Raw genomic sequence first — 121,896 nt, 5'->3', positions numbered from 1 at the left:
ATATGTAACATTACATTATTAACAAAATTACTAAGTAGCGGTGGCACCAATTCGGATATCAAGAATAGGCCTGCGGTGTCACTAAATAAGATCACACTTGCAAAACCGCAGCATATAAGAAATAGGCATGGACTTCGGTCTGCAATGAGCACAGGCAAAATGGCCGCCAGTGATCCATATGCGCAAGTGCAGAACGAACACCGCACACTATATAAGGGTGGGAGGTGCAGCAAGGGTCACACTCCTGTAGACGTCCAATGACGAAACGCGTAGGGCGTGGCCTAATCTACGTCTTGCATCATCTCCCAAAGAACACAGGACTTGTTGACGGTTCAAACCGATATCTTTTTTGCTTGAATTGAATTGCTAGACTGTGAGTACCACTCTGTTATTTTTGGAAATAAAAGTTTTAAAAACGTTTTTACGCTATGGGCATCCCTTCTCTTCTATGTTAAAACAAACACGATCCTGAGAGTGCCAGCACAGTGGCACAGAATGTGACTGCATGATACCCCTGCAGGGGTGAAAGAAGTTGGTGAGTGTGTGCACATTAAGAGCATGAGTTTTAAACACTGTCACCAATAAAAACATGAATAAGAAGACTGCACTGAATATTATTGTCTATCGAGAGGATTAAGATTTTAGCTCTAATTATCACATGTGCACTTTAATAGGACTATTTAAAGCACTATTGTCTTATAACTTGGTATTTAAGCACAAATCACTTTACCACTGATCATTTTTTCCCTTCCTCCCCCCCCCCCCCCCCCACTTCCCTCCCATTTTTTCAATTTTTTCCTTTTTTCTCATCCCATTCCCACCACATCAATGTATGTTATACAACCATGTACCGTAGGAATATAAGAATACCTTAATACATGGTAGGAATATATATTTACCTGAACAGCAAATCACATACAATATTTTTTGATTTTTTTCTTCACATTTTTATTTTATAATCACTCTTGGCTTTTATTCCTTTGAGCCTAATGCCCCGTACACACGGTCGGACATTGATCGGACATTCCGACAACAAAATCCTAGGATTTTTTCAGACGGATGTTGGCTCAAACTTGTCTTGCATACACACGGTCACACAAAGTTGTCGGAAAATCTGATCGTTCTGAACGCAGTGACGTAAAACACGTACGTCGGGACTATAAACGGGGCAGTAGCCAATAGCTTTCATCTCTTTATTTATTCTGAGCATGCGTGGCACTTTGTCCGTCGGATTTGTGTACACACGATCGGAATTTCCGACAACGGATTTGTTTGATTGTTTGATTTACACGCGTTTACAAGCAGTTACAGGCATTTGGCATTTCAAATGCCTCTGAATATTACTCCTGAACGCATTTTTTTGCTTTCCAAAAAAATGCTTCTAAACTCAACTGTCTAGAAACGACTGTAAAGGCCCCTGTGTACATGTACTGATAAGATAACATAGAGAAGAGTTCAGGGGCAGCTGAAAATAAACGCCCAACTGCTTCTAAACGTCAGTTTACCAGCAGCAGAGTACATGAGGCCTAAAAGTTGCAATGATTTTGCAGTTAACCCCTTAAATTCACATTACATTGGCAGACATTAATGGCATTGTTGTCTTTTATTTACAAATTAGACAAAAATAGGGCCCGCGGACATTGGCCTGTGTTTGCACTCTGGAGTGGATTACATAAAGGCTTCCACTAGATGGCAGCAAACCTACATAATTGGCAGAGAACATGTGTTATTACTTGATAACCAGCATATATATATATATATATATATATATATATATATATATATACACACACAGTATATAAGGGTATGTAGTCTGCACAAGAACAGGTCCAGGTCTCATTGACTCCAATGCATTTTGCTGAAATTCCCTGGGAAATGAACGTTCATCTTCCCAATAAGAACATGTCCAGCTGTCCCAAAGCTCCTGCGGTAATTTTCACCAACACCAAATAGTATAAACTCTCATATATGCCTCACATAAGATGTACTGGGACTCATTTCACAAAGCTGTTTCTCTCTCGCTTGTATGTTACTTTCCTGATACCTTCTTTAGCTCATATCTTTACCACTTGACCTCCAGAAGGTTTTACCCCCTTTCATGACCGGGGAATTTTTTGCTGTTCGGCACTGCTCTACTTTAAAGCGGGGTTCCCACTTAAAAAAAAATAAAAAAATAAAGTCAGCAGTTACAAATACTGCAGCTGCTGACTTTTAATAATAATAATAATTAGACACTTACCTGTCCCAGGGTCCAGCGATGTGGGGAATCGAAGCCCTGCTCGTCTCCCCCTTCGGTCGGCGATGCCGGCATTTTAACTGTGGGTGCCCGGCTGTGGCTTCAAAGCCGGGCACCCATTGTGCATGCTCGAGCCGTGCCGCGCGCCGTCACTGGCCGCGCAATCATCTGGGACTGGTCACATGTCCCAGATGATTGACAAGAGGGAGGGGGGGAAAGGCGATCTCCCTTCCTGCGCTGAGGGAAGTGACGTCAGGAGACCAGGCGCCGAAGGAGGCAGACTACGAGGGACCCCCTAGCAACAGGCATTTAGAGGTGAGTAAAAAAAAAATTTTTCCCCAAATATTTTTTTTACATTTTTTTTAAGCACATTAATAATTTTTTATTTTTGGGGGTGGAACTCCACTTTAACTGTCAATTGCACGGTCATGCAAAGCTGTATCCAAATTACATTTAAATCATTTTTGTTCACACAAATAGAGCTTTCTTTTGGTGATATTTAATCACCACAGTTTATATTTATATATATATATATATATATATATATAATATATATATATATATATATATATATATATATATATATATATATATATATATATGTGTGTATATATATATATATATATATATATATATATATATATATAATACTGAAAATTTTGAAAAAAAAAGACCCATGTTTTTCTGTTATAACATTTTACAAACAATCTTTTTTTCATAAATTTAGGCCAAAATGTGTTCTGCTACATTCTTTGGTAAAAAATAACCCAAATCAGTGTTTATTATTTAGTCTGTGTGAAAGTCCACAAACTATGGGATATATATATATATATATATATATTAGAGCTGCACGATTCTGGGCAAAATGAGAATCTTGATTTTTTTGCTTAGAATAAAAAGATCACGATTCTCGCGGCGTAAAATCTTTCACATTATACAAAAAAAAAATTGGGCTAACTTTACTGGTTAGTTGTTTTTTTTTTATTGGTTTTATTGTTTTTTATTAGTTTTATAAACAAATTATACAAATAAAAATACATTCACATATTTACTACAAGAACTGTAAATAATATCCTGTATCACTGACCAAGAACTAAAGTTTCTATTCTTTAATTTTCTTCCTTTTTTATATTTTTTTCTCTTGTCTTTTACACAGGATCAAATTATTATCTTCTATTCCATTCATCCATCTACATTTACCGGTACTCAAAATACCGTAACAAAGGGGAAAAAAAAAATTAAATTCTCTTTTTTATATCTATCTCTCTTCTCTCTACGGTGGTATATTCCTTATCGTAAATATTGCATCATATGTGTTGAGGACCTAAACTTCTTCCATTGTTGCCATATTATTGGTCTTATGATTTCTTATGTTCTTTTCTCTACTTATTTGTTCCTCCATATATTGTATTTCATTCAATTCACAAACCTATTCCTCTATTGTAGGACTTTTTGTTTTTTGCCATTTTTGAGCAATTATTGTTCTGGCGGCTGTTGTCATATGGTGAACGATATCCATTTTTACTGATTTTATTGATCCTGGTATTATAGATAATATTGCAATATTTACATTTGGTTGTATTTCAGTACTTGTCTTCTGGTATATTTTAAATATCTTATACCAGAAATCCCTCACCATATGACACCCATACCAGATGTGTATCATCGTTCCCTTTTCTTTAAGACATCTCCAACAGGTCTCTATGTTCTTTTTATTTATTCTGTTTAGGGCCACTGGACTCCAATACCATCTCATTATGATTTTATAGTTTCTTTCTTGATGTTTAACCGCTACTGATGTTTTATGTATTACTGAGAATGCTTTATCCCATTCCAATACTGGAATCGGATTCTCTATTTCATTCTCCCATTTTCTCATGCATGTTAATTCATTAGCATCCTTGCTCCCCTTCTTATCCAAACTCCTTGAACATCTGGTCTACAACCGACTGAGCGTCCACCTCGCTGATAATGGCCTTCTTGATCCCCTTCAGTCCGGATTTTGTCCTCAACGCTCCACAGAAACTGCTCTCCTAAAACAAACTAACAATCTACTAAAAGCCAAAACCAATCTACACTATTCGGTACTCCTACTCCTGGACCTCTCTGCTGCCTTTGATACGGTTGACTACCCCCTCCTCCTCAAAAAACTCCACGCCTTTGGTCTCTGTGAATGTACTCTTCGCTGGTTCTCTTCCTACTTATCCAACCGCACCTTTAGAGTTTCCTACAACTCTACTTCTTCTTCTCCTCTTCCTTTTTCAGTTGGGGTCCCCCAGGGTTCTGTTCTTGGACCTCTTCTATTTTCAATCTACACCTCCTCCCTGGGTCAACTGATAGCCTCTCATGGCTTCCAATACCACCTCTACGCTGAGGACACCCAAATCTATTTCTCTACCCCTCACCTCCACTCCCTCTGTCTCCTCATGTATCACTAATTTACTATCAGATATATCAGTCTGGATGTCACACCACTTCCTCAAACTCAATCTATCCAAAACTGAACTTATAAATTTTTCTCCCCCATATGCCCCTTCCCCTGATCTCTCTGTCAAAATCGATGGTACAACTATAAACCCATCCCCACATGCCAAGGTTCTAGGTGTAGGCCTGGACTCTGAACTCTCCTTCAAGCAACACATCCAATCACTGTCCAAATCCTGCCGCCTCAACCTCCGCAACATCTCCAAAATACGCCCCTTTCTAACCAATGACACAACAAAGCTCCTAATTCGCTCCCTGGTCATCTCTCGCCTCGACTACTGCAACTCCCTTCTCATTGGCTTACCTCTACATCTGGTCTATCACCCCTTCAATCCATCATGAATGCCACTGCCAGACTCATCCACCTTACCAATCGCCCTGTCTCTGCCTCTCCTCTCTGTCAATCCCTCCACTGGCTTCCACTCAGCCAAAGAATTAAATTCAAAATACTAACAACAACGTACAAAACCATCCACAATTTCACCCCCAGCTACATCACTAGCTTAGCCTCTAAATACCAACCTACTTGTTCTCTTCGTTCCTCTTAAGACCTCCTGCTCTCTAGCTCCCTCGTCACCTCCTCCCATATCCGCCTCCACGACTTTTCCAAAGCCTCTCCAATCCTATGGAATGCCCTACCCCAATCTGTCCGCTTATCTCCTACTTTATTAGCTTTTAGACGATCCCTAAAATCCCTTCTCTTTAGAGAAGCCTACCCTACCCACACCTAACAACTGTTTTTTCATTTTCTCCATCAGCTCATCCCCCACAGTTATTACCTTTGGTTTGACCATACCTTCTAGATTGTAAGCTCTAAGGAGCAAGGCCCTCTGATCCCTCCTGTATTGATTTGTATTGTAACTGTACTGTCTGCCCTCACTTTGTAAAGCGTTGCGCAAACTGTTGGCGCTATATAAATCCTGTATAATAATAATAATAATAATAATTAAGAGGTCCACAGGGTCGCAGCAGTTTGTATACAGCAGTTGAATCGTTTTTTTCTCCTCTACTAACAATTGTTCAAAGTTAGTTAATGATCTATAAATCAGATGTGGTTGTGTCTTTGATTCTATATAGGTGTTTAGTTGGTGATGCTGTATCCATTTATTTTTTGTGTTCAGGCCCCATATCAGGCAGTTGTGGAAGTCTACCATCTACTAGGCTCTGGACTATTCTTGTTTTTTCCGTTTTGTTCCATTTAAAAAATTTAGCGACCCCCATTGTTGGCGGAAAATCAGACGCAGCAAAGCAGCCCCAAACCATGATGTCCCCACTACCATACTTCACAGTTGGGATGAGGTTTTGATGTTGGTGTGCTGTGCCTCTTTTTCTCCACACAGTGTTGTGTGTTTCTTCCAAACAACTCAACTTTGGTTTCATCTGTCCACAGAATATTATACCAGTACTGCTGTGGAACATCCAGGTGTTCTTGTGCAAACTGTAAACGCGCAGCAATGTTTTTTTTGGACTGCAGTGGTATTTTTGGACTCTGTGGTATCCTCCTATTAAATCCATTCTTGTTTAGTGTTTTACGTATCGTAGATTCGCTAAGACGGATGTTAGCATATGCCAGGGGCTTTTGTAAGTCTTTAGCTGACACTCTAGGATTCTTCTTCACCTCATTGAGCAGTCTGCGCTGTGCTCTTGCAGTCATCTTTACAGGACGCCCACTCCTAGGGAGAGTAGCAGCAGTGCCTAATCTCTCCATTTATAGAGAATTTGTCTTACCGTGGACTGAACAGAAAGGCTTTTGGAGATACTTGTATAACCCTTTCCAGCTTTATGCAAGTCAACAATTCTTAATCGTAGGTCTTCTGAGAGCTCTTTTGTGCGAGGCATCATTCACATCAGGCAATGCTTCGTGTGAAAAGCAAACCCAGAACTGGTGTGTGTTTTTTTATAGGGCAGGGCAGATGTAACCAACACCTCCAATCTCATCTCATTGATTGGACTCCAGTTGGCTGACACCTCACTCCAATTAGCTCTTGGAGATCTCATTAGTCTAGGGGTTCACATACTTTTTCCACCTTCACTGTGGATGTTTACATGGTGTGTTCAATAAAAACATTGTAACATTTAATTCTTTGCGTGTTATTAGTTTAAGCAGACTGTGATTGTCTATTGTTGTGACTTAGATGAAGATCAGATCACATTTTCTGACCAATTTGTGCAGAAATACATATCATTCCAAAAGGGTTTACATACTTTTTATTGCAACTGTATATTAACAAATCATCTGCATATACTGCCATGCCATTTTATATTCTTTTACCTTAATGTTTATCCCCTGAATATCCCTATTTTTTTGTATTGCTGTAGTAAGGTGTTCCATTACTATCACATATAATAATGGAGACAGGGGACATCCCTGTCGGGTACCATTAGATATTTCCAGGGCTTTTTTTCTCAAACAATAGGTGCTGGAACTCAACCATGACCCCCCAAAACCCCTCCCCCCACACACACATCCTCCAAATCACATCAAATAGTGGGTGTGGTCATATTTCACAAACAGTAGAAGGGTCCTAAAGGGGCATTAAATATCAGGATTGCATTACATACAGAGTGCAGAGTTCATAGGGGTTACATACAGAGTGCAGAGCTGTCACTTGTAAACACAGAAACCGGACTTCTGTGTTTACAAGTGATTGTGGTGAGCAGGCACCAAAGGGTCTGAGCCAGAGGTGGTGGAACTGAGTTCCACCAAGTTCCCCCTGAAAAAAAGCCCTGGATATTTCTATATATTCAAAGAGTATCCCATTTGTTCTTTCTTTTGCCCTAGGGTTGGAATATAATGCCATAATTCTATGGAGCATCTTAGGACCAATCCCAAGTTGTATTAGAGCTTCTCCTAAAAACCGCCATCCCACCCTGTCAAATGCCTTCTCGGCATCTACCGATAGGAGACATGTTGGGATAGCGGCCTTCTGGACATATTCCACTAATGTACATGTTTTTATTATGTTACCCCTCGTTTCTCTCCCTATCGTAAAGCCTGTTTGATCCAAATTAATATGTTTCGGTAAAATAGGTGCCAGTCTATTAGCTATAATTTTAGAATATAATCGTATATCTATATTTGTGAGGGAAATGGGTTGGTAATTATTACATAATGTATGGTCCTTTTCTGGTTTAGGATTTCATGAAATATGAGCTTCCATGCTCTGTGGTGTAAAAACCTGTGGGGCTAAAATAGAGTTAAATATCTTCTTCAAAGTAGGTATAATTATTTCCTGAAATTCCTTATACAATCTAAGAGAATCTAGGAGTCTGGTCGTGGGCTCTTGCCCAGGACCAGTGCAGATATAGCTTGTCGAATTTCCTCAATTGAGATTTCTTTTTCCAATTCTTCCATTGTTCCCTTGGAAAGAGTAGTACATAGTACAGCAGATGGTCAGAGACTGCAGACATGATATAGGAGACGGTTAGAGACTGCAGACATAGTACAGGAGATGGTCAGAGACTGCAGAAATAGTACAGGAGATGGTCAGAGACTGCAGACATGATATAGGAGATGGTTAGAGACTGCAGACATAGTACAGGAGATGGTCAGAGATTGCAGACATAGTACAGGAGAGGGTCAGAGACTGCAGACATAGTACAGGAGATGGTCAGAGACAGCAGACATGATATAGGAGACGGTTAGAGACTGCAGACATTGTACAGGAGATGGTCAGAGACTGCAGACATGTTACAAGAGATGGTCAGAGACTGCAGACATAGTGCAGGAGATGGTCAGAGACTGCAGACATGGTAAAGAAGATGGTCAGAGACTGCAGGCATGGTACAGAAGCTGTTCAGAGACTGCAGACATAGTACAGGAGATGGTCCGAGACTGCAGATATAGTACAGGAGATGGTCCGAGACTGCAGACATAGTACAGGAGATGGTCCGAGACTGCAGACATGATACAAGAGATGGTCAGAGACTGCAGACATAGTACAGGAGATGGTCAGAGACTGCAGACATAGTACAGGAGATGGTCAGAGACTGCAGACATGATATAGGAGACGGTTAGAGACTGCAGACATAGTACAGGAGATGGTCAGAGACTGCAGACATAATACAAGAGATGGCCAGAGACTGCAGAAATAGTACAGGAGATGGTCAGAGACTGCAGACATAGTACAGGAGATGGTCAGAGACTGCAGACATGATATAGGAGACGGTTAGAATCTGCAGACATTGTACAGGAGATGGTCAGAGACTGCAGACATAATACAAGAGATGGTCAGAGATTGCAGACATATTACAGGAGTTGGTCAGAGACTGCAGACACAGTACAGAAGATGGTCAGAGACTGCAGACATGTTACAAGAGATGGTCAGAGACTGCAGACATAGTGCAGGAGATGGTCAGAGACTGCAGACATGGTAAAGAAGATGGTCAGAGACGGCAGACATGGTACAGAAGCTGTTCAGAGACTGCAGACATAGTACAAGCGATGGTCAGAGACTGCAGACACAGTACAGGAGATGGTGAGAGACTGCAGACATGATACAGGAGATGGTCCGAGACTGTAGACATAGTACAGAAGATGGTCCGAGACTGCAGACATAGTACAGGAGATGGTCCGAGACTGCAGACATGATACAAGAGATGGTCAGAGACTGCAGACATAGTACAGGAGATGGTCAGAGACTGCAGACATAGTACAGGAGATGGTCAGAGACTGCAGACATGATATAGGAGAAGGTTAGAGACTGCAGACATAGTACAGAGACTGCAGACATAGTACAGGAGATGGTCCGAGACTGCAGGCATGATACAAGAGATGGTCATAGACTGCAGACATAGTACAGGAGATGGTCAGAGACTGCAGACATAGTACAGGAGATGGTCAGAGACTGCAGACATAGTACAGGAGATGGTTAGAGACTGCAGACATGATACAGGAGATGGTCAAAGACTGCAGTCATAATACAGGAGAAGGTCAGAGACTGCAGACATGATATAGGAGACAGTTAGAGACTGCAGACATAGTACAGGAGATGGTCAGAGACTGCAGACATAATACAGGAGATGGTCAGAGACCGCAGACATAGTACAGGAGATGGTCAGAAACTGCAGACATAGTACAGGAGATGGTCAGAGACTGCAGACATGATATAGGAGAAGGTTAGAGACTGCAGACATATAGTTACATAGTTACATAGTAGGTTACATAGTAGGTGAGGTTGAAAAAAGACACAAGTCCATCAAGTCCAACCTATGTGTGTGATTATATGTCAGTATTACATTGTATATCCCTGTATGTTGCGGTCATTCAGGTGATTATCTAATAGTTCCTTGAAGCTATCAATGCTCCCCGCTGAGACCACCGCCTGTGGAAGGGAATTCCACATCCTTGCCGCTCTTACAGTAAAGAACCCTCTACGTAGTTTAAGGTTAAACCTCTTTTCTTCTAATTGTAATGAGTGACCACGAGTCTTATTAAACTTTCTTCTGCGAAAAAGTTTTATCCCTATTGTGGGGTCACCAGTACAGTATTTGTAAATTGAAATCATATCCCCTCTCAAGCGTCTCTTCTCCAGAGAGAATAAGTTCAGTGCTTGCAACCTTTCCTCATAACTAAGATCCTCCAGACCCTTTATTAGCTTTGTTGCCCTTATTTGTACTCGCTCCATTTCCAGTACATCCTTCCTGAGGACTGGTGCCCAGAACTGGACAGCATACTCCAGGTGCGGCCGGACCAGAGTCTGTAGAGCGGGAGAATTATCGTTTTATCTCTTGCCTTGATCCCCCTTTTAATGCATGCCAATATTCTGTTTGCTTTATTAGCAGCACCTTGGCATTGCATGCCATTGCTGAGCCTATCATCTACTAGAACCCCCAGGTCCTTTTCCATCCTAGATTCCCCCAGAGGTTCTCCCCCCAGTGTATAGATTGCATTCATATTTTAGCCACCCAAATGCATTATTTTACATTTTTCTACATTGAATCTGATTTGCCATGTAGTCGCCCACCCCATTAATGTGTTCAGGTCTTTTTGCAAGGATTCCACATCCTACGAAGTTATTGCCCTGCTTAGCTTAGTATCGTCTGCAAATACAGAGATTGAACTGTTTATCCCATCCTCCAGGTCATTTATAAACAAATTAAATAGGAATGGTCCCAGAACAGAACCCTGGGGAACCCCACTACCTACCCCTGACCATTCTGAGTATTCCCCATTTATCACAACCCTCTGAACTCGACATAGTACAGGAGATGGTCAGAGACTGCAGACATGATATAGGAGACGGTTAGAGACTGCAGATGTAGTACAGGAGATGGTCAGAGACTGCAGACATAATACAAGAGATGGTCAGAGACTGCACACATAGTACAGGAGATGGTCAGAGACTGCAGACATAGTACAGGAGATGGTCAGAGACTGCAGACATAGTACAGGAGATGGTCAGAGACCGCAGACATAGTACAGAAGATGGTCAGAGACTGCAGACATAATACAGGAGATGGTCAGAGACTGCAGACATGATATAGGAGACGGTTAGAGACTGCAGACATAGTACAGGAGATGGTCAGAGACTGCAGACATAATACAAGAGATGGTCAGAGACTGCAGAAATAGTACAGGAGATGGTCAGAGACTGCAGAAATAGTACAGGAGATGGTCAGAGACTGCAGACATAGTACAGGAGATGGTCCGAGACTGCAGACATGATACAAGAGATGGTCAGAGACTGCAGACATAGTACAGGAGATGGTCAGAGACTGCAGACAGTACAGGAGATGGTCAGAGACTGCAGACATAGTAAAGGAGATGGTCAGAGACTGCAGACATGATATAGGAGACGGTTAGAGACTGCAGACATGGTACAGGAGATGGTCAGAGACTGCAGTCATAATACAGGAGATGGTCAGAGACTGCATTCATAATACAGGAGAAGGTCAGAGACTGCAGACATGATATAGGAGACGGTTAGAGACTGCAGACCTAGTACAAGAGATGGTCAGAGACTGCAGACATAGTACAGGAGATGGTCAGAGACTGCAGACATAATACAGGAGATGGTCAGAGACTACAGACATAGTACAGGAGATGATCAGAGACTGCAGACATAGTACAGAAGATGGTCAGAGACTGCAGACATGGTACAGGAGCTGGTCAGAGACTGCAGGCATAGTGCAGGAGATGGTCAGAGACTGCAGACACAGTACAGGAGATGGTCAGAGACTGCAGACATGTTACAGGAGATGGTCAGAGACTGCAGACATAGTACATGAGATGGTCAGAGACTGCAGACATGGTACAGAAGATGGTCAGAGACTGCAGACATGGTACAGGAGCTGGTCAGAGAATACAGACATAGTACAGGAGATGGTTAGAAACTACAGACAAAGTACAGGAGATGGTTAGAGACTGCAAACATAGTACAGGAGATGGTCAGAGACTGCAGACATAGTACAGGAGATGGTCAGAGACTGCAGACATGATATAGGAGATGGTTAGAGACTGCAGACTTAGTACAGGAGATGGTCAGAGATGGCAGACATAGTACAGGAGATGGTCCGAGACTGCAGACATGGTACAGGAGCTGGTCAGAGACTACAGACATAGTACATGAGATGGTCAGAGACTGCAGACATAGTACAGAAGATGGTCCGAGACTGCAGACATGAATCAAGAGATGGTCCGAGACTGCAGCCATGATACAAGAGATGGTCAGAGACTGCAGACATGATATAGGAGACTGTTAGAGACTGCAGATATAGTACAGGAGATGGTCAGAGACTGCAGACATGATATAGGAGATGGTCAGAGACCGCCGACATGATACAGGAGATGGTCCAAGACTGCAGACATGATACAGGAGATGGTCAGAGACTGCAGACATAGTACATGAGATGGTCCGAGACTGCAGACATAGTACAGAAGATGGTCCGAGACTGCAGACATGAATCAAGAGATGGTCCGAGACTGCAGCCATGATACAAGAGATGGTCAGAGACTGCAGACATAGTACAGGAGATGGTCAGAGACTGCAGACATAGTACAGGAGATGGTCAGGGATTGCAGACATGATACAGGAGATGGTCAGAGACTGCAGACATGATACAGGAGATGGTCCGAGACTGCAGACATAGTACAGAAGATGGTCAGAGACTGCAGACATAGTACAGAAGATGGTCCGAGACTGCAGACATAGTAAAGGAGATGGTCAGAGACTGCAGACATAGTACAGGAGATGGTCAGAGACTGCAGACATGATACAAGAGATGGGCATGGGAATGCAGACATAGTAAAGGAGATGGTCAGAGACTGCAGACATTGTACAGGAGAAGGTCAGAGACTGCAGACATGATATAGGAGACGGTTAGAGACTGCAGACATAGTACAGGAGATGGTCAGAGACTGCAGACATAATACAAGAGATGGTCAGAGACTGCAGACATAGTACAGGAGATGGTGAGAGACTGCAGACATGATATAGGAGATGGTTAGAGACTGCAGATATAATACAAGAAAATTTCAGAGACTGCAGAAATAGTACAGGAGATGGTCAGAGACTGCAGACATGATATAGGAGATGGTTAAAGCCTGCAGACATAGTACAGGAGATGGTCAGAGACTGCAGACATAATACAGGAGATGGTCAGAGACTACAGACGTAGTACAGGAGATGATCAGAAACTGCAGACATAGTACAGGAGATGTTTAGAGACTGCAGACATGATATAGGAGGCGGTTAGAGACTGCAGACATAGTACAGGAGATGGTCAGAGACTGCAGACATGATATAGGAGACGGTTAGAGACTGCAGACATAGTACAGGAGATGGTCAGAGACTGCAAACATGATATAGGAGATGGTTAGAGATTGCAGACATAGTACATGAGATGGTCCGAGACTGCAGACATAGTACAGGAGACGGTCAAAGACCGCAGATATGGTACAGGAGATGGTCAGAGACTGCAAATATGATATAGGAGATGGTTAGAGACTGCAGACATAGTACAGAAGATGGTCAGAGACTGCAGACATGATATAGGAGACGGTTAGAGACTGCAGACATAGTACAGGAGATGGTCAGAGACTGCAGACATAGTACAGGAGATGATCAGAGACTGCAGACACGATATAGGAGACGGTTAGAGACTGCAGACATGGTACAGGAGATGGTCAGAGACTGCAGACATAATACAAGAGATGGTCAGAGACTGCAGACACAGTACAGGAGATGGTCAGAGACTACAGACATAGTACAGGTGATGATCAGAGAATGCAGACATAGTATAGGAGATGGTCCGAGACTGCAGACATGATACAGGAGATGGTCCGAGACTGCAGACATGATACAGGAGATGGTCCGAGACTGCATACATAATACAGGAGATGATCAGAGACGGCAGTCATAATACAGGAGATGGTCAGAGTCTACAGATATAGTACAGGAGATGGTCAGAGACTGCACAAATAGTACAGGAGATGATTAGAGACTGCAGACATAGTACAGGAGACGGTCAGAGACTGCAGACATGTTATAGGAGAGGGTTAGAGACTGCAGACATGGTACAGGAGATGGTTAGAGACTGCAGACATAGTACAGGAGACGGTAAGAGACTGCAGAAATGATATAGGAGACGGTTAGAGACTGCAGACATGATACAGGAGATGGTCCGAGACTGCATACATAATACAGGAGATGATCAGAGACGGCAGTCATAATACAGGAGATGGTCAGAGTCTACAGCTATAGTACAGGAGACGGTCAGAGACTGCACAAATAGTACAGGAGATGATTAGAGACTGCAGACATAGTACAGGATACGGTCAGAGACTGCAGACATGTTATAGGAGACGGTTAGAGACTGCAGACATGGTACAGGAGATTGTTAGAGACTGCAGACATAGTACAGGAGATGGTCAGAGACTGCAGACATAGTACAGGAGATGGTCAGAGACTGCAGACATGATACAGGAGATGGTCCGAGACTGCAGACATAGTACAGAAGATGGTCCGAGACTGCAGACATAATACAGGAGACGATCAGAGACTGCAGATATACTACAGGAGATGGTCCGAGACTGCAGACATGATACAGGAGATGGTCCGAGACTGCAGACATGATACAGGAGATGGTCCGAGACTGCATACATAATACAGGAGATGATCAGAGACGGCAGTCATAATACAGGAGATGGTCAGAGTCTACAGATATAGTACAGGAGATGGTCAGAGACTGCACAAATAGTACAGGAGATGATTAGAGACTGCAGACATAGTACAGGAGACGGTCAGAGTCTGCAGACATGTTATAGGAGACGGTTAGAGACTGCAGACATGGTACAGGAGATGGTTAGAGACTGCAGACATAGTACAGGAGACGGTCAGAGACTGCAGACATAGTACAGGAGACGGTCAGAGACTGCAGAAATGATATAGGAGACGGTTAGAGACTGCAGACATGGTACAGGAGATGGTCAGAGACTGCAGACATAGTACAGGAGATGGTCAGAGACTGCAGACATAGTACAGGAGATGGTCAGAGACTGCAGACATGATACAGGAGATGGTCCGAGACTGCAGACATAGTACAGGAGACTATCAGAGACTGCAGATATACTACAGGAGATGGTCAGAGACTGCAGACATAGCACAGGAGATGGTCCGAGACTGCAGACATAGTACAGGTGATGATCAGAGACTGCAGACATGATATATTAGACGGTTAGAGACTGCAGACATGGTACAGAAGATGGTCAGAGACTGCAGACATGATATAGGAGATGGTTAGAGACTGCAGGCATAGTACAGGAGATGGTCAGAGACTGCAGACATAATACAAGAGATGGTCAGAGACTGCAGACATAGTACAGGAGATGGTCAGAGACTACAGACATAGTACAGGAGATGGTCAGAGACTACAGACATAGTACAAGTGATGATCAGAGAATGCAGACATAGTATAGGAGATGGTCCGAGACTGCAGACATGATACAGAAGATGGTCCGAGACTGCAGACATGATACAGGAGATGGTCCGAGACTGCAGACATAGTACAGGAGACGGTCAGAGACTGCAGAAATGATATAGGAGACGGTTAGAGACTGCAGACATGGTACAGGAGATGGTCAGAGACTGCAGACATAGTACAGGAGATGGTCAGAGACTGCAGACATAGTACAGGAGATGGTCAGAGACTGCAGACATAGTACAGGAGATGGTCAGAGACTACAGACATAGTACAGGAGATGGTCAGAGACTGCAGACATAGTACAGGAGATGGTCAGAGACTGCAGACATGGTACAGGAGATGGTCGGAGACTGCAGACATGATACAGGAGATGGTCCGAGACTGCAGACATAGTACAGAAGATGGTCCGAGACTGCAGACATAATACAGGAGACGATCAGAGACTGCAGATATACTACAGGAGATGGTCAGAGACTGCAGACATAGTACAGGAGATGGTCCGAGACTGCAGACATAGTACAGGTGATGGTCTGAGACTGCAGACATAGTACAGGTGATGATCAGAGACTGCAGACATGATATATTAGACGGTTAGAGACTGCAGACATGGTACAGAAGATGGTCAGAGACTGCAGACATGATATAGGAGATGGTTAGAGACTGCAGGCATAGTACAGGAGATGGTCAGAGACTGCAGACATAATACAAGAGATGGTCAGAGACTGCAGACACAGTACAGGAGATGGTCAGAGACTGCAGACACAGTGCAGGAGATGGTCATAGACTGTAGACACAGTACAGGAGATGGTCAGAGACTGCAGATACAGTACAGGAGATGGTCAGAGACTGCAGACATAGTACAGGAGATGGTCAGAGACTGCAGACATGTTACAGGAGATGGTCAGAGACTGCAGACATAGTACAGGAGATGGTCAGAGACTGCAGACATAGTACAGGAGATGGTCAGAGGCTGCAGACATAATTTAGGAGATGGTCAGAGACTGCAGACATGGTACAGAAGATGGTCAGAGCCTGCAGACATGATACAGGAGATGGTCAGAGACTGCAGACACAGTACAGGAGATGGTCAGAGACTGCAGATACAGTACAGGATATGGTTAGAGACTGCAGACATAGTACAGGATATGGTTAGAGACTGCAGACATAGTACAGGAGATGGTCAGAGACTGCAGACATAGTACAGGAGATGGTCAGAGACTGCAGACATGATATAGGAGAAGGTTAGAGACTGCAGACATAGTACAGGAGATGGTTAGAGACTGCAGACATAGTACAGGAGATAGAAAGTCCTGCAAGCAGCATCTTTGGGGAGGTTTTAGAGCATTGTATACAAAGCTCCCAAACTGCCATTGCCCACTGGAATGAATGGGCAGTGATTCCAAAGCGCCTGAAAAGCTATTTGGACGTGCCGCAAACACGGGCGCTTTTAACCCCATCTTCGGACGCTATCGGGGTTAAAAGCGCCCCACTAGCGGCCCAAAAACAAGCCGCGCTTTAGCTCTAACGCAGCCCCAATCTGAAAGTAGCCTTATCCTTAAACCATCACTTTATTAATATAAAAAGTGGTATTATACTCACAAGATGACAAATGTATCAAGCACATCACATAGTACACCGTCATCTAATCCACATTACATCAGATCATGTGGTAGGAGAAGGTGAAGATCCAATAGGCTAACATGTTTCAAGGACTAGCCTCTTCCTCAGAGCCCTGAAGAAGCTAGTCCTCGAAATGCATTAGCGTATTGGATCTTCACCTTCTCCTACCACATGATGCAATGTGGATTGGATGACGGTGTACTATGTGATGTGCTTGATACATTTGTCATTTTGTGAGTATAATACTTACCACTTTTTATATTAATAAAGGGATGGTTTTAGGATAAAGCACTAGGTCTGGGCGCCCTCTCTGTCTTTTTATGGTTGCACATGGAAGGAGATTGCACAATACAGGCAAAAAAAAAAATTCCCAGCAGACTTACCAGCCAGCCAGCAAAAGAAACAAATTGTCGTTTCTAAAAATTCAGGGTAAAAACAGAGGCTTTTGTTGCACTCATTTGCAAATCTATGTGGAAGCCGCAGCGCCCCACCAAGGCTCCTGTAAAGTGCGGCCCTAACTCTATATATGTTTAGTTGCAGGTTTGTCCCTACATAGGATTGTTACTCTTTATTGCTTTCACTAAATATCCTATAAAGAGACCCAGTCACCAGCTACAACTTTTCAATTTACGGGATTTTATTGAAACATAAATGTACTTTATTTATCACAAGTATTTCTATAATGCCAACAATTTACACATTTATATTGCACATTCATATCAGCCCTCTCGGATCTTACAATCTATAGCCGGCCACAGAAGGATTGAACCTCGGCTGGTTCAGCAGGGACAGGCCTGAGATTCAATTTATCCATGGGCAGGCTGGTTGTACTGAAATCGATTGACTTCAGTACAACCAGTCTGTGGGATTTTTATTCAGGCAATCACAGCCGGCAGTGATCATTCTGTTCTGCCAGCAGGGAAAGCACCCCGCTGGCAAAACACAATAGTGCTATGGGAGGGATTCCCCCATCTGTGTTGATGGGGGAAATCAAGCTATTTTCTTTCCATTCACCCATTGTGGATGGAAAAAAAGGTGCATAATCTATGGGCTGCTAAAGTCCTTAAGGTTGGCCATAGAAGTGTATTTTTAATTTTTTTTCAATCAGGCAGTGGGCGGATCGGAAAAACCAAATGGAATCCCCATCCGTTTACATAAAACAAACACCCTAAAGAACACAGTTATATAGAAATGTAACAGTACCACACCAGTATTGTTAAGTAAAAGTAGTCAAATTTTATTACATTATCCAATAAAAAATCCCATAGATTGGTCTATATTGCAAATGTAGAAAACACTTTACAGTAAAAGGCATTGCCACCCTTGGTAGTAGATTAGTGGGTGTAGCTGAGCCTAAGAGGCATTGCCACCCTTGCTGATACAAAAAGGTGGTTACTATCCGCCCCCACCTGTAACTGGTCACTGCAGCAAGGAGCATTGCAAAGGTAACACATAAAAATAAGACATTTCCACGCTCAACTTACCGACCAGCCTGTGACCAACCAAACTGTCCTGTCAAGCAGTATGTGTCAAAGACAGGGGTTTAGTTGCACACATTTACAAATGCATGCGTAAGCCACAGAGCCACGGCAAGGCACCCCATTTTTCTGTGGAACCTAAGAGGCATTGCCACCATTGGTGGTAGATGAGTGTATGTAGGTGGGAGCAGGGGGTACACTGGGCATGGGGGAGTGAGGGCAGAAACTTGGAGGGAAGTTCCACTGGCCACACTCACCCCCTACCCAGGGTTGTAGCGTCCCTTCTTGGTGGTAGATGAGTGGGTGTAGCAGAGCCTGAGGCATTGTCACCCTTGGTGGTAGATGATTGCATATAGGTGGGGGTATTACCAGTATGCTGGGCATGGGGGAGTGAGGGCAGGTGAAATTTGGGGGGAAGTTCCACTGGCCACACTCACCCCCCCTACCCAGGGTGGTAGCGTTCCTTCTTGGTGGTAGATGAGTGGGTGTAGCAGAGCCTGAGGCATTGTCACCCTTGGTGGTAGATGATTGCATATAGGTGGGGGTATTACCAGTATGCTGGGTATGGGGGAGTGAGGGCAGATGAAACTTGGGGGGAAGTTCCACTGGCCACACTCACCCCATACCCAGGGTGGTAGCGTCCCCTCTTTGTGGTAGATGATTGGGTGCAGGGGGTATTACCAGTATGCTGGGTGTGGGGGAGTGAGGGCAGATGAAACTTGGGGGGAAGTTCCACTGGCCACACTCACCCCCTACCCAGGGTGGTAGCGTCCCCTCTTGGTGGTAGATGAGTGGGTGTAGGTTGGGGCAGGGGCTATTACCAGTATGCTGGGCATGGGGGAGTGAGGGCAAATGAAACTTGGGGGGAAGTTCCACTGGCCACACTCACCCCCTACCCAGGGTGGTAGCGTCCCCTCTTTGTGGTAGATGATTGCATATAGGTGGGTGCAGGGGGTATTACCAGTATTCTGGTAGTGGGGGAGTGAGGGCAGATGAAACTTGGGGGGAAGTTCCACTGGCCACACTCACCCCCTACCCAGGGTGGTAGCGTCCCCTCTTGGTGATAGATGAGTGGGAGTAGGTGGGGGCAGGGGGTATTACCAGTATGCTGGGTGTGGGGAAGTGAGGGCAGATAAAACTTGGGGGGAAGTTCCACTGGCCACACTCACCCCATGCCCGGGGTGGTAGCGTCCCCCCTTGGTGGTAGAAGAGTGGGTGTATTGGGTTGTGAGGCAGTTGATCCAGAGGAAGGCGAAAAACTCCAGCAAAGCATGATCCAATGTGCTCCAGCTGGGGAAAAAATTCCTTCCTGATCCCCCGAGAGGCAATCGAATATTTCCTGGATCGGCCCTGTTTGTGGGGGAGGGCGGGCAATTGGAGCCCCACCCTCGGTGGTAGGAGATGTGGGTGTCAGTGTGTGGAGAGCGGGGGAGGAGGGACCATCCCCCACACAGAGCTCTGGAGGGAGGAGCCATTTTCCGGACTACAGCCGGGTCACGGCGTGTCTGTATGATCTGCCTCCTCTGTTCAGGCTCTAAAGGAACTACAAGTCCCAGCAATCTCTGTCCACATGAGGAACTACAACTCCCAGCATGCACTGTGTAAGTGATGGGGGTTCCGCTCCCAGCCTGGAATAAGATGCTGTGGGACTACATATCCCAGCATGATTTTCTCTATGGAGATATTACAGGTCCAGTGATCTCTACATACCCCAGTCTGCTCCCCGGCCCCTCCCCCACCTCAGGGGGAATTGCACCTCCCCAGTCCTGACCAGCCCTCCCCCATCCTGGGTGGAGGGGGACCCACCACTTGTGGTGGGAGAGGATGGTGGGGTGCAATTACCCCTGAGGAGGGGGAGGGAAGCAGGCTGGGGTATGTAGAGATTGCTGGGACTTGTAGTACATCTATAGGAGAAATCATGCTGGGATATGTAGTCCTGTAACATCCTATTCCAGGCTGGGAGCTGAACCCCCATCACTTACACAGTACATGCTGGGAGTTGTAGTTCCTTATGTGGACAGAGATTGCTGGGAGTTGTAGTTCTTCAGAGGCTGAGCAGAGGAGGCAGGTTCCCCGGACACACAGACACGCTGTGACCCGGATGTAGTCCGGACAATGGCTCCTCCCTCCGGAGCTCTGCGGTGGAGATGTTTCCTCCTCACCGCCCTCCTCACACTGACGCGCTTCCTTCCCCGCTCAGCTTTTTATCTGATCAAGCTGTGACGTCACAAGTGTAACGGCTCCAGCCTCCAGCTCCTGATTGGCTATTCATCCTCTGGTCATGCCCATCCCACGCGCTGATCACGCCCACTCCCACCTGAGCCGTTAGGTCGCTCTCTGCTGCAGTCACGTGTTGCACGTAACGGTCAGAACGAGGCCACGTGACTTCACAGGAGAAGCATGAAATCTTCCCTGCAGCTACTGCGCATGTGCGGCTCAGACGGCAGAAGGTAAACAAGCCGAGGTGATGATTTCCATGGAAACGATTAGCCCCATAAATGCCAGACACTGGAGTTTCCGCCCCCTGCAGGTTCTCAGCCTATCTCCTGCAGGCTGCTGCTTGAGTGGGCGGGATGGTGGGGGGGTGTGGCCTGGAAGAGGGAGGAGTTCCTGGAGGTGCATTACTTTCCAGGCTTGAAACTCCCCCTCGTCAGTGTTGTGTTTGGTCAGGGTGAGTAGGAAGTTTTCTTCAGCTCCTCCTCCCTGAGTCCTGACCTCTGACCCCCCTCCCTCCAGATCATACTGTCACTGCTCTGTGATCACTGAACTCCAGGCTTTGGATGGAGTAGTACTTCTGCTGGAGGGGGTGAGTGGGGGAGGGGAACAAAGTCACAAAACTTTAGGATTTTGGAGAGAAGTGAATATGAAGCCAGCCTAGAAGTGCAGAGAGTTGTCACTGCAGAGCTGAGCAAGAAGACAGTGAAGACATCTCTATGTCTCTCCATGTGCCAGGAATCTCTGTCCAGCCATTTCTATATCCATCCCTAAGATCCCTGTATACTTCACATAACATTCCTCATCACATTTCTATATCCATCCCTAAGATCCCTGTATACTTCACATAACATTCCTCATCACATTTCTATATCCATCCCTAAGATCCCTGTATACTTCACATAACATTCCTCATCACATTTCTATATACCATCCCTAAGATCCCTGTATACTTCACATAACATTCCTCATCACATTTCTATATACCATCCCTGAGATCCCTGTATACTTCACATAACAAACATTCCTCATCACATTTCTATATCCCATCCCTAAGATCCCTGTATACTTCACATAACATTCCTCATCACATTTCTATATCCATCCCTAAGATCCCTGTATACTTCACATAACATTCCTCATCACATTTCTATATCCCATCCCTAAGATCCCTGTATACTTCACATAACATTCCTCATCACATTTCTATATACCATCCCTAAGATCCCTGTATACTTCACATAACATTCCTCATCACATTTCTATATCCATCCCTAAGATCCCTGTATACTTCACATAACATTCCTCATCACATTTCTATATCCATCCCTAAGATCCCTGTATACTTCACATAACAAACATTCCTCATCACATTTCTATATCCCATCCCTAAGATCCCTGTATACTTCACATAACATTCCTCATCACATTTCTATATCCATCCCTAAGATCCCTGTATACTTCACATAACATTCCTCATCACATTTCTATATACCATCCCTAAGATCCCTGTATACTTCACATAACATTCCTCATCACATTTCTATATCCATCCCTAAGATCCCTGTATACTTCACATAACATTCCTCATCACATTTCTATATCCCATCCCTGAGATCCCTGTATACTTCACATAACATTCCTCATCACATTTCTATATACCATCCCTGAGATCCCTGTATACTTCACATAACATTCCTCATCACATTTCTATATCCATCCCTGAGATCCCTGTATACTTCACATAACATTCCTCATCACATTTCTATATCCCATCCCTAAGATCCCTGTATACTTCACATAACAAACATTCCTCATCACATCTCCTTGTATTTCGCACATAGGGGAACCCGTTCACTTCAATGGGCCGCCATATATGTGACAAACACATCGCATATGGGGCGCCATTAACAATTATTGGGCACCACAAGTTCTTTGCGCATGTGAAGTACATTTCCGGAATGCGCTGCAGATTGCCCGTTACCTGCGCACTTTGTCACACATTCAGGTGACCTCAAATGTCAATGTGGCCCAATGTCTCCTATACACGGCTAGTTTTCTTTTGATTTGCAGGTGGGGGGGGCTGTCAGGTAGGTTGTAGGGGGCCCCGTGATTTCTAACAGCGACCCTGCGTGACCAATGGGGTGCCATCTCCTCCTCATGTACCCCGTGTGTCATGTATGTAATCTGTGACCGTCCCGCGTGTCATGTATGTAATCTGTGACCGTCCTGTTTGTCATGTATGTAATCTGTGACCGTCCTGTTTGTCATGTATGTAATCTATGACTGTCCCGTGTATCATGTATGTAATCTATGACTGTCCCGTGTGTCATGTATGTAATCTGTGACTGTCCTGTGTGTCATGTATGTAATCTGTGACTGTCCTGTGTGTCATGTATGTAATCTTTGACCGTCCCATGTGTCATGTATGTAATCTGTGACCATCCTGTGTGTCATGTATGCAATCTGTGACCATCTCATGATCATGTATGTAATCTATGACTGTCCCGTGTGTTATGTATGTAATTTATGACTGTCCCTTGTGTCATGTATGTAATCTATGACTGTCCCTTGTGTCTTGTATGTAATCTATGACTGTCCCGTGTGTCATATATATAATCTATGACTGTCATGTATGTAATCTCTGACTCTCTCTTGTATCATGTATGTAATCTCTGACTCTCTCTTGTATCATGTATGTAATCTCTGACTGTCCCAAGGGTTTCCCCTGGGGGGGTATTGCTCTCCTCTGATCATACAGAATGGAATCAGGGGGGCCCCAGCTAAACCCCCCCTAAAATGTCTGATAGATCCCCCATCAGGGGGCGCTCTGGGCTCCTCCGGGGACAAAGTTCCCCCTTTGGTGTCATAATGAGTGGCGGCAGAATCGCCTCTGAAGCACACATGTGACTTTCCCTGACAATGGCGCCGTCATGTGACGCTGTACACAAATCTCATTTCTATCGTTTTATCCCACAAATAGCGCTTTTTATTGGTGGGATTTCATCACCTCGCCGCTTTTTTAAATTTTTTGCGCTATAAACAGGAAAAAAACTACAGTTTTGAAAAAAAAATTATATCTTTTTACTTCCCGCTATAAAACACTTCCAATAATTGTTTTTTTTTTTTGTTTTTTTTAAATCAAATTTCTTCATCAATTTAAGCGATATGTTTTTGGTAAAAATAACCCAATAAGGCCCCTTTCACACTGGGGCGGGGGTGGCGTCGGCGGTAAAGCGCCGCTAATGTTTTACCCCCCGCTAGCGGCCGAGAAGTGTTAAAAACCAGCAGAGGCACTTTGCCGGCGGAATAGCCGCGCTGTCCCATTTGATTTCAATGGGCAGGAGCGCTGTATACAACGCTCCTCCACCGCTCCGAAGATGCTGCTAGCAGGACTTTTTTTCCCGTCCCGCTAGCGCACCGCTCCCTCGGGGCTTTCACACTGGAGAGACAGCAGCGGCTGTTTTGGGTCGGTTTGCAGGCGCTATTTTTAGCGCAATAGCGCCTGCAAACCGACCCAGTGTGAAAAGGGGCCTAAGTGTAAATTGATTGGTTTAAAGAAATGTTATCACATCTACAAACTATGCGATATATACTGGAATTTATATTTCTTTATTCATACTAGTAATGGCGGCGATCAGCGACTTCTAGCGGTACTGCAATATTGCGGCGGTCAATCTGACACTGACTGACACATTGTGGGAACTAGTGACACCAATACAGTGATCACTGCTAATACTATATACCAGGGGTGCCCAACCGCTGGCCCACAGCGCCCTCTGACGTGACCCGCCACCTCCTGCTCTGGGGTGGCCGGTCAGCAAGCCCAGATCACGGGTTCTCCGACCCGCCATCCCCGAGAATCGGTGTGAATGGAGCCGTCGCTAGAGTAAGCATGCGGCTGCAGTAGAGAGCAGAGCCGATGAGTCCTGTATAGTGCCGGCTCCTGTCACAGGCGGAGTGATACCAAATGTACTCTGCCTGAGACACCAGCCGCCAGCGACACCCACCAGGAGTACCCAGCAGCAATACCCACTAGCAATAACTGCTAACAGTACCCACCAGTAGTACCAGCAAAACCCGCCAAAAGTACCCACCAGCAGTAACCACAATACCCGCCAGCAGTACCAGCAAAACCGACCATCTATATTCATCCAGGGGGACAGCCAGCAGCAGCCGCCAGCCTTACCCGCCTGGGGACAGCAACCGCCAACGATACCTGCAGGAATCCTGAGGAAGAAGTGAAGATTGAGGTCAGTTTTTAATAAAAAATCAAACAGCAATGGGGATATCTGCACTCTGCACTCGCTACACTGGGCTGCTTTCACACTGATCTGCAGGTGTGGTGCAATGTACCTGTACTGACCCATAGACTTCTATTATTACCTGTACTGACCCATATACTTCTATTATTACCTGTACTGATCCATAGACTTCTATTATTACCTGTACTGACCCATATACTTCTATTATTACCTGTACTGATCCATAGACTTCTATTATTACCTGTACTGACCCATATACTTCTATTATTACCTGTACTGATCCATAGACTTCTATTATTACCTGTACTGACCCATAGGCTTCTATTATTACCTGTACTGACCCATAGACTTCTATTATTACCTGTACTGACCCATAGACTTCTATTATTACCTGTACTGATCCATAGACTTCTATTATTACCTGTACTGACCCATAGACTTCTATTATTACCTGTACTGACCCATAGACTTCTATTATTACCTGTACTGATCCATAGACTTCTATTATTACCTGTACTGATCCATAGACTTCTATTATTACCTGTACTGACCCATAGACTTCTATTATTACCTGTACTGATCCATAGACTTCTATTATTACCTGTACTGACCCATAGACTTCTATTATTACCTGTACTGACCCATAGACTTCTATTATTACCTGTACTGACCCATAGACTTCTGTTATTACCTGTACTGACCCATAGACTTCTGTTATTACCTGCACTGACCCATAGACTTTGATTATTACCTGTACTGATCCATAGACTTCTATTATTACCTGTACTGACCCATAGACTTCTATTATTACCTGTACTGATCTATAGACTTCTATTATTACCTGTACTGATCCATAGACTTCTATTATTACCTGTACTGACCCATAGACTTCTATTATTACCTGTACTGATCTATAGACTTCTATTATTACCTGTACTGATCCATAGACTTCTATTATTACCTGTACTGACCCATAGACTTCTATTATTACCTGTACTGACCCATAGACTTCTATTATTACCTGTACTGACCCAAAGACTTCTATTATTACCTGTACTCACCCATAGATTTTCTATTATTACCTGTACTGACCCATAGACTTCTGTTATTACCTGCACTGACCCATAGACTTCGATTATTACCTGTACTGACCCATAGACTTCTATTATTACCTGTACTGACCCATAGACTTCTATTATTACCTGTACTGACCCATAGACTTCTATTATTACCTGTACTGACCCATAGACTTCTGTTATTACCTGCACTGACCCATAGACTTCGATTATTACCTGTACTGACCCATAGACTTCTATTATTACCTGTACTGACCCATAGACTTCTATTATTACCTGTACTGAATCATAGACTTCTATTATTACTTCTACTGACCCATAGACTTCTGTTATTACCTGTACTGAGCCATAGACTTCTATTATTACCTCTACTGAGCCATAGACTTCTATTATTACCTGTAGTGATTTATAGACTTCTGTTATTACCTGTACTGACCCATAGACTTCTATTATTACCTGTACTGACCCATAGACTTCTATTATTACCTGTACTGATCCATAGACTTCTATTATTACCTGTACTGACCCATAGACTTCTATTATTACCTGTACTGATCCATAGGCTTCTATTATTACCTGTACTGACCCATAGACTTCTATTATTACCTGTACTGACCCATAGACTTCTATTATTACCTGTACTGATCCATAGACTTCTATTATTACCTGTACTGATACCCATAGACTTCTATTATTACCTGTACTGATCCATAGACTTCTATTATTATCTGTACTGATCCATAGACTTCTGTTATTACCTGTACTGATACCCATAGACTTCTATTATTACCTGTACTGATCCATAGACTTCTATTATTATCTGTACTGATCCATAGACTTCTGTTATTACCTGTACTGACCCATAGACTTCTATTATTACCTGTACTGACCCATAGACTTCTATTATTACCTGTACTGAGCCATAGACTTCTATTATTACCTGTACTGACCCATAGACTTCTATTATTACCTGTACTGACCCATAGACTTCTATTATTACCTGTACTGACCCAAAGACTTCTATTATTACCTGTACTGACCCATAGACTTCTATTATTACCTGTACTGACCCATAGACTTCTATTATTACCTGTACTGACCCATAGACTTCTATTATTACCTGTACTGACCCATAGACTTCTGTTATTACCTGCACTGACCCATAGACTTTGATTATTACCTGTACTGATCCATAGACTTCTATTTATACCTGTACTGACCCATAGACTTCTATTTATACCTGTACTGACCCATAGACTTCTATTATTACCTGTACTGACCCAAAGACTTCTATTATTACCTGTACTGACCCATAGACTTCTGTTATTGTACTGAGCCATAGACTTCTGTTCTTACCTGTACTGAGCCATAGACTTCTATTATTACCTGTACTGACCCATAGACTTCTATTATTACCTGTACTGACCCATAGACTTCTATTATTACCTGTACTGAATCATAGACTTCTATTATTACTTCTACTGACCCATAGACTTCTGTTATTACCTGTACTGAGCCATAGACTTCTATTATTACCTGTACTGAGCCATAGACTTCTATTATTACCTGTACTGAGCCATAGACTTCTGTTCTTACCTGTACTGAGCCATAGACTTCTATTATTACCTGTACTGACCCTTAGACTTCTATTATTACCTGTACTGAGCCATAGACTTCTGTTCTTACCTGTACTGAGCCATAGACTTCTATTATTACCTGTACTGACCCATAGACTTCTATTATTACCTGTACTGACCCATAGACTTCTATTATTACCTGTACTGAATCATAGACTTCTATTATTACTTCTACTGACCCATAGACTTCTGTTATTACCTGTACTGAGCCATAGACTTCTATTATTACCTGTACTGAGCCATAGACTTCTATTATTACCTGTACTGAGCCATAGACTTCTATTATTACCTGCAGGTTTGGTGTGCTTTCAGAAAGTGCATCACACCTGCAGGATATAATTGAATTCTATGGCAAAGTGCAGCTAACCCACAGGAAAGCCACAGGCGCACTGCGCTGAACCCACGGTGCAGGTAAACTGTAGCGCATCAGTGTGAAAGCAGCCTTAGCACTCATTCATACAATCGGTCCCTGCTTTGCAGGGAAGCGAAATCCAGCACATCCCCCAGTGACAGGACAGAGCTCTGCCTTGTTTACATACTGACCCATAGACTTCTATTATTACCTGTACTGACCCATAGACTTCTATTATTACCTGTACTGACCCATAGACTTCTATTTTTACCTGTACTGACCCAAAGACTTCTATTATTACCTGTACTGACCCATAGACTTCTATTATTACCTGTACTGACCCATAGACTTCTATTATTACCTGTACTGAATCATAGACTTTTATTATTACTTCTACTGACCCATAGACTTCTATTATTACTTCTACTGACCCATAGACTTCTGTTATTACCTGTACTGAGCCATAGACTTCTATTATTACCTGTACTGAGCCACAGACTTCTGTTATTACCTGTAGTGATTTATAGACTTCTGTTATTACCTGTACTGACCCATAGACTTCTATTATTACCTGTACTGACCCATAGACTTCTATTATTACCTGTACTGAGCCATAGACTTCTATTATTACCTGTACTGACCCATAGACTTCTATTATTACCTGTACTGACCCATAGACTTCTATTATTACCTGTACTGAGCCATAGACTTCTATTATTACCTGTACTGACCCATAGACTTCTATTATTACCTGTACTGACCCATAGAATTCTATTATTACCTGTACTGAGCCATAGACTTCTATTATTACCTCTACTGAGCCATAGACTTCTATTATTACCTGTACTGAGCCATAGACTTCTATTATGACCTGTACTGAGCCACAGACTTCTGTTATTACCTGTACTGAGCCCCATAGACTATTATTATTATTACCTGTACTGAGCCATAGACTTCTGTTATTACCTGCAGGTTTGGTGTGCTTTCAGAAAGTGCATCACACCTGCAGGATATAATTGAATTCTATGGCAAAGTGCAGCTAACCCACAGGAAAGCCACAGGCGCACTGCGCTGAACCCACGGTGCAGGTAAACTGTAGCGCATCAGTGTGAAAGCAGCCTTAGCACTCATTCATACAATCGGTCCCTGCTTTGCAGGGAAGCGAAATCCAGCACATCCCCCAGTGACAGGACAGAGCTCTGCCTTGTTTACATACTGACCCATAGACTTCTATTATTACCTGTACTGACCCATAGACTTCTATTATTACCTGTACTGACCCATAGACTTCTATTTTTACCTGTACTGACCCAAAGACTTCTATTATTACCTGTACTGACCCATAGACTTCTATTATTACCTGTACTGACCCATAGACTTCTATTATTACCTGTACTGACCCATAGACTTCTATTATTACCTGCACTGAGCCATAGACTTCTATTATTACCTGTACTGAATCATAGACTTTTATTATTACTTCTACTGACCCATAGACTTCTGTTATTACCTGTACTGATCTATAGACTTCTGTTATTACCTGTACTGACCCATAGACTTCTATTATTACCTGTACTGACCCATAGACTTCTATTATTACCTGTACTGACCCATAGACTTCTATTATTACCTGTACTGACCCATAGACTTCTATTATTACCTGTACTGAGCCATAGACTTCTGTTCTTACCTGTACTGACCCATAGACTTCTATTATTACCTGTACTGACCCATATACTTCTATTATTACCTGTACTGACCCATAGACTTCTATTATTACCTGTACTGACCCATAGACTTCTATTATTACCTGTACTGAGCCATAGACTTCTATTATTACCTGTACTGACCCATAGACTTCTATTATTACCTGTACTGATTCATAGACTTCTATTATTACCTGTACTGACCCATAGACTTCTATTATTACCTGTACTGATCCATAGACTTCTATTATTACCTGTACTGACCCATAGACATCTATTATTACCTGTACTGATCCATAGGCTTCTATTATTACCTGTACTGAGCCATAGACTTCTGTTCTTACCTGTACTGACCCATAGACTTCTGTTCTTACCTGTACTGAGCCATAGACTTCTATTATTACCTGTACTGACCCATAGACTTCTATTATTACCTGTACTGAATCATAGACTTCTATTATTACTTCTACTGACCCATAGACTTCTGTTATTACCTGTACTGAGCCATAGACTTCTATTATTACCTGTACTGACCCATAGACTTCTATTATTACCTCTACTGATCCATAGACTTCTATTATTACCTGTACTGAGCCATAGACTTCTATTATGACCTGTACTGAGCCACAGACTTCTGTTATTACCTGTACTGAGCCCCATAGACTACTATTATTACCTGTACTGAGCCATAGACTTCTATTATTACCTGTACTGACCCATAGACTTCTATTATTACCTGTACTGATCCATAGGCTTCTATTATTACCTGTACTGACCCATAGACTTCTATTATTACCTGTACTGACCCATAGACTTCTATTATTACCTGTACTGATCCATAGACTTCTATTATTATCTGTACTGATCCATAGACTTCTATTATTACCTGTACTGATCCATAGACTTCTGTTATTACCTGTACTGACCCATAGACTTCTATTATTACCTGTACTGACCCATAGACTTCTATTATTACCTGTACTGAGCCATAGACTTCTATTATTACCTGTACTGAGCCATAGACTTCTATTATTACCTGTACTGACCCAAAGACTTCTATTATTACCTGTACTGAGCCATAGACTTCTATTATTACCTGTACTGACCCATAGACTTCTATTATTACCTGTACTGAATCATAGACTTCTATTATTACTTCTACTGACCCATAGACTTCTATTATTACCTGTACTGAGCCATAGACTTCTATTATTACCTCTACTGAGCCATAGACTTCTATTATTACCTCTACTGAGCCATAGACTTCTATTATGACCTGTACTGAGCCACAGACTTCTGTTATTACCTGTACTGAGCCCCATAGACTACTATTATTACCTGTACTGAGCCATAGACTTCTGTTATTACCTGCAGGTTTGGTGTGCTTTCAGAAAGTGCATCACACCTGCAGGATATAATTGAATTCTATGGCAAAGTGCAGCTAACCCACAGGAAAGCCACAGGCGCACTGCGCTGAACCCACGGTGCAGGTAAACTGTAGCGCATCAGTGTGAAAGCAGCCTTAGCACTCATTCATACAATCGGTCCCTGCTTTGCAGGGAAGCGAAATCCAGCACATCCCCCAGTGACAGGACAGAGCTCTGCCTTGTTTACATACTGACCCATAGACTTCTATTATTACCTGTACTGACCCATAGACTTCTATTATTACCTGTACTGACCCATAGACTTCTATTTTTACCTGTACTGACCCAAAGACTTCTATTATTACCTTTACTGACCATAGACTTCTATTATTACCTGTACTGACCCATAGACTTCTATTATTACCTGTACTGACCCATAGACTTCTATTATTACCTGCACTGAGCCATAGACTTCTATTATTACCTGTACTGAATCATAGACTTCTATTATTACTTCTACTGACCCATAGACTTCTGTTATTACCTGTACTGAGCCATAGACTTCTATTATTACCTGTACTGAGCCACAGACTTCTGTTATTACCTGTACTGATCTATAGACTTCTGTTATTACCTGTACTGACCCATAGACTTCTATTATTACCTGTACTGACCCATAGACTTCTATTATTACCTGTACTGAGCCATAGACTTCTATTATTACCTGTACTGAGCCATAGACTTCTATTATTATCTGTACTGACCCATAGACTTCTATTATTACCTGTACTGACCCATAGTTTTCTATTATTACCTGTACTGACCCAAAGACTTCTATTATTACCTGTACTGACCCATAGACTTCTATTATTACCTGTACTGAGCCATAGACTTCTGTTATTGTACTGAGCCATAGACTTCTGTTCTTACCTGTACTGACCCATAGACTTCTATTATTACCTGTACTGAGCCATAGACTTCTGTTCTTACCTGTACTGAGCCATAGACTTCTATTATTACCTGTTCTGACCCATAGACTTCTATTATTACCTGTACTGAATCATAGACTTCTATTATTACTTCTACTGACCCATAGACTTCTGTTATTACCTGTACTGAGCCATAGACTTCTATTATTACCTCTACTGAGCCATATACTTCTATTATTACCTGTACTGAGCCATAGAATTCTATTATTACCTGTACTGAGCCATAGACTTCTGTTATTACCTGCAGGTTTGGTGTGCTTTCAGAAAGTGCATCACACCTTCAGGATATAATTGAATTCTATGGCAGTGCAGCTAACCCACAGGAAAGCCACAGGTGCACTGCGCTGAACCCACGGTGCAGTTAAACTGTAGCGCATCAGTGTGAAAGCAGCCTTACCACTCATTCATACAATCGGTCCCTGCTTTGCAGGGAAGCGAAATCCAGCACATCCCCCAGTGACAGGACAGAGCTCTGCCTTGTTTACATACTGACCCATAGACTTCTATTATTACCTGTACTGACCCATAGACTTCTATTATTACCTGTACTGACCCATAGACTTCTATTATTACCTGTACTGACCCATAGACTTCTGCTATTACCTGCACTGACCCATAGACTTCGATTATTACCTGTACTGACCCATAGACTTCTATTATTACCTGTACTGACCCATAGACTTCTATTATTACCTGTACTGACCCATAGACTTCTATTATTACCTGTACTGAATCATAGACTTCTATTATTACTTCTACTGACCCATAGACTTCTGTTATTACCTGTACTGAGCCATAGACTTCTATTATTACCTCTACTGAGCCATATACTTCTATTATTACCTGTACTGAGCCATAGACTTCTATTATTACCTGTACTGAGCCACAGACTTCTGTTATTACCTGTACTGATCTATAGACTTCTGTTATTACCTGTACTGACCCATAGACTTCTATTATTACCTGTACTGACCCATAGACTTCTATTATTACCTGTACTGAGCCATAGACTTCTATTATTACCTGTACTGACCCATAGACTTCTATTATTACCTGTACTGATCCATAGACTTCTATTATTACCTGTACTGACCCATAGACTTCTATTATTACCTGTACTGATCCATAGACTTCTGTTATTACCTGTACTGACCCATAGACTTCTATTATTACCTGTACTGACCCATAGACTTCTATTATTACCTGTACTGAGCCATAGACTTCTATTATTACCTGTACTGACCCATAGACTTCTATTATTACCTGTACTGACCCATAGACTTCTATTATTACCTGTACTGACCCAAAGACTTCTATTATTACTTGTACTGACCCATAGACTTCTATTATTACCTGTACTGACCCATAGACTTCTATTATTACCTGTACTGACCCATAGACTTCTATTATTACCTGTACTGACCCATAGACTTCTGTTATTACCTGCACTGACCCATAGACTTTGATTATTACCTGTACTGATCCATAGACTTCTATTATTACCTGTACTGACCCATAGACTTCTATTATTACCTGTACTGACCCATAGACTTTGATTATTACCTGTACTGACCCATAGACTTTGATTATTACCTGTACTGATCCATAGACTTCTATTATTACCTGTACTGACCCATAGACTTCTATTATTACCTGTACTGAGCCATAGACTTCTATTATTACCTGCAGGTTTGGTGTGCTTTCAGAAAGTGCATCACACCTGCAGGATATAATTGAATTCTATGGCAAAGTGCAGCTAACCCACAGGAAAGCCACAGGCGCACTGCGCTGAACCCACGGTGCAGGTAAACTGTAGCGCATCAGTGTGAAAGCAGCCTTAGCACTCATTCATACAATCGGTCCCTGCTTTGCACGGAAGCGAAATCCAGCACATCCCCCAGTGACAGGACAGAGCTCTGCCTTGTTTACATACTGACCCATAGACTTCTATTATTACCTGTACTGACCCATAGACTTCTATTATTACCTGTACTGACCCATAGACTTCTATTTTTACCTGTACTGACCCAAAGACTTCTATTATTACCTGTACTGACCCATAGACTTCTATTATTACCTGTACTGACCCATAGACTTCTATTATTACCTGCACTGAGCCATAGACTTCTATTATTACCTGTACTGAATCATAGACTTTTATTATTACTTCTACTGACCCATAGACTTCTATTATTACTTCTACTGACCCATAGACTTCTGTTATTACCTGTACTGAGCCATAGACTTCTATTATTACCTGTACTGAGCCACAGACTTCTGTTATTACCTGTAGTGATTTATAGACTTCTGTTATTACCTGTACTGACCCATAGACTTCTATTATTACCTGTACTGACCCATAGACTTCTATTATTACCTGTACTGAGCCATAGACTTCTATTATTACCTGTACTGACCCATAGACTTCTATTATTACCTGTACTGACCCATAGACTTCTATTATTACCTGCACTGAGCCATAGACTTCTATTATTACCTGTACTGAATCATAGACTTTTATTATTACTTCTACTGACCCATAGACTTCTGTTTTTACCTGTACTGATCTATAGACTTCTGTTATTACCTGTACTGACCCATAGACTTCTATTATTACCTGTACTGACCCATAGACTTCTATTATTACCTGTACTGACCCATAGACTTCTATTATTACCTGTACTGACCCATAGACTTCTATTATTACCTGTACTGAGCCATAGACTTCTGTTCTTACCTGTACTGACCCATAGACTTCTATTATTACCTGTACTGACCCATATACTTCTATTATTACCTGTACTGACCCATAGACTTCTATTATTACCTGTACTGACCCATAGACTTCTATTATTACCTGTACTGAGCCATAGACTTCTATTATTACCTGTACTGACCCATAGACTTCTATTATTACCTGTACTGATTCATAGACTTCTATTATTACCTGTACTGACCCATAGACTTCTATTATTACCTGTACTGATCCATAGACTTCTATTATTACCTGTACTGACCCATAGACATCTATTATTACCTGTACTGATCCATAGGCTTCTATTATTACCTGTACTGAGCCATAGACTTCTGTTCTTACCTGTACTGACCCATAGACTTCTGTTCTTACCTGTACTGAGCCATAGACTTCTATTATTACCTGTACTGACCCATAGACTTCTATTATTACCTGTACTGAATCATAGACTTCTATTATTACTTCTACTGACCCATAGACTTCTGTTATTACCTGTACTGAGCCATAGACTTCTATTATTACCTGTACTGACCCATAGACTTCTATTATTACCTCTACTGATCCATAGACTTCTATTATTACCTGTACTGAGCCATAGACTTCTATTATGACCTGTACTGAGCCACAGACTTCTGTTATTACCTGTACTGAGCCCCATAGACTACTATTATTACCTGTACTGAGCCATAGACTTCTATTATTACCTGTACTGACCCATAGACTTCTATTATTACCTGTACTGATCCATAGGCTTCTATTATTACCTGTACTGACCCATAGACTTCTATTATTACCTGTACTGACCCATAGACTTCTATTATTACCTGTACTGATCCATAGACTTCTATTATTATCTGTACTGATCCATAGACTTCTATTATTACCTGTACTGATCCATAGACTTCTGTTATTACCTGTACTGACCCATAGACTTCTATTATTACCTGTACTGACCCATAGACTTCTATTATTACCTGTACTGAGCCATAGACTTCTATTATTACCTGTACTGAGCCATAGACTTCTATTATTACCTGTACTGACCCAAAGACTTCTATTATTACCTGTACTGAGCCATAGACTTCTATTATTACCTGTACTGACCCATAGACTTCTATTATTACCTGTACTGAATCATAGACTTCTATTATTACTTCTACTGACCCATAGACTTCTATTATTACCTGTACTGAGCCATAGACTTCTATTATTACCTCTACTGAGCCATAGACTTCTATTATTACCTCTACTGAGCCATAGACTTCTATTATGACCTGTACTGAGCCACAGACTTCTGTTATTACCTGTACTGAGCCCCATAGACTACTATTATTACCTGTACTGAGCCATAGACTTCTGTTATTACCTGCAGGTTTGGTGTGCTTTCAGAAAGTGCATCACACCTGCAGGATATAATTGAATTCTATGGCAAAGTGCAGCTAACCCACAGGAAAGCCACAGGCGCACTGCGCTGAACCCACGGTGCAGGTAAACTGTAGCGCATCAGTGTGAAAGCAGCCTTAGCACTCATTCATACAATCGGTCCCTGCTTTGCAGGGAAGCGAAATCCAGCACATCCCCCAGTGACAGGACAGAGCTCTGCCTTGTTTACATACTGACCCATAGACTTCTATTATTACCTGTACTGACCCATAGACTTCTATTATTACCTGTACTGAATCATAGACTTCTATTATTACTTCTACTGACCCATAGACTTCTGTTATTACCTGTACTGAGCCATAGACTTCTATTATTACCTGTACTGAGCCACAGACTTCTGTTATTACCTGTACTGATCTATAGACTTCTGTTATTACCTGTACTGACCCATAGACTTCTATTATTACCTGTACTGACCCATAGACTTCTATTATTACCTGTACTGAGCCATAGACTTCTATTATTACCTGTACTGAGCCATAGACTTCTATTATTATCTGTACTGACCCATAGACTTCTATTATTACCTGTACTGACCCATAGACTTCTATTATTACCTGTACTGACCCAAAGACTTCTATTATTACCTGTACTGACCCATAGACTTCTATTATTACCTGTACTGAGCCATAGACTTCTGTTATTGTACTGAGCCATAGACTTCTGTTCTTACCTGTACTGACCCATAGACTTCTATTATTACCTGTACTGAGCCATAGACTTCTGTTCTTACCTGTACTGAGCCATAGACTTCTATTATTACCTGTTCTGACCCATAGACTTCTATTATTACCTGTACTGAATCATAGACTTCTATTATTACTTCTACTGACCCATAGACTTCTGTTATTACCTGTACTGAGCCATAGACTTCTATTATTACCTCTACTGAGCCATATACTTCTATTATTACCTGTACTGAGCCATAGACTTCTATTATTACCTGTACTGAGCCATAGACTTCTGTTATTACCTGCAGGTTTGGTGTGCTTTCAGAAAGTGCATCACACCTTCAGGATATAATTGAATTCTCTGGCAGTGCAGCTAACCCACAGGAAAGCCACAGGTGCACTGCGCTGAACCCACGGTGCAGGTAAACTGTAGCGCATCAGTGTGAAAGCAGCCTTACCACTCATTCATACAATCGGTCCCTGCTTTGCAGGGAAGCGAAATCCAGCACATCCCCCAGTGACAGGACAGAGCTCTGCCTTGTTTACATACTGACCCATAGACTTCTATTATTACCTGTACTGACCCATAGACTTCTATTATTACCTGTACTGACCCATAGACTTCTATTATTACCTGTACTGACCCATAGACTTCTATTATTACCTGTACTGACCCATAGACTTCTGCTATTACCTGCACTGACCCATAGACTTCGATTATTACCTGTACTGACCCATAGACTTCTATTATTACCTGTACTGACCCATAGACTTCTATTATTACCTGTACTGAATCATAGACTTCTATTATTACTTCTACTGACCCATAGACTTCTGTTATTACCTGTACTGAGCCATAGACTTCTATTATTACCTCTACTGAGCCATATACTTCTATTATTACCTGTACTGAGCCATAGACTTCTATTATTACCTGTACTGAGCCACAGACTTCTGTTATTACCTGTACTGATCTATAGACTTCTGTTATTACCTGTACTGACCCATAGACTTCTATTATTACCTGTACTGACCCATAGACTTCTATTATTACCTGTACTGAGCCATAGACTTCTATTATTACCTGTACTGACCCATAGACTTCTATTATTACCTGTACTGATCCATAGACTTCTATTATTACCTGTACTGACCCATAGACTTCTATTATTACCTGTACTGATCCATAGACTTCTGTTATTACCTGTACTGACCCATAGACTTCTATTATTACCTGTATTGACCCATAGACTTCTATTATTACCTGTACTGAGCCATAGACTTCTATTATTACCTGTACTGACCCATAGACTTCTATTATTACCTGTACTGACCCATAGACTTCTATTATTACCTGTACTGACCCAAAGACTTCTATTATTACTTGTACTGACCCATAGACTTCTATTATTACCTGTACTGACCCATAGACTTCTATTATTACCTGTACTGACCCATAGACTTCTGTTATTACCTGCACTGACCCATAGACTTTGATTATTACCTGTACTGATCCATAGACTTCTATTATTACCTGTACTGACCCATAGACTTCTATTATTACCTGTACTGACCCATAGACTTTGATTATTACCTGTACTGACCCATAGACTTTGATTATTACCTGTACTGATCCATAGACTTCTATTATTACCTGTACTGACCCATAGACTTCTATTATTACCTGTACTGAGCCATAGACTTCTATTATTACCTGCAGGTTTGGTGTGCTTTCAGAAAGTGCATCACACCTGCAGGATATAATTGAATTCTATGGCAAAGTGCAGCTAACCCACAGGAAAGCCACAGGCGCACTGCGCTGAACCCACGGTGCAGGTAAACTGTAGCGCATCAGTGTGAAAGCAGCCTTAGCACTCATTCATACAATCGGTCCCTGCTTTGCACGGAAGCGAAATCCAGCACATCCCCCAGTGACAGGATAGAGCTCTGCCTTGTTTACATACTGACCCATAGACTTCTATTATTACCTGTACTGACCCATAGACTTCTATTATTACCTGTACTGACCCGTAGACTTCTATTTTTACCTGTACTGACCCAAAGACTTCTATTATTACCTGTACTGACCCATAGACTTCTATTATTACCTGTACTGACCCATAGACTTCTATTATTACCTGTACTGACCCATAGACTTCTATTATTACCTGCACTGAGCCATAGACTTCTATTATTACCTGTACTGAATCATAGACTTTTATTATTACTTCTACTGACCCATAGACTTCTATTATTACTTCTACTGACCCATAGACTTCTGTTATTACCTGTACTGAGCCATAGACTTCTATTATTACCTGTACTGAGCCACAGACTTCTGTTATTACCTGTAGTGATTTATAGACTTCTGTTATTACCTGTACTGACCCATAGACTTCTATTATTACCTGTACTGACCCATAGACTTCTATTATTACCTGTACTGAGCCATAGACTTCTATTATTACCTGTACTGACCCATAGACTTCTATTATTACCTGTACTGACCCATAGACTTCTATTATTACCTGTACTGAGCCATAGACTTCTATTATTACCTGTACTGACCCATAGACTTCTATTATTACCTGTACTGACCCATAGAATTCTATTATTACCTGTACTGAGCCATAGACTTCTATTATTACCTCTACTGAGCCATAGACTTCTATTATTACCTGTACTGAGCCATAGACTTCTATTATTACCTGTACTGAGCCACAGACTTCTGTTATTACCTGTACTGAGCCCCATAGACTATTATTATTATTACCTGTACTGAGCCATAGACTTCTGTTATTACCTGCAGGTTTGGTGTGCTTTCAGAAAGTGCATCACACCTGCAGGATATAATTGAATTCTATGGCAAAGTGCAGCTAACCCACAGGAAAGCCACAGGCGCACTGCGCTGAACCCACGGTGCAGGTAAACTGTAGCGCATCAGTGTGAAAGCAGCCTTAGCACTCATTCATACAATCGGTCCCTGCTTTGCAGGGAAGCGAAATCCAGCACATCCCCCAGTGACAGGACAGAGCTCTGCCTTGTTTACATACTGACCCATAGACTTCTATTATTACCTGTACTGACCCATAGACTTCTATTATTACCTGTACTGACCCATAGACTTCTATTTTTACCTGTACTGACCCAAAGACTTCTATTATTACCTGTACTGACCCATAGACTTCTATTATTACCTGTACTGACCCATAGACTTCTATTATTACCTGTACTGACCCATAGACTTCTATTATTACCTGCACTGAGCCATAGACTTCTATTATTACCTGTACTGAATCATAGACTTTTATTATTACTTCTACTGACCCATAGACTTCTGTTATTACCTGTACTGATCTATAGACTTCTGTTATTACCTGTACTGACCCATAGACTTCTATTATTACCTGTACTGACCCATAGACTTCTATTATTACCTGTACTGACCCATAGACTTCTATTATTACCTGTACTGACCCATAGACTTCTATTATTACCTGTACTGAGCCATAGACTTCTGTTCTTACCTGTACTGACCCATAGACTTCTATTATTACCTGTACTGACCCATATACTTCTATTATTACCTGTACTGACCCATAGACTTCTATTATTACCTGTACTGACCCATAGACTTCTATTATTACCTGTACTGAGCCATAGACTTCTATTATTACCTGTACTGACCCATAGACTTCTATTATTACCTGTACTGATTCATAGACTTCTATTATTACCTGTACTGACCCATAGACTTCTATTATTACCTGTACTGATCCATAGACTTCTATTATTACCTGTACTGACCCATAGACATCTATTATTACCTGTACTGATCCATAGGCTTCTATTATTACCTGTACTGAGCCATAGACTTCTGTTCTTACCTGTACTGACCCATAGACTTCTGTTCTTACCTGTACTGAGCCATAGACTTCTATTATTACCTGTACTGACCCATAGACTTCTATTATTACCTGTACTGAATCATAGACTTCTATTATTACTTCTACTGACCCATAGACTTCTGTTATTACCTGTACTGAGCCATAGACTTCTATTATTACCTGTACTGACCCATAGACTTCTATTATTACCTCTACTGATCCATAGACTTCTATTATTACCTGTACTGAGCCATAGACTTCTATTATGACCTGTACTGAGCCACAGACTTCTGTTATTACCTGTACTGAGCCCCATAGACTACTATTATTACCTGTACTGAGCCATAGACTTCTATTATTACCTGTACTGACCCATAGACTTCTATTATTACCTGTACTGATCCATAGGCTTCTATTATTACCTGTACTGACCCATAGACTTCTATTATTACCTGTACTGACCCATAGACTTCTATTATTACCTGTACTGATCCATAGACTTCTATTATTATCTGTACTGATCCATAGACTTCTATTATTACCTGTACTGATCCATAGACTTCTGTTATTACCTGTACTGACCCATAGACTTCTATTATTACCTGTACTGACCCATAGACTTCTATTATTACCTGTACTGAGCCATAGACTTCTATTATTACCTGTACTGAGCCATAGACTTCTATTATTACCTGTACTGACCCAAAGACTTCTATTATTACCTGTACTGAGCCATAGACTTCTATTATTACCTGTACTGACCCATAGACTTCTATTATTACCTGTACTGAATCATAGACTTCTATTATTACTTCTACTGACCCATAGACTTCTATTATTACCTGTACTGAGCCATAGACTTCTATTATTACCTCTACTGAGCCATAGACTTCTATTATTACCTCTACTGAGCCATAGACTTCTATTATGACCTGTACTGAGCCACAGACTTCTGTTATTACCTGTACTGAGCCCCATAGACTACTATTATTACCTGTACTGAGCCATAGACTTCTGTTATTACCTGCAGGTTTGGTGTGCTTTCAGAAAGTGCATCACACCTGCAGGATATAATTGAATTCTATGGCAAAGTGCAGCTAACCCACAGGAAAGCCACAGGCGCACTGCGCTGAACCCACGGTGCAGGTAAACTGTAGCGCATCAGTGTGAAAGCAGCCTTAGCACTCATTCATACAATCGGTCCCTGCTTTGCAGGGAAGCGAAATCCAGCACATCCCCCAGTGACAGGACAGAGCTCTGCCTTGTTTACATACTGACCCATAGACTTCTATTATTACCTGTACTGACCCATAGACTTCTATTATTACCTGTACTGAATCATAGACTTCTATTATTACTTCTACTGACCCATAGACTTCTGTTATTACCTGTACTGAGCCATAGACTTCTATTATTACCTGTACTGAGCCACAGACTTCTGTTATTACCTGTACTGATCTATAGACTTCTGTTATTACCTGTACTGACCCATAGACTTCTATTATTACCTGTACTGACCCATAGACTTCTATTATTACCTGTACTGAGCCATAGACTTCTATTATTACCTGTACTGAGCCATAGACTTCTATTATTATCTGTACTGACCCATAGACTTCTATTATTACCTGTACTGACCCATAGACTTCTATTATTACCTGTACTGACCCAAAGACTTCTATTATTACCTGTACTGACCCATAGACTTCTATTATTACCTGTACTGAGCCATAGACTTCTGTTATTGTACTGAGCCATAGACTTCTGTTCTTACCTGTACTGACCCATAGACTTCTATTATTACCTGTACTGAGCCATAGACTTCTGTTCTTACCTGTACTGAGCCATAGACTTCTATTATTACCTGTTCTGACCCATAGACTTCTATTATTACCTGTACTGAATCATAGACTTCTATTATTACTTCTACTGACCCATAGACTTCTGTTATTACCTGTACTGAGCCATAGACTTCTATTATTACCTCTACTGAGCCATATACTTCTATTATTACCTGTACTGAGCCATAGACTTCTATTATTACCTGTACTGAGCCATAGACTTCTGTTATTACCTGCAGGTTTGGTGTGCTTTCAGAAAGTGCATCACACCTTCAGGATATAATTGAATTCTCTGGCAGTGCAGCTAACCCACAGGAAAGCCACAGGTGCACTGCGCTGAACCCACGGTGCAGGTAAACTGTAGCGCATCAGTGTGAAAGCAGCCTTACCACTCATTCATACAATCGGTCCCTGCTTTGCAGGGAAGCGAAATCCAGCACATCCCCCAGTGACAGGACAGAGCTCTGCCTTGTTTACATACTGACCCATAGACTTCTATTATTACCTGTACTGACCCATAGACTTCTATTATTACCTGTACTGACCCATAGACTTCTATTATTACCTGTACTGACCCATAGACTTCTATTATTACCTGTACTGACCCATAGACTTCTGCTATTACCTGCACTGACCCATAGACTTCGATTATTACCTGTACTGACCCATAGACTTCTATTATTACCTGTACTGACCCATAGACTTCTATTATTACCTGTACTGAATCATAGACTTCTATTATTACTTCTACTGACCCATAGACTTCTGTTATTACCTGTACTGAGCCATAGACTTCTATTATTACCTCTACTGAGCCATATACTTCTATTATTACCTGTACTGAGCCATAGACTTCTATTATTACCTGTACTGAGCCACAGACTTCTGTTATTACCTGTACTGATCTATAGACTTCTGTTATTACCTGTACTGACCCATAGACTTCTATTATTACCTGTACTGACCCATAGACTTCTATTATTACCTGTACTGAGCCATAGACTTCTATTATTACCTGTACTGACCCATAGACTTCTATTATTACCTGTACTGATCCATAGACTTCTATTATTACCTGTACTGACCCATAGACTTCTATTATTACCTGTACTGATCCATAGACTTCTGTTATTACCTGTACTGACCCATAGACTTCTATTATTACCTGTATTGACCCATAGACTTCTATTATTACCTGTACTGAGCCATAGACTTCTATTATTACCTGTACTGACCCATAGACTTCTATTATTACCTGTACTGACCCATAGACTTCTATTATTACCTGTACTGACCCAAAGACTTCTATTATTACTTGTACTGACCCATAGACTTCTATTATTACCTGTACTGACCCATAGACTTCTATTATTACCTGTACTGACCCATAGACTTCTGTTATTACCTGCACTGACCCATAGACTTTGATTATTACCTGTACTGATCCATAGACTTCTATTATTACCTGTACTGACCCATAGACTTCTATTATTACCTGTACTGACCCATAGACTTTGATTATTACCTGTACTGACCCATAGACTTTGATTATTACCTGTACTGATCCATAGACTTCTATTATTACCTGTACTGACCCATAGACTTCTATTATTACCTGTACTGAGCCATAGACTTCTATTATTACCTGCAGGTTTGGTGTGCTTTCAGAAAGTGCATCACACCTGCAGGATATAATTGAATTCTATGGCAAAGTGCAGCTAACCCACAGGAAAGCCACAGGCGCACTGCGCTGAACCCACGGTGCAGGTAAACTGTAGCGCATCAGTGTGAAAGCAGCCTTAGCACTCATTCATACAATCGGTCCCTGCTTTGCACGGAAGCGAAATCCAGCACATCCCCCAGTGACAGGATAGAGCTCTGCCTTGTTTACATACTGACCCATAGACTTCTATTATTACCTGTACTGACCCATAGACTTCTATTATTACCTGTACTGACCCGTAGACTTCTATTTTTACCTGTACTGACCCAAAGACTTCTATTATTACCTGTACTGACCCATAGACTTCTATTATTACCTGTACTGACCCATAGACTTCTATTATTACCTGTACTGACCCATAGACTTCTATTATTACCTGCACTGAGCCATAGACTTCTATTATTACCTGTACTGAATCATAGACTTTTATTATTACTTCTACTGACCCATAGACTTCTATTATTACTTCTACTGACCCATAGACTTCTGTTATTACCTGTACTGAGCCATAGACTTCTATTATTACCTGTACTGAGCCACAGACTTCTGTTATTACCTGTAGTGATTTATAGACTTCTGTTATTACCTGTACTGACCCATAGACTTCTATTATTACCTGTACTGACCCATAGACTTCTATTATTACCTGTACTGAGCCATAGACTTCTATTATTACCTGTACTGACCCATAGACTTCTATTATTACCTGTACTGACCCATAGACTTCTATTATTACCTGTACTGAGCCATAGACTTCTATTATTACCTGTACTGACCCATAGACTTCTATTATTACCTGTACTGACCCATAGAATTCTATTATTACCTGTACTGAGCCATAGACTTCTATTATTACCTCTACTGAGCCATAGACTTCTATTATTACCTGTACTGAGCCATAGACTTCTATTATTACCTGTACTGAGCCACAGACTTCTGTTATTACCTGTACTGAGCCCCATAGACTATTATTATTATTACCTGTACTGAGCCATAGACTTCTGTTATTACCTGCAGGTTTGGTGTGCTTTCAGAAAGTGCATCACACCTGCAGGATATAATTGAATTCTATGGCAAAGTGCAGCTAACCCACAGGAAAGCCACAGGCGCACTGCGCTGAACCCACGGTGCAGGTAAACTGTAGCGCATCAGTGTGAAAGCAGCCTTAGCACTCATTCATACAATCGGTCCCTGCTTTGCAGGGAAGCGAAATCCAGCACATCCCCCAGTGACAGGACAGAGCTCTGCCTTGTTTACATACTGACCCATAGACTTCTATTATTACCTGTACTGACCCATAGACTTCTATTATTACCTGTACTGACCCATAGACTTCTATTTTTACCTGTACTGACCCAAAGACTTCTATTATTACCTGTACTGACCCATAGACTTCTATTATTACCTGTACTGACCCATAGACTTCTATTATTACCTGTACTGACCCATAGACTTCTATTATTACCTGCACTGAGCCATAGACTTCTATTATTACCTGTACTGAATCATAGACTTTTATTATTACTTCTACTGACCCATAGACTTCTGTTATTACCTGTACTGATCTATAGACTTCTGTTATTACCTGTACTGACCCATAGACTTCTATTATTACCTGTACTGACCCATAGACTTCTATTATTACCTGTACTGACCCATAGACTTCTATTATTACCTGTACTGACCCATAGACTTCTATTATTACCTGTACTGAGCCATAGACTTCTGTTCTTACCTGTACTGACCCATAGACTTCTATTATTACCTGTACTGACCCATATACTTCTATTATTACCTGTACTGACCCATAGACTTCTATTATTACCTGTACTGACCCATAGACTTCTATTATTACCTGTACTGAGCCATAGACTTCTATTATTACCTGTACTGACCCATAGACTTCTATTATTACCTGTACTGATTCATAGACTTCTATTATTACCTGTACTGACCCATAGACTTCTATTATTACCTGTACTGATCCATAGACTTCTATTATTACCTGTACTGACCCATAGACATCTATTATTACCTGTACTGATCCATAGGCTTCTATTATTACCTGTACTGAGCCATAGACTTCTGTTCTTACCTGTACTGACCCATAGACTTCTGTTCTTACCTGTACTGAGCCATAGACTTCTATTATTACCTGTACTGACCCATAGACTTCTATTATTACCTGTACTGAATCATAGACTTCTATTATTACTTCTACTGACCCATAGACTTCTGTTATTACCTGTACTGAGCCATAGACTTCTATTATTACCTGTACTGACCCATAGACTTCTATTATTACCTCTACTGATCCATAGACTTCTATTATTACCTGTACTGAGCCATAGACTTCTATTATGACCTGTACTGAGCCACAGACTTCTGTTATTACCTGTACTGAGCCCCATAGACTACTATTATTACCTGTACTGAGCCATAGACTTCTATTATTACCTGTACTGACCCATAGACTTCTATTATTACCTGTACTGATCCATAGGCTTCTATTATTACCTGTACTGACCCATAGACTTCTATTATTACCTGTACTGACCCATAGACTTCTATTATTACCTGTACTGATCCATAGACTTCTATTATTATCTGTACTGATCCATAGACTTCTATTATTACCTGTACTGATCCATAGACTTCTGTTATTACCTGTACTGACCCATAGACTTCTATTATTACCTGTACTGACCCATAGACTTCTATTATTACCTGTACTGAGCCATAGACTTCTATTATTACCTGTACTGAGCCATAGACTTCTATTATTACCTGTACTGACCCAAAGACTTCTATTATTACCTGTACTGAGCCATAGACTTCTATTATTACCTGTACTGACCCATAGACTTCTATTATTACCTGTATTGAATCATAGACTTCTATTATTACTTCTACTGACCCATAGACTTCTATTATTACCTGTACTGAGCCATAGACTTCTATTATTACCTCTACTGAGCCATAGACTTCTATTATTACCTCTACTGAGCCATAGACTTCTATTATGACCTGTACTGAGCCACAGACTTCTGTTATTACCTGTACTGAGCCCCATAGACTACTATTATTACCTGTACTGAGCCATAGACTTCTGTTATTACCTGCAGGTTTGGTGTGCTTTCAGAAAGTGCATCACACCTGCAGGATATAATTGAATTCTATGGCAAAGTGCAGCTAACCCACAGGAAAGCCACAGGCGCACTGCGCTGAACCCACGGTGCAGGTAAACTGTAGCGCATCAGTGTGAAAGCAGCCTTAGCACTCATTCATACAATCGGTCCCTGCTTTGCAGGGAAGCGAAATCCAGCACATCCCCCAGTGACAGGACAGAGCTCTGCCTTGTTTACATACTGACCCATAGACTTCTATTATTACCTGTACTGACCCATAGACTTCTATTATTACCTGTACTGAATCATAGACTTCTATTATTACTTCTACTGACCCATAGACTTCTGTTATTACCTGTACTGAGCCATAGACTTCTATTATTACCTGTACTGAGCCACAGACTTCTGTTATTACCTGTACTGATCTATAGACTTCTGTTATTACCTGTACTGACCCATAGACTTCTATTATTACCTGTACTGACCCATAGACTTCTATTATTACCTGTACTGACCCATAGACTTCTATTATTACCTGTACTGAGCCATAGACTTCTATTATTATCTGTACTGACCCATAGACTTCTATTATTACCTGTACTGACCCATAGACTTCTATTATTACCTGTACTGACCCAAAGACTTCTATTATTACCTGTACTGACCCATAGACTTCTATTATTACCTGTACTGAGCCATAGACTTCTGTTATTGTACTGAGCCATAGACTTCTGTTCTTACCTGTACTGACCCATAGACTTCTATTATTACCTGTACTGAGCCATAGACTTCTGTTCTTACCTGTACTGAGCCATAGACTTCTATTATTACCTGTTCTGACCCATAGACTTCTATTATTACCTGTACTGAATCATAGACTTCTATTATTACTTCTACTGACCCATAGACTTCTGTTATTACCTGTACTGAGCCATAGACTTCTATTATTACCTCTACTGAGCCATATACTTCTATTATTACCTGTACTGAGCCATAGACTTCTATTATTACCTGTACTGAGCCATAGACTTCTGTTATTACCTGCAGGTTTGGTGTGCTTTCAGAAAGTGCATCACACCTTCAGGATATAATTGAATTCTATGGCAGTGCAGCTAACCCACAGGAAAGCCACAGGTGCACTGCGCTGAACCCACGGTGCAGGTAAACTGTAGCGCATCAGTGTGAAAGCAGCCTTACCACTCATTCATACAATCGGTCCCTGCTTTACAGGGAAGCGAAATCCAGCACATCCCCCAGTGACAGGACAGAGCTCTGCCTTGTTTACATACTGACCCATAGACTTCTATTATTACCTGTACTGACCCATAGACTTCTATTATTACCTGTACTGACCCATAGACTTCTATTATTACCTGTACTGACCCATAGACTTCTATTATTACCTGTACTGACTCATAGACTTCTGCTATTACCTGCACTGACCCATAGACTTCGATTATTACCTGTACTGACCCATAGACTTCTATTATTACCTGTACTGACCCATAGACTTCTATTATTACCTGTACTGACCCATAGACTTCTATTATTACCTGTACTGAATCATAGACTTCTATTATTACTTCTACTGACCCATAGACTTCTGTTATTACCTGTACTGAGCCATAGACTTCTATTATTACCTCTACTGAGCCATATACTTCTATTATTACCTGTACTGAGCCATAGACTTCTATTATTACCTGTACTGAGCCACAGACTTCTGTTATTACCTGTACTGATCTATAGACTTCTGTTATTACCTGTACTGACCCATAGACTTCTATTATTACCTGTACTGACCCATAGACTTCTATTATTACCTGTACTGAGCCATAGACTTCTATTATTACCTGTACTGACCCATAGACTTCTATTATTACCTGTACTGATCCATAGACTTCTATTATTACCTGTACTGACCCATAGACTTCTATTATTACCTGTACTGATCCATAGACTTCTGTTATTACCTGTACTGACCCATAGACTTCTATTATTACCTGTACTGACCCATAGACTTCTATTATTACCTGTACTGAGCCATAGACTTCTATTATTACCTGTACTGACCCATAGACTTCTATTATTACCTGTACTGACCCAAAGACTTCTATTATTACTTGTACTGACCCATAGACTTCTATTATTACCTGTACTGACCCATAGACTTCTATTATTACCTGTACTGACCCATAGACTTCTGTTATTACCTGCACTGACCCATAGACTTTGATTATTACCTGTACTGATCCATAGACTTCTATTATTACCTGTACTGACCCATAGACTTCTATTATTACCTGTACTGACCCATAGACTTTGATTATTACCTGTACTGACCCATAGACTTTGATTATTACCTGTACTGATCCATAGACTTCTATTATTACCTGTACTGACCCATAGACTTCTATTATTACCTGTACTGAGCCATAGACTTCTGTTCTTACCTGTACTGACCCATAGACTTCTATTATTACCTGTACTGAGCCATAAACTTCTGTTCTTACCTGTACTGAGCCATAGACTTCTATTATTACCTGTACTGACCCATAGACTTCTATTATTACTTCTACTGACCCATAGACTTCTGTTATTACCTGTACTGAGCCATAGTCTTCTATTATTACCTCTACTGAGCCATAGACTTCTATTATTACCTCTACTGAACCATAGACTTCTATTATTACCTCTACTGACCCATAGACTTCTATTATTACCTGTACTGAGCCATAGACTTCTATTAAGACCTGTACTGAGCCACAGACTTCTGTTATTACCTGTTCTGAGCCCCATAGACTACTATTATTACCTGTACTGAGCCATAGACTTCTGTTATTACCTGCAGGTTTGGTGTGCTTTCAGAAAGTGCATCACACCTGCAGGATATAATTGAATTCTATGGCAAAATGCAGCTAACCCACAGGAAAGCCACAGGCGCACTGCGCTGAACCCATGGTGCAGGTAAACTGTAGCGCATCAGTGTGAAAGCAGCCTTAGCACTCATTCATACAATCGGTCCCTGCTTTGCAGGGAAGCGAAATCCAGCACATCCCCCAGTGACAGGACAGAGCTCTGCCTTGTTTACATACTGACCCATAGACTTCTATTATTACCTGTACTGACCCATAGACTTCTATTATTACCTGTACTGACCCAAAGACTTCTATTATTACCTGTACTCACCCATAGATTTTCTATTATTACCTGTACTGACCCATAGACTTCTGTTATTACCTGCACTGACCCATAGACTTCGATTATTACCTATACTGACCCATAGACTTCTATTATTACCTGTACTGACCCATAGACTTCTATTATTACCTGTACTGACCCATAGACTTCTATTATTACCTGTACTGACCCATAGACTTCTATTATTACCTGTACTGAATCATAGACTTCTATTATTACTTCTACTGACCCATAGACTTCTGTTATTACCTGTACTGAGCCATAGACTTCTATTATTACCTCTACTGAGCCATAGACTTCTATTATTACCTGTACTGAGCTATAGACTTCTATTATTACCTGTACTGAGCCATAGACCTCTATTATTACCTGTACTGAGCCACAGACTTCTGTTATTACCTGTAGTGATTTATAGACTTCTGTTATTACCTGTACTGACCCATAGACTTCTATTATTACCTGTACTGACCCATAGACTTCTATTATTACCTGTACTGACCCATAGACTTCTATTATTACCTGTACTTACCCATAGACTTCTATTATTACCTGTACTGAGCCATAGACTTCTATTAGACTTCTATTTATACCTGTACTGACCCATAGACTTCTATTATTACCTGTACTGACCCATAGTCTTCTATTATTACCTGTACTGACCCATAGACTTCTATTATTACCTGTACTGACCCATAGACTTCTGTTCTTACCTGTACTGACCCATAGACTTCTATTATTACCTGTACTGAGCCATAGACTTCTGTTCTTACCTGTACTGAGCCATAGACTTCTATTATTACCTGTACTGACCCATAGACTTCTATTATTACCTGTACTGAGCCATAGACTTCTGTTATTACCTGTACTGACCCATAGACTTCTGTTATTACCTGCACTGAGCCATAGACTTCGGTTATTACCTATACTGACCCATAGACTTCTATTATTACCTGTACTGACCCATAGACTTCTATTATTACCTGTACTGAGCCATAGACTTCTATTATTACCTGTACTGACCCATAGACTTCTATTATTACCTGTACTGATCCATAGACTTCTATTATTACCTGTACTGACCCATAGACTTCTATTATTACCTGTACTGATCCATAGACTTCTATTATTACCTGTACTGACCCATAGACTTCTATTATTACCTGTACTGATCCATAGGCTTCTATTATTACCTGTACTGACCCATAGACTTCTATTATTACCTGTACTGACCCATAGACTTCTATTATTACCTGTACTGATCCATAGACTTCTATTATTATCTGTACTGATCCATAGACTTCTATTATTACCTGTACTGATCCATAGACTTCTGTTATTACCTGTACTGACCCATAGACTTCTATTATTACCTGTACTGACCCATAGACTTCTATTATTACCTGTACTGAGCCATAGACTTCTATTATTACCTGTACTGATCCATAGGCTTCTATTATTACCTGTACTGACCCATAGACTTCTATTATTACCTGTACTGATCCATAGACTTCTATTATTACCTGTACTGACCTATAGACTTCTATTATTACCTGTACTGATCCATACGCTTCTATTATTACCTGTACTGACCCATAGACTTCTATTATTACCTGTACTGACCCATAGACTTCTATTATTACCTGTACTGAGCCACAGACTTCTGTTATTACCTGTACTGACCCATAGACTTCTATTATTACATGTACTGACCCATAGACTTCTATTATTACCTGTACTGAGCCATAGACTTCTGTTCTTACCTGTACTGACCCATAGACTTCTATTATTACCTGTACTGATCCATAGACTTCTATTATTACCTGTACTGAGCCATAGACTTCTATTATTACCTGTACTGACCCATAGACTTCTATTATTACCTGTACTGATCCATAGGCTTCTATTATTACCTGTACTGACCCATAGACTTCTATTATTACCTGTACTGACCCATAGACTTCTATTATTACCTGTACTGATCCATAGACTTCTATTATTATCTGTACTGATCCATAGACTTCTATTATTACCTGTACTGATCCATAGACTTCTGTTATTACCTGTACTGACCCATAGACTTCTATTATTACCTGTACTGTCCCATAGACTTCTATTATTACCTGTACTGAGCCATAGACTTCTATTATTACCTGTACTGATCCATAGGCTTCTATTATTACCTGTACTGACCCATAGACTTCTATTATTACCTGTACTGATCCATAGACTTCTATTATTACCTGTACTGACCTATAGACTTCTATTATTACCTGTACTGATCCATAGGCTTCTATTATTACCTGTACTGACCCATAGACTTCTATTATTACCTGTACTGACCCATAGACTTCTATTATTACCTGTACTGAGCCACAGACTTCTGTTATTACCTGTACTGACCCATAGACTTCTATTATTACATGTACTGACCCATAGACTTCTATTATTACCTGTACTGAGCCATAGACTTCTATTATTACCTGTACTGACCCAAAGACTTCTATTGTTACCTGTACTGACCCATAGACTTCTATTATTACCTGTACTGACCCATAGACTTCTATTATTACCTGTACTGACCCATAGACTTCTATTATTACCTATACTGACCCATAGACTTCTGTTATTACCTGCACTGACCCATAGACTTCTATTATTACCTGTACTGATCCATAGACTTCTATTTATACCTGTACTGACCCATAGACTTCTATTATTACCTGTACTGACCCATAGACTTCTATTATTACCTGTACTGACCCATAGACTTCTATTATTACCTGTACTGAGCCATAGACTTCTGTTCTTACCTGTACTGAGCCATAGACTTCTATTATTACCTGTACTGACCCATAGACTTCTATTATTACCTGTACTGAACCATAGACTTCTGTTATTACCTGTACTGACCCATAGACTTCTGTTATTACCTGCACTGACCCATAGACTTCGATTATTACCTATACTGACCCATAGACTTCTATTATTACCTGTACTGACCCATAGACTTCTATTATTACCTGTACTGACCCATAGACTTCTATTATTACCTGTACTGACCCATAGACTTCTATTATTACCTGTACTGAATCATAGACTTCTATTATTACTTCTACTGACCCATAGACTTCTGTTATTACCTGTACTGAGCCATAGACTTCTATTATTACCTCTACTGAGCCATAGACTTCTATTATTACCTGTACTGAGCTATAGACTTCTATTATTACCTGTACTGACCCATAGACTTCTATTATTACCTGTACTGAGCCATAGACTTCTATTATTACCTGTACTGAGCCACAGACTTCTGTTGTTACCTGTAGTGATTTATAGACTTCTTTTATTACCTGTACTGACCCATAGACTTCTATTATTACCTGTACTGACCCATAGACTTCTATTATTACCTGTACTGACCCATAGACTTCTATTATTACCTGTACTTACCCATAGACTTCTATTATTACCTGTACTGAGCCATAGACTTCTATTATTACCTGTACTGACCCATAGACTTCTATTATTACCTGTACTGAGCCATAGACTTCTATTATTACCTGTACTGACCCATAGACTTCTATTATTACCTGTACTGATCCATAGACTTCTATTATTACCTGTACTGATCCATAGACTTCTATTATTACCTGTACTGACCCATAGACTTCTATTATTACCTGTACTGATCCATAGACTTCTATTATTACCTGTACTGATCCATAGACTTCTATTATTACCTGTACTGACCCATAGACTTCTATTATTATCTGTACTGATCCATAGACTTCTATTATTACCTGTACTGATCCATAGACTTCTGTTATTACCTGTACTGACCCATAGACTTCTATTATTACCTGTACTGACCCATAGACTTCTATTATTACCTGTACTGACCCATAGACTTCTATTATTACCTGTACTGACCCATAGACTTCTATTATTACCTGTACTGACCCATAGACTTCTATTATTACCTGTACTGACCCAAAGACTTCTATTGTTACCTATACTGACCCATAGACTTCTATTATTACCTGTACTGACCCATAGACTTCTATTATTACCTGTACTGAGCCATAGACTTCTATTATTACCTATACTGACCCATAGACTTCTGTTATTGCCTGCACTGACCCATAGACTTTGATTATTACCTGTACTGATCCATAGACTTCTATTTATACCTGTACTGACCCATAGACTTCTATTATTACCTGTACTGACCCATAGACTTCTATTATTACCTGTACTGACCCATAGACTTCTATTATTACCTGTACTGACCCATAGACTTCTGTTATTGTACTGAGCCATAGACTTCTGTTCTTACCTGTACTGACCCATAGACTTCTATTATTACCTGTACTGACCCATAGACTTCTATTATTACCTGTACTGACCCATAGACTTCTATTATTACCTGTACTGACCCATAGACTTCTATTATTACCTCTACTGAGCCATATACTTCTATTATTACCTGTACTGAGCCATAGACTTCTATTATTACCTCTACTGATCCATAGACTTCTATTATTACCTGTACTGAGCCACAGACTTCTGTTATTACCTGTACTGAGCCCCATAGACTACTATTATTACCTGTACTGAGCCATAGACTTCTGTTATTACCTGCAGGTTTGGTGTGCTTTCAGAAAGTGCATCACACCTGCAGGATATAATTGAATTCTATGGCAGTGCAGCTAACCCACAGGAAAGCCACAGGCGCACTGCGCTGAACCCACGGTGCAGGTAAACTGTAGCGCATCAGTGTGAAAGCAGCCTTAGCACTCATTCATACAATCGGTCCCTGCTTTGCAGGGAAGCGAAATCCAGCACATCCCCCAGTGACAGGACAGAGCTCTGCCTTGTTTACATACTGACCCATAGACTTCTATTATTACCTGTACTGACCCATAGACTTCTATTATTACCTGTACTGACCCATAGACTTCTATTTTTACCTGTACTGACCCAAAGACTTCTATTATTACCTGTACTGACCCATAGACTTCTATTATTACCTGTACTGACCCATAGACTTCTATTATTACCTGTACTGACCCATAGACTTCTATTATTACCTGCACTGAGCCATAGACTTCTATTATTACCTGTACTGAATCATAGACTTTTATTATTACTTCTACTGACCCATAGTCTTCTGTTATTACCTGTACTGATCTATAGACTTCTGTTATTACCTGTACTGACCCATAGACTTCTATTATTACCTGTACTGACCCATAGACTTCTATTATTACCTGTACTGACCCATAGACTTCTATTATTACCTGTACTGACCCAAAGACTTCTATTATTACCTGTACTGATCCATAGACTTCTATTATTACCTGTACTGACCCATAGACTTCTGTTATTACCTGCACTGACCCATAGACTTCGATTATTACCTGTACTGACCCATAGACTTCTATTATTATCTGTACTGAGCCATAGACTTCTATTATTACCTGTACTGACCCATAGACTTCTATTATTACCTGTACTGACCCATAGACTTCTATTATTACCTGTACTGACCCAAAGACTTCTATTATTACCTGTACTGACCCATAGACTTCTATTATTACCTGTACTGACCCATAGACTTCTATTATTACCTGTACTGACCCATAGACTTCTGTTATTACCTGCACTGACCCATAGACTTTGATTATTACCTGTACTGATCCATAGACTTCTATTATTACCTGTACTGACCCATAGACTACTATTATTACCTGTACTGAGCCATAGACTTCTGTTATTACCTGCAGGTTTGGTGTGCTTTCAGAAAGTGCATCACACCTGCAGGATATAATTGAATTCTATGGCAGTGCAGCTAACCCACAGGAAAGCCACAGGCGCACTGCGCTGAACCCACGGTGCAGGTAAACTGTACCGCATCAGTGTGAAAGCAGCCTTAGCACTCATTCATACAATCGGTCCCTGCTTTGCAGGGAAGCGAAATCCAGCACATCCCCCAGTGACAGGACAGAGCTCTGCCTTGTTTACATACTGACCCATAGACTTCTATTATTACCTGTACTGACCCATAGACTTCTATTATTACCTGTACTGAGCCACAGACTTCTGTTATTACCTGTACTGATCTATAGACTTCTGTTATTACCTGTACTGACCCATAGACTTCTAATATTACCTGTACTGACCCATAGACTTCTATTATTACCTGTACTGAGCCATAGACTTCTATTATTACCTGTACTGATCCATAGACTTCTATTATTACCTGTACTGACCCATAGACTTCTATTATTACCTGTACTGATCCATAGACTTCTATTATTACCTGTACTGACCCATAGACTTCTATTATTACCTGTACTGACCCATTGACTAATATTATTACCTGTACTGATCCATAGACTTCTATTATTATCTGTACTGATCCATAGACTTCTATTATTACCTGTACTGATCCATAGACTTCTGTTATTACCTGTACTTACCCATAGACTTCTATTATTACCTGTACTGACCCATAGACTTCTATTATTACCTGTACTGAGCCATAGACTTCTGTTATTACCTGTACTGAGCCATAGACTTCTGTTATTACCTGTACTGAGCCATAGACTTCTATTATTACCTGTACTGAGCCATAGACTTCTGTTATTACCTGCAGGTTTGGTGTGCTTTCAGAAAGTGCATCACACCTGCAGGATATAATTGAATTCTATGGCAAAGTGCAGCTAACCCACAGGAAAGCCACAGGCACACTGCGCTGAACCCACGGTGCAGGTAAACTGTAGCGCATCAGTGTGAAAGCAGCCTTAGCACTCATTCATACAATCGGTCCCTGCTTTGCAGGGAAGCAAAATCCAGCACATCCCCCAGTGGCAGGACAGAGCTCTGCCTTGTTTACATAGGCAGAGCTCTGTTCTGTGTCTCTCCTCGCTAATCAGCAGGTGTCAGAGGACATGCATACTTACTTCCTCTATGCAGTTGGTTTTGCACAGAGCAGCCCGGATCCTCCTCTTCTTGGGTCCCTCATCGGTGCTCCTGGCCCCTCCCTCTTGTTGAGTGCCCACACAACAAGCAGCTTGCTATGGGGGCACCCAAGCCGAGTCACCAGGGCCGCTGTTAGAAATCATGGGGCCTCCGCACAGCCTACCTGATGGGGCCTCTTTCAACCACACCCTTGACCCCACCCCTGACCCCGGCTCAAAACAAAATGCAGGTTTGTTGCCATTTACATATATGTGTGTGTTTGCAATTGCACAAAGGAGTGGGGGCAGTTTAAATTGTATTTTATTATTTTTTTTTTTTAAATAAAAAAATCTTACACTGTATCTTTTATATTTTTTTTCTTTGTTTTTTCCTTTCACAAGGGATGTACAACATCCCTTGTGATAGTATAGGCCATGACCGGTCCTCTTTATGGAGAGATCTGGGGTCTTCTAGACCCCCTTATCTGTCCTCTGGCATCCAAAGCACCTGATCAAACCAAGATCAGTCTGATCAGATGCTTGTTCAGGCCGGTAATGGATTGTTTACATGATAACAAACCCGGAAGTGATACAATTCCCGCCACTCCTGGTTTGTGACGTCACGCAGTGGGAGGAACGACATCCACCCCTCTCACTGTGTCTCAGGAACTGGATGCTACTGGTCCCATCGTAAAGGTGGTGGTTGGGGGACCCCCTTCCACTGCCTAGAAAAATAATCCAGCGGCTTCCTAGGATTACTTTTAGTTTGTGCAGAATTGCTGGGGCTAAAAAAATGATATCATTGCTGCAGTGATGACCGAGATATCACCCTTCCATTCCAGAGACGTACTGGTACATCGCTGGCCGGGAAGAGGTTAAAGTGGATTTGTTTGGGGGGCAGTAAAAATGCAGCTCTGCTGCACATCTTTACTGCTCCCCCCCAAATAAAGTGTAAAGTAGCAGCATCTCACCGTCTTATGATCATCAGCATTACAATAATCACACAGACAGCACAGTAAGCAGGTGCTCTATCATGGCCCTATCATGGCTCTATCATGGCTCTATTATGCCTCTATCGTGGCTCTATCATATCCCTATCATGTTCCTATCATGGCCCTATCATGGCCCTATCATGGATCTAACATATCCCTATCATGGTCCTATCATGGCCCTATCATATCCCTATTATGGCCCTATCTTGGCCTTATCATAGCTCTATCATATCCCTATCATGCCTCTACCATGGCCCTATCATGGCCTTATCATAGCGCTATCATATCCCTACCATGGCTTTACCATGGTTCTACCATGGCCCTATTATATCCCTATCATGCCTCTATCATGCCTCTATCATGCCTCTATCATGCCTCTATCATGGCTATATCATGCCTCTATCATGGCCCTATCATGGCTCTATCATATCCCTATCATGGCTCTATCATATCCCTATCATGGTTCTATCATATCCCTATCATGACTCTATTATATCCCTATCATGGTTCTATCATATCTCTATCATATCCCTATCATGGCTATATCATGCCTCTATCATGGCCCTATCATGGCTCTATCATATCCCTATCATGGCCCTACCATGGTTTTATCATGGCCGTGTCATATCCCTATTATGGCCCCATCATGGCCTTATCATAGCTCTATCATATCCCTACCATGGCTCTATAATATCTCTATCATATCCCTATCATGGCTCTATCATGGCTCTGCTTTTGAATGAATGAAAGACTATTTGAATTTTATTTGAACGAAATTCAAAAAAACGAAAAACATTTGGATAATTTTGTTTTTCGTATTTTCTAACATAATTAAATTATTAACCATTATTATAGTTTTTATTATTTTAATAATAAATAATAATAACTATAATAATAGTTATAAATTATTAAATTATAGGTATTGGAATTTCCGTTTAATTTGGCAAACTGAACGTAACAAATTTATCTGAAATAACGAATGCCGCATCTAAATGAAATGATCTGATAAACACAAAAAAAACAAACGAATGAAAGGAGCACTTACTATGCTGCCTGTGTGATTTATTATAATATTGATACCCTGCTGTGCTGGGAGTTCTATAATAGGACACAGTGAGGGTTCAATGCTCTATTATTCACTCGCTGTGTCCAGTGCAGCTACGCTCTCCTTCTGATGTTCCCTGTCAGCCTTTTACTTCACGTAAGGGAATTTAACAAGACTCGTGGCCACTCATTAAAATTAGAAGAAAAGCAGTTTTACTGCGTAGAGGGTTCTTTACTGTAAGAGCGGCAAGGATGTGGAATCCCCTTCCACAGGCGGTGGTCTCAGCGGGGAGCATCGATAATTAAAAAAAAACTATTAGATAAGCACCTGAACGACCTCAACATACAGGGATATACAATGTAATACTGACATATAATCACACACATAGGTTGGCCTTGATGGACGTGTGTCTTTTTTCAACCTCACCTACTATGTAATTATGTTTTTTGAGAAGTGCAGCTCCTTACGTTTATCTATTTATGCTTGTGTACATTTCACTTTGAGCTGCAGCTGTAGTTGTAGGTTTGGAAACAGTGCAGTTTTTTTCTTTTACATACTACAGGAGATGATCAGAGACTGCAGACATAATACAGGAGATGGTCAGAGACTGCAGACATAATACAGGAGACGGTCAGAGACTGCAGACATGATACAGGAGACGGTCAGAGACTGCAGACATGATACAGGAGATGGTCAGAGACTGCAGACATGATACAGGAGATGGTCAGAGACTGCAGACATGATACTGGAGATGGTCAGAGTGCAGACATAATACAGGAGACGGTCAGAGACTGCAGACATAATACAGGAGATGGTCAGAGACTGCAGACATAATACAGGAGACGGTCAGAGACTGCAGACATGATACAGGAGATGATCAGAGACTGCAGATATTATAAGGGAGACGGACAGAGATTGCAGACATAGTACAGGAGATAGTCAGAGACTGCAGACATGATACAGGAGATGGTCAGAGACTGCAGACATGATGCAGGAGATGGTCAGAGACTGCAGACATGATACAGGAGATGGTCAGAGACTGCAGACATGATACAGAAGACGGTCAGAGATTGCAGACATGGTACAGGAGATGGTCAGAGACTGCAGACATGTTACAGGAGATGGTCAGAGACTGCAGATATACTATAGGAGATGGTCAGAGACTGCAGATATACTATAGGAGATGGTCAGAGACTGCAGACATGATACAGGAGATGGTCAGAGACTGCAGACATGATACAGGAGATGGTCAGAGACTGCAGACATGATACTGGAGATGGTCAGAGTGCAGACATAATACAGGAGACGGTCAGAGACTGCAGACATGATACAGGAGATGGTCAGAGACTGCAGACATGATACAGGAGACGGTCAGAGACTGCAGACATATTACAGGAGACGGTCAGAGAATTCGGGCATTTAATGTCCAATTGAACTTTCAGTTAAAATCAGCTAAATGCATTTCAGGTGCATCAAAACAAAAGATCCCCCTCCCCCCCTCCATCCTTTCTTTCCCCCTCTCCTCCCCCATTCTTCCCTTCCTTCCCTACTTGTCATCTTCACTCCCTTATTTTCCTTTTCCTAGTCCTTTCTCCGCCCCCTCTCCTCACTCCCTTTCACTTAAACTATTTTTTATAGTAGATTTATATTTCACTTAGGATATTTTCATTTATTAATTTTTGCACTACTCCTTTAGCTAGATTCCAGCCGAACAATTTTTTCGGGCCCTATTTGGCATCTCCTTATGTGCACTACCCAGTGATGGTTTTTCTTGACTTGACATTGAGTCGCAGGCAAAAGATCCTCATATGGGTGAGTGATTGGTGATGGGCGTGGTAGTCGACAGCCTACTCTACCGTACCATTATTATTTTTATTTCCTATTTTTTTTTTGTATTGTATTCTAAGTCAATGTAATGTTTTTAATTTAGTTTCGTTCTATGCAGTGTTACATCTAATTGTCTTTAAAACATCCCTTGATGAGCCCAGAGTGGCGAAACATGTTGGGACAATCACTCCATTGCTATTGCCGAGTGATTCAATGTTGTCATCTGCTTTGAATTCTAGATGTTTCCTTGTACATGTGCACATAACTTATACAGTGGAACCTCGGATTAGGAGCATAAACCGTTCCAGGAGAATGCTCGTAATCCAAAGTACTCGCATATCAAAGCGTTTTTTTCCCATTGAAGTCAATGGAAAAGAAAATAATTCATTCCGCATTGACTTCAATGGGATGCAATACCACATGCGGGCAGAGACAGGGGGGGGGGCGCTGGCGAGCCTCGGAAATGGCTGAAAAGGCCTGAGAACAGTTCGGCTGACCTCGGCAAACCTCGGAAAGACTTCCTACCCAAGATTTGCCGAGGTCAGCCGTGCTGTACTCGGGGCCTTTCCGTGCATTTCCGAACAGGACGTTCGGCTCTGCTCGGCTCCAGCGCCCCCCCCCCCCCCCCCCCCCCCCCCCCCCACCTCAGGCCAAAAGCGGTACTGCCCACCGCTTTGGCCTGAATCGTGCTCGTTTTGCGAGACAACACTCATAAACCGAGTTAGGTTTTTTAAAAATACAGTGCTTGTATTGCGAAATGCTCGTTAACCGCGTTACTCGCAATCCGAGGTTCCACTGTACCAAAAAAACCTTTTAACTTAGTCTTGTATGTAACAATAAAAATCTTGTCATTTTTTTTTATACATATTGCGGAGTATTGAAATGAGTTCGTCTTGTTTTGCCGGCACCCTCAAAAATTTCCCTTGTCTACACTTATCTACAGGGATGTTGGTGCCATTTCCTTGTCATTGTCACCTACCCACATTACTACTTCCCAAAAGATGCGCAAAGTTTTATAGTTGTGTTTCTTTTTCTTTTTTTTTATAAAGCAGCCACAGCCTGAGTAAAAAATCCTGTCCCTCTGCCAGCATGCTGCAGAGTGGCACCCTTGCAGTGGTCTTCATAGGCTCAACACAACCCCTATAAGCCTCTCAATTGAAAAGCTCCTGCTCCCTGCTGATTGGAGAGCTCCTGTTCTGACTCAGCGGGGGGGGGGCATGTGCAGAGAGGCTGCTGCTTCAACATACAGAGAGCATGGGTGCTACTCTGCAGCATGCTGGCAGGGGACTGGCTTTTCTACTCAGGCTGTGCACACCTTATGCTTTTATGAACCTGACATGTATTTAGCAGATTTAAACAAAAAGTTCAATTGGCCTTTAACTGCTGGAAGTCAGTCTAGGCAAGAACATACAAACACAGTTGGCAGGGGCCCAGGGGCTGAACATTGAACTGCCAAAGGGCCACCAGTTGGGCACCAGGGGGTTAGAACCTCTGTCAAAATTGCTATTGGTGTTTGTGTCCCCATTGGGAATATTCACCCTGACTTCCTGTCCCAGTGAATGCACAGGAAATTACGTTTTCTGATTGGAAGAAATCTCTTTCTGAATACCTGATCTTTTGTTTCTCTTCCAGTTATTGAAGGACGCTTCCCCGGATGCAGATGATGGTTGTTCTCTTCAGCAGCCTTCAGGCTTTTCCAAAGACCTCCAAACTCCTGTCCCATCTCCATGGAGCCTCTTTCCGCTTATAACCTCAGTACGAGGCTCGGCCTGCACACATCCAGCCAATGGCAGAAGAGGGAGGCCAAGGAAAGAATCCTTATCACCGAAGTGCAGCGTCACTGCTAGGAAATAAAGAAGACCCCTGTGCCTGAGACTGTACTGGTCTAATTACCACCAATCATGCAACTTTGTCCATAGGCAGTGTCATCGGTCTGGAAACTCTGATGCAGCCGGCTATGTTGGGGCCTTAAAAAAAAATGTTGGTTTCCTCTTTCGACCTATTAAAATATATCTGAACTGTTCACTTGTGTTGTGGAGCATCTACCACAGATCTCTAGCCAGCAAAGGGGACCTTATTCTATTCTGTTTGTAACATTTTAACCACTTGCTGCCTGCTGGGGCAATTTTTACTTTTTCACTTAGAACCCCCAAATATTATAGTGCCTTGAAAAAGTATTCATACCCCTTGGCATTTTCCACATTTTTGTCATGCTACAACCAGAAACGTAAATGTATTTTATTGGGATTTTATGTGATAGACCAACACAAAGTGGCACATAATTGTGAAGTGGAAGGAAAATTATAAATGGGTTTTCAACATTTTTCACAAATAAATATGTGAAAAGTGTGGGGTACATTTGTATGGCGCCCCCCGGAGTCAATACTTTGTAGAACCGCCTTTCACTGCAATTACAGCTGCAAGTCTTTTTGGGGATGTCTCTACCAGCTTTGCACATCTAGAGAGGGACATTTTTGCCCATTTTTCTTTACAAAATATCTCAAGCTCTGTCAGATTGGATGGAGAGCGTCTGTGAACAGCAATTTTCAAGTCTTGTCACAGATTCTCAATGTGATTTAGGTCTGGACTGTGACTGGGCCATTCTAACACATGAATATGCTTTGATCTAAACCATTCCATTGTAGCTCTGGCTGTATGTTTCGGGTCGTTGTCCTGCTGGAAGGTGAACCTCCGCCCCAGTCTCAAGTCTTTTGCAGACTCTAACAGGTTTTCTTCTAAGATTGTCCTGTATTTGGCTCCATCCATCTTCCCATCAACTCTGACCGGCTTCCCTGTCCCTGCTGAAGAAAAGCATCCCCACAACATGATGCTGCCACCACCATGTTTCACGGTGGGGATGGTGTGTTCAGGGTGATGTGCAGTGTTAGTTTTCCGCCACACATAGTGTTTTGCTTTTAGGCCAAAAAGTTCAATTTTGGTCTCATCTGACCAGAGCACCTTCTTCCACATGTTTGCTGTGTCCCCCACATGGCTTCTCACAAACTGCAAACGGGACTTCTTATGGCTTTCTTTCACCAATGTCTTTCTTCTTGTCACTCTTCCATAAAGGGCAGATTTGTGGAGAACACGACTAATAGTTGTCCTGTGGACAGATTCTCCCACCTGAGCTGTGGATCTCTGCAGCTCCTCCAGAGTTACCATGGACCTCTTGGCTCTTCTCTGATGAATGTTCTCCTTGCCCGGCCGGTCAGTTTAGGTGGATGGCCATGTCTTGGTAGGTTTGCAGTTGTGCCATACTCTTTCCATTTTCTGAAAGCTTGGGTTCTTTTTTTTTATAACCTAACACTGCTTTAACCACTTCAGCCCCGGAAGGATTTGCCCCTTTAATGACCAGGCCATTTTTTGTGATCCGGCACTGTGTCGCTTTGACTGACAATTGCGCGGTCGTACGACGTTGCACCCAAACAATATTGACGTCCTTTTTTTCCCACAAATAGAGATTTCTTTTGGTGGTATTTGAACACCTCTGCGGTTTTTATTCTTTTGCACTATAAACAAAAAAAGACGGACAGTTTTGAAAAAAAAAAAATAAAATTTAATTTCTGCTATAATACATATCCCCCCCCCCCCCAAAAAAATATAAAAAAACAAATTTATTTGTCAGTTTAGGCCAAAATATATTCTTCTACATATTTTTGGAAAAAAAAATCGAAATAAGCGTAAATTGATTGGTTTGCGCAAAAGTTATCTACAAACTATGGGGTAGATTTAGGGACTTTTATTTATTGTTTTTACTAGTAATGGCGGCGATCTGCGATTTTTAGCGGGACTGCGACATTGCGGCGGACAAATCTGACCCCAAATTACACTTTTTGGGGACCAGTGACATTATTACATTGATCAGTGCTATAAAAATGCACCGATCAATGTATAAATGGCACTGGCAGGAAAGGGGTTAACACTGGGGGGCAATCAAGGGGTTAAGTGTGTTCCCTGGGTGTGTTCTAACTGTAGGGGGGGATGGGCTGCAAGGGACATGACAGAGATCACTGGGAACAGAAGATCTCTGACATGTCATCTGGCAGAACAGGGAATCGCCTTGTTTACATAGGCAGTTACCCGTTCTGCCTCTGTGCATAACAATCGCGGGTCGCCGGCGACCATCAAGTCCTCCGGACCCACGGGCACGCTCCTGCAGGGCGCGCCAACTATCTCCTGTGCAAAGACTGACATACACCTACGGCGGTTAGCGCAGGAGAGCCAACCTGCTGCAGTATAATGACAGCGGCTGGTCGGAAAGCGGTTAAACTTCTCCACAACTTTATCCCTGACCTGTCTGGTGTGTTCCTTGGCCTTCATGATGCTGTTTGTGCACTAAGGTTCTCTAACAAACCTTTGAGGGCTTCACAGAACAGCTGTATTTATACTGAGATTAAATGACACACAGGTGGACTCTATTTACTAATTAGGTGACTTCTGAAGGCAATTGGTTCCACTAGATGTTAGTTAGGGGGTATCAGATTAAAGGGGGCTGAATACAAATGTACCCCACACTTTTCAGATATTTATTTGTAAAAAAAAATTAAAACCATTTAATATTTTCCTTCCACTTCACAATTATGGGCTACTTTGTGTTGGTCTATCACAAAATCCCAATAAAATACATTTACGTTTTTGGTTGTAACATGACAAAATGTGGAAAACTTCAAGGGGTATGAATACTTTTTCAAGGCACTGTATATACATTTTATTACCAAAAGTATTGGGACGCCTGCCTTTACACACACATGAACTTTAATGACATCCCAGTCTTAGTCCGTAGGGTTCAATATTGAGTTGGCCCCACCCTTTGCAGCTATAACAGCTTCAACTCTTCTAGGAAGGCCGTCCACAAGGTTTAGGAGTGTGTCTATGGGAATGTTTGACCATTCTTCCAGAAGTGCATTTGTGAGGTCAGGCACTGATGTTGGACGAGAAGGCCTGGCTCGCATTCTCCGCTCTAATTCCTCCCAAAGGTGTTCTATCGGGTTGAGGTCAACCTTCCGGAGGTCAAGTCGTTAAAGAGGAACTGCAGTCTGCTCACATAATTTGTAAAAAAAACATCTTTGCCATTCTGAAGCTTCCCCCTCCAACCACTTTGCATATTATTTTATATATACTGTGATTCTGTACTTGCCAAATATGCTGCAGAAATCTCCCTCCACTGAGTCTGGCTGCAGCCATTTTAACTGTGGGCAGCTCAATTTACACAAAGGCACACCTCTGGCTCTGCAGCTCTCATTGGCCCTCTTATGACTCATCCCCCTCTCCCTTCCTGGTAAACTCTCACGAGAGAGAGAGAGAGAGCTGTGCATGATGTCATAAGCCTAGGCCAATGACCAGACAAGAAACAGGAAGTGGGCTGTATAAGGGATTTACTGGCAGAAAAAAAAATGTTTTACAATCCAAAAGGTAAAACAACAACAAGGGCAGAAGATTTAATAGATGGAAAGACGAAAAAATGACTGAAGGTTCCGCTTTAACGTAAACTGTCATGAATGGCTTTTATTCATGAACCGCTTGGTCACTGTTGTGATGCTGTGATTGGTCTGCTGTGGGTACCTGGGCCAATCACAGCGCCCTGTAATATGTGATTTAGATGTTGCCGATCATAACAGTAAGCAAGCTGTAGTGAATGGAAAGCCAGTCATGACAGTTAACTATTACTTATAACAGTCATCATCACTATTATAAGCAATAACGGTTTTAAAAAAATACCTGTTCAACCCTCCCCCCCGCGTAAAACGGTGTCACTAAGGTGACACAACTACAGGATGTAAAATAGTGACATACTGTCACCAGTCCATATTTATTATCACTAACACACAAGTCATATGATGACATTGTACTGCACTGGTGACAGTATGTAAAAAAAATAAAATAAACTAGAAAAGCTACAATTTCTGGGGAAATTGTGAAAAGTGTTCTTGTCTCTACAACTGGAGTGGGCGGAGTAACTGGGTGGAGTGGGAGGAGTAACTGTGAAAAGTGTTAAAAAGCTTAATATTTTAAAAAGTATAAATAGTAGTAAAACAGTTGAAGTCCCATCATTAGCTTGAAAGAGCTGAACATTTTTCCAAAAATGATTTTTTTTCTTTTTTCAAAAATGATTTTTTTTTTTTTCAAAAATGATTTTTTCTTTTTTTCAAAAATTATTTTTTTTTTTCATGTTTTGGCTGATCATGGGGTGGTCATAATGTTTTGGCTGATCATGGGGTTGTCAGCTTTTGTCACCTCCCACTCTAGTTTTGAACATTTCGCCATTCATTCCTATGGGACCAATTTCACCGCAAAAACGACGATATTTGGTGAACCATTCGGCGAAACGTTCCACAAAGTAATATCACAACAATTAAATGACATTGATTCCGGATTCACACTGGTATTTATCAGCTTTTCACAAAGTTCCACAAGGTAATAGCACACCAATTAAATGATATTGAACATTTCGCCATTCATTCCTATGGGACTAATTTTGCCGCAAAAACAACAATATTTTGTGAATCATTCGGCGAAACGTTCCACAAAGTAATAGCACACCAATCGGGAACAATCCGCATGTTTCGGTATATTACTTGTCTATGTAGTGTAAAAACTGTGGGAGGAGTTAGGGTGGTAAATTTGGCTATAATAATAATAATATATATGTGAGATAACAGTAAGTGGTCTTGCTATACAGGAACACTTAAAAATTGTGGGAAAAAAAAACAGATTTTATTTAATTTCTTTATTTTTCAAAAAATTGAGACAAAAAATGACAATTTAAAAAAAACTCGCCATGCCTCTTACTAAATACCTCGGACTGTCTAAATATCTGTCTGCTTTCCGAAAAGGGGGAATTTGGGGGATATTTTTACAGTCCTCGGCATTTTCGGGGTGTTGAGAAATTAGATCCATCAGTTCATCAAGATTGATCAATCAAAAATATTCAAGATATCAATCGATATTCAGATATATATCATAGTTTGTGGACTCTATAACTTTTCTACAGACTAAATAGAATACACTGATTTGGGTAATTCTCACCGAAGGAATGTAGCAGATTACATTTTGACCTGAATTTATGAAAAAAGATTATTTATTTGCTAAATGTTATGACAGAAACAAAGAAACATTTTTTTTTAAATTTTGGATATTTTTTCATTTACATAGCAAAAAAATATAAACCCAGTGGTGAATAAATACCACCAAAAGAAAGCTCTATTTGTGTGAAAAAATAAATGATACAAATTCCATTTGGGTACGGTGATGCATGACCGCATAATTACCAGTTAAAGTAGTGCAGTGCTGAATAGCAGAAAATGGCCTGGTCATGAAGGGGGGGGTAAAACCTTCCAGAGGTCAAGTCGTTAAAAAGTTGTTGCAGTCAAAAGAGCGGGGGGTTCATTTTGTTTTCATTTTTTTTATAAATCAGTTCCTGATCACTTCTGTATTTTAGAACAAAGAGACACGGGGCAGACAGGATCTCTTCACACTTGTAAAGTTTAATCGGGTCATTTAGATCCACAATTTAGATACTTTTTGGTAAAATCTTTTCTATATCATTTCATATTCTACAATGTGTACAAAATCTACAGATCAGTAATCTATCAGTCTAAGCCATATTGCACATCATACTTTACAGACTTGACCTACAAAACTATTTTTTATTTATTTTTTTGCTTTTTTTTTTATGACGACATCAGGATCAGCCGCAGTCCTCCACCCACATAGGGGGGGACTACAAGTCCCAGCATTCCCAGGTACCCCACAGCATGCTGGAACCTGTAGGCGGTTGGGGTGCTGTAGGATGTACAATCTCAGTGGTAGGCCGATCCCACGCGGTTTATTTGTACATAAAACTTTTGACGTGACACAGATTTGTTACAATTTACATTTAACGGAAGCGGCGACACTCTATACAGCAGGGGGGAGGCGACCTGGGGGACCTCCAGCTGTTGTGGAACTACATTTCCCATGAGGCATTGCAAGGCTGGCAGTTACAATTACTCCCAGAGGCATGAGTTCTGCAGCAGCTGGAGAGCCCCAGGTTCCCTACCCCTGCTATACAGTGACTGTGATCATGTGACCTGCGTCCCTCAGACTGATTTATTAAAGGGCCAGTCCAGCCGGAAAGTCTATCTCATTTTTTTTTTTTAGATAGATTCCGACGAGCTGAATAATTCACCAAATTCTGATCATTCTTGGTGACCCCCAATGGCAAGAATTTCCTCCCCCTTGTTCTCACTCCGGCCCATCAGAGAGTGTGAGCCTGCCTTATAAATGGGCTCTATAGGTGGGCGGAGCCAGAGACAGGGGGGCGTAGACATCGTTCTGCTGATGTGCCAGAAAATACAGAAAGCCATTGGTGAGCAGTTCAGCCAATAATATCCATCACAAGTGAAATACAATATGGGTGGAGTGGCCCTTTGGGGCCCATTCACACTAGTGCATTGCCATTCATTGTAAATGGAACCCCCCATTGTACAGTAGACCCTAATGCAGTGATGGCGAACCTTGGCACTCCAGATGTTTTGGAACTACATTTCCCATGATGCTCATTCACTCTGCAGTGTAGTGGAGCATCATGGGAAATGTAGTTCCAAAACATCTGGGGTGCCAAGGTTCGCCATCACTGTCCTAATGTATTGTAGTTCACCAAAACACATATACCATGCACTGTGGTGCGCTGCCATTCATTGTAAATGAAAAGCTATTGTACAGTAGAGTTCAGCACACCATAGTGCCCCACAGTGCTGCACATTGTAAATGGAACCCCCCATTGTACAGTAGAGCCAAACGTACCGCAGTGCACTACAATGCAAACACCATGCGTTGTGTGTGCACTGCCATTCATTGTGTAAATGGAACAGTAGAGCCCGATGTACCATATTGCACCACAACGCATATACTGAGCCTTGTGGTGCGCTGCCATTCATTGTAAGGCCTCTTGTGCACCGAAGATCGAAAAAGCTCAGTGCAGCTTATTTTTTTTTACTGAGCTAAAATACAGACCATTCATTGTAATGTGCCTGTGCACACAGGAGCGTAAACAAGCGCCGTGTGCTCTTCAGTAAAAAAAACAAAAGAAAGAAAAGTCTGCATTTTTGGTCATTTTTGGCACATTTTATGCAAATTCTTACAGTTTTGTCCATTTAGGCCTCTTGCACATGATACTCCTGTTTGAGCATCTACTTTCTCAGACTTTTTTTTATATATATATATATATATATGCGTTTTCGCTCATTTTTGCACATATGCGTTTCGCGCAAATTCGCACGCATGCGCGGAAGCTTGTTCTCGCATTCACAATGTCAATGGACAAATCTGTGCAAATTACTGACCAAAAGCAGCAGATTTTTCTATTTTTTTGAAGAATACACAGCGCTTGTTTACGCTCCTGTGTGCACAGGCACATTACAATCAATAATCTGTATTTTAGCTCAGGAAAAAAAATAATCTGTACTGAGCATTTTCAAGCTGCGGTGTGTGCGAGAGGCCTTACAATGTCAAGGCGGGGACAAGCTTTCATGCCTGCGTGGAAATGTGTGCGAAAATACATACAAAAAACTCAGTCTAAAAAAAGTAGATGCTCAAACAGGAGTATCATGTGCAAGAGGCCTAAATGAAACCCCTATTGTACAGTGGAGTCCAGCAAACCATAGTGTAGTACAACGCATGTAGCATGCATTGTGGTGCGCTGCCATTCATTGTGTAAATGGAACTTGTATTGTACAGTAGAGTCCAATGTACCACAGTGCACCACAACGCATATACTGTGCATTGTGGTGCATAGCCATTCATTGTGAATGGAACCCCCATTGTACAGTAGAGTCCAGATAAAAGACTCCACCCATTGCAAAAAAAAATGACCAATAGGAAAAGAGTCTTATATAGAGCTGCAGACTCCTGACAGTGCTTAGGCTAGATACACCTTTGGTGTAATGACCGCAAAGGATGGTGCCCCGGGAATAACCATAGTTAACCCCTTCCTGTCCAGCCCTAGCATCCCGTTAAGTGCGCCTTGACACCTAGGGGGCGGGATAGACTTCCTGATCACGTGACCACCTTGGTTGGCTACTACAGTGGTCACATGATCGGAAGCCTGTCCGGATCACGACTATAGACCGAGAGCTTTCTATGGCCGCTCGGTCATGGTGCTGGTAGCGCACAGAAGCTTGGATGTCCATGGGCTCATAAGTGTTTCATGGGCAGCAAGAGAGCAAAAAGTAAGAGCCACCCAAAACTCAAAAGATGTGTTTTTACGGATTTATTGTGAAGTGTTTCGGGGCCTTGCAGGGTCCCCCCTTCTGATGAAACAAAAGAGCCGGCACTACTGGAAGTTCCATCTGCGATCTTTATTTAATCATAACCAAGTTAAAAATTACAGCTAACACATTTCGGCACAAGCCTTGTTCACAATACGATGCTATGAACAAGGCTTGTGCCGAAATGCGTTAATGGAATTTTTAACTTGGTTATGATTAAATACAGATCGCAGATGGAACTTCCAGTAGTGCCGGATCTTTCGTTTCATTATTCAGGATACAGTTTTTTGATGTAGGAAGGACATCCTGAGCCTTGGAGCACCTGGATTTGGGCGTGCTGTTTTGTTTCATAGTGGGCTTCACTGATCAGAGCGGTGTTCTTTTTGTTTTTGCTACTTAGGGTCCCCCCTTCTGCAGGGTGAATTGGTGAGGACCTAATTGAGTCAAAAAGAGGGGGGGGTCCCAGATTCTTACTCAAGACCAATAGGAAGGCTTTAGAGGTTGTTTCTGGGTGTGGGGAGTCGGGATGAGCTGAACACCCCCCCCCGGTTCGGTTCGCACCAGAACCTGCGAACGGATCGAAAATTTGCACGAACGTTATATGGGACTCAAACGTTCGAAATCAAAAGTGCTCATTTTATAGGCTAATTTGCATGGTATTGTCCTAAAAAGGGTTTGGGGACCCGGGTCCTGCCCCAGGGGACATGTATCAATGCAAAATAAAGTTTTAAAAACGGCCGTTTTGTCGGGAGCAGTGACTTTAATGATGCTTAAAGTATAAAAAAAGTGAAATATTCCTTTAAATATCGTACCTGGGGGGTGTCTATAGTATGCCTGTAAAGTGTCGCGTGTTTCCCGTGCTTAGAACAGTCCCTGCACAAAATGACATTTTTAAAGGAATAAAAGTAATTTAAAACTGCTTGCGGCTTTAATGTAATGTCGGGTCCTGGCAATATGGATGAAAATCAGTGAGACAAACGGCATGGGTGCCCCCCAGTCCATTACCAGGCCCTTTGGGTCTTGTATGGATATTAGGGGAACCCCGCACCCAAATTAAAAAAAGGAAGGGTGTGGGGCCACCAGGCCCTATATACTCTGAACAGCAGTATACAGGCGGTGCAAACAAGACAGGGACTGTAGGTTTGTTGTTAAATAGAATCTGTTTGTAATTTTGAACTGGTACATTTTTAAAGTGTTTAGCTCCAGCCAAAAAATCTATTTTAAGCTTTTTGGAAAACATAGGGAAGGGTTATCACCCCTGTGACATTTGTTTTGCTGTCTGTGCTCCTCTTCAGAAGATTTCACCTCACTTTCTGTCCCAATGACAAATGTTTTTTGAAAATGTTCCCATATTAACTCTTACAGGAGAGAATTTCCCTTCCTAGGGGTAGATTTCATCTCACTTCCTGTTGTCTCCTTCCGTTTGCAAGTAGGTGTAGTTTGTAAGTTGGATGTTTGAAAGTAGGGGCCTGCCCTATATACTCTGCAGAAATTTGGGCCTTAGGTGTTGTTGTTGCAACAACACTGTAAGCCCTCACAGGGCCCTGCTGTGAAATATTATATCAAGAATTGTAATTACATGCCCCTGTTGAACAGGGCCAGAAAAATTGGGCCTTAGGCACTGGTGCTGGTACCACAACACTGCAACCCCTCACAGATACTCTAGTTGGAGCGCAGAAACTAGCCCTGCTGCAAAGAATTGCATCAAAAATTGTAATTACACGCCCCTGTTAAACAGGGGCTGAAAAATTGGACCTTAGGCACTGGTGGCGGTGCCCAGAACCAAAAATGTTCTTACAAGCTATCAGCATGATCATTGAGGAGGAAGAGGATAATTACTCAGCATAACAGGGTAGTCACTCAGCATCAGCATAGGCAGTCTTTGAAGGGATCTGACATTTCAAAAAAAAAAATTTGGTTACATCAGCATCAGGTGCTTGGTAGCTGGTGGTGATTCAAGACTGATTAATTTTTATGAAGGTCAGTCGATCGACCGAGTCAGTGGACAGACACATCCTGTGATTGGTTGCAAAGCCTCCAGCAGTACTGAATGTGCGTTCCGAAAGAACGCTGGATGCAGGACAGGCCAGTAGCTCAATTGCATACTGTGCAAGCTCTGGCCAGTGATCCATCCTCAAGACCCAGTAACTCAGAGGATTTTTGGTGGGAAAGGTGTCCAAGTCAGATCTTGCCCCTAGGTATTCCTGCACCATGTAAAACAGACGCTGGCGATGGTTGCTGGAACCGATCATACCTTGGGGCTGCGGACTAAAAAATTGTCTGAACGCATTGGTCAGACGGCCACCTTCTCCACCGCTCCTTTTTTGACTGACCGAAGCCTCAGCAACACGTTGTCCAGGAACAGGAGTTTGTAACCTCCCAGTCTCTGGGAACGCGTTGCACAGACCTTTCTGCAAGACCTCCTGAAGATGTTTCATCCTCTGCTCAAGATAAGGTCCGCAACCTTACCCTTGTAACGTGGATCAAGGAGGGTTGCCAGCCAGTATTGATCCCTCTCCTTGATACCACGAATACCAGGATCCTTCCGCAGGCTTTGCAGGATCAGGGAGGCCATGCAGCGTAGGTTTGCTGAGGCATTCGGTCCGGAGTCCTCTGGGTCACTAAGGACGACATGATCCGCAGCCACCTCCTCCCAGCCACGTACAAGTCCATGTGTTTCTTGGGACTGTAAATGATCCCTTAAAGGCTGCTGCTGATGCTGAGTGCCAGGCTCCACCTCCATACTGACACAATCCTCCTCCTCCTCCTTCTCCTCCTCTTCCTGTGTGATGGGCGGACACACAGGAACACTGTCTGGATAAAGGGGGCCTTGAGAGCTAAGGAAGTCCTCCTCTTGCTGCCTCTGTTCTGCCTCAAGTGCCCTGTCCATTATTCCACGCAGCGTGTGCTCCAACAGGAGGACAAGGGGGACAGTGTCACTGATGCATGCACTGTCACTGCTCACCATCCTCGTGGCCTCCTCAAATGGTGACAGGACAGTGCATGCATCCCTGATCATGGCCCACTGGCGTGGGGAAAAAAACAAGCTCCCCTGACCCTGTCCTGGTGCCATAGTCGCACAGGTACTCATTGATGGCCCTCTGCTGCGTGTGCAGCTGCTGCAGCATGGCCAACGTTGAGTTCCACCTGGTGGGCATGTCACAGATTAGGCGGTTCTTGGGCAGGTTAAATTCCTTTTGGAGGTCTTCCAGCCGAGCACTGGCATTATATGACCGGCGGAAATGCATGCAGACTTTCCTGGCCTGCCTCAGGACATCCTGTAAGCCCGGGTACCTGCCCAAGGACCGCTGCACCACCAAGTTAAGGACGTGAGCCAAACAGGGCACATGGGTCATTTGTCCCTGTTGGAGGGCAGAGAGGAGGTTGGTACCATTGTCGCAAACCACATATCCTGCCTTAAGTTGGCATGGCGTCAACCACCTCTGAACCTGCCCCTGCAGAGCTGACAGAACCTCTGCCCCAGTGTGGCTCCTGTCCTCCAAGCACACCAGCTCAAGCACCGCATGGCATCTTTTGGCCTGCATACTTGCGTAGCCCCTTGAACGCCTACGGAGCACCGCTGGTTCCGAGGACAAAGCACAGGAAGAGGCCATGGAGGAAGAAGAAGAGGAGGGGGTGGAGGAGAGAGGTGTGTCAGAATCACTAGTAGTGGCATTTTGGAGGCGTGGTGGCAGAACAACCTCCAACACTACTGCACTTTGTCCTGCATCCTTCCCAGCTGCCAGCAGAGTCACCCAATGCTCCATGAAACTTAGGTAACGTCCCTGTCCATGCCTGCTGGACCATGAAGTCAGCGGTAATATGCACCTTACCGCTGACCGCCCTGTCCAGCGAGGCTAAGACATTGCCTTCCACATACCGGTAGAGATCCGGAATCGCCTTCCGTGAGAAAAAGTGGCGTTTGGGAACCTGCCACTGAGGAACCGCACATTCCACAAACTCACGGAAGGGGGCAGAGTCTACCAACTGAAAAGGTAGCAGTTGAAGTGCTCGCAATTTTGCCAAGCTAGCATTCAACCGCTGGGCATGTGAATGGCTGAGAGTGAACTTCTTTCTGTGGTGCAGCAGCTGGGGCAGGGGAAATTTGCCTGGTACAATCTGACGTCGGTGTACCGATAGCAGATTGCCCGCAAGTACTTGGCTGTGACCCACCTAATTCTACACCTTCATTCCTCTCAGTGCAGGTCTCAGAGAGGAGTGAAGGTATAGTGGGGTTGGAGATCCCAGCTGATAAGGAGTAAGGAGAGGTCCTCTTTGTTCTTTGGTGTGGGTCTTTTAGGTACGCTTGCCAACGAACTGCATGGCAGGTCAACATATGTCTGGTCAAGCATGCGGTGCCCAAGCGGGGAGATGTTTTGGCCATGCGAGATATGCTTGAGACATATTTTGCTAAAGGACAGCGGTGCGATCTGATGCACTCGTCTCAAAAAAACCCACACCAAAGAACTTTTGGAATTATGTGCAGAGACAGCAGCGCCCTGCACATGCGGAGCTTTGGGGTGTGATGCAGTCAGTGTGCTGCCCTTAGGCTGGCCCCTGGAGGGCATCTGCCTCCTTGGTGATGTGCCTCCTCCTCCTCCTCTCTCCTATCAGGCACCCACGTTGAGTCAGTGACCTCATCATCCCCTCCCTCCTTATCACTGGAGCAAACCTGGCAGTATGCTGCAGCAGGGGGAACATGACTGCCAGATTGATGTCTTTCTTGGGCACCCCCTCTGTCCGTGCTCACGTTACTGCCTATATCTAGCTCAGTATCATCATCAGAGCCTTCAAAACGCTGGGCATCCTCCTGGAGCATGTACCCAACACTGTGGTCAACACGAAGCTCATCCCTAGTCAGGAACATTACTGCACTATTTTCCAGGTATATACACCAAAATGGTTATTAATACTGTATGTCTGTGGAGGTTCACATTTATCCAGGTCATAGAATAGCTGTGTTCGGTGTTCTTGAAGAAGTTTCACAGCTTTACTTCTTAGGTTCTAATGAATGTCAGGAAAATTCCCATACCAGTTTCATAGTATACACCCCAAAATGGTTGTCAATCTGTCTGTGAAGGTTCTCATTTACCACAGTCATGGTATATCTAGTTGTAGTGGGTCACGTTCAGCTGAAATTGTTGTAATGTTAAGGTGTTCCTCCAAGCATCTTCAAGCCACATCAGTTCCAATGTGAGTCAGGAACATTTTGCACCATTTTTATGTTATATACCCTAAAATGGTTGCCATTATGTTTGTGAAAGCTCTCATTTATCCAGGCCATGGTATATCTAGTAGTAGCTGGTCACATTCAACTGGACTTGTTCTGTAACATTGAAGAAGTTTCACAGCTTCTCCAAGCCACTTCAATTCCAGTGAGTGTTAGCAACATTTTTTGCACCATTTTTCGAAATTTATATCCCAAAATGTTTGCTATTTTGTCTGTGAAGGCTCTCATTTATCCAGGTCAAGGTTTTTCTAGTTGGTTGGTCAGCACCCGAACTGATTGGTTTTGTGTGCTGCTTCTCCTTCTTCTTTGCTGAAAAAGCTGATACCAGGTCAAACTCAGGTACTTACACAGCTCGCATTTAAATAATACAATTAATGATGTATTAATGTAGCGTTTACTACTGTAAGAGCAGCTGGAAATGTACCCAGGTTCTTCCCCAGTGGATCGCCCCATAGCCAGGCACACAATCTCAGCCACACTTTTCCTCAAAAACCAGTCTAGGGTTGATTTTTTTTTGTTTTTATTTTTGGAGAACTTGGATAGGGTTGAGGGAATTGAGTGGGATACTCCAAAAAACAGAACAGAAACTAGGTACAGATTGAGGACAGTGAACTCCTTTCTGTAGCGAAAGCAGAAGTCCTTGCATATAGCAAACTGTGGACTATTGTAATAGAAACAAGAAGAGCACACAAGCTTCTTACTGTAGAGCAATAAGAGCAGAGTCCCTTCAGAAGAAATAAAAAAAAAACTAAGCTCTTCAGGACTCCAGCTGATGTCCCCTTTAGCAAGCACACAGCTGACCTTCTAGCACAAGAACGGTGGCAGCAGCCCGAAAGTCTCTAAGATCTCTCACAGCAGTCTGTACCCAGTGATACTGGACCATATCTTCAAGAGACAACCCCTCAGTCAGCTCTCAGCAGCTTCAGCATCCAGGTCCTCAGGCCAACCACCTAAGGCCTCATGAACAGCAAGGACATGGCAGAGTTGCTCTGGAGGGCAACAAGCCCTCCAGGCTGGACTTATCCTCTCCTGGAAAAGACCCCAAACTCAGTACGTTCAGAGAATATATACAGTCTCCCAGCAGCCTTCAGGATCCTTCTTTCTGGGATTCACCAGGGCTGTATAAATATTCATGCTGCCATCTGCATGGGTCCACCTCCACTTATGATCTAGAAATTTCTCACAGCTTTTCTGGTCAGCAGAGGGAGTAAACAGAATAGCAGCAGCTGAGAACACTGAACAGACCTAACTAATCAATTGCAGCCACACTGGATACAGTGAGGCAAGCTTAATTTACCTAACCAAAACACACACAGCACCACTGAACACAGTGAGCCAGCACTAAATCTAACAAATTCTAGCATCGACCTAGGAGGGTGCTACATTAATAATTACAGGGTTGCATTCATTTGTGTTTTTTTTATATCTGTCTAGTTTTCAGCTTAGGTAAGATTAGAGACAGAAAGAAAGAGAAGGATAGATAGATAGATATGCAGTCAAATAGACATCACTCTAACAACTAATATTTTCCTAGTCTTAGGGCCATGTTAGATGGGCAGGTTATTTGCAGTGAGCCTCTGTGTTTTTTTTTTTTCTTGAAAAGGAAATCATAGTTATTTTCTATAGAAAGCTGAATTGTTTCAGCATTCTTGGACCTCAGTCACTAAGCAATTTAGTTAGAACAGCATTTCATATCAGGGAATGGCTTGCCAGCGACCTTTACTATGCATTTACCTCTGTGGCTGATTTGGAGCAAATCCCTGACAAGAGTCCAATTGTTTTGGTGCAAATCTCAGGTGAGGTCCCCAATCATTTTGCAAATTTTTGCCGTTTCTCCAACTCTTGCAGTAAAGCCAAGGAAAAAAAACAGCAGTGTACCAATGTGCTGCATATGCAAACGATTTACATTTACAGGAACACAATACAGGACATACAGTTGTTGATTTTCCAAAACTGAAGAGTGCAAAATCTGGTGCAGCTGTGCATAGTATCAAATCAGCTTCTAACTTCAGCTTGTTCAATTAAGCTTTAATATTAAAAAAAAACATAGAAGCTGACTGGTTTCTATGCAGAGCTGCCCCAGATTTTGCACTATCCAGTTTTATTAAATCAACCCCAGAGAGTTCTACAAAGATGCATAAATACATACACACACTACCTATTCTTTCTTAACAAATGCACTAGTCTCTATGCAATAGGGATACATAAAAGCCACTTAGCATCTGTTATAGCTGGTCCACAATTTACATAGCAAACAGGACTCCAGGCAATTCCGATTGAATGAAGAGGGATTCATGGTCTTTTCAGTCTATCTTGTAGTGTGGCTTCCTTACTCATCTGGAACCTCTCCCTACGTTAAGTGCTGTCCCTCACAAACGGATAAATAAACCTTGAGGGAACCTTTTAGATAAAAGGTTCCCTCAACCAAAAAGTCTCCTGAGAGATCTGCGTCCAATCAGACAATCTTCCTACTTGAGGCACCGAACGGAATCCCTAAGGTACCATCTCCCGTACAGCAATGGTGAAAGGTGGGAAGACTAAGACCCCTTTCACACTGAGACAGTTTTCAGGCATTTTAGCGCTAGTAATAGCGCTAGAAATAAAGGTTTCAGCTTCCTCCATACATTTTCTATAGGATTAAGGTCTGGAGACTGGCTAGGCCACTTTATGACCTTACTGTGCTTCTTCTTGAGCCACTCCTGTGTTGTTTTGGAAGTATATTTTGGGTCATCGTCATTCTGAAAGACCCATCCAAGACCCATCTCCATGCGGCAAAGTCGGCCTGTACGTTTAGCAGAGAAACATCCCTAAAGCATGATGCTTCCACCTCCGTGCTTTATAGTAGGGATCAGGGCCAATCCTAGGGTCACAGGTGCCTGGGTGCAGAAATATTTCTGGCGCCCCCACATGGGCATGGTCATTTTAGTAACTCCTCCCCTTTACAAATATTTCTATGGCAACGACTCAACCACAGAGATGCTCCACCACGAAGTCTTCATTACCCTGAGATCCTTACAGGTACAATAAACAAAATACAGGAAGAGAAGCAAGAGTACTTTATTGGGACCTGGAGGGGGGCCTCTCTGATGGAGACAGAGAGCGCTTCTGTTAGAGAGTCTGTTAGAAAGAGCCCCCAGAAATACTACAGACATGATACAGGAGATGGTCAGAGACTGCAGACATAGTACAAGAGATGGTCAGAGACTGCAGACATAATACAGGAAATGGTCAAGGACTACAGACATAGTACAAGAGATGATCAGAGACTGCAAACATGATATAGGAGATGGTCAGAGACTGCAGACATAATACAGGAGATGGTCAGAGACTGCAGACATAGTACAGGAGATGGTTAGAGACTGCAGACATGGTACAGGAGATTGTCAGAGACTACAGACATAGTACAGGAGATGGTCAGAGACTACAGACATAGTACAGGAGATGGTCAGAGACTGCAGACATAGTACAGGAGATGGTCAGAGACTGCAGACATAATAGAGGAGTTGGTCAGAGACTGCAGACATAGTACAAGAGATGGTTCGAGACTACAGACATAATACAGGAGATGATCAGAGACTGCAGACATAACACAGGAGATGGTCAGAGACTGCAGACATAGTACAGGAGATGGTTGGAGACTGCAGACATAGTACAGGAGATGGTCAGAGACTGCAGATATGATATAGGAGACAGTTAGAGACTGCAGACATAGAACAGGAGACGGTCAAAGACCGCAGATATAGTACAGGAGATGGCCAGAGACTGCAGACATGATATAGGAGACGGTTAGAGACTGCAGACATAGTACAGGAGATGGTCAGAGACTGCAGACAGTACAGGAGTTGGTCAGAGACTGCAGACATGATATAGGAGACGGTTAAAGACTGCAGACTTAGTACAGAAGATGGTCCGAGACTGCAGACATAGTACAGGAGATGGTCCGAGACTGCAGACATGATACAAGAGATGGCCAGAGACTGCAGACATAGTACAGGAGATGGTCAGAGACTGCAGACATAGTACAGGAGATGGTCAGGGACTGCAGACATAGTACAGGAGATGGTCAGAGACTGCAGACATGATACAGGACATGGTCCGAGACTGCAGACATAGTACAGAAGACGGTCCGAGACTGCAGACATAGTACAAGAGATGGTTCGAGACTGCAGACATAATACAGGAGATGATCAGAGACTGCAGACATAACACAGGAGATGGTCAGAGACTGCAGACATAGTACAGGAGATGGTTGGAGACTGCAGACATAGTACAGGAGATGGTCAGAGACTGCAGATATGATATAGGAGACAGTTAGAGACTGCAGACATAGAACAGGAGACGGTCAAAGACCGCAGATATAGTACAGGAGATGGCCAGAGACTGCAGACATGATATAGGAGACGGTTAGAGACTGCAGACATAGTACAGGAGATGGTCAGAGACTGCAGACAGTACAGGAGTTGGTCAGAGACTGCAGACATGATATAGGAGACGGTTAAAGACTGCAGACTTAGTACAGGAGATGGTCAGAGACCGCAGACATAGTATAGGAGATGGTCAGAAACCGCAGACATAGTACAGTAGATGGTCAGAGACAGCAGACATAGTACATGAGATGGTCAGAGACTGCAGACATAGTATAGGAGATGGACAAAGACTGCAGACATAATACAAGAGAAGATCAGAGACTGCAGTCATAATACAGGAGATGATCAGAGACTGCAGACATAATACAGGAGATGGTCAGAGACTACAGACATAGTACAGGAGATGGTTAGAGACTGCAGACATAGTAGAGGAGATGGTCAGAGACTGCAGACATAGTACAGGAGATGCTCCGAGACTGCAGACATAGTACACGAGACGGTCAAAGACCGCAGATATGGTACAGGAGATGGTCTGAGACCGCAGACATAGTACAGGAGATGGTCCGAGACTGCAGACATGATATAGGAGATGGTCCGAGACTGCAGACATAGTACAGGAGACGGTCAAAGACCGCAGATATAGTACAGGAGATGGTCAGAGACTGCAGACATGACATAGGAGATGGTTAGAGACTGCAGTCATGATATAGGAGATGGTCAGAGACTGCAGACATGATAGAGGAGACGGTTAGAGACTGCAGACTTAATACAGGAGATGGTCAGAGCATGCAGACATAGTACAGGAGATGGTCAGAGACCGCAGACATAGTACAGGAGATGGTCAGAGACCGCAGACATAGTACAGGAGATGGTCCGAGACTGCAGACATAGTACAGGAGACGGTCAAAGACCGCAGATATGGTACAGGAGATGGACAGACACTGCAGACATAATATGGGAGACGGTTAGAGACTGCAGACATAGTACAGGAGATGGTTAGAGACTGCAGACATAGTATAGGAGATGATCAGAAACCGCAGACAGTACAGGAGATGGTCAGAGACCGCAGAAATAGTACAGGATATGGTCCGAGACTGCAGACATAGTACAGGAGACGGTCAAAGACTGCAGACATAATACAAGAGACGATCAGAGACTGCAGTCATAATACAGGAGATGATCAGAGACTGCAGACATAATACAGGAGATGGTCAGAGACTACAGACATAGTACAGGAGATGGTTAGAGACTGTAGACAAGGTGGAGGAGATGGTCAGAGACTGCAGACATAGTACAGGAGATGGTCCGAGACTGCAGACATAGTGCAGGAGATGGTCAGAGACTGCAGACATGATATAGGAGACGGTTAGAGACTGCAAACATGATATAAGAGACGGTTAAGGAATGCAGACCTAGTACAAGAGATGGTCAGAAACTACAGACATAGTACAAGAGATGGTCGAGACTGCAGACATTGTACTGGAAATGGTCAGAGACTGCAGACATAATACAGGAGATGGTCCGAGACTGCAGACAAAGTACAGAAGATGGTCCGAGACTGCAGACATAGTACAGGAGATGGTCCGAGACTGCAGACATGATACAAGAGATGGCCAGAGACTGCAGACTTAGTACAGGAGATGGTCAGAGACTGCAGACATAGTACAGGAGATGGTCAGAGACTGCAGACATAGTATAGGAGATGGTCAAAGACTGCAGACATAATACAAGAGACGATCAGAGACTGCAGTCATAATACAGGAGATGATCAGAGACTGCAGAAATAATACAGGAGATGGTCAGAGACTACAGACATAGTACAGGAGATGGTTAGAGACTGCAGATATAGTAGAGGAGAAGGTCAGAGACTGCAGACATAGTACAGGAGATGCTCCGAGACTGCAGACATAGTACACGAGACGGTCAAAGACTGCAGATATAGTACAGGAGATGGTCTGAGACCGCAGACATAGTACAGGAGATGGTCCGAGACTGCAGACATGATATAGGAGATGGTCCGAGACTGCAGACATAGTACAGGAGACGGTCAAAGACCGCAGATATAGTACAGGAGATGGTCATAGACTGCAGACATGATACAGGAGATGGTCCGAGACTGCAGACATAGTACAGAAGATGGTCCGAGACTGCAGACATAGTACAGGAGATGGTCCGAGACTGCAGACATGATACAAGAGATGATCAGAGACTGCAGACATAATACAGGAGACGGTTATAGGCTGCAGACATAGTACAGGAGATGGTCAGAGACTGCAGACATGATATAGGAGACAGTTAGAGACTGCAGACATAGTACAGGAGATGGTCAGAGACTGCAGACATAATACAAGTGATGGTCAGAGACTGCACACATAGTACAGGAGATGGTCCCAGACTGCAGACATAGTACAGAAGATGGCCTGAGACTGCAGACATAGTACAGGAGATGGTCAGAGACTGCAGACATAGTACAGGAGATGGTCAGAGACCGCAGACATAGTACAGAAGATGGTCAGAGACTGCAGACATGATACAGGAGACGGTCTGAGACTGCAGACATAGTACAGAAGATGGTCAGAAGACTGCAGACATAGTACAGGAGATGGTCAGAGACCGCAGACATAGTACATAAGATGGTCAGAGACTGCAGACATGATACAGCAGATGGTCCGAGACTGCAGCCATAGTACAGAAGATGGTCCGAGACTGCAGACATAACACAGGAGATAGCCTGAGACCGCAGACATAGCACAGAAGATGGTCAGAGACTGCAGACATGATATAGGAGATGGTCCGAGACCGTAGACATAGTACAGAAGATGGTCAAGGACCACAGACATAGTACAGGAGATGGTCCGAGACTGCAGACACGATACAAGAGATGGTCCGAGACCACAGACATAGTACAGGAGATGGTCAGAGACTGCAGACATAGTACAGAAGATGGTCAGAGACTGCAGACATGATACAGGAGATGGTCCGAGACTGCAGACATAGTACAGGAGATGGTCAGAGACTGCAGACATAGTACAGGAGATGGTCAGAGACTGCAGACATGATACAGGAGACGGTTAGAGACTGCAGACATAGGTACAGGAGATGGCCAGAGACTGCAGACAAAGTACAGGAGATGGTCAGGGACTGCAGACATAGTACAGGAGATGGTCAGAGACTGCAGCCATGATACAGGAGATGGTTCGAGACTTCAGACATAATACAGAAGATGGTCAGAGACTGCAAACATGATACAGGAGATGGTCCGAGACTGCAGACAAAGTACAGAAGATGGTCCGAGACTGCAGACAAAGTACAGAAGATGGTCCGAGACTGCAGACATAGTACAGGAGATGGTCCGAGACTGCAGACATGATACAAGAGATGGCCAGAGACTGCAGACACAGTACAGGAGATGGTCAGAGACTGCAGACATAGTACAGGAGATGGTCAGGGACTGCAGACATAGTACAGGAGATGGTCATAGACTGCAGACATGATACAGGAGATGGTCCGAGACTGCAGACATAGTACAGAAGATGGTCAGAGACTGCAGACATGATACAGGAGATGGTCCGTGACTGCAGACATGGTACAGAAGATGGTCCGAGACTGCAGACATAGTACAGGAGATGGTCCGAGACTGCAGACATGATACAAGAGATGATCAGAGACTGCAGACATAATACAGGAGACGGTTATAGGCTGCAGACATAGTACAGGAGATGGTCGGAGACTGCAGACATGATATAGGAGACAGTTAGAGACTGCAGACATAGTACAGGAGATGGTCAGAGACTGCAGACATAATACAAGAGATGGTCAGAGACTGCACACATAGTACAGGAGATGGTCCAAGACTGCAGACATAGTACAGAAGATGGCCTGAGACTGTAGACATAGTACAGGAGATGGTCAGAGACTGCAGACATAGTACAGGAGATGGTCAGAGACCGCAGACATAGTACAGAAGATGGTCAGAGACTGCAGACATGATACAGGAGACGGTCTGAGACTGCAGACATAGTACAGAAGATGGTCCGAGGCCGCAGACATAGTACAGAAGATGGTCCGAGGCCACAGACATAGTACAGGAGATGGTCCGAGGCTGCAGACATGATACAAGAGATGGTCAGAGACTGCAGACATAGTACAGGAGATGGTCAGAGACTGCAGACATAGTACAGGAGATGGTCAGAGACTGCAGACATGATACAGGAGATGGTTAGAGACTGCAGACATAGTACAGGAGATGGTCAGAGACTGCAGACATAGTACAGGAGATTGTCAGAGACTGCAGACATAGTACAGGAGATGGTCAGAGACTGCAGACATGATACAGGAGATGGTTCGAGACTGCAGACATAGTACAGAAGATGGTCAGAGACTGCAGACATGATACAGGAGATGGTCCGAGACTGCAGACATAGTACAGAAGATGGTCCGAGACTGCAGACATAGAACAGGAGATGATCCGAGACTGCAGACACAGTACAGGTGATGATCAGAGACTGCAGACATAGTACAGGAGATGGTCAGGGACCGCAGACATAGTACAGGAGATGGTCAGAGACTGCAGACATCATACAGGAGATGGTCCGAGACTGCAGACATAGTACAGAAGATGGTCAGAGACTGCAGACATGATACAGGAGATGGTCCGAGACTGCAGACTTAGTACAGAAGATGGTCCGACACTGCAGACATGATACAAGAGATGATCAGAGACTGCAGACATAATACAGGAGACGGTTAGAGGCTGCAGACATAGTACAAGAGATGGTCAGAGACTGCAGACATAATATAGGAGACGGTTAGAGACTGCAGACATAGTACAGGAGATGGTCAGAGACTGCAGACATAATACAAGAGATGGTCAGAGACTGCAAACATAGTACAGGAGATGGTCAGTGACTGCAGACATGATATAGGAGACGGTTAGAGACTTCAGACATAGTACAGGAGATGGTCAGAGACTGCAGACATAATACAAGAGATGGTAAGAGACTGCACACATAGTACAGGAGATGCTCAGAGACTGCAGACATGATACAGGAGATGGTCTGAGACTGCGGACATAGTAAAGAAGATGGTCCGAGACTGCAGACATAGTACAGGAGATGGTCCGAGACTGCAGACATGATACAAGAGATGATCAGAGTCTGCAGACATAATACAGGAGACGGTTAGAGGCTGCAGACATGGTACAGGAGATGGTCAGAGACTGCAGACATAATACAGGAGATGGTCTGAGACTGCAGACATAGTAAAGAAGATGGTCCGAGACTGCAGCCATAGTACAGGAGATGGTCCGAGACTGCAGACATGATACAAGAGATGATCAGAGTCTGCAGACATAATACAGGAGACGGTTAGAGGTTGCAGACATTGAACAGGAGATGGTCAGAGACTGCAGACATAATGCAGGAGCTGGTCAGAGACTATAGACATAGTACAGGAGATGGTCAGAGACTGCACACATGATATAGGAGATGGTTAGAGACTGAAGACATAGTACAGGAGATGGTCAGAGACTGCAGACATAGTACAGGAGATGGTCAGAGACCGCAGACATAGTACAGGAGATGGCCAGAGACTGCAGACATAGTACAGGAGATGGTCCGAGACTGCAGACATGATATAGGAGATGGTCAGAGACCACAGACATAGTAAAGGAGATGGTCAGAGACCACAGACATAGTACAGGAGATGGTCCGAGACTGCAGACATAGTACAGGAGACGGTCAAAGACCGCAGATATAGTACAGGAGATGGTCAGAGACTGCAGACATGATATAGGAGACGGTTAGAGACTGCAGCCTTAGTACAGGAGATGGTCAGAGACTGCAGACATAGTACAGGAGATAGTCAGAGACCGCAGACATAGTACAGGAGATGGTCAGAGGCCGCAGACATAGTACAGGAGACGGTCAAAGACCGCAGATAAAGTACAAGAGATGGTCCGAGACTGCAGACATAGTACAGAAGATGGTCCGAGACTGCAGACATAGAACAGGAGATGATCCGAGACTGCAGACACAGTACAGGTGATGATCAGAGACTGCAGACATAGTACAGGAGAGGGTCAGGGACTGCAGACATAGTACAGGAGATGGTCAGAGACTGCAGACATCATACAGGAGATGGTCCGAGACTGCAGACATAGTACAGAAGATGGTCAGAGACTGCAGACATGATACAGGAGATGGTCCGAGACTGCAGACTTAGTACAGAAGATGGTCCGACACTGCAGACATGATACAAGAGATGATCAGAGACTGCAGACATAATACAGGAGACGGTTAGAGGCTGCAGACATAGTACAGGAGATGGTCAGAGACTGCAGACATGATATAGGAGACGGTTAGAGACTGCAGACATAGTACAGGAGATGGTCAGAGACTGCAGACATAATACAAGAGATGGTCAGAGACTGCAAACATAGTACAGGAGATGGTCAGTGACTGCAGACATGATATAGGAGACGGTTAGAGACTGCAGACATAGTACAGGAGATGGTCAGAGACTGCAGACATAATACAAGAGATGGTAAGAGACTGCACACATAGTACAGGAGATGCTCAGAGACTGCAGACATGATACAGGAGATGGTCTGAGACTGCGGACATAGTAAAGAAGATGGTCCGAGACTGCAGACATAGTACAGGAGATGGTCCGAGACTGCAGACATAATACAGGAGACGGTTAGAGGCTGCAGACATAGTACAGGAGATGGTCAGAGACTGCAGACATAATACAGGAGATGGTCTGAGACTGCAGACATAGTAAAGAAGATGGTCCGAGACTGCAGCCATAGTACAGGAGATGGTCTGAGACTGCAGACATGATACAAGAGATGATCAGAGTCTGCAGACATAATACAGGAGACGGTTAGAGGCTGCAGACATTGAACAGGAGATGGTCAGAGACTGCAGACATAATGCAGGAGCTGGTCAGAGACTACAGACATAGTACAGGAGATGGTCAGAGACTGCACACATGATATAGGAGACGGTTAGAGACTGAAGACATAGTACAGGAGATGGTCAGAGACTGCAGACATAGTACAGGAGATGGTCAGAGACCGCAGACATAGTACAGGAGATGGCCAGAGACTGCAGACATAGTACAGGAGATGGTCCGAGACTGCAGACATGATATAGGAGATGGTCAGAGACCACAGACATAGTAAAGAAGATGGTCAGAGACCACAGACATAGTACATTAGATGGTCCGAGACTGCAGACTTAGTACAGGAGACGGTCAAAGACCGCAGATATAGTACAGGAGATGGTCAGAGACTGCAGACATGATATAGGAGACGGTTAGAGACTGCAGCCTTAGTACAGGAGATGGTCAGAGACTGCAGAAATAGTACAGGAGATGGTCAGAGACCGCAGACATAGTACAGGAGATGGTCAGAGGCCGCAGACATAGTACAGGAGATGGTCCGAGACTGCAGACATAGTACAGGAGAAGGTCAAAGACCGCAGATATAGTACAGGAGATGGTCAGAGACTGCAGACATGGTACAGGAGCTGGTCAGGGACTACAGACATAGTACAGGAGATGGTTTGAGACTGCAGACATAGTACAGGAGATGGTCAGAGACTGCAGTCATAATACAGGAGATGGTCAAAGACTGCAGACATGATATAGGAGACGGTTAGAGACTGCAGACATAGTACAGGAGATGGTCAGAGATTGCAGACATAATACAAGAGATGGTCAGAGACTGCAGATATAATACAAGAGATGGTCAGAGACTGCAGACATAGTAGAGGAGATGGTCAGAGACTGCAGACATAGTACAGGAGGTGGTCAGAGACCGCAGACATAGTACAGGATATGGTCAGAGACTGCAGACATAGTACAGGAGATGGTCAGAGACTGCAGACATAGTATAGGAGATGGTCCGAGACTGCAGACATAATACAGGAGCTGGTCAGAGACTACAGACATAGTACAGGAGATGGTTAGAGACTGCAGACTTAATACAGGAGATGGTCAGAGACTGCAGACATAGTACAGGAGATGATCCGAGGCCGCAGACATAGTACAGGAGATGGTCCGAGACTGCAGACATAGTACAGGAGACGGTCAAAGACCGCAGATATAGTACAGTAGATGGTCAGATACTGCAGACATGATAAAGGAGATGGTCAGAGACCGCAGATATAGTAAAGGAGATGATCAAGGACTGCAGACATAGTAGAGAAGATGGTCAGAGACTGCAGACATGATACAGGAGATGGTCCGAGACTGCAGACATAGTACAGAACATGGTCCGAGACTGCAGACATGATTCAAGAGATGGTCAGAGACTGCAGACATAGTACAGGAGATGGTCAGAGACTACAGACATAGTACAGGAGGTGGTCAGAGACTACAGACATAGTACAGAAGAAGGTCAGAGACTGCAGACATAATACAGGAGCTGGTCAGAGACCGCAGACATAGTACAGGAGATGGTTAGAGACTGCAGACATAGTACAGGAGATGGTCAGAGACTGCAGACATAGCACAGGAGATGGTCAAAGACTGCAGACATGATATAGGAGACGGTTAGAGACTGCAGACATAGTACAGGAGATGGTCAGAGACTGCAGAAATAATACAAGAGATGGTCAGAGACTGCAGTCATAGTACAGGAGATGGTCAGAGACTGCAGACATAGTACAGGAGATGGTCAGAGACTGCAGTCATAATACAGGAGATGGTCAAAGACTGCAGACATGATATAGGAGACGGTTAGAGACTGCAGACATAGTACAGGAGATGGTCAGAGATTGCAGACATAATACAAGAGATGGTCAGAGACTGCAGATATAATACAAGAGATGGTCAGAGACTGCAGACATAGTAGAGGAGATGGTCAGAGACTGCAGACATAGTACAGGAGGTGGTCAGAGACCGCAGACATAGTACAGGATATGGTCAGAGACTGCAGACATAGTACAGGAGATGGTCAGAGACTGCAGACATAGTATAGGAGATGGTCCGAGACTGCAGACATAATACAGGAGCTGGTAAGAGACTGCAGAAATAATACAAGAGATGGTCAGAGACTGCAGTCATAGTACAGGAGATGGTCAGAGACTGCAGACATAGTACAGGAGATGGTCAGAGACTGCAGACATAGTACAGGAGATGGTCAGAGACTGCAGACATGATACAGGAGATGGTTCGAGACTGCAGACATAATACAGAAGATGGTCAGAGACTGCAGACATGATACAGGAGATGGTCCGAGACTGCAGACAAAGTACAGAAGATGGTCCGAGACTGCAGACATAGTACAGGAGGTGGTCCGAGACTGCAGACATGATACAAGAGATGGCCAGAGACTGCAGACATAGTACAGGAGATGGTCAGAGACTGCAGACATAGTACAGGAGATGGTCAGGGACTGCAGACATAGTACAGGAGATGGTCAGAGACTGCAGACATGATACAGGAGATGGTCCGAGACTGCAGACATAGTACAGAAGATGGTCCGAGACTGCAGACATAGTACAGGAGTTGGTCCTAGACTGCAGACATGATACAAGAGATGATCAGAGACTGCAGACATAGTACAGGAGATGGTCAGAGACTGCAGACATGATATAGGAGACAGTTAGAGACTGCAGACATAGTACAGGAGATGGTCAGAGACTGCAGACATAGTACAGGAGATGGTCAGAGACTGCAGACATAGTACAGGAGATGGTCAGAGACTGCAGACATGATACAGGAGATGGTTCGAGACTGCAGACATAATACAGAAGATGGTCAGAGACTGCAGACATGATACAGGAGATGGTCCGAGACTGCAGACAAAGTACAGAAGATGGTCCGAGACTGCAGACATAGTACAGGAGATGGTCCGAGACTGCAGACATGATACAAGAGATGGCCAGAGACTGCAGACATAGTACAGGAGATGGTCAGAGACTGCAGACATAGTACAGGAGATGGTCAGGGACTGCAGACATAGTACAGGAGATGGTCAGAGACTGCAGACATGATACAGGAGATGGTCCGAGACTGCAGACATAGTACAGAAGATGGTCCGAGACTGCAGACATAGTACAGGAGATGGTCCAAGACTGCAGACATGATACAAGAGATGGGCATGGGAATGCAGACATAGTAAAGGAGATGGTCAGAGACTGCAGACATTGTACAGGAGATGGTCAGAGACTGCAGACATGATATAGGAGACGGTTAGAGACTGCAGACATAATACAAGAGATGGTCAGAGACTGCAGACATAGTACAGGAGATGGTCAGAGACTGCAGACATAGTACAGGAGATGGTCAGAGACTGCAGACATAATACAAGAAATGCTCAGAGCCTGCAGACATGATATAGGAGATGGTCAGAGCCTGCAGACATAGTACAGGAGATGGTCAGAGACTGCAGACATAATACAAGAGATGGTCAGAGACTGCAGACATAATACAGGAGATGGTCAGAGACTACAGACGTAGTACAGGAGATGATCAGAGACTGCAGACATGATATAGGAGGCGGTTAGAGACTGCAGACATAGTACAGGAGATGGTCAGAGACTGCAGAGATGATATAGGAGACGGTTAGAGACTGCAGACATAGTAAAGGAGATGGTCAGAGAGTGCAGACATAATACAAGAGATGGTCAGAGACTGCAGACATAGTACAGGAGATGGTCAGAGACTGCAGACATAGTATAGGAGATGGTCCGAGACTGCAGACATAGTACAAGAGATGGTTCGAGACTGCAGACATAATACAGGAGATGATCAGAGACTGCAGACATAACACAGGAGATGGTCAGAGACTGCAGACATAGTACAGGAGATGGTTGGAGACTGCAGACATAGTACAGGAGATGGTCAGAGACTGCAGATATGATATAGGAGACAGTTAGAGACTGCAGACATAGTACAGGAGATGGTCAGAGACTGCAGACATAGTATAGGAGATGGTCCGAGACTGCAGACATAGTACAAGAGATGGTTCGAGACTGCAGACATAATACAGGAGATGATCAGAGACTGCAGACATAACACAGGAGATGGTCAGAGACTGCAGACATAGTACAGGAGATGGTTGGAGACTGCAGACATAGTACAGGAGATGGTCAGAGACTGCAGATATGATATAGGAGACAGTTAGAGACTGCAGACATAGTACAGGAGACGGTCAAAGACCGCAGATATAGTACAGGAGATGGCCAGAGACTGTAGACATGATATAGGAGACGGTTAGAGACTGCAGACATAGTACAGGAGATGGTCAGAGACTGCAGACAGTACAGGAGTTGGTCAGAGACTGCAGACATGATATAGGAGACGGTTAAAGACTGCAGACTTAGTACAGGAGATGGTCAGAGACTGCAGACATAGTATAGGAGATGGTTAGAAACCGAAGACATAGTACAGTAGATGGTCAGAGACAGCAGACATATTACATGAGATGGTCAGAGACTGCAGACATAGTATAGGAGATGGTCAGAGACTGCAGACATGATATAGGAGGCGGTTAGAGACTGCAGACATAGTACAGGAGATGGTCAGAGACTGCAGAGATGATATAGGAGACGGTTAGAGACTGCAGACATAGTAAAGGAGATGGTCAGAAAGTGCAGACATAATACAAGAGATGGTCAGAGACTGCAGACATAGTACAGGAGATGGTCAGAGACTGCAGACATAGTATAGGAGATGGTCCGAGACTGCAGACATAGTACAAGAGATGGTTCGAGACTGCAGACATAATACAGGAGATGATCAGAGACTGCAGACATAACACAGGAGATGGTCAAAGACTGCAGACATAGTATAGGAGATGGTTGGAGACTGCAGACATAGTACAGGAGATGGTCAGAGACTGCAGATATGATATAGGAGACAGTTAGAGACTGCAGACGTAGTACAGGAGACGGTCAAAGACTGCAGACATAATACAAGAGACGATCAGAGACTGCAGTCATAATACAGGAGATGATCAGAGACTGCAGACATAATACAGGAGATGGTCAGAGACTACAGACATAGTACAGGAGATGGTTAGAGACTGCAGACATAGTAGAGGAGATGGTCAGAGACTGCAGACATAGTACAGGAGATGCTCCGAGACTGCAGACATAGTACACGAGACGGTCAAAGACCGCAGATATAGTACAGGAGATGGTCTGAGACCGCAGACATAGTACAGGAGATGGTCCGAGACTGCAGACATGATATAGGAGATGGTCCGAGACTGCAGACATAGTACAGGAGACGGTCAAAGACCGCAGATATAGTACAGGAGATGGTCAGAGACTGCAGACATGACATAGGAGATGGTTAGAGACTGCAGTCATGATATAGGAGATGGTCAGAGACTGCAGACATGATAGAGGAGACGGTTAGAGACTGCAGACTTAATAAAGGAGATGGTCAGAGACTGCAGACATAGTACAGGAGATGGTCAGAGACCGCAGACATAGTACAGGAGATGGTCAGAGACCGCAGACATAGTACAGGAGATGGTCCGAGACTGCAGACATGATATAGGAGACGGTTAGAGACTGCAGACATAGTACAGGAGATGGTCAGAGACTTCAGACAGTACAGGAGTTGGTCAGAGACTGCAGACATGATATAGGAGACGGGTAAAGACTGCAGACTTAGTACAGGAGATGGTCAGAGACTGCAGACATAGTATAGGAGATGGTCAGAAACCGCAGACATAGTACAGTAGATGGTCAGAGACAGCAGACATAGTACATGAGATGGTCAGAGACTGCAGACATAGTATAGGAGATGGTCAAAGACTGCAGACATAATACAAGAGACGATCAGAGACTGCAGTCATAATACAGGAGATGATCAGAGACTGCAGACATAATACAGGAGATGGTCAGAGACTACAGACATAGTACAGGAGATGGTTAGAGACTGTAGACAAGGTGGAGGAGATGGTCAGAGACTGCAGACATAGTGCAGGAGATGGTCAGAGACTGCAGACATGATATAGGAGACGGTTAGAGACTGCAAACATGATATAAGAGACGGTTAAAGAAGGCAGACCTAGTACAAGAGATGGTCAGAAACTACAGACATAGTACAAGAGATGGTCGAGACTGCAGACATTGTACTGGAAATGGTCAGAGACTGCAGACATAATACAGGAGATGGTCCGAGACTGCAGACAAAGTACAGAAGATGGTCCGAGACTGCAGACATAGTACAGGAGATGGTCCGAGACTGCAGACATAGTACAAGAGATGGTTCGAGACTGCAGACATAATACAGGAGATGATCAGAGACTGCAGACATAACACAGGAGATGGTCAGAGACTGCAGACATAGTACAGGAGATGGTTGGAGACTGCAGACATAGTACAGGAGATGGTCAGAGACTGCAGATATGATATAGGAGACAGTTAGAGACTGCAGACATAGTACAGGAGACGGTCAAAGACCACAGATATAGTACAGGAGATGGCCAGAGACTGCAGACATGATATAGGAGACGGTTAGAGACTGCAGACATAGTACAGGAGATGGTCAGAGACTGCAGACAGTACAGGAGTTGGTCAGAGACTGCAGACATGATATAGGAGACGGTTAAAGACTGCAGACTTAGTACAGGAGATGGTCAGAGACTGCAGACATAGTATAGGAGATTGTCAGAAACCGCAGACATAGTACAGTAGATGGTCAGAGACAGCAGACATAGTACATGAGATGGTCAGAGACTGCAGACATAGTATAGGAGATGGTCAAAGACTGCAGACATAATACAAGAGACGATCAGAGACTGCAGTCATAATACAGGAGATGATCAGAGACTGCAGACATAATACAGGAGATGGTCAGAGACTACAGACATAGTACAGGAGATGGTTAGAGACTGTAGACAAGGTGGAGGAGATGGTCAGAGACTGCAGACATAGTACAGGAGATGGTCCGAGACTGCAGACATAGTGCAGGAGATGGTCAGAGACTGCAGACATGATATAGGAGACGGTTAGAGACTGCAAACATGATATAAGAGACGGTTAAAGAAGGCAGACCTAGTACAAGAGATGGTCAGAAACTACAGACATAGTACAAGAGATGGTCGAGACTGCAGACATTGTACTGGAAATGGTCAGAGACTGCAGACATAATACAGGAGATGGTCCGAGACTGCAGACAAAGTACAGAAGATGGTCCGAGACTGCAGACATAGTACAGGAGATGGTCCGAGACTGCAGACATGATACAAGAGATGGCCAGAGACTGCAGACTTAGTACAGGAGATGGTCAGAGACTGCAGACATAGTACAGGAGATGGTCAGGGACTGCAGACATAGTACAGGAGATGGTCAGAGACTGCAGACATAGTATAGGAGATGGTCAAAGACTGCAGACATAATACAAGAGACGATCAGAGACTGCAGTCATAATACAGGAGATGATCAGAGACTGCAGACATAATACAGGAGATGGTCAGAGACTACAGACATAGTACAGGAGATGGTTAGAGACTGCAGACATAGTAGAGGAGATGGTCAGAGACTGCAGACATAGTACAGGAGATGCTCCGAGACTGCAGACATAGTACACGAGACGGTCAAAGACTGCAGATATAGTACAGGAGATGGTCTGAGACCGCAGACATAGTACAGGAGATGGTCCGAGACTGCAGACATGATATAGGAGATGGTCCGAGACTGCAGACATAGTACAGGAGACGGTCAAAGACCGCAGATATAGTACAGGAGATGGTCATAGACTGCAGACATGATACAGGAGATGGTCCGAGACTGCAGACATGATACAGGAGATGGTTCGAGACTGCAGACATAGTACAGAAGATGGTCAGAGACTGCAGACATGATACAGGAGATGGTCCGAGACTGCAGACATAGTACCGAAGATGGTCCGAGACTGCAGACATAGAACAGGAGATGATCCGAGACTGCAGACACAGTACAGGTGATGATCAGAGACTGCAGACATAGTACAGGAGATGGTCAGGGACTGCAGACATAGTACAGGAGATGGTCAGAGACTGCAGACATCATACAGGAGATGGTCCGAGACTGCAGACATAGTACAGAAGATGGTCAGAGACTGCAGACATGATACAGGAGATGGTCCGAGACTGCAGACTTAGTACAGAAGATGGTCCGACACTGCAGACATGATACAAGAGATGATCAGAGACTGCAGACATAATACAAGAGATGGTAAGAGACTGCACACATAGTACAGGAGATGCTCAGAGACTGCAGACATGATACAGGAGATGGTCTGAGACTGCGGACATAGTAAAGAAGATGGTCCGAGACTGCAGACATAGTACAGGAGATGGTCCGAGACTGCAAACATGATACAAGAGATGATCAGAGTCTGCAGACATAATACAGGAGACGGTTAGAGGCTGCAGACATAGTACAGGAGATGGTCAGAGACTGCAGACATAATACAGGAGATGGTCTGAGACTGCAGACATAGTAAAGAAGATGGTCCGAGACTGCAGCCATAGTACAGGAGATGGTCCGAGACTGCAGACATGATACAAGAGATGATCAGAGTCTGCAGACATAATACAGGAGACGGTTAGAGGCTGCAGACATTGAACAGGAGATGGTCAGAGACTGCAGACATAATGCAGGAGCTGGTCAGAGACTACAGACATAGTACAGGAGATGGTCAGAGACTGCACACATGATATAGGAGACGGTTAGAGACTGAAGACATAGTACAGGAGATGGTCAGAGACTGCAGACATAGTACAGGAGATGGTCAGAGACCGCAGACATAGTACAGGAGATGGCCAGAGACTGCAGACATAGTACAGGAGATGGTCCGAGACTGCAGACATGATATAGGAGATGGTCAGAGACCACAGACATAGTAAAGAAGATGGTCAGAGACCACAGACATAGTACAGGAGATGGTCCGAGACTGCAGACATAGTACAGGAGACGGTCAAAGACCGCAGATATAGTACAGGAGATGGTCAGAGACTGCAGACATGATATAGGAGACGGTTAGAGACTGCAGCCTTAGTACAGGAGATGGTCAGAGACTGCAGAAATAGTACAGGAGATGGTCAGAGACTGCAGACATAGTACAGGAGATGGTCAGAGGCCGCAGACATAGTACAGGAGATGGTCCGAGACTGCAGACATAGTACAGGAGACGGTCAAAGACCGCAGATATAGTACAGGAGATGGTCAGAGACTGCAGACATGGTACAGGAGCTTGTCAGAGACTACAGACATAGTACAGGAGATGGTTTGAGACTGCAGACATAGTACAGGAGATGGTCAGAGACTGCAGTCATAATACAGGAGATGGTCAAAGACTGCAGACATGATATAGGAGACGGTTAGAGACTGCAGACATAGTACAGGAGATGGTCAGAGATTGCAGACATAATACAAGAGATGGTCAGAGACTGCAGATATAATACAAGAGATGGTCAGAGACTGCAGACATAGTAGAGGAGATGGTCAGAGACTGCAGACATAGTACAGGAGGTGGTCAGAGACCGCAGACATAGTACAGGATATGGTCAGAGACTGCAGACATAGTACAGGAGATGGTCAGAGACTGCAGACATAGTATAGGAGATGGTCCGAGACTGCAGACATAATACAGGAGCTGGTCAGAGACTACAGACATAGTACAGGAGATGGTTAGAGACTGCAGACTTAATACAGGAGATGGTCAGAGACTGCAGACATAGTACAGGAGATGATCCGAGGCCGCAGACATAGTACAGGAGATGGTCCGAGACTGCAGACATAGTACAGGAGACGGTCAAAGACCGCAGATATAGTACAGTAGATGGTCAGATACTGCAGACATGATAAAGGAGATGGTCAGAGACCGCAGATATAGTAAAGGAGATGATCAAGGACTGCAGACATAGTAGAGAAGATGGTCAGAGACTGCAGACATGATACAGGAGATGGTCCGAGACTGCAGACATAGTACAGAACATGGTCCGAGACTGCAGACATGATTCAAGAGATGGTCAGAGACTGCAGACATAGTACAGGAGATGGTCAGAGACTACAGACATAGTACAGGAGATGGTCAGAGACTACAGACATAGTACAGAAGAAGGTTAGAGACTGCAGACATACTACAGGAGATAATCAGAGACTGCAGACATAATACAGGAGCTGGTCAGAGACCGCAGACATAGTACAGGAGATGGTTAGAGACTGCAGACATAGTACAGGAGATGGTCAGAGACTGCAGACATAGCACAGGAGATGGTCAGAGACTGCAGACATGATATAGGAGACGGTTAGAGACTGCAGACATAGTACAGGAGATGGTCAGAGACTGCAGAAATAATACAAGAGATGGTCAGAGACTGCAGTCATAGTACAGCAGATGGTCAGAGACTGCAGACATAGTACAGGAGATGGTCAGAGACTGCAGACATAGTACAGGAGATGGTCAGAGACTGCAGACATGATACAGGAGATGGTTCGAGACTGCAGACATAATACAGAAGATGGTCAGAGACTGCAGACATGATACAGGAGATGGTCCGAGACTGCAGACAAAGTACAGAAGATGGTCCGAGACTGCAGACATAGTACAGGAGATGGTCCGAGACTGCAGACATGATACAAGAGATGGCCAGAGACTGCAGACATAGTACAGGAGATGGTCAGAGACTGCAGACTTAGTACAGGAGATGGTCAGGGACTGCAGACATAATACAGGAGATGGTCAGAGACTGCAGACATGATACAGGAGATGGTCCGAGACTGCAGACATAGTACAGAAGATGGTCCGAGACTGCAGACATAGTACAGGAGTTGGTCCTAGACTGCAGACATGATACAAGAGATGATCAGAGACTGCAGACATAGTACAGGAGATGGTCAGAGACTGCAGACATGATATAGGAGACAGTTAGAGACTGCAGACATAGTACAGGAGATGGTCAGAGACTACAGACATAGTACAGGAGATGGTCAGAGACTGCAGACATAGTACAGGAGATGGTCAGAGACTGCAGACATGATACAGGAGATGGTTCGAGACTGCAGACATAATACAGAAGATGGTCAGAGACTGCAGACATGATACAGGAGATGGTCCGAGACTGCAGACAAAGTACAGAAGATGGTCCGAGACTGCAGACATAGTACAGGCGATGGTCCGAGACTGCAGACATGATACAAGAGATGGCCAGAGACTGCAGACATAGTACAGGAAATGGTCAGAGACGGCAGACATAGTACAGGAGATGGTCAGGGACTGCAGACATAGTACAGGAGATGGTCAGAGACTGCAGACATGATACAGGAGATGGTCCGAGACTGCAGACATAGTACAGAAGATGGTCCGAGACTGCAGACATAGTACAGGAGATGGTCCAAGACTGCAGACATGATACAAGAGATGGGCATGGGAATGCAGACATAGTAAAGGAGATGGTCAGAGACTGCAGACATTGTACAGGAGATGGTCAGAGACTGCAGACATGATATAGGAGACGGTTAGAGACTGCAGACATGATACAAGAGATGGTCAGAGACTGCAGACATAGTACAGGAGATGGTCAGAGACTGCAGACATAGTACAGGAGATGGTCAGAGACTGCAGACATAATACAAGAAATGCTCAGAGCCTGCAGACATGATATAGGAGATGGTCAGAGCCTGCAGACATAGTACAGGAGATGGTCAGAGACTGCAGACATAATACAAGAGATGGTCAGAGACTGCAGACATAATACAGGAGATGGTCAGAGACTACAGACGTAGTGCAGGAGATGATCAGAGACTGCAGACATGATATAGGAGGCGGTTAGAGACTGCAGACATAGTACAGGAGATGGTCAGAGACTGCAGAGATGATATAGGAGACGGTTAGAGACTGCAGACATAGTAAAGGAGATGGTCAGAGAGTGCAGACATAATACAAGAGATGGTCAGAGACTGCAGACATAGTACAGGAGATGGTCAGAGACTGCAGACATAGTATAGGAGATGGTCCGAGACTGCAGACATAGTACAAGAGATGGTTCGAGACTGCAGACATAATACAGGAGATGATCAGAGACTGCAGACATAACACAGGAGATGGTCAGAGACTGCAGACATAGTACAGGAGATGGTTGGAGACTGCAGACATAGTACAGGAGATGGTCAGAGACTGTTGATATGATATAGGAGACAGTTAGAGACAGCAGACATAGTACAGGAGACGGTCAAAGACCGCAGATATAGTACAGGAGATGGCCAGAGACTGCAGACATGATATAGGAGACGGTTAGAGACTGCAGACATAGTACAGGAGATGGTCAGAGACTGCAGACAGTACAGGAGTTGGTCAGAGACTGCAGACATGATATAGGAGACGGTTAAAGACTGCAGACTTAGTATAGGAGATGGTCAGAAACCGCAGACATAGTACAGTAGATGGTCAGAGACAGCAGACATAGTACATGAGATGGTCAGAGACTGCAGACATAGTATAGGAGATGGTCAAAGACTGCAGACATAATACAAGAGACGATCAGAGACTGCAGTCATAATACAGGAGATGATCAGAGACTGCAGACATAATACAGGAGATGGTCAGAGACTACAGACATAGTACAGGAGATGGTTAGAGACTGCAGACATAGTAGAGGAGATGGTCAGAGACTGCAAACATAGTACAGGAGATGCTCCGAGACTGCAGACATAGTACACGAGACGGTCAAAGACCGCAGATATAGTACAGGAGATGGTCTGAGACCGCAGACATAGTACAGGAGATGGTCCGAGACTGCAGACATGATATAGGAGATGGTCCGAGACTGCAGACATAGTACAGGAGACGGTCAAAGACCGCAGATATAGTACAGGAGATGGTCAGAGACTGCAGACATGACATAGGAGATGGTTAGAGACTGCAGTCATGATATAGGAGATGGTCAGAGACTGCAGACATGATAGAGGAGACGGTTAGAGACTGCAGACTTAATACAGGAGATGGTCAGAGACTGCAGACATAGTACAGGAGATGGTCAGAGACCGCAGACATAGTACAGGAGATGGTCAGAGACCGCAGACATAGTACAGGAGATGGTCCGAGACTGCAGACATAGTACAGGAGACGGTCAAAGACCGCAGATATGGTACAGGAGATGGTCAGACACTGCAGACATAATATGGGAGACGGTTAGAGACTGCAGACATAGTACAGGATATGGTTAGAGACTGCAGACATAGTATAGGAGATGATCAGAAACCGCAGACATAGTACAGGAGATGGTCAGAGATAGCAGACATAGTACATGAGATGGTCAGAGACAGCAGACATAGTATAGTAGATGGTCAAAGACTGCAGACATAATACAAGAGACGATCAGAGACTGCAGTCATAATACAGGAGATGATCAGAGACTGCAGACATAATACAGGAGATGGTCAGAGACTACAGACATAGTACAGGAGATGGTTAGAGACTGTAGACAAGGTGGAGGAGATGGTCAGAGACTGCAGACATAGTACAGGAGATGGTCCGAGACTGCAGACATAGTGCAGGAGATGGTCAGAGACTGCAGACATGATAAAGGAGACGGTTAGAGACTGCAAACATGATATAAGAGACGGTTAAAGAATGCAGACCTAGTACAAGAGATGGTCAGAAACTACAGACATAGTACAAGAGATGGTCGAGACTGCAGACATTGTACTGGAAATGGTCAGAGACTGCAGACATAATACAGGAGATGGTCCGAGACTGCAGACAAAGTACAGAAGATGGTCCGAGACTGCAGACATAGTACAGGAGATGGTCCGAGACTGCAGACATGATACAAGAGATGGCCAGAGACTGCAGACATAGTACAGGAGATGGTCAGAGACTGCAGACATAGTACAGGAGATGGTCAGGGACTGCAGACATAGTACAGGAGATGGTCAGAGACTGCAGACATAGTATAGGAGATGGTCAAAGACTGCAGACATAATACAAGAGACGATCAGAGACTGCAGTCATAATACAGGAGATGATCAGAGACTGCAGACATAATACAGGAGATGGTCAGAGACTACAGACATAGTACAGGAGATGGTTAGAGACTGCAGACATAGTAGAGGAGATGGTCAGAGACTGCAGACATAGTACAGGAGATGCTCCGAGACTGCAGACATAGTACACGAGACGGTCAAAGACTGCAGATATAGTACAGGAGATGGTCTGAGACCGCAGACATAGTACAGGAGATGGTCCGAGACTGCAGACATGATATAGGAGATGGTCCGAGACTGCAGACATAGTACAGGAGACGGTCAAAGACCGCAGATATAGTACAGGAGATGGTCATAGACTGCAGACATGATACAGGAGATGGTCCGAGACTGCAGACATGATACAGGAGATGGTTCGAGACTGCAGACATAGTACAGAAGATGGTCAGAGAATGCAGACATGATACAGGAGATGGTCCGAGACTGCAGACATAGTACAGAAGATGGTCCGAGACTGCAGACATAGAACAGGAGATGATCCGAGACTGCAGACACAGTACAGGTGATGATCAGAGACTGCAGACATAGTACAGGAGATGGTCAGGGACTGCAGACATAGTACAGGAGATGGTCAGAGACTGCAGACATCATACAGGAGATGGTCCGAGACTGCAGACATAGTACAGAAGATGGTCAGAGACTGCAGACATCATACAGGAGATGGTCCGAGACTGCAGACTTAGTACAGAAGATGGTCCGACACTGCAGACATGATACAAGAGATGATCAGAGACTGCAGACATAATACAAGAGATGGTAAGAGACTGCACACATAGTACAGGAGATGCTCAGAGACTGCAGACATGATACAGGAGATGGTCTGAGACTGAGGACATAGTAAAGAAGATGGTCCGAGACTGCAGACATAGTACAGGAGATGGTCCGAGACTGCAAACATGATACAAGAGATGATCAGAGTCTGCAGACATAATACAGGAGACGGTTAGAGGCTGCAGACATAGTACAGGAGATGGTCAGAGACTGCAGACATAATACAGGAGATGGTCTGAGACTGCAGACATAGTAAAGAAGATGGTCCGAGACTGCAGCCATAGTACAGGAGATGGTCCGAGACTGCAGACATGATACAAGAGATGATCAGAGTCTGCAGACATAATACAGGAGACGGTTAGAGGCTGCAGACATTGAACAGGAGATGGTCAGAGACTGCAGACATAATGCAGGAGCTGGTCAGAGACTACAGACATAGTACAGGAGATGGTCAGAGACTGCACACATGATATAGGAGACGGTTAGAGACTGAAGACATAGTACAGGAGATGGTCAGAGACTGCAGACATAGTACAGGAGATGGTCAGAGACCGCAGACATAGTACAGGAGATGGCCAGAGACTGCAGACATAGTACAGGAGATGGTCCGAGACTGCAGACATGATATAGGAGATGGTCAGAGACCACAGACATAGTAAAGAAGATGGTCAGAGACCACAGACATAGTACAGGAGATGGTCCGAGACTGCAGACATAGTACAGGAGACGGTCAAAGACCGCAGATATAGTACAGGAGATGGTCAGAGACTGCAGACATGATATAGGAGACGGTTAGAGACTGCAGCCTTAGTACAGGAGATGGTCAGAGACTGCAGAAATAGTACAGGAGATGGTCAGAGACTGCAGACATAGTACAGGAGATGGTCAGAGGCCGCAGACATAGTACAGGAGATGGTCCGAGACTGCAGACATAGTACAGGAGACGGTCAAAGACCGCAGATATAGTACAGGAGATGGTCAGAGACTGCAGACATGGTACAGGAGCTTGTCAGAGACTACAGACATAGTACAGGAGATGGTTTGAGACTGCAGACATAGTACAGGAGATGGTCAGAGACTGCAGTCATAATACAGGAGATGGTCAAAGACTGCAGACATGATATAGGAGACGGTTAGAGACTGCAGACATAGTACAGGAGATGGTCAGAGATTGCAGACATAATACAAGAGATGGTCAGAGACTGCAGATATAATACAAGAGATGGTCAGAGACTGCAGACATAGTAGAGGAGATGGTCAGAGACTGCAGACATAGTACAGGAGGTGGTCAGAGACCGCAGACATAGTACAGGATATGGTCAGAGACTGCAGACATAGTACAGGAGATGGTCAGAGACTGCAGACATAGTATAGGAGATGGTCCGAGACTGCAGACATAATACAGGAGCTGGTCAGAGACTACAGACATAGTACAGGAGATGGTTAGAGACTGCAGACTTAATACAGGAGATGGTCAGAGACTGCAGACATAGTACAGGAGATGATCCGAGGCCGCAGACATAGTACAGGAGATGGTCCGAGACTGCAGACATAGTACAGGAGACGGTCAAAGACCGCAGATATAGTACAGTAGATGGTCAGATACTGCAGACATGATAAAGGAGATGGTCAGAGACCGCAGATATAGTAAAGGAGATGATCAAGGACTGCAGACATAGTAGAGAAGATGGTCAGAGACTGCAGACATGATACAGGAGATGGTCCGAGACTGCAGACATAGTACAGAACATGGTCCGAGACTGCAGACATGATTCAAGAGATGGTCAGAGACTGCAGACATAGTACAGGAGATGGTCAGAGACTACAGACATAGTACAGGAGATGGTCAGAGACTACAGACATAGTACAGAAGAAGGTTAGAGACTGCAGACATACTACAGGAGATAATCAGAGACTGCAGACATAATACAGGAGCTGGTCAGAGACCGCAGACATAGTACAGGAGATGGTTAGAGACTGCAGACATAGTACAGGAGATGGTCAGAGACTGCAGACATAGCACAGGAGATGGTCAGAGACTGCAGACATGATATAGGAGACGGTTAGAGACTGCAGACATAGTACAGGAGATGGTCAGAGACTGCAGAAATAATACAAGAGATGGTCAGAGACTGCAGTCATAGTACAGCAGATGGTCAGAGACTGCAGACATAGTACAGGAGATGGTCAGAGACTGCAGACATAGTACAGGAGATGGTCAGAGACTGCAGACATGATACAGGAGATGGTTCGAGACTGCAGACATAATACAGAAGATGGTCAGAGACTGCAGACATGATACAGGAGATGGTCCGAGACTGCAGACAAAGTACAGAAGATGGTCCGAGACTGCAGACATAGTACAGGAGATGGTCCGAGACTGCAGACATGATACAAGAGATGGCCAGAGACTGCAGACATAGTACAGGAGATGGTCAGAGACTGCAGACTTAGTACAGGAGATGGTCAGGGACTGCAGACATAATACAGGAGATGGTCAGAGACTGCAGACATGATACAGGAGATGGTCCGAGACTGCAGACATAGTACAGAAGATGGTCCGAGACTGCAGACATAGTACAGGAGTTGGTCCTAGACTGCAGACATGATACAAGAGATGATCAGAGACTGCAGACATAGTACAGGAGATGGTCAGAGACTGCAGACATGATATAGGAGACAGTTAGAGACTGCAGACATAGTACAGGAGATGGTCAGAGACTACAGACATAGTACAGGAGATGGTCAGAGACTGCAGACATAGTACAGGAGATGGTCAGAGACTGCAGACATGATACAGGAGATGGTTCGAGACTGCAGACATAATACAGAAGATGGTCAGAGACTGCAGACATGATACAGGAGATGGTCCGAGACTGCAGACAAAGTACAGAAGATGGTCCGAGACTGCAGACATAGTACAGGCGATGGTCCGAGACTGCAGACATGATACAAGAGATGGCCAGAGACTGCAGACATAGTACAGGAAATGGTCAGAGACGGCAGACATAGTACAGGAGATGGTCAGGGACTGCAGACATAGTACAGGAGATGGTCAGAGACTGCAGACATGATACAGGAGATGGTCCGAGACTGCAGACATAGTACAGAAGATGGTCCGAGACTGCAGACATAGTACAGGAGATGGTCCAAGACTGCAGACATGATACAAGAGATGGGCATGGGAATGCAGACATAGTAAAGGAGATGGTCAGAGACTGCAGACATTGTACAGGAGATGGTCAGAGACTGCAGACATGATATAGGAGACGGTTAGAGACTGCAGACATGATACAAGAGATGGTCAGAGACTGCAGACATAGTACAGGAGATGGTCAGAGACTGCAGACATAGTACAGGAGATGGTCAGAGACTGCAGACATAATACAAGAAATGCTCAGAGCCTGCAGACATGATATAGGAGATGGTCAGAGCCTGCAGACATAGTACAGGAGATGGTCAGAGACTGCAGACATAATACAAGAGATGGTCAGAGACTGCAGACATAATACAGGAGATGGTCAGAGACTACAGACGTAGTGCAGGAGATGATCAGAGACTGCAGACATGATATAGGAGGCGGTTAGAGACTGCAGACATAGTACAGGAGATGGTCAGAGACTGCAGAGATGATATAGGAGACGGTTAGAGACTGCAGACATAGTAAAGGAGATGGTCAGAGAGTGCAGACATAATACAAGAGATGGTCAGAGACTGCAGACATAGTACAGGAGATGGTCAGAGACTGCAGACATAGTATAGGAGATGGTCCGAGACTGCAGACATAGTACAAGAGATGGTTCGAGACTGCAGACATAATACAGGAGATGATCAGAGACTGCAGACATAACACAGGAGATGGTCAGAGACTGCAGACATAGTACAGGAGATGGTTGGAGACTGCAGACATAGTACAGGAGATGGTCAGAGACTGTTGATATGATATAGGAGACAGTTAGAGACAGCAGACATAGTACAGGAGACGGTCAAAGACCGCAGATATAGTACAGGAGATGGCCAGAGACTGCAGACATGATATAGGAGACGGTTAGAGACTGCAGACATAGTACAGGAGATGGTCAGAGACTGCAGACAGTACAGGAGTTGGTCAGAGACTGCAGACATGATATAGGAGACGGTTAAAGACTGCAGACTTAGTATAGGAGATGGTCAGAAACCGCAGACATAGTACAGTAGATGGTCAGAGACAGCAGACATAGTACATGAGATGGTCAGAGACTGCAGACATAGTATAGGAGATGGTCAAAGACTGCAGACATAATACAAGAGACGATCAGAGACTGCAGTCATAATACAGGAGATGATCAGAGACTGCAGACATAATACAGGAGATGGTCAGAGACTACAGACATAGTACAGGAGATGGTTAGAGACTGCAGACATAGTAGAGGAGATGGTCAGAGACTGCAGACATAGTACAGGAGATGCTCCGAGACTGCAGACATAGTACACGAGACGGTCAAAGACCGCAGATATAGTACAGGAGATGGTCTGAGACCGCAGACATAGTACAGGAGATGGTCCGAGACTGCAGACATGATATAGGAGATGGTCCGAGACTGCAGACATAGTACAGGAGACGGTCAAAGACCGCAGATATAGTACAGGAGATGGTCAGAGACTGCAGACATGACATAGGAGATGGTTAGAGACTGCAGTCATGATATAGGAGATGGTCAGAGACTGCAGACATGATAGAGGAGACGGTTAGAGACTGCAGACTTAATACAGGAGATGGTCAGAGACTGCAGACATAGTACAGGAGATGGTCAGAGACCGCAGACATAGTACAGGAGATGGTCAGAGACCGCAGACATAGTACAGGAGATGGTCCGAGACTGCAGACATAGTACAGGAGACGGTCAAAGACCGCAGATATGGTACAGGAGATGGTCAGACACTGCAGACATAATATGGGAGACGGTTAGAGACTGCAGACATAGTACAGGATATGGTTAGAGACTGCAGACATAGTATAGGAGATGATCAGAAACCGCAGACATAGTACAGGAGATGGTCAGAGATAGCAGACATAGTACATGAGATGGTCAGAGACAGCAGACATAGTATAGTAGATGGTCAAAGACTGCAGACATAATACAAGAGACGATCAGAGACTGCAGTCATAATACAGGAGATGATCAGAGACTGCAGACATAATACAGGAGATGGTCAGAGACTACAGACATAGTACAGGAGATGGTTAGAGACTGTAGACAAGGTGGAGGAGATGGTCAGAGACTGCAGACATAGTACAGGAGATGGTCCGAGACTGCAGACATAGTGCAGGAGATGGTCAGAGACTGCAGACATGATATAGGAGACGGTTAGAGACTGCAAACATGATATAAGAGACGGTTAAAGAATGCAGACCTAGTACAAGAGATGGTCAGAAACTACAGACATAGTACAAGAGATGGTCGAGACTGCAGACATTGTACTGGAAATGGTCAGAGACTGCAGACATAATACAGGAGATGGTCCGAGACTGCAGACAAAGTACAGAAGATGGTCCGAGACTGCAGACATAGTACAGGAGATGGTCCGAGACTGCAGACATGATACAAGAGATGGCCAGAGACTGCAGACATAGTACAGGAGATGGTCAGAGACTGCAGACATAGTACAGGAGATGGTCAGGGACTGCAGACATAGTACAGGAGATGGTCAGAGACTGCAGACATAGTATAGGAGATGGTCAAAGACTGCAGACATAATACAAGAGACGATCAGAGACTGCAGTCATAATACAGGAGATGATCAGAGACTGCAGACATAATACAGGAGATGGTCAGAGACTACAGACATAGTACAGGAGATGGTTAGAGACTGCAGACATAGTAGAGGAGATGGTCAGAGACTGCAGACATAGTACAGGAGATGCTCCGAGACTGCAGACATAGTACACGAGACGGTCAAAGACTGCAGATATAGTACAGGAGATGGTCTGAGACCGCAGACATAGTACAGGAGATGGTCCGAGACTGCAGACATGATATAGGAGATGGTCCGAGACTGCAGACATAGTACAGGAGACGGTCAAAGACCGCAGATATAGTACAGGAGATGGTCATAGACTGCAGACATGATACAGGAGATGGTCCGAGACTGCAGACATGATACAGGAGATGGTTCGAGACTGCAGACATAGTACAGAAGATGGTCAGAGAATGCAGACATGATACAGGAGATGGTCCGAGACTGCAGACATAGTACAGAAGATGGTCCGAGACTGCAGACATAGAACAGGAGATGATCCGAGACTGCAGACACAGTACAGGTGATGATCAGAGACTGCAGACATAGTACAGGAGATGGTCAGGGACTGCAGACATAGTACAGGAGATGGTCAGAGACTGCAGACATCATACAGGAGATGGTCCGAGACTGCAGACATAGTACAGAAGATGGTCAGAGACTGCAGACATCATACAGGAGATGGTCCGAGACTGCAGACTTAGTACAGAAGATGGTCCGACACTGCAGACATGATACAAGAGATGATCAGAGACTGCAGACATAATACAAGAGATGGTAAGAGACTGCACACATAGTACAGGAGATGCTCAGAGACTGCAGACATGATACAGGAGATGGTCTGAGACTGAGGACATAGTAAAGAAGATGGTCCGAGACTGCAGACATAGTACAGGAGATGGTCCGAGACTGCAAACATGATACAAGAGATGATCAGAGTCTGCAGACATAATACAGGAGACGGTTAGAGGCTGCAGACATAGTACAGGAGATGGTCAGAGACTGCAGACATAATACAGGAGATGGTCTGAGACTGCAGACATAGTAAAGAAGATGGTCCGAGACTGCAGCCATAGTACAGGAGATGGTCCGAGACTGCAGACATGATACAAGAGATGATCAGAGTCTGCAGACATAATACAGGAGACGGTTAGAGGCTGCAGACATTGAACAGGAGATGGTCAGAGACTGCAGACATAATGCAGGAGCTGGTCAGAGACTACAGACATAGTACAGGAGATGGTCAGAGACTGCACACATGATATAGGAGACGGTTAGAGACTGAAGACATAGTACAGGAGATGGTCAGAGACTGCAGACATAGTACAGGAGATGGTCAGAGACCGCAGACATAGTACAGGAGATGGCCAGAGACTGCAGACATAGTACAGGAGATGGTCCGAGACTGCAGACATGATATAGGAGATGGTCAGAGACCACAGACATAGTAAAGAAGATGGTCAGAGACCACAGACATAGTACAGGAGATGGTCCGAGACTGCAGACATAGTACAGGAGACGGTCAAAGACCGCAGATATAGTACAGGAGATGGTCAGAGACTGCAGACATGATATAGGAGACGGTTAGAGACTGCAGCCTTAGTACAGGAGATGGTCAGAGACTGCAGAAATAGTACAGGAGATGGTCAGAGACTGCAGACATAGTACAGGAGATGGTCAGAGGCCGCAGACATAGTACAGGAGATGGTCCGAGACTGCAGACATAGTACAGGAGACGGTCAAAGACCGCAGATATAGTACAGGAGATGGTCAGAGACTGCAAACATGGTACAGGAGCTGGTCAGAGACTACAGACATAGTACAGGAGATGGTTTGAGACTGCAGACATAGTACAGGAGATGGTCAGAGACTGCAGTCATAATACAGGAGATGGTCAAAGACTGCAGATATGATATAGGAGACGGTTAGAGACTGCAGACATAGTACAGGAGATGGTCAGAGATTGCAGACATAATACAAGAGATGGTCAGAGACTGCAGATATAATACAAGAGATGGTCAGAGACTGCAGACATAGTAGAGGAGATGGTCAGAGACTGCAGACATAGTACAGGAGGTGGTCAGAGACCGCAGACATAGTACAGGATATGGTCAGAGACTGCAGACATAGTACAGGAGATGGTCAGAGACTGCAGACATAGTATAGGAGATGGTCCGAGACTGCAGACATAATACAGGAGCTGGTCAGAGACTACAGACATAGTACAGGAGATGGTTAGAGACTGCAGACTTAATACAGGAGATGGTCAGAGACTGCAGACATAGTACAGGAGATGATCCGAGGCCGCAGACATAGTACAGGAGATGGTCCGAGACTGCAGACATAGTACAGGAGACGGTCAAAGACCGCAGATATAGTACAGTAGATGGTCAGATACTGCAGACATGATAAAGGAGATGGTCAGAGACCGCAGATATAGTAAAGGAGATGATCAAGGACTGCAGACATAGTAGAGAAGATGGTCAGAGACTGCAGACATGATACAGGAGATGGTCCGATACTGCAGACATAGTACAGAACATGGTCCGAGACTGCAGACATGATTCAAGAGATGGTCAGAGACTGCAGACATAGTACAGGAGATGGTCAGAGACTACAGACATAGTACAGGAGATGGTCAGAGACTACAGACATAGTACAGAAGAAGGTTAGAGACTGCAGACATAGTACAGGAGACGGTCAAAGACCGCAGATATAGTACAGGAGATGGTCAGAGACTGCAGACATGGTACAGGAGCTGGTCAGAGACTACAGACATAGTACAGGAGATGGTTTGAGACTGCAGACATAGTACAGGAGATGGTCAGAGACTGCAGTCATAATACAGGAGATGGTCAAAGACTGCAGACATGATATAGGAGACGGTTAGAGACTGCAGACATAGTACAGGAGATGGTCAGAGATTGCAGACATAATACAAGAGATGGTCAGAGACTGCAGATATAATACAAGAGATGGTCAGAGACTGCAGACATAGTAGAGGAGATGGTCAGAGACTGCAGACATAGTACAGGAGGTGGTCAGAGACCGCAGACATAGTACAGGATATGGTCAGAGACTGCAGACATAGTACAGGAGATGGTCAGAGACTGCAGACATAGTATAGGAGATGGTCCGAGACTGCAGACATAATACAGGAGCTGGTCAGAGACTACAGACATAGTACAGGAGATGGTTAGAGACTGCAGACTTAATACAGGAGATGGTCAGAGACTGCAGACATAGTACAGGAGATGATCCGAGGCCGCAGACATAGTACAGGAGATGGTCCGAGACTGCAGACATAGTACAGGAGATGGTCAAAGACCGCAGATATAGTACAGTAGATGGTCAGATACTGCAGACATGATAAAGGAGATGGTCAGAGACCGCAGATATAGTAAAGGAGATGATCAAGGACTGCAGACATAGTAGAGAAGATGGTCAGAGACTGCAGACATGATACAGGAGATGGTCCGAGACTGCAGACATAGTACAGAACATGGTCCGAGACTGCAGACATGATTCAAGAGATGGTCAGAGACTGCAGACATAGTACAGGAGATGGTCAGAGACTACAGACATAGTACAGGAGATGGTCAGAGACTACAGACATAGTACAGAAGAAGGTTAGAGACTGCAGACATACTACAGGAGATAATCAGAGACTGCAGACATAATACAGGAGCTGGTCAGAGACCGCAGACATAGTACAGGAGATGGTTAGAGACTGCAGACATAGTACAGGAGATGGTCAGAGACTGCAGACATAGCACAGGAGATGGTCAGAGACTGCAGACATGATATAGGAGACGGTTAGAGACTGCAGACATAGTACAGGAGATGGTCAGAGACTGCAGAAATAATACAAGAGATGGTCAGAGACTGCAGTCATAGTACAGCAGATGGTCAGAGACTGCAGACATAGTACAGGAGATGGTCAGAGACTGCAGACATAGTACAGGAGATGGTCAGAGACTGCAGACATGATACAGGAGATGGTTCGAGACTGCAGACATAATACAGAAGATGGTCAGAGACTGCAGACATGATACAGGAGATGGTCCGAGACTGCAGACAAAGTACAGAAGATGGTCCGAGACTGCAGACATAGTACAGGAGATGGTCCGAGACTGCAGACATGATACAAGAGATGGCCAGAGACTGCAGACATAGTACAGGAGATGGTCAGAGACTGCAGACTTAGTACAGGAGATGGTCAGGGACTGCAGACATAGTACAGGAGATGGTCAGAGACTGCAGACATGATACAGGAGATGGTCCGAGACTGCAGACATAGTACAGAAGATGGTCCGAGACTGCAGACATAGTACAGGAGTTGGTCCTAGACTGCAGACATGATACAAGAGATGATCAGAGACTGCAGACATAGTACAGGAGATGGTCAGAGACTGCAGACATGATATAGGAGACAGTTAGAGACTGCAGACATAGTACAGGAGATGGTCAGAGACTACAGACATAGTACAGGAGATGGTCAGAGACTGCAGACATAGTACAGGAGATGGTCAGAGACTGCAGACATGATACAGGAGATGGTTCGAGACTGCAGACATAATACAGAAGATGGTCAGAGACTGCAGACATGATACAGGAGATGGTCCGAGAATGCAGACAAAGTACAGAAGATGGTCCGAGACTGCAGACATAGTACAGGCGATGGTCCGAGACTGCAGACATGATACAAGAGATGGCCAGAGACTGCAGACATAGTACAGGAGATGGTCAGAGACTGCAGACATAGTACAGGAGATGGTCAGGGACTGCAGACATAGTACAGGAGATGGTCAGAGACTGCAGACATGATACAGGAGATGGTCCGAGACTGCAGACATAGTACAGAAGATGGTCCGAGACTGCAGACATAGTACAGGAGATGGTCCAAGATTGCAGACATGATACAAGAGATGGGCATGGGAATGCAGACATAGTAAAGGAGATGGTCAGAGACTGCAGACATTGTACAGGAGAAGGTCAGAGACTGCAGACATGATATAGGAGACGGTTAGAGACTGCAGACATAATACAAGAGATGGTCAGAGACTGCAGACATAGTACAGGAGATGGTCAGAGACTGCAGACATAGTACAGGAGATGGTCAGAGACTGCAGACATAATACAAGAAATGCTCAGAGCCTGCAGACATGATATAGGAGATGGTCAGAGCCTGCAGACATAGTACAGGAGATGGTCAGAGACTGCAGACATAATACAAGAGATGGTCAGAGACTGCACACATAATACAGGAGATGGTCAGAGACTACAGACGTAGTGCAGGAGATGATCAGAGACTGCAGACATGATATAGGAGGCGGTTAGAGACTGCAGACATAGTACAGGAGATGGTCAGAGACTGCAGAGATGATATAGGAGACGGTTAGAGACTGCAGACATAGTAAAGGAGATGGTCAGAGAGTGCAGACATAATACAAGAGATGGTCAGAGACTGCAGACATAGTACAGGAGATGGTCAGAGACTGCAGACATAGTATAGGAGATGGTCCGAGACTGCAGACATAGTACAAGAGATGGTTCGAGACTGCAGACATAATACAGGAGATGATCAGAGACTGCAGACATAACACAGGAGATGGTCAGAGACTGCAGACATAGTACAGGAGATGGTTGGAGACTGCAGACATAGTACAGGAGATGGTCAGAGACTGTAGATATGATATAGGAGACAGTTAGAGACTGCAGACATAGTACAGGAGACGGTCAAAGACCGCAGATATAGTACAGGAGATGGCCAGAGACTGCAGACATGATATAGGAGACGGTTAGAGACTGCAGACATAGTACAGGAGATGGGCAGAGACTGCAGACAGTACAGGAGTTGGTCAGAGACTGCAGACATGATATAGGAGACGGTTAAAGACTGCAGACTTAGTACAGGAGATGGTCAGAGACTGCAGACATAGTATAGGAGATGGTCAGAAACCGCAGACATAGTACAGTAGATGGTCAGAGACAGCAGACATAGTACATGAGATGGTCAGAGACTGCAGACATAGTATAGGAGATGGTCAAAGACTGCAGACATAATACAAGAGACGATCAGAGACTGCAGTCATAATACAGGAGATGATCAGAGACTGCAGACATAATACAGGAGATGGTCAGAGACTACAGACATAGTACAGGAGATGGTTAGAGACTGCAGACATAGTAGAGGAGATGGTCAGAGACTGCAGACATAGTACAGGAGATGCTCCGAGACTGCAGACATAGTACACGAGACGGTCAAAGACCGCAGATATAGTACAGGAGATGGTCTGAGACCGCAGACATAGTACAGGAGATGGTCCGAGACTGCAGACATGATATAGGAGATGGTCCGAGACTGCAGACATAGTACAGGAGACGGTCAAAGACCGCAGATATAGTACAGGAGATGGTCAGAGACTGCAGACATGACATAGGAGATGGTTAGAGACTGCAGTCATGATATAGGAGATGGTCAGAGACTGCAGACATGATAGAGGAGACGGTTAGAGACTGCAGACTTAATACAGGAGATGGTCAGAGACTGCAGACATAGTACAGGAGATGGTCAGAGACCGCAGACATAGTACAGGAGATGGTCAGAGACCGCAGACATAGTACAGGAGATGGTCCGAGACTGCAGACATAGTACAGGAGACGGTCAAAGACCGCAGATATGGTACAGGAGATGGTCAGACACTGCAGACATAATATGGGAGACGGTTAGAGACTGCAGACATAGTACAGGATATGGTTAGAGACTGCAGACATAGTATAGGAGATGATCAGAAACCGCAGACATAGTACAGGAGATGGTCAGAGATAGCAGACATAGTACATGAGATGGTCAGAGACAGCAGACATAGTATAGTAGATGGTCAAAGACTGCAGACATAATACAAGAGACGATCAGAGACTGCAGTCATAATACAGGAGATGATCAGAGACTGCAGACATAATACAGGAGATGGTCAGAGACTACAGACATAGTACAGGAGATGGTTAGAGACTGTAGACAAGGTGGAGGAGATGGTCAGAGACTGCAGACATAGTACAGGAGATGGTCCGAGACTGCAGACATAGTGCAGGAGATGGTCAGAGACTGCAGACATGATATAGGAGACGGTTAGAGACTGCAAACATGATATAAGAGACGGTTAAAGAATGCAGACCTAGTACAAGAGATGGTCAGAAACTACAGACATAGTACAAGAGATGGTCGAGACTGCAGACATTGTACTGGAAATGGTCAGAGACTGCAGACATAATACAGGAGATGGTCCGAGACTGCAGACAAAGTACAGAAGATGGTCCGAGACTGCAGACATAGTACAGGAGATGGTCCGAGACTGCAGACATGATACAAGAGATGGCCAGAGACTGCAGACATAGTACAGGAGATGGTCAGAGACTGCAGACATAGTACAGGAGATGGTCAGGGACTGCAGACATAGTACAGGAGATGGTCAGAGACTGCAGACATAGTATAGGAGATGGTCAAAGACTGCAGACATAATACAAGAGACGATCAGAGACTGCAGTCATAATACAGGAGATGATCAGAGACTGCAGACATAATACAGGAGATGGTCAGAGACTACAGACATAGTACAGGAGATGGTTAGAGACTGCAGACATAGTAGAGGAGATGGTCAGAGACTGCAGACATAGTACAGGAGATGCTCCGAGACTGCAGACATAGTACACGAGACGGTCAAAGACTGCAGATATAGTACAGGAGATGGTCTGAGACCGCAGACATAGTACAGGAGATGGTCCGAGACTGCAGACATGATATAGGAGATGGTCCGAGACTGCAGACATAGTACAGGAGACGGTCAAAGACCGCAGATATAGTACAGGAGATGGTCATAGACTGCAGACATGATACAGGAGATGGTCCGAGACTGCAGACATAGTACAGAAGATGGTCAGAGACTGCAGACATGATACAGGAGATGGTCCGAGACTGCAGACATAGTACAGGAGATGGTCCGAGACTGCAGACATAGTACAGGAGATGGTCAGAGACTGCAGAGATGATATAGGAGACGGTTAGAGACTGCAGACATAGTAAAGGAGATGGTCAGAGAGTGCAGACATAATACAAGAGATGGTCAGAGACTGCAGACATAGTACAGGAGATGGTCAGAGACTGCAGACATAGTATAGGAGATGGTCCAAGACTGCAGACATATTACAAGAGATGGTTCGAGACTGCAGACATAATACAGGAGATGATCAGAGACTGCAGACATAACACAGGAGATGGTCAGAGACTGCAGACATAGTACAGGAGATGGTTGGAGACTGCAGACATAGTACAGGAGATGGTCAGAGACTGTAGATATGATATAGGAGACAGTTAGAGACTGCAGACATAGTACAGGAGACGGTCAAAGACCGCAGATATAGTACAGGAGATGGCCAGAGACTGCAGACATGATATAGGAGACGGTTAGAGACTGCAGACATAGTACAGGAGATGGTCAGAGACTGCAGACAGTACAGGAGATGGCCAGAGACTGCAGACATGATATAGGAGACGGTTAAAGACTGCAGACTTAGTACAGGAGATGGTCAGAGACTGCAGACATAGTATAGGAGATGGTCAGAAACCGCAGACATAGTACAGTAGATGGTCAGAGACAGCAGACATAGTACATGAGATGGTCAGAGACTGCAGACATAGTATAGGAGATGGTCAAAGACTGCAGACATAATACAAGAGACGATCAGAGACTGCAGTCATAATACAGGAGATGATCAGAGACTGCAGACATAATACAGGAGATGGTCAGAGACTACAGACATAGTACAGGAGATGGTTAGAGACTGCAGACATAGTAGAGGAGATGGTCAGAGACTGCAGACATAGTACAGGAGATGCTCCGAGACTGCAGACATAGTACACGAGACGGTCAAAGACCGCAGATATAGTACAGGAGATGGTCTGAGACCGCAGACATAGTACAGGAGATGGTCCGAGACTGCAGACATGATATAGGAGATGGTCCGAGACTGCAGACATAGTACAGGAGACGGTCAAAGACCGCAGATATAGTACAGGAGATGGTCAGAGACTGCAGACATGACATAGGAGATGGTTAGAGACTGCAGTCATGATATAGGAGATGGTCAGAGACTGCAGACATGATAGAGGAGACGGTTAGAGACTGCAGACTTAATACAGGAGATGGTCAGAGACTGCAGACATAGTACAGGAGATGGTCAGAGACCGCAGACATAGTACAGGAGATGGTCAGAGACCGCAGACATAGTACAGGAGATGGTCCGAGACTGCAGACATAGTACAGGAGACGGTTAAAGACCGCAGATATGGTACAGGAGATGGTCAGACACTGCAGACATAATATGGGAGACGGTTAGAGACTGCAGACATAGTACAGGATATGGTTAGAGACTGCAGACATAGTATAGGAGATGATCAGAAACCGCAGACATAGTACAGGAGATGGTCAGAGATAGCAGACATAGTACATGAGATGGTCAGAGACAGCAGACATAGTATAGTAGATGGTCAAAGACTGCAGACATAATACAAGAGACGATCAGAGACTGCAGTCATAATACAGGAGATGATCAGAGACTGCAGACATAATACAGGAGATGGTCAGAGACTACAGACATAGTACAGGAGATGGTTAAAGACTGTAGACAAGGTGGAGGAGATGGTCAGAGACTGCAGACATAGTACAGGAGATGGTCCGAGACTGCAGACATAGTGCAGGAGATGGTCAGAGACTGCAGACATGATATAGGAGACGGTTAGAGACTGCAAACATGATATAAGAGACGGTTAAAGAATGCAGACCTAGTACAAGAGATGGTCAGAAACTACAGACATAGTACAAGAGATGGTCGAGACTGCAGACATTGTACTGGAAATGGTCAGAGACTGCAGACATAATACAGGAGATGGTCCGAGACTGCAGACAAAGTACAGAAGATGGTCCGAGACTGCAGACATAGTACAGGAGATGGTCCGAGACTGCAGACATGATACAAGAGATGGCCAGAGACTGCAGACATAGTACAGGAGATGGTCAGAGACTGCAGACATAGTACAGGAGATGGTCAGGGACTGCAGACATAGTACAGGAGATGGTCAGAGACTGCAGACATAGTATAGGAGATGGTCAAAGACTGCAGACATAATACAAGAGACGATCAGAGACTGCAGTCATAATACAGGAGATGATCAGAGACTGCAGACATAATACAGGAGATGGTCAGAGACTACAGACATAGTACAGGAGATGGTTAGAGACTGCAGACATAGTAGAGGAGATGGTCAGAGACTGCAGACATAGTACAGGAGATGCTCCGAGACTGCAGACATAGTACACGAGACGGTCAAAGACAGCAGATATAGTACAGGAGATGGTCTGAGACCGCAGACATAGTACAGGAGATGGTCCGAGACTGCAGACATGATATAGGAGATGGTCCGAGACTGCAGACATAGTACAGGAGACGGTCAAAGACCGCAGATATAGTACAGGAGATGGTCATAGACTGCAGACATGATACAGGAGATGGTCCGAGACTGCAGACATAGTACAGAAGATGGTCAGAGACTGCAGACATGATACAGGAGATGGTCCGAGACTGCAGACATAGTACAGGAGATGGTCCGAGACTGCAGACATAGTACAGGAGATGGTCCGAGACTGCAGACATGATACAAGAGATGATCAGAGACTGCAGACATAATACAGGAGACGGTTATAGGCTGCAGACATAGTACAGGAGATGGTCAGAGACTGCAGACATGATATAGGAGACAGTTAGAGACTGCAGACATAGTACAGGAGATGGTCAGAGACTGCAGACATAATACAAGAGATGGTCAGAGACTGCACACATAGTACAGGAGATGATCCGAGACTGCAGACATAGTACAGAAGATGGCCTGAGACTGCAGACATAGTACAGGAGATGGTCAGAGACTGCAGACATAGTACAGGAGATGGTCAGAGACCGCAGACATAGTACAGAAGATGGTCAGAGACTGCAGACATGATACAGGAGACGGTCTGAGACTGCAGACATAGTACAGAAGATGGTCCGAGACTGCAGACATGATACAAGAGATGGTCAGAGACTGCAGACATAGTACAGGAGATGGTCAGAGACTGCAGACATAGTACAGGAGATGGTCAGAGACTGCAGACATGATACAGGAGACGGTTAGAGACTGCAGACATAGTACAGGAGATGGTCAAAGACCGCAGATATAGTACAGTAGATGGTCAGATACTGCAGACATGATAAAGGAGATGGTCAGAGACCGCAGATATAGTAAAGGAGATGATCAAGGACTGCAGACATAGTAGAGAAGATGGTCAGAGACTGCAGACATGATACAGGAGATGGTCCGAGACTGCAGACATAGTACAGAACATGGTCCGAGACTGCAGACATGATTCAAGAGATGGTCAGAGACTGCAGACATAGTACAGGAGATGGTCAGAGACTACAGACATAGTACAGGAGATGGTCAGAGACTACAGACATAGTACAGAAGAAGGTTAGAGACTGCAGACATACTACAGGAGATAATCAGAGACTGCAGACATAATACAGGAGCTGGTCAGAGACCGCAGACATAGTACAGGAGATGGTTAGAGACTGCAGACATAGTACAGGAGATGGTCAGAGACTGCAGACATAGCACAGGAGATGGTCAGAGACTGCAGACATGATATAGGAGACGGTTAGAGACTGCAGACATAGTACAGGAGATGGTCAGAGACTGCAGAAATAATACAAGAGATGGTCAGAGACTGCAGTCATAGTACAGCAGATGGTCAGAGACTGCAGACATAGTACAGGAGATGGTCAGAGACTGCAGACATAGTACAGGAGATGGTCAGAGACTGCAGACATGATACAGGAGATGGTTCGAGACTGCAGACATAATACAGAAGATGGTCAGAGACTGCAGACATGATACAGGAGATGGTCCGAGACTGCAGACAAAGTACAGAAGATGGTCCGAGACTGCAGACATAGTACAGGAGATGGTCCGAGACTGCAGACATGATACAAGAGATGGCCAGAGACTGCAGACATAGTACAGGAGATGGTCAGAGACTGCAGACTTAGTACAGGAGATGGTCAGGGACTGCAGACATAGTACAGGAGATGGTCAGAGACTGCAGACATGATACAGGAGATGGTCCGAGACTGCAGACATAGTACAGAAGATGGTCCGAGACTGCAGACATAGTACAGGAGTTGGTCCTAGACTGCAGACATGATACAAGAGATGATCAGAGACTGCAGACATAGTACAGGAGATGGTCAGAGACTGCAGACATGATATAGGAGACAGTTAGAGACTGCAGACATAGTACAGGAGATGGTCAGAGACTACAGACATAGTACAGGAGATGGTCAGAGACTGCAGACATAGTACAGGAGATGGTCAGAGACTGCAGACATGATACAGGAGATGGTTCGAGACTGCAGACATAATACAGAAGATGGTCAGAGACTGCAGACATGATACAGGAGATGGTCCGAGAATGCAGACAAAGTACAGAAGATGGTCCGAGACTGCAGACATAGTACAGGCGATGGTCCGAGACTGCAGACATGATACAAGAGATGGCCAGAGACTGCAGACATAGTACAGGAGATGGTCAGA

At 43.7% G+C, this 121,896-nt stretch overlaps 1 long non-coding RNA gene across 4 annotated transcripts; it reads left to right on the top strand.

The window, feature by feature from the left end:
- The first annotated feature begins 21,418 nt into the window (after positions 1-21,418).
- Positions 21,419-65,407, top strand: LOC141103832 (uncharacterized). Of its 4 annotated transcripts, none has more exons than XR_012235378.1 (4): positions 21,419-21,547; positions 25,114-25,208; positions 61,696-61,807; positions 63,455-65,407. It is a non-coding gene; the product is annotated as an uncharacterized lncRNA (long non-coding RNA). The 4 variants fall into 4 exon arrangements; XR_012235376.1 differs by having other exon boundaries at positions 61,692-61,807; XR_012235379.1 differs by lacking the exon at positions 61,696-61,807.
- Positions 65,408-121,896: the final 56,489 nt, after the last annotated feature.

This window comes from Aquarana catesbeiana, linkage group LG07 (genome assembly GCF_042186555.1).
Source record: "Aquarana catesbeiana isolate 2022-GZ linkage group LG07, ASM4218655v1, whole genome shotgun sequence".
NCBI classification, from domain to species: Eukaryota; Metazoa; Chordata; class Amphibia; order Anura; family Ranidae; genus Aquarana; species Aquarana catesbeiana.
Note: the sequence above shows the minus strand (reverse complement) of the source record. Positions and strands in the feature narration are given on the sequence as shown.